General features: G+C 37.8%; 3 protein-coding genes across 3 annotated transcripts in view; 2 read left to right on the top strand and 1 right to left on the bottom strand.

Moving 5' to 3' along the window:
* LOC140140488 (uncharacterized) overlaps nucleotides 1-14,615 on the top strand; it is a 15,399-nt gene extending 784 nt beyond the window's left edge. The window contains exons 2-3 of the mRNA XM_072162246.1: nucleotides 2,470-4,619; nucleotides 11,528-14,615. Of these exons, the coding sequence (XP_072018347.1) occupies nucleotides 2,478-4,619; nucleotides 11,528-12,745 (3,360 nt within the window). The 5' untranslated portion in view covers nucleotides 2,470-2,477 and the 3' untranslated portion in view covers nucleotides 12,746-14,615. The remainder of the gene's footprint in view (nucleotides 1-2,469; nucleotides 4,620-11,527) is intronic.
* A 48,145-nt stretch (nucleotides 14,616-62,760) lies between these two features.
* Nucleotides 62,761-107,179, bottom strand: LOC140140487 (E3 ubiquitin-protein ligase listerin-like). The gene is given in 35 exon segments (XM_072162244.1): nucleotides 62,761-64,519; nucleotides 65,893-66,060; nucleotides 68,027-68,309; nucleotides 68,879-69,011; nucleotides 69,862-70,048; nucleotides 71,524-71,710; nucleotides 73,606-73,680; nucleotides 74,476-74,707; nucleotides 75,440-75,653; nucleotides 76,157-76,301; nucleotides 77,438-77,570; nucleotides 77,611-77,748; nucleotides 78,329-78,471; nucleotides 79,246-79,371; nucleotides 80,167-80,312; nucleotides 80,980-81,231; nucleotides 82,698-82,866; nucleotides 83,677-83,804; nucleotides 84,058-84,304; nucleotides 85,077-85,199; nucleotides 85,845-85,998; nucleotides 87,124-87,205; nucleotides 87,574-87,728; nucleotides 88,711-88,888; nucleotides 89,516-90,418; nucleotides 91,700-91,847; nucleotides 92,789-92,910; nucleotides 92,912-92,980; nucleotides 93,525-93,698; nucleotides 95,266-95,446; nucleotides 95,951-96,003; nucleotides 101,213-101,443; nucleotides 101,858-101,956; nucleotides 103,487-103,681; nucleotides 107,016-107,179. Coding segments are annotated over 35 exon segments (6,075 nt in total). The 5' UTR covers nucleotides 107,058-107,179; the 3' UTR covers nucleotides 62,761-64,459.
* Nucleotides 107,180-107,209: 30 nt separating this feature from the next.
* LOC140141154 (CAAX prenyl protease 1 homolog) lies at nucleotides 107,210-132,244 on the top strand. The gene is made up of 10 exons (XM_072162947.1): nucleotides 107,210-107,354; nucleotides 114,454-114,600; nucleotides 115,261-115,347; nucleotides 118,093-118,209; nucleotides 118,941-119,093; nucleotides 120,456-120,597; nucleotides 122,322-122,440; nucleotides 124,584-124,787; nucleotides 126,316-126,459; nucleotides 129,783-132,244. The coding sequence occupies exons 1-10, from the start codon at nucleotides 107,235-107,237 to the stop codon at nucleotides 129,999-130,001; spliced, it is 1,452 nt and encodes a 483-aa protein (XP_072019048.1). The 5' UTR covers nucleotides 107,210-107,234; the 3' UTR covers nucleotides 130,002-132,244.
* The last annotated feature ends 11,935 nt before the right edge of the window (nucleotides 132,245-144,179 follow it).

Genomic DNA, 144,179 nt, shown 5'->3' with positions numbered 1-144,179 from the left:
TGTCAGTTTTTAGCTCAATACGCACGGTTCTTTCGCAATACGCAAGCTAACGACTATCATATCCTTTCAACACATATATTCAAGTGCAAGGAAAAAAATATGACTTCTTTAGAATAAAAAAATTACGGGAGATATTCATCATTTTCTATCCCGGTATCCAAAGACTTATCGTCTGAATATCAAATCGTGCATAGCACATTCACGTGTATCGATCCCGGGTATTGATTTTAGTGTCTCTGTTGCACCAAGTAATTATTAGCCAGGCGATGTCGGTGTGCATAGTACTTTATGGCTGTCATATTTTTTCTCCGAGTCCAAATTAAACATGTTAAATGTCTCCAAAATGGAATTAAAAAATAATGGCTAGATTGAAGTATAGCCTATAATCTGCAAGCCCGCAAAGTTATTTCTTTATAGTTTGGCAATTTATGTAGGTGAAAGAAAGAAATCAGATGGATTATGCTTTATGCGGTATTAATAATTTGTGCGGTAACTGTGTCTCACTATAAACAGCAAGAGTTTCGGTATTATATATTAAAGCTTATATAGGGGAGAACGGGAGTGTTCGCCTTATATTTTTCTGACCAGCCTAGCGATGTCAATTTTAAGGTTAGGGATGACCTGATTAGCCCATGTGAAAGCCCTATGTCTTAGCTATATACGGCCACAATCCCGGAAATATAGGATAGAGCAAACAAAAAAGTTTTGCAAAGTGGCGAACTTGCCCCATATTGGGGCAGGTTCATCCATATGGTGGGGTAAGTTCAACCTAATCACAAAAAAGGTTTAAACATTGCATAACAATAACATATTAAATGCAAACATTTAGAAAGAGTATAATTTGTTGCAGGGGTCGGGTCAGGGTAAAATGTAGGGGTACAAAGTGAGCTTAAACGTATCATGTTTACAACTTCGGGGAGATTATGGATTAGGACATAAACGGTGGTATGAATAATACTGATACCACATAACTTTAAAAAACATGCTTTTCAGTAGTTTTACCTTGTTTAATGGTATAATTATAAATATTTTGCATAATACGCTGATGGGGCATGTCCACCCTCCCGTTTGGGGTAAGTCCGACGATATAGGGCGAACATGCCCCATCCTCAAAAGGGCGAACGTGCCCCTGTTGCACATTTTTGTATTTTCTTCAGGGTATGCGAAATACAAATCGAATAAGGAGTTTATAACTGCATTAAATCTTTGACAAATCCCATATGTTCCCAATACAGATTACCATTAAAACCATCTGTATTTATGTATCAATGATAATACAACATTATTAATGCAAGAAAAAATTACGTTTTGGTGTAATTTTTTGTTTTGGCTGCAGTTCGATGAACACGTCCCTATATGTCGCGTAGCTAATATGAGAAGTTTATAATGACCTATGTCACCTAATTTTGCCATCACCAACTTCCCCGATAGCCGTAGTGCTGAGAAACAAGGGGTGGGCGAACCTGCCCCTATGGCGAACACGCCCCGCTCTCCCTACAAAGATTATCGTATATACTCAAAACTCGGTATATTCACTATAATATAAACACGCTGTACGGTACCGATTTGCGATTTCCAAACGCCGTGATCGTACGCCTATCTATCTATTCAAAACCACTCTCCTGTATCGAAGCAGGGTCGCGCATTGAGCCAGTTTGGAAGATTTTGCACGTACGGAAAGAACGTGGCCAGGGACAACGTTGAAAATACACACCATTTGTCAATTTAACACTATATTAAAGCCAGTTAAGGATAATGAACATACGAAGGAAAATCTAACTATGATCCCTTTTGTTTGTAAGCAACTGTGATGTGTAAAAATTTCACTTATATATACATAGGCGCGGTTAATGCGTATGAGATCGACCGGGTTTAAAGAGAGATTGCGATTTGCCTAGCCTTTTTCCCGGTATATACGCAACGTCCACGCGTCGAACCGCCACTGTTTGTACGGCGTCACGACGGTTCAAGTAAGTTAACGCGACCGTCATGATCACCACGAATATGCATGTAGTGGTCCTTAGTAGTAGTGGTCTTTGTTCCAGCCGCCGGCTCCTTCGTGATGAAGGAGCACAGTCCATCACAATCCATTTTAATAATTACAAATTGTTGGTCTTTTTTGCCCATTTTTAACCCTTAGTATCCAAAGAATTTTAATGTAATCCGATGGTTAGATTCTACTTGGGAATATAGATGTGTGACTCAAATCATACACAACAAACCAATTATAATTTTGGGGTTGATTTAAGCCATTTTAGTCATATTTTAATTGCTCAATGATGACAAAATGTCATCAGTTCAGTTGGATTCTATTCCAGGACATGTCAGAGAAAACAAAAACAAAAAATTGCAAATATACTGCAATTGCAGGTTCCCAAACAAACCCCAACCCTTATGACCCAAACAATAATTAACTTACTTGAATATGTTACTCTATTTATAATATTTATTTATTTATTTATTTTTCAGACAACGTGATGAGACCTAAGCAGCAATGGGATTTGCTACAAGATCCTGTATGCAAGTATTGTAAAAGAAGATTTATTGAAAACATTCCTCGTTATAAATCACATCTTCGCAATCATGAGCTGAGTATTAAGCCTTATTGGTACAGCAATCCAAACTTGAAACCAAAGGCTGGTTGCGTGGGGATATACATCAAAACGCGTAGAAATAGGAAATGTGGATATCGTCATGTATCAAAAATGGTTCCAGGTCCGGCTCCAGGTAATATGAACACTAAAAAGGTCAAAAAAGACTACAGAAAGAAACCTCACAAATGCAGCTTCTGTAATAAATCATTCAAACTGTCGGGAAACAAGAAACGGCATGAAATGATTCACACAGGAGAGAAACCTCATCGATGTAGCTATTGTAGCAAATCTTTCAGCCAACTGGGAGACCAGAAACGGCATGAAATGATTCACACAGGAGAAAAACCTCATAAATGTAGATACTGCACCAAATCATTCAGTCGGCCGGGAGAAAAGAAAGCTCATGAAATGACTCATACAGGAGAGAAACCTCATCGATGCACCTATTGTATCAAATCATTTACGACATTGGGAAACAAGAAACAACATGAACTGATTCACACAGGAGAAAAACCTCATAAATGTAGATACTGTAACAAATCATTCAGCCGGTCAGGAGAAAAGAAAGTCCATGAAATGACTCATACAGGAGAGAAACCTCATCAATGCAGCTATTGTGACAAATTATTTACGACATTGGGAGAAAAGAAACAACATGAAAAGATTCACACGGGAGAGAAACCTTATAAATGTAGCTATTGTAACAAATCATTCAGTGATTTGGGACACAAGAATAGGCATGAAAAGGTTCATACAGGAGAAAAACCTCATCGATGTAGCTATTGTAACAAATCGTTCCGCCTATTGGTAAGCAAGAAAGACCATGAAAATATTCATAGAGGAGAAAAACATCAATGTAGCTACTGTAACAAATCATTCAGGAAGCTAGGAAGCAAGAATGCGCATGAAAGGATTCATACAGGAGAGAAACCTCACCGATGTAGCTATTGTGACAAATCATTTACGACATTGGGAAGCAAAAAACAACATGAATTGATTCACACTGGAGAGAAACCTCATCAATGTAGCTATTGTGACAAATCATTCAGCGCCACAACTAGCCAGAAACAGCATGAAAAGATTCATACAGGAGAGAAATCTCATCAATGCAGCTATTGTAACAAATCATTCAGCCAATTGGGTCACAAGAATACACATGAAAAGATTCATAGAGGAGAAAAAACTCACCAATGCAGCTATTGTAACAAATCATTCGGCGACTTGAGAAGCAAGACACGACATGAAATGATTCACACAGGAGAGAAACCTCATAAATGTAGCTATTGTTACAAATCATTCAGCCATTTGGGAAACAAGAAACGGCATGAAAAGATACACACAAAAGAGAAACCGCATCAATGTAGCTATTGTGACAAATCGTTCAGTGATTTGGGATACAAGAAACAACATGAAAAGGTTCATACAGGAGAGAAACCTCATCAATGTAGCTATTGTAACAAATCATTCGGCGATTTGGGAAGCAAGAAACAACACGAGAAGATACACACGGGAGAGAAACCGCATCAATGTAGCTATTGTGACAAATCATTCAGCCAGTTGGGAGACAAGAAACGGCATGAAAAGATTCACACAGGAGAGAAACCTCATCAATGTAGCTATTGTAACAAATCATTCAGCCGAATGGGAAACAAGAAACAACATGAACTGATTCACACAGGAGAGAAACCTCATAAATGCAGCTATTGTAACAAATCATTCAGCCGATTGGGAGACAAGAAACAACATGAAAAGATTCACACAGGAGAGAAACCTCATCAATGTAGCTATTGTAACAAATCGTTCAGCCGATTGGGAGACCAGAAACAACATGAAAAGATTCATACAGGAGCGAAACCTCATCAATGTAGGTATTGTAACAAATCGTTCAGTGACTTGGGACACAAGAAACGACATGAAAAGATTCATACAGGAGAGAAACCGCATCAGTGTAGCTATTGTAATAAATCATTCATCCAATTGGGAGACAAGAAACGGCATGAAATGATTCATGGAGAGAAACCTCATTGATCATATCATTAATCAGTTTGGAGTCAAGAAACAATATGAAATGTCTCAAAAGACAGGAAACTTATAGCTACATGTATTATAATACAGCTATAGCAAATCATTCATTTGCATGTAGGGAATATAGGCAGTAGTGATTCTGAATAGAGAGAATCTCAGCAAATAATGTAATAAACATCCAGGGCATAAGTAAACAGGAATTGGCGTGAAAGCTTGCATACTTGGAAAGGATCCTACATGAGTGAAACCTCACAACAGGCACTATTAGAAAATATTGTTGAAAAACTTCAATTGTTGCCAATATTCCAGGATTTTTTACAGACCTTTTTGACACAACTTTCCCGAGGTTTCATTCCGTTTTCACAGCATTTTTTGTTATTAAATTGAAAAAATAACAGACGACAATTGGCAACTAAATTCCCGCACTTATTGCAGCTTTTCCCGACATGCATTGTTTCTGGATGTTTCAGACATTATAATTACGTTTAAACATGTTAACTACAAAGTATAAATTAATGCAGCAATTTTCTGCGAATCTGTTGTTTTTGAAAGCATATTTAATAGATGGGCAATTTTGTTCTACGTATAAGGTATATTGCTGATACCGATCAATAGGCAAAAGTGATGCATGTTGCGAAGAAAAGGGGCTCAAATTTGTGACCAGCATGCATCACGTTTACCTATCAATCGCAATCTGCAATATTGTGATACCTCATTCGGCACCAGGTTTTCTCAACGTATACCAATTTAATTTTTTTTTAAAGAAAATTTCAAAATTGACAAAGATTTACATAGATCTTTGTCTATTTGGCTAGATACACAATATCACAATGTAATGAGCTCGTTACAAAAGCCGGTGCGAATCGCCCTGAAAGAAGAAATATCACAAATAATGTGTCACTTTTAAAATGCTCTCTTTTTCCATTCTAATTGGTATACTTGAGGGAGTAAAGTCGCATTGTACTGAATGAGGTGTCAAAATATGCAGAACAAAATTATCCATCTATTGATTACTTTATTTGGTCATTAACGTTTAGTGTCATTAAGGTATTGCTTTTGTTTTAAGGGGGTTCTACACCCCTGCCCAATTTTGTATGGGTAATTTTGTGCGCAGTATACATTGTTTTTATAGTGTGTCTGACAAAATGTTTAGTGGCGTATATTAGTAGGGATATATATCTGAACCGGGATGACCATGATGATGTGTGTATTATGTGTTGTGTAGGGGGGGGTGTGCAGGGAGTGTGTATCAACAATCTAGTCTATTGATAAAGCAAGCTGATGCAGACGCTATACGCTATCTTTATTGTTTTATAAAACATTTGATATTATTAAAAATATCATGGTATTAAAGTCATCACAAAGATTTTAGATAATTACAATACTCTGTTGTTTTTATATGTTCCATGCCATCAAAAATATATGTAAGTTTACGGTTATAAATGATAATTTTTGCATGTATAAATTTTCGCACGTTGCCTATATCTTAGAACTATTTTGCTGTTTTTTAATTCATATGCAGTAAACCTTTTGTCCTTCTGTTGCCACCCGTCTGTTACCAATGCACTGCAAAAACAGTGTAACAGATTGGTGTTCATGGTGTTTAGAAAGTTAAATGTTTACCATTTAAACATTTTAATGTTCAGATCCTAAAAATACATTTTAAATGATTATACGTTTAGATGTTTAGGATCTAAACATTAAAGTGTTTAATGCTAAACATTTAACTTCCTCCACACTAATCTGTCCCCAATTTCTAAACACTGTTTTTGCAGTGTCGAATATACCCAATAAGCCCCTCCTTTTTAAGTCATACTTGATGGCCCCTCTTTTTGAGGCTCGTCTACCATGTTTACCCAATAACCCCCTTTTTCTAGAATTTCATCATCAAAATGCAGTGAAATAATGCTGAAACTTTCAAAATCTAATTTCAGCAAATTTGTATTGTAAATTTGGCAAATTTGGAACAATATTAGAATTTTCCTGCAATTTTATACTCAATTGCCCGTTTTTCAAAAATTTTATACCCAATGACACACTTTTTCATTTTGTTATATCTAATGATCCCCTTTTTAAAAACAGTAGGTAGTATTCTAGTGATGAAATGATACATGTATACATATTTTTAGTAATTTTGGTGTCTTTTTAGGGTACATTTTTAGCATTTGTAATTGTTTGATTTAACTAATAGTAATAAAGATATTTGGTTCTCAAATTTGAAATGTTGTTTAATGAGTCAAAACGTCTTTCCGTTACCATGGAATTGCCCTTATAATCATTATTTCCAGTATTTCAACTAACTACAGTCCGCCCCGCGTAGCGCGCGAAAATTTTGAATGCAAGCCTTGATAATTGTATAACCCCCCTATTTTAAGTTTAAACAATTTATGATCCCCTGATTTTGGTATAAAAAATCTATGACCCCAGTATGTTCATGACCCCCTTCTATAGAAACAGTCCCTATAATGCAATCAAAGAGTTCAGCTCGTTCTTTTGTGATCATAGAGTCCCCAAAACAGCTAAAAAAAAGTTTTTTATACCACCGGCAACTTCTCGCATATTCACTCATTTAATATCCTCAAATTTATATTTATGTTCTGGCTCGGTCACCCACCTTTGCACAGTATTTTTGTGGGACCTTAGAGCAGATCAGACACATCATATTGCATTCTGAATACGAGGATTGTCCTGATATCATTTTTTCTAAATTTGCAATATAATACAAATTGTATGGAAAATTATCAGTCCTCGATATAAACTTAATAATTGTCTTACTTAAGTGTATGTAGCTGGGAGGAAAAGCCGTCCATCATTATGAAAATACTTACCTAAGTCTGCACTAGCACATCCACATACCCCGCACATACTGCAGACACGCATCCCTAATACAGGATCACGCGTTTAGGCATAGGCTATAGCCTGCGTATGGTCTCGAATAATGTAGACTTTCCGTATAGTATACTCCGTACAAAATGTACGGACTGTAAGTATTGGCTTTTGTTTGGATTTGAATCAAATCTAAAACCAAACAGACAAACAAAACTATGGATCAACCAGAGAAGATGTAAAGAAAGGAGATAGATCCAGCTATCCTCAAACAAAATATGTGTGTTGCCGCTCATTCAAAAGCAATCACGCTATTTAGGTTTAACAATAAAATACAACAAAAGGGTTCGAACCCATGACGGGTGTGATACACAAGTTGCTGCTTGCTAGATTTAGGGAAAGGTCAGTGTCTGTATACCATCAATACTATGCATACCATGCATGCAGATCCTAACATCCAGTTTATTTCAAATAAAATATGACCGAAGTTCCATGGCAAATAATAATTTTGCACGCTTGGTTACGCTTTCAACCTCTACGATTTATGATACAGACTATTTTCAATTACCAAAATATCTTTATTAGGTTTGCAGGAAATAACAGGAAAATACATTAAAACAATAAAATATAGATGATCAAAAATCATCCCGTTTCTAACAAAATCCTAAAACACTCTCCTAAATAATTAATACATGTTCCAAAATGGGCGGATTTTTTTGGAATCTTTACAAAACTACATTTCTTTCTTATAGTATCCACGTGTGGTATCCTTGCAGAGCAACATCAGGTACTTAACACACACGTGTCATACTTTCAAGGAATTATCTATAGAAACATTGGATATGGTTTCAATTCAGCATCGAAGTGGTTACGTAATTCTCTTGGTTACCGGATCACGCTATTTTGATATGCCTTCAAGTGCCATATACTTTGTGTGGTGATTGTTTCGATCGTGGTTCATAACTCAAGCGCGTGATCCCGTTGACATAGTAACATTACGTAACTTCGATACTGAATTCTGGAGTGAAAATTAATCAACCGTAGTCGGCAACACACATCACATCAAAGGCTACTTTCAAGTAGATGTGTAACTACTTGAGAATAAAGGACTATGAATAGGTGCGACAGGATAACCTACGGGATTATCTCAAGGATATAATTCCGTTCTTCCTCCTTCTTTTTCAACTTTCCTGGAATCAACTAAACGAAACTAAAGAAACAAAGAAAATAAACCGATAAATATTACAGAAAGTTAGCATTTTCGATACTTTTCATTTCACAGGACTATTGAGCAAAGAATAATAAGCCCAAATAAATTAAATTAAACAATGCATAATATGAAATACTATGAAGCCAATTTCCATGAAATCCCTGAAATTGTTGCAAATATATCAACTTTACTAAGGGGCTGTGCAACAATTATGAGCCCCGGGAGGGTTAAAACGGCGCGCCAAACCATGCATTCCACCACCCCCCTCCCACCCCTCTTGGCCTGTCAAAAATCTTTGCACATGCCACATTTTGTGATCCTTTTGTGAAATAATGAATGATGATTGGGCAAGATTATTGAGCATGATTCTCACAATACAAACTATGATTGCTTACCGATGAGAGGAAGCTTTCATCCAGAATTCTCTAAATTATTGAACATGTTGAGTGTTGGATTATTGAGCATGTTGAGTGAAATAGAAAACAGGGAGCATTTTCCGTTCATGTCACTGCATTTTCATGTTTTCACAAGAAAAAAGTTAGAAAATCTACTATAAAAAGTTGAAAATTAGAATGTATCTCCATCCTTTTTCAGACTTTTTGCTACCGTTTCGGGAAGCTCATGTTCATACAAAAATAGGGATCGTTTCACACAACCATTAAATTAGAATGACAAACTGTATATATTTCTTTAGGAAAAAACAAATAAACAGAGCAAAAATATGAATAACAGAATTTTATTAATACAAGAGTTTTCATAATCTGATAAGTCCTATGTTTGAAAAAGGATGAAGACACACATAATATTTGTTGGGGCTTCTTTTACGTTTATCATGTTTATACCTTGTCTTTCTTTTTTATCTTTTCTTTAAAGAAATGGTTTCTTTTTACCATGTTTACCCCATTCCTTAAATATTCCTGTTTTGAAAAGATATTTAAAATAATTCTATTAAAATAGACCAGGAAGTGTATTATCAAAGTTACCATTTGAAGACAGGCAGAGGACCATGGGCATCAATCAAATCAAATTTGATTTGATTGGGCGTCAATCAAATCAAAAATGACGCCCATCGTGTGTCTGTCTGTCTTCAAAAGATTTGATTTGATTGACGCCCAGGTCCTCTGTCTGTCTTCAAAAGATATTTTATACACTTCCTGATCTATTTTAATATAGATTTAAAAATCAATGAGCACTGAAATCGATATCCAAGGTACTTCATATCCCGGGTTCATATAATCATTAGCCTTTCAAATCCACGATATACGATCGATCGTATTGACAATTATATGCTTGTTCATGATCATGATGATCGAACTGATTGACCACGTAAGTGAGAGCCTGCCCTGGTCATGGTCATGGTTTTACTTTATTATACTGAGAAGAAATCTCTTTCTTCCATGATTATTATACCATAGACTCTAATGACACAGACGGTCTATGATTATAAGCGCACATATTGACAAAATCTCTTCATGTTTTCGTTGCCAAGAGTCCCGGACTAATCTTTTGCATCAAACCAAGCTCAAGTTTGATTTGATAGGAGCACAATTATTAGTATATTTACAGGTGAGTTTCTAAAGTACGCTTTTAGTACGTTATTTTTGTTGTTGTTGATGTTGTTGTTTTGGATTTTTTTGGCCTACTTATTTTTTGAGGTGTCATTTGTTTTATACGATACACAAGTCCCGGACACAAGTATGCCTTTTATGTCTTGTACCATGTAGTATAATATGTTGTTTTTTACGTAGTTTGTTTTTAGACAATAATAACTGGACGTATCTGTTTTAAGGTCATTTGAAGAGTTTGTTTTGGGCTAAGGTAATTTTGCGAGGGAGCGCAAGCTCCGGAATAAAAAATACCGAGGCAACACAAACCCCGACGATTTCGCGAAATAGTTACGAAAGGTCCAAATTTCAATTGATCGTCGGCTTACTTCGAGAACTGTTAAATATAAAAAATATCAATTTTTAATCATTTCAGTGCCATAAACACCAAACAAAAAATAGGTCTTTTGGGGAAAAATCCATATCTTCAATATGAAAGGTCAATTGATCGTCGGCTTTTCCTTCCAGCTACATACACTTTTTAAATCATTAGATTTATAAAGTTTATTACGAGGACTGTTATATATCAAAAATTTTAAAAATATCAAATTTTAATAATTTGTTATACAAATTGTTATTATATCCCGAATTCCGAAAAAAATCAAAATCATTTGATATCATAAGGACATTCTTCGTATTCATAATGCAATTCGATATGACTGTGCTCTAATGTCCCACAAAAAATACTGCCGAAACGCTCATACCAGAACCCTTAAACATGTTTAGAGCGTTGTATGTGTGCCAATCGCTTGCATCCCCCGTGTTACCCTCCCTCAGTGGCTCAAATTGTTGAACAAGCCTTATTACACTTCCAAGATTAATGATACCCAGAGCTTTGTGACGTCACCCAAACGACACACTATCATAGACACTTTTCTTGCCTTTCAAAATGTATTAATTAATAAATGTTTTATTTATTTTTATTCATTTATTCATTTACTTATTTTTCTTTCAGAGAACATGATAAGACCTAAGCGACAATAGGATACGCTATAAGATCTTGTATGCAAGTATTGTAAAAGAAGATTTAGAGACAACATTCCACGTTACAAATCGCATCTTCGTAATCATGAGCTGAGTATTAAGCCTTATTGGTACAGCAATCCAAACTTGAAACCAAAGGTTGTGTGGAGATTTACATCAAAACGCGCAGAAAAAGGAATTAAAGATCGGCGTGTGTCAAAATGGATTCCGGGTACCGTTCCAGGTTATTTGAACACCGAAAAGGACAAAAAAAAAGTGAGGAAAAGAAACTTCATAGATATTAATACTACTGTAACAAATCATTCAGCCAAATGCGAACCAAGAAAGACCATGAAAAGATGCATACCGGAGCGAAACCTTATCAATGTAGCTATTGTGACAAATCATTCAGTCAGTTGCGAGACAAGAAACAACATGAAATGATTCATACAGGAGAGAAACCTCATCAATGTAGCTATTGTAACAAATCATTCAGCATATTGGGAAACAAGAAACGACATGAAAAGATTCATACAGGAGAGACGCCTCATAAATGCAGCTATTGTGATAAATCATTCGGCTTATTGGGACACAAGAAACGGCATGAAAAGATTCACACAGGAGAGAAACCTCATCGATGTAGCTATTGCAACAAATCATTCGGCCGATTGGGAAGCAAGAAACAGCATGAACTGATTCACACAGGAGAGAAACCTCATCAATGCAGCTATTGTAATAAATCATTCAGCGACTTGGGAAACAAGAAACAACATGAAAAGTTTCATACAGGAGAGAAACCTCATCGATGTAGCTATTGTAACAAATCATTCAGCCGGTTGGGACACAAGAAACAACATGAAATGATACACACAGGAGAGAAACCTCATCAATGTAGCTTTTGTAACAAATCATTCAGCCGACTGGGAGACAAGAAACAACATGAAAAGATTCATACAGGGGAGAAATCCCATCAATGTAGGTATTGTAACAAATCATTCAGCATAATGGGTAACAAGAAACGGCATGAAAAGATACACACAGGAGAGAAACCTCATCAATGTACCCATTGTAACAAATTATTCAGTGACTTGGGACACAAGAAACAACATGAAATGATACACACAGGAGAGAAACCTCATCAATGTAGCTATTGTGACAAATCATTCAGCCGGTTGGGAGACAAGAAACAACATGAAATGATTCACACAGGAGAGAAACCTCATCGATGTAGCTACTGTAACAAATCATTCATTGACTTGGGACACAAGAATCAACATGAACTAATTCACGCAGGCGAGAAACCTCATCAATGTAGCTACTGTGACAAATCATTCAGCCAGATGGGAAACAAGAATATGCATGAAAAGATTCATACAGTAGAGAAACTTCATCGATGTAGCTATTGTAGTAAATCATTCACCCAACTGCAACACAAGAAACGTCATGAAATGATTCACACAGGAGAGAAAATGCAGCTATTGCAGCAAATCATTCAGCGATTTGGACAACAAGAACAAACATGAAAAGATTCATACAGGAGAGAAACCTCATCGTTGTAGCTATATATTGCAACAAATCATTCAGCCAACTGGGAAAACAAGAAACGGCATGAAAAGATTCATACAGACGAGAAACCTCATGAAATCATTCATCAGTTTGGGGTAGTAAGCGACATGAAATATTTCAAAAATACAGAAAAGCTATCATTATAATACAGGTAATTATCAAATCATATTTTGCATGTAGTTAATGATTTTGAATGGGGGAGAATCTCAGCAAATAATGTAATAAACATCCAGGGCATTTATAGTAAACAGGAATTAGCATAAAAACTTGAATACCAAAAGCTTGGAATAGACACTGTTGGAAAATATCGTTGAAAACTATAATTGTTGCCAATATTCCAGGGTGTTGTTTTTAGAGACCTTTTTGACACAACTTTTCTGGGGGTTCTTTTACAGAATGTCCTTTTGTATACATACCATTTTCACAGGATTTTCTGTTATAAAATAGACAAAATAACTAAAGTCAACTAAATGCCCGCAATGCCCGGGCCGCAATGTTGCAGCTCTTCCCCGACATTGTTTTTGGGTGTTTTAGACATTATAACTACGTTTAAACATCTTAACTATAAATATAAATTAAATTTTTGCAAATCCCTTGTTTTTGAAAGCATATTAATGGGCAATTTTGTTCTGGGTATTATAATACCTCATTCGGCACCATGTGATTTTGTTTTCTCAACTTATATCAATTTAAATTTAAAAAGAAAATTTCCAAATTAACAAAGATTTACATAGACCTCTGTCTCAATACACACTGTCACACTGTAATGAGCCCGTTACAAAAGCCGGTGCGAATCGCACTGAAGGAAGAAATATCACAAATGTGTTACTTTTGAAATGCTTTCTTTTTCCATTCAAAGTCGAATTGTGCCGAATGAGGTGTCAGAATATTCAGAACAAAATTATCCATCTATTTATTACTTTATTTGGCCATTAACGTTAAGTATCATTAAGGTATTATTGCCTTTGTTTTAAGTGTATGGGTAATTTTGTGCGCAGTATACATTGTTTTTGTGGCTGACAAAATGTTTGGTATTTTTTAGTCTTAAGGGACTATGCATTCTCAGAAATGCATTAATTAAGTGCTGTAAAAATAGGGTTTTTGTTTTTAATTTTATCCAGTTTTTGTTACCCCCAAATCTGTGTTTATTTTGATTCCTTACTAATTCCTTTCCCAAAAATGTGTACTTTCATATCTTCCATGAATGATTAATTTAACATGTACATCACTTTTAACTCCTGCATTTCTGAGAGTGCACAGTCACCTTAAAGGCTTTGTCAGTTTTATACTACGGACAATGCATACTACGGAAACACATAATTTGAATGAAAATTGGTGTGCCTTGGATTGCAAATATTCCCACCTTGAAAAAAGTATTACCTTACAAAATTCACACAAGTTAGGCAAAACACATTTAGGTGGAAAATTCTTGTCTGTTTTACTGTCCTTCCATTACCAACCTCATTAACATTCAGATTTCATAGGGCACTTAACTTTAGGAGTGACGGGTATGTGGTACTATGTGCCTGTCATTAGGTACCTTTTTTAAGTCGAATATACCCGATGACCCCCTTTTTTAAGTGATACAAGAATACAAGATGACCCTTTTTTAGGCTCGATTACCGATGACCCTTTTTAGGCTCGGCTACCCAACATGCCCAATGATTAAATGTATCCACTTTTTGATTACACTAAACACTAACAATGTTCAAACTTAAACATTGTGTTTAAGGACGCGTTTATATTGTTAGTGTTTTTTTAAACGTTTATAACACTTTGGTGTGTTTAAGTATAAACTTTAGCGTGTGATTATTTGACAAGGTGTTAGCAAGTAGCTGCAAGTGTTAGGTTCTATTTTGTATGTGTAATATGTAGGAGTAGAAGTTTCTGAAAATACCAGTAATTTGTATATAATGTGGATGTGAACTATTTTCAGTTGTAAATAAACAACGTTCGTGTGTCTAAAAAGTGTTACAGAAACCTAAACATTTGTATTTGCAGTGTAAAGTTTACTTCGAGGACTGTTAAATAACAAAAAAATAAAAATAGCAAATTCTAATAAATAATTTGCCATAAAATTTGTATCATTTCGCAAATTTCAAACAATCAAAATTATTTGATAAAAAGACATTTCTCGTATTCAAAATGCAATTTGATATGTCTTATGCGCTCGCAGGTCGCACAATAATACTGTGCAAACGTTGCTATCTGATTCCTTAACATTAACGAAATTACAGCACAGTTGCCTATGGAGCAAAGTAATATAGGCCCACATAATCATGCATAACTCGCAAACACCACAGAATTGGAATCAACTGAAATTTAGGAATAAACTTTTTTCATGGATATCTACTCAAACATACCATAAAAGAATGCTAGAATCATACTCCTTCAAAAAGCATAAAACAATGAAAAAAAAAACATGTTTGTCTAATAAAAGATCTGGGTAACTCGGATATTTGGTAATAGTCATTTAAAGTTTTAATAAGTTTTATGATGCGTAGGTTTTTTTGGATATTTTCCTGTAGCAGCATCACAGTAAGTATCTCTAGGCGTCACAAAGCTAAAACGTTTTAATAATTTACTTTAATAATTCTAGAAAATGATTACTATTTGGTCCGAAATTTATCGGTTGTAATTCATGTGAAGTATAGTGAAAAGAGGTCTGTTTCTATTCCTTCTAACACCTTCACCCACCCACACATAGGGCATACAGCGCATAATCACTTTATTTGATAATACACGATCTCGCTGTAGGCATATGGTCCCGCCGCATATGTATGGCCCTCTCGACTAATGTAGATTTTCCGCATTATGGTACTCCATACAAAATTTCGCTCCTAGGCTTAAAATCTATTATATTAATAGTTTCGTTTTTTAATAATATCTAAATACTAACAAATAACGCTATGAATACTAGTAGATATGAATAAAACGAAATTTAAGAAAAACATACAGAACAAAACAAAATAAACCGATAATATAAATACTAGTAGTACAGATAATCTCAAATTTATCATTTACGGTACTTTTCACTGGACTAATGAACAAAGAATAATAAGCTGATTGAAAACTGGACACTGAATAAACATGGCATTATGAGATATTTACTGACTTTACTAACTTAAGCTAGTGTCACTTACATATTGCATATCATTATTTATATATAAAACTAAAAACGAATGCGATCAGTAATGCAAAGTCTACGTTTTGATACCGGGGCAATGACAGGCTACTAAAAACGTTATAAACGTAAAAGAAGCAACAGAGTCGACAATTAGTACGTGTTTTCATCCCTTTTCAGACTGGTCCCATCGAAAATCTCATTTTAATACAAAAATAGGGAATTTGCATCGATTCACACAAGATTTTATAGAATAAGCCTAATTAATGACCCGCGATCGGGTAGCAAGGTCATCAGGTGAATTTTTATCATCACATCAAGTCAATTTTACCGCACGTATTAACTTTGGAGATAAAGTATTTTATATTCCCAATACTAAATTAGAATGGACCAAAAATTATACATTTACTAAAAATGCACCATTGGAGCGAAAATATGAATGGCAGAATTTTATTCAGTACGAATACTTTAGTATAACTTTTCATAAGGCTAAAAAATGTTTATCTCAAAGCCATTTTAAGATTTTTTTAAACTTAAGTTTGAATTAAAATGTCATTTACGAGTGTTCAAAAGTACACAGTGTATAATTGTGGTTCGTTTACACAATTGAAGTACAAATATCAATTGTTTTACACCTAAACCAATTTTATTCAAAATATTTCTTACAATGTCATGATTTTAAGGCAAAAAAACTATACAAAAATAGGAAATAAAATGAATTTGCCGTTTCAGCTGAAATGGGCGCGCTAAAAAAACCCGAACACTTGCGGGGGCACACCGACATATCAATTATTTTTTAGCCTATGGGCCCAAGTTTGAAAAATGATGAAGACACACATAATATTATTTTTTCGGGTGCTTCTTTGACTTTTATAATGTTTTTAGTAGATAATCCAATTGACAAATAAACAGCACACTTCCTGGTCCATTCAGTCTCGGGTTTCATGTCCCTTTATATCGAATAAATCGATATGCAACGCATTTGGTCCCAGCACTTCGTAACGTGATGATATTGTATAGAAAACATCATGGAACTGAAACAGCATTACTTCGTGTTCAAAATGACATATTATGTAATTTGGATAAAAAACGTGGTGTATTTTTGGTATTACTTGATCTATCTGCTGCCTTCGACACCATAGACCATGGTGTCCTTCTGTCGCGTCTCTCCTCTTTTGGTATTAGAGGTAGTGCACTTGAATGGACCCGTTCTTATTTGACCGACAGATTGCAGGCTGTCAACATCAATGGTTGTTTGTCATCATTCATTCCACTCCTTTTCGGTGTCCCCCAAGGATCTGTATTAGGACCTCAATTCTTCACCATTTACTCGTCTCCAATAGCGAACATCGCCCGCAAGCATGGATTACAAGTTCACATGTACGCCGATGATACACAGCTTTATTTATCTTTTGATTAAGATAGTGCATCAGATGAACTTTCTTCACGTTCGCAAATTGAATTATGTATCAAGGACATTAAATCATGGATGACTGTAAATAAATTGAAATTAAATGATGACAAAACTGAACTTCTTATTATCACCTCCAAATATAATCAATCAAAACGTCGCTCCAACTCTCTTCAAATTGATTCTGCCAACATTCAAGCTTCTACTAATACTCGCAATCTAGGAATTATATTTGACAACATTCTCTCAATGGACGACCACATCAAAAATGTGTGCAAATCAACTTATTTTCAGATTAGAAACATTAATGAAATTCGCAAAGTGCTCGATTATGATACTGCTGCAACACTTGTCCACGCTTTGGTCACATCCCGTCTTGACAATGGAAATGCTTATTATGCTTTATTATATGGAATCACTGAACGACAACTCAATATAAACTTCAACAGGCTCGAAATGCTGCTGCACGCATGCTCACAAGGACTAGGAAATTTGACCATATTTCACCAGTCTTACAACGTCTGCATTGGTTACCAATACGGTATCGCATTCATTTCAAACTCCTTCTTCTCACCTGGAAAGCGCTCCATGACATGGCACCTTCTTATATCAGTGAACTTATCAATTTTTATATTCCATCACGAAACCTTAGATCATCGGATAAATGTCTTCTTTCAGTTCCACGGACTTCTTCATCATTTGGCGACCGGACCTTCTATGCTTGTGCACCTGCACTTTGGAACTTGCTTCCTTTAAGGGATGTGGCTATAGGAACAAAGACCAAACAAACATATTCTTGTTTACGCCGTAATATTGTAGTATTTCAACCATTTTACAACTTCAGCTGTGTAACTTGCAAAAATTCCCGCTAAAAAGTGGTTCTTTGAATTTTTTAAATACATTAAAAATCGCATTGGACTTTTCGTACTGATTATACTATAATGATTACCTGCCTATAATGTTCTGATCATACTATAGACTGGGATTATATGTGACCCCATTGCCAGGCAATTTGTTCCTATTGTTCCTTGTCTGGAAAAATTCAGGGACCGTGCTTTTAAATAACCCGCCAGAACACAATAAGGCCATTGACCTGTGTAGTGGTCATACGTTGTTCATTCGACCATAAAGATTTCTAGTCCCTCAGCAACTCATTAAAAATGCGTTGCATCAGGTCAGGATTCTATTATAATAATTCTAATCCTTTCTTTGAGGTGAATAGATAAAAGAGAGTTCTTGAAAAACAGGTGTGATGTTGTAGATAATATATTATCATCAAAGTTGCTGGCATATAGGACATTTCGTGAAGTGGCGCTTATTATATATTTCTTGTAAACACAATCTAATGTGGTACTCGCTACATGGAGAAGGTCGGTCTGCAAATGTCCAGTGCATGAAGCTATATAGTAGAGATATTGTAGCTTCGTGTTCAGTGTTAAATCAATTAAAATACTATAGCTGGATATCAAAAAATCGTGATGCATTCCTTCTTGTTATGGACGATATTAATTTTGATATTATTGTGACAAAATCCATTCCCTTCTCAATTGATTAGGCTCCAGTCTTAGGCTTTCTTTTCTAAAATAAATCATAGGGCCTAAAGGCAATTAAATATGGGCTAAACCCATATTCGGTATGCGGAAAGCTTTCATAGTCATCTATTATCTATACCAGGGGTCCGCAAATAGCGTGGCTTCCCGAGTGGCGCGAGGCGCCGTTTAGATTTAAAATAAATAAATAAATAAATAAATAAATTCCCATGTTCTCCGTGTAAAGACAGGCTAAAATAGTGCAAAATATTGCACCAAATGGCGTCATTTGCACCCCAACTTAAAAAAACAACAACGATAACTTCACAGGGGGGCACCCCTCTGACTCCCCCGGCCGTGCTAAAGCACCGCGAAAGCTGCTTCGCAGCCATTGAGTGGCGCTTTTCAGTCTTTTATTTCATGTGGCGCTTCGGGGCGCTTCAACAAACCTATTTGAGGAAGCCTGAGTTTTCACCCCGATGTGGCAGTGACGTCAACGCGTTGAAGCAGCTGTTTCGCTCGCGCATCTATGCGGCGTCTTTAAGCGCGTGCGAGTGTACACCAGCGCTTTGATCGAACGCTAGGGAGTGTAATGAAATTCATACAGTGCTGATGTCACTGCCATATCAGTAGCCTGAATCCTTCTGGCCTCTAATGACGGCGTCTTTTATTTACCCACAATCCGTCACGTTGCCTTATTCACCAACAGCACAACCCGATGACCGTGCGTAGTTGTTGAAAAACTGAAGGATCCAGTCTACCACATCAGGGTGAAAATGGTATAGCTTATCGCAAACCAGCCAAATTTGTATATGTTTGAATAGCTATAGAATACCCGTGAATATAGTGTCAGAAACTCTCACACATCTTGGGATAACCTTGTCATTAATGTGAGACCGAAAGCAACGCCATTTTGGGGATATATTTGAACATTGCGAGGGAAATCATTGCGGTAAAAGTAAGTTAATCATGAAAATCGTTTAATTCTAATAATATCAACCAGTAACGGACACTTAGCCAAGACTATGTGAGAAGTTTGGGGTATGTAAAGCATTTTCTTGTTATAAAAACAAGGAAAAAGCAGTCCAAAATTAAACAACTCGATATTTTAAAAAGTACATTTTGAGAAGGCCTACGCTGGTTCTTTTAATTCTAGTTCAAAATCTGTTCATCACCTGCAGTCCGATTTGGTATCTATGGTTTCATAAAAGTATTGGGAACTCTTTTGGATGGTATTTTGGTTTAAACAAACGATACTGTTAAAAATATCGGTATTTATGCCAGCGACATTTCTATTATGTAAAATGCATTGAAAATTGTCGGCTAAAAAGTGCATAAATTAAAATCGCGAACAGTAATAGCAACAACAACTATCTACATTCCAAGCGGAAACGCTTTTCAAAAACATACCACCTTTTTCGGGCAATCGCTGAAACCGAAATATGAAATTCTAGGCCATCTGTAAAAAGTGCGTGAGCAGAAATGACCATGAACTTGGGTCACCGAAATAAGTGTTTATATTGGTGTCAGGCCTTTCATAGTGATACAACAATTAGCCCCCAATAATGGCTTTCATTTGAACCGTTATTTGTTAAACTGCGATTTTTACTTTTTGAGAAATCAATGAATGTATCAAAAAACTTTTCGAAAGTCGATTTAAAATGGCCTAACCCGTTAAATCTGCGTATATGTGATTCACTTGATATTTTCAAAAAGACTTTAAAAACTCATCTGTTTAAGATTGCTTATGACAATTGACTTCTATATGTGACTGTTTTTATAATTGTGTGTTAATTTTTAATTGTTCAATGTTTGCGCCTCGGAATAGGTTGTCTAGATAGATGGCGCATTATAAATGCATTATTATTATTATTATTATTATTGTGTTATCTACAACGAAGTGACTCGATCGTATGCATGATCATATCGCTGTGAATATCAGCTTTAATACCGTCTGCCTCAGATTATTGAGGTATATTATTGTGTAATGGGCAAACTATTAGGCCTTAGAGTGAACATATGAATGGTAGAATTTTATTCAGTACGAATACTTTAGTAGGCCTATAACTTTTCATAAGGCTAAAAAAAATTAATGTTTTATATCTCAAAGCCATTTTAAGATTTTTTAAAGTTAATTTTGAATTAAGATGTCATTTACGAGTGTTCAAAAGTACACAGCATAAAATTGTGGTTCGTTTACACAATTGTAATACAAATATCAATTGTTTTATATACCTAAACAAATTTTATTCATTATTATGTTATGATGAATCCAAGTATGTAAACTTATATCAAATATTGGATCCAAAACATAATAATGATAAAATTTGCTGCTTTGCGCCCAATATTTTTGGCCTCTCTATGAGTTTTAAAATATTGGACTCTGTTAAAACTCATTGATTGACCAATAAATATGGGCTCAATCGATCCAATTATATATCAAAATATTTCTTACAATGTCATGATTTTACGGCAAAAAATATACACAACTAGAGCGGTTCTCGGCTTTCACGGTTCTCGGGTTTGGCGGTTATTAGCTGAAGTTGGTGTTAGATGGAGAGTGGTATTGTTTGGAAAACGTGTGTGGTTGTAGCTGGTTGTATATTGTTTCTGTTCAGAACCTTGTGTGTTTGGACGAGTCGATGGGTGGGGCATTTGGTAATATTGGGAAATTAGACTGTTTGGTTTTGAATATGGAGAGATGACATAGTTGGAAATTGCTATGAAAGTGTTTACAAAAACATTTAAAGAAGAGTTAAATATTAAAATGGATACAACAATAACATAATATAATTGTAGATTGTTTTTCGAGTTTCGGCAATTGATATTGACTTATGCTATGGTTTTATTACAAGGTGTAAAAACAGAAGTGATACAGTAGACCTAGGAAGAAAAACATCATTTTAAGGTGTTTTACGCTTTTCGGATTATGTTGATAACTGAACAGGCCTTTCAGGAAGTAATACAACATATGAGCATGGACTGTTAACATGGTTAAAGAATATATGAAAATAAGTGTTAACTTTTTTAATTGCCCCAATGCAGTGCATGTCTCAAAAATTCTATTACTATGTGGAATTGTCATAGGTTTTTTACACTTTTAAATCATGAAAAAATAAAAATATGAATGGAATTTTGACAACTTGGCTAGTCTTCAGTTGGGCATGTTAGGAGAAATAATATAGAAATATTTCATCTTACATTAAAACAACAGCATGGTGTATGTTTTTTAATGGTTCTTCAAAATCATCATGGACGATAATGTAATATTTGAGTTAAAGTTTATCTGTACCGTAATGATTGCCTGTGTTAATATTGTTGGTGACAATGATGAATTGAACATTTGACAATACAAAATGTCAGTAATTGCCGTCATATATAATTATGTGTTCCTCAGTCCTTTGTTTAAAGAAATATGAGGAGCTCAATTATTTGTTCTCCTGGAATTATTCAGGAGCTCAACTTTTGAGCACCTAAAATTGCACCCCAGGGTCAAATTTCAAACTTGCTCAAATTGTGTTCAATACCATTCCAATGTATTCCTCTAGACTCCCTCAAGCATTCAGAAATTGTATAGTTTGACCTATCTAGGACGTACCATTCTTGAGTCATAACCAAAAAGGTCAAATGTCACGTTTTTGTCTCTATGGGGATCCAAAAAAAATCAAAGTGCTCCGATTATGTTTAAGTAGATAAGTTTGTGATGCACCAATTGAGCCAATTATGAGGGGGGGGTAAAATTTCCGAACGGCTGGCCAAAAATCGCTTGCCCCCACTCTCGGCCCGCCAAAAAATCTTTGCCCCCCCCCCCCTTTGAACATGCCAAATTTTTGGGATTCTAATTTACTAACTGTAAATGGTCTATATGTGTGTTGCGAGCCAGGGCCTGAGATTCTCCTGAAGATATTTTGCGAGAATCAATTGATTCTCATATAGACCTTTTTCTCAGACGTCACCAATCAATCGATATTGGGGTCCAGCATTCGAGTCATCAGCACCCAAACGCAAATACCGCGCCGGCGCGCGCGATCAACTTTGTGCCACGCTAGGCGTCCTGCGCGGAATTGCCAGCTCGCAGTACGCGTTTAGTTCTTCACGGTGTAAAAAGTAAACAAAAATGTGAAACAAAACAAAGATTAATTTTCAAATAGCATCGCGGTTTTTCCGTATCTTTTGTATTTTGTGGTATCAAAACAAGCTGAAACAAAGGTAACCAGTATACAGTTCCATTTAAAAAATAATTTTATGGAAGCTAATGTGAAACATAACAAAACAGAGGAGAAAATACGCAGTATTTGGTGTTTTCACACTGTGGGCATGTGGGAAACGCACGTGTTGTTTGTTTACATCTGAGACCCCAATATCGATTAAGTGACGTCATCAGAAAAAGGTCTATAGAATCGAATATGTGCGTGAAGCGCACATCACGAGCGCATAGCGCGAAGTCCTTACGGCCGGGGTCCAGCTCTGGGGTTCTAGATGCTCTCTGGTGCAATCTGAGTCCTTATTTGGAGCCTCCGTTTCACCAAATTTATGACCAATATTTGAAGAAATATATCCAGAAATGTTCAAAATCTTCATTGTGAAAATGTGTCTCAGTAAATTTTTGTTTCAAAATGGCAATATGACTATCTGAGACGAAAATTGCCAAATGGGTAATGAGTTTTTATTTTTTGCCAATACTTGTTGCAAACATTACAGGTAGCTTTAGTTTAACTGCCTTAATCCCGTCAGAGTCGTATTGCCAATTGTACGTATCGATCAACTCTTGTTTCCATTTCAAAAGAGTTGCCTTTGAAACAGACCTAGTAGACGACGCATCTGGAGCCGAATCCATAAATCGGTTCCAGACACAGAATGTTTTTTTCCCTGCAAGTTCAATGCAAGCAATCCAGAATTTCCCTCCAGTTTTACCAAATTTCCCTCCAGTATGACATATTTCCCATATTTCTTTATTTTTTTGGTCAAAAACCAACCATTTCCCTGCAATGAGCTTCCCGTATTGCCCACTTTTTCCTGCCATGACAGAATCAGTGAATATGACATGATAAAACTACAGGCTTTTACAATATCAAATCATGAAAATTAATAAATTTAAGCTTAACAACTCATGAACCAAGTATACGTTTATTACAGTTATTCATAAATGATGACACTGCATCATCATGACAGGCAACAAGTACTGGCAAAAGCTTACAAACTAATCGTGCTATATCCCCTGTTTGAGTCCTGCAGCCATTAATTCCCCCGTATGAGTTCTTTTTGGTGCGGATAAATCTCCCGATATTCATGTATTGCTCCCAAATAAACACACACGCTGTCAATGGCAAAATGTCAAAATTGTTATACCGACGTGCTCCATAACCCGTTTTGTGATTGGTTGCACAGACGATTTTTCTAAATTGTAAGCCAATCAATGAATGCGACGGCCTGGTTTGGCAGCACATAATTGTTGGCAGTGAAGCGAAGTACGAATTTTCTGATTGGTCGAATAAACTACTAAAACAATGGCTAAGCCAATCAGCATGCTCGATACATAACAAACAACCAAGTTGGGTTTACATGGCCTGGCCTGCGATCGAGCAGGCGGTGATGGAAGCGATATCGCCAATACGCGAATCAACTTCAAATTTGAGTCTATAGGCCTAAATGTTTTATATTTTTACTAGTAATGGTTCTCGCCCGGGGTTCTCTTAATTTATTTACTATTTTGTTTAGGCCTACTTCTAATTAACATATGAATGAAAAGTTAGTTAACTTACGGGGGTGATCCAGAGATGAAACAAAAATTCGTTTGCTAATACTTGTTTAAAAAATGTAATTATTACGTTTCTGTACTGATTTTGAAATCTGGATGAGCTTCATAGGAAAAAAAAAGAAAGAAAGAAGATTACAATTTAGCGATTTTATTGTAAACATATAACTAAAATTTGCCGACAAGTCACAATAAATCAGAGATGAAAAGGCCTATTGTTAGACAATTATGAACATTTATTAAGATAAAACGTGAAATTTGCACAGCGAAAATTTTCATACCTTTACTTGAAAGACTTAAAATATATCCTTGTTTCCAAGTTTTCGTCTCAGTGATGGGCAATCCTAGTTAATACTCTTTACCACCAACTTGAATAATGTCCTAATAACATAATTCAAAACATTGCAAGCAGAGAACGAACCCTGGAACGAAAAATTTTACCATCACAAAATCAGATACATGTTCGAGACATGAGAGGGGGTCACTATGCTAATAGGCTGTAATGTAAACTTACGTCATGCTGCTTGTGAAGGTGGACACGCCGCTAATTGGTCAAACTTTCGCTATGCAACAGGCTATTGACTGGTCAGAATTGTGCCGTCAGATGTGTTTACCAATTATCAAGTCTGTCGGCGGCGTGGAGATATGCACAATAAATTAGTATAAAACCCAGGCGACTCTAGAGCGAGCCAATGAAATCCAGCGACACTTTTATACTTTGGAATTGATCAAAATTGATTGGTTCAATGCTAGTCTGACCTCCGTATAATCTAGTGACCTAGTCTCAGTGTTACCGGGTATGTAGACAAAATGACAGATCTAGCCAGATTTATCTTGGCTCTAGCGCCCATATCAGAGCTCAAAACATCATGAGTACGGCAAACATACACCCATATCAGGGGCGGATCCAGGAATTTTTAATAGAGGGGGCGCCGAGCCACCACCGCCGCTGCTGCGGCTCGGCGCCCACACAAAGTCAGGCGCCGCTCTGCAAAAATACACAGAGTCAGGCACCGATCTGCAAAAAATAGAGGGGGCGCGCGCCGGGTGCGCCCCCTCTAAATCCGCCATTGCATATGTTAAATACCCACCCACTGCAACGCCTTTTAGTGTAGGATAGGTCGGGATAAAAGAGTTGCCGATGTACATAATTAGCAACCAGTATTGGGTGACCGGAAAGCTGTTCAATGCCGTTGCTGCACTTTTGGGTGTTTTGGTTTTAATTAATTTCCTGTTTCTACATCTCTGGTACGATTCAAATACAATAGGTGTCATCATTAGCACACACTTTACATATCCTGAAAGTGTCACTGACCAAAAATACTTCGTTTGTCTGCTTTTTTGTATACAAGAAACACATGAGACATCTGTTGGTGTGTTGTTGTCGTTCCTCCACCCAAACACACAAAAAAAGGCAATGAAAATGAATTTGCCGTTTCAGCTGAAATGGGCGCGCTAAAAAAAACGAACGCTTGTGGGGGCTTTCAGATATATGAATTATTTTTTAGCCTATGCGCCCAAGTTAAATGATGAAGACACAAATAATATTTGTCGGGTGCTTCTTTTATGTTTTTTAAAAGATAATCCAATTAACAAATAAATAGCACAACTTCCTGTCCCTTTATATCTAATAAATCGATATGCCACGCATTTGGTCACAGCACTTCGTAACGTGATGATCCAGAAAAAGTGACTCATATACATGATCATATCACCGTGAATATCAGCTTACCGTTTGCCTCATATTATTGAGGTATTATTTTGTGTATTTGTGCGCTCCCTGTTTTACTTTCATGTTGAGGACGTTATTATTACATCTAGGCCTACTGACACCCTTGACATCAGCTTAATTTTGAAGGAGCATGATTGCAGGTAAGTTTATATGTTGTTGCATAACATGTCATCCGTTAGATGACATGATGACATTCATTTTAAGTAAATATCAATCGTTAATGAACCCGGGGGGGTACTCAGTACAAATGACCATACGGGGACGTGCCGCAAACATGGGTAGCATTTTCAACCTTCTGGTATATCAATGACCCCTTTTCAAAGCCTATTTTGGTATATGAATGGGTCCTTTTTCAAAATTTTCTCAATTTTTCGGAAAACAGCCCAATTTTTCCTTAATCTAGCTAAAATTTTCCCAAAATTTTGGGAAAATTTGTAAAAACTAAGACAATTTTGGGTAAATTCGGCCGAAAATTTTGACTTTTGGTATATCAATGGGTCCAAATTTCTTGAAAAATTGGTATATTTATGGGTCTACTTCCAAAATCTCAGCGGCACGTCCCTACCAAAACCAAACTTGAGTACCCCCCCGGGTTAATGAAACGCTAACGAGATTCATTTTAGGTCCAAAGATTGGCGCAAACCTGACTAGTCTCTGACACCGTCTAATGAAATAAGGAGCCTTGGGTTTCTTGTCATCATTGAGCAATTTTAAAGCCGAAAACATTGTAAATTGGTAAAATCGAAAAGGCTATTGCCCCGGGGGCGGGGGGCACTCCAACTTTGGAGGTGACGTGTATGTAGGGCTGTTAAGACCCCCTTTTTCAGCATCGCTGTCACCCAAAGACCCCATATTTTTTACGAACACATGCTCGCTCCGCGCTCTGTCACCCGAAGACCCCTATTTTTCCATTTGATCTGTCACCCAAAGACCCTTATAAGTTCAATTTGAACAGCAACTTTCATTTATCACTGATTTTGTTACTTATTTTGAAAAAATAAAGAAATTTGAAGCCATTTAGAACTAGAAATTCGATTTTCGAGGTTTTTGTGGCGCTGTTTTGGTTCTCACCCAAAGATTCCATTTAAAAAAAATGTCATGTTCTCACCCAATGACCCCATATTTTTTACATTTTGCTCTCACCGAATGCAAAATCATGCTCTCACCCAATGACCCCATATTTTTTACATGTTGCTCTCACCGAATGCCCCTTATTGCGAAAGCGCCAGCCCTACACCTATATCCATTTCAAATTGAAGTGCCCCCCCCGGGGCTATTGCACCATATTTCATCAATTTAGCTTCAATATTGTAAACTTTTTCGCTCGCTTCGCGCTCATTTGTACCGTAAACTTATTCTGTCGCAAAAAGGTGCTTGATTCCCTATACTTCAAGAAATATTTCCAACCCCATCCCCCAATGTCAAAAAGAAATCTACATGTACGCCACTGGAAAGTTGAGCATGTTGGATTTTCTCAACTTTCCAGCTTTCTGGTCATACTGGAAATTGCTCAAAGACACCGAAGTAACACCAGACACCATAGAGCATGCCGAGGAATAACAAGATGCAACTGTTTCATTCCCCTTTTCATTCGATCAATGTTTTTGAAAATTAAGCCTATTGGGGAAAATTGTTGGACCTCAAGAAGCGTTGTGATTTCCAAACGCCGAGATCGTACGCACGTCTGTCTATTCAAAATCACCCGTCTGTATCGAAGCAAGGTCGCGTATTGAGCCAGTTTGAAGATTTTGCACGTACGAAAAGAACGTGGCAGAGGACAAGGTTGAAAATGCACACAATTTGTCCATATAACAGTGTTTAACACTGATAAAGAAAATACGAAGGAAAATCTAACTATAAACATGATCCTTTTTGTTTTTAAGACTAAAATCATTTAATAATGCAACAGTGGTGTGTGAAAATTTGACTTCATATACATTATGCACGGTTCATGCGTGTGAGATCGGTCGTATTTTTTTAAGAGAGAATGCGATTTGCCTATAGCCTTTTTCCCTGTGATGATATACGCAACGTCCACGTTGAAATTAACATTTTGTACGGCGTCACGATGGTTTAAGTAACGCGACCGTAATTTTCACCACGAAAATGTCCAAGGTAGGCCTATGATATATGCATGTAGTGGTCCTTAGTAGTGGTCTTTGTTCCAGCCGCCGGCTCCTTCCTGATGAAGGAGAACGGTCACAATCCATTGTATTCATTACAAATTGTTGGTCTTTTTTGTCCATGATTAACCCTTAGGTTTCCAAAGAATTTTAATGTAATATCATGGTTCAATTCTACTTGGGGAATATAGATGTGTGACTCAAACCATGCACAAGAAACCAATTACCATTTTCTCAATTTGGGGCCAATTTAAGCCATTTTTTGTCATATTTTAAATTGCTCAATGATGACAAAGTTTCATCAGTTGAATTCCATTCCAGTACATGTCAGAGAATAAAGAAAAGGCAAAAAAGAAAAAAATGCAAATATGCTGCGATTGCAGGTTCCCGAACAAAGCTCAAAAAGCCTTAATGTACGATCTTTTTTCAGAATATACCTTTATTTTTTTCAAAACCGATTTTTTGGTATATTTGTAATGTTCCAACTTAAATCTATGAGCAAATTGTCAAATTCGCTCTATTTGTAGTAAAACGGGATAATGTTCTGTTGGTCCGACATATCATAATTTTTAGATGATATGATAACGATCGCAAATCGTAGTCTCCTACACAGCCAGTTTGGTTACGCTCATGATTGCATATTATCATTTTGGAAGATAAAAAGAAAAATCTCAAAATTTTAAAAGATCGTACATTAAGGCTTTAATGACCCAAACACAAGTTATCATACTCGACTATCAAGATGTTTATTTCTTTATTTGTTATTTATTTATTTATTTATTTATTTATTTATTTATTTATTTATTTATTTATTTAAAATACTTATTATATTATTATATTTATTTCAGACAACATGATGAGACATAAGCGACAATGGGATAAGCTACAAGATCCCGTATGCAAATATTGTAAAAGAAGATTTATTGAAAACATTCCACGTTACAAATCACATCTTCGCAATCATGAGTTGATTATTAAGCCATATTGGTACAGAAATCCAAACTTGAAACCAAAGGCTGGCTGTGTTGGGATATACATCAAAACGCGTAGAAAAAGAAAATATGAAGATCGTCATGTATCAAAAATTATTTCAGGTCATTTGAACACTAAAAAGTGCCGGCAAGGAAAGAAACATCATAAATGTTACTATTGTAACAAAACATTCAGCCATTTGGGAAACAAGAAACAACATGAAATGATTCACACAGGAGAAAAGCCTTATCAATGTAGCTATTGTAATAAATCATTCACGACATTGGGACACAAGAAACAACATGAAAAGATTCATACAGGAGAGAAACCTCATAAATGCAGCTATTGTAACAAATCATTCAGCATATTGGGTAACAAGAAACGACACGAAAAGATTCACACAGGAGAGAAACCTCATCAATGTAGCTATTGTAACAAATCATTCAATGACTTGGGAAACAAGAAAAACATGAACTGATTCACGCAGGTGAAAAACCTCATCAATGTAGCTATTGTAACAAATCATTCAGCCAACTGGGAAGCAAGAAAGTCCATGAACTGATTCATACAGGAGAGAAACCTCGTCAATGCAGTTATTGTAACAAATTATTCACCACATTGGGAAAACAGAAACGGCATGAAAAGTATCATACAGGAGAGAAACCTTATAGATGCAGCTATTGTAACAAATCATTCAGCCACTTGGGAGACAAGAAACAGCATGAAATGATTCACACAGGAGAGAAACCTCATCGATGCAGCTATTGTAATAAATCATTCAGCATATTGGGTAACAAGAAACGACACGAAAAGATTCACACAGGAGAGAAACCTCATCAATGTAGCTATTGTAACAAATCATTCAATGACTTGGGAAACAAGAAAAAACATGAACTAATTCACGCAGGTGACAAACCTCATCAATGTAGCTATTGTAACAAATCATTCAGTGACTTGGGACACAAGAAACAACATGAACTGATTCACACAGGAGAGAAACCTCATCAATGTAGCTATTGTAACAAATCATTCAGCATATTGTGTAACAAGAAACGGCATGAAACGATACACACAGGTGAGAAACCTCATCAATGTAGCTATTGCAATAAATCATTCAACCAATTAGGAAGCAAGAAACGGCATGAAAAGATTCACACAGGAGAGAAACGTCATTAATCTTATCATTCATCAGTGACATGAAATATCTCAGAAAACTTACGGATATTAATTGTAATACAGCTATATAATTATCAAATCATTAATTTGCATGTCCATAAACGGGAACCAGCGTGAAAACTTGAATACCAAAATGAGCCCGTTACAAAAGCCGGTGCGAATCGTCCTGAAGGAAGAAATATCACAAATGTGTTTACTTTTGAAATGCTAGCTCTCTTTTTACATTCAAATTGGTACACTGAGGGAATAAAGTCGCATTGTGCCGAATGAGGTGTCAAAATATGCAGAACAAAATTATCCATCTATTGATTACTTTATTTGGTCATGAACGTTTAGTGTCATTAAGATATTGCTTTTGTTTCAGGTGTATGGATATTTTTGTGTGCAGTATATGTTGTTTTTATCATGTTTATAGTGTGGCTGACAAAATGTTTGGTATTAGCTAGGGTCATATATCTGAACATGACCATGATGTGTGTATTTATGTGTTGGGGGTGTGGGTGGGGGTGTATTGGGTGGGTGTGCAGGGAGTGTGTGTCAACAACCTAGACTATTGATAAAACAAACTGGTGTAGACACTATCTTTATATTGTTTTATAAAAAAAAAAGGCTTTTAATTTCATAAATCATTTCATTTCAGTAACATGGTATTCAAGTCATCACAAAGGATTAAAGCAGTATTCAGACTTTTTATTGTACGTAAAATATTGTATGTAACATATCTACGTTGTTTAATCTATTGCCATTCTATTTCCAGTAATGTTTAAGTTCTAACGAATGTTTGATGACGAAAAATTTCTATTTCTGCTAGATATTATATGTAACATATTATCGATTTTTCGTCATCAAACATTCGTTAGAACTTAAACATTACTGGAAATAGAATGGCAATAGATTAAAGCCTTAATGTACGATCTTTTTAAATTTTTAGATTTGTCTTTTTTTCTTCTAAAATGATAATATGCAATCATTATGAAAGTTCCCAATACATTTGAACGCGAAAAACATTGGGAATTTGCAAAGAAACAACATCATAAACTTCACCTCTATCACTCGAAACATCTCGCACTATTTGGAATTAGGACAGCGAGTGCGGCCTCAGAGTTAGTCTCCTACGCGGCCAGTTTGGTTACGCTCCCTCCACATGTGCAAGGAGCGTAACCAAGCTAGTTTTGTACGAGACTACGGTTTGCGATCGTGGCCGACATAAAGTCATAATCTAAAATTATGACTTTATGTCGGACCAACAGAAAATCGTCCCGTTTTACTACAAATAGGACGAATTTGACAGTTTGCTCATAGATTTAAGTTAGAACATGTGTAAGTATTACAAATATGCCAAAAATCGGTTTTGAAAAAAATAAAGGTAAATTCTGAAAAAAGATCGTACATTATGACTTTAAATAACGTAGATATGTTACATACAATATTGTACGTCTAATACTCGGAGTCTGTGGAGCGCTTTAGATAAAAGTAATTTTAATTTTAAAGTAGCTAATTTTTGCATGTTTAAATTTTTGCACATTGCCTATTTTCGATCTATTTCGCTTTTGGGCAAATCCACACGATACATGCACCAGGAGATTATAACGAAATTGAACAATGCGTAGAACTTTCCTGTTACGCTGGCATATTTGGTATCAGGCGAATCAGGTCAACTTGGTTTTTAATTTGAGCTATCATACTGTTTGAAATAATGTTTAGGATGACTTTTCTTCAAAATTCCTGTTTTTGTTTGCCAAATTGTGTGATTTTTTGTGTGAAAAAAATGCATTATTTTAGATTCAATTTACACACGCTCGTTAAGATTTTATTACAGGTTGTTTGAACAAAATTACTCAATGAACAGTTTTAAGTTTTATTTACTGTGGTTTTTTTGTATGTATTTTATTCAGTAAACCTATTGTACTTCTGTTGCCGCCCTTCAGTTACCAATAGTTATTCCACTTAAGGGGCCGGGGACTATGCATTCTTAGAAACGCATTAATTAAAAGTGCTGTAAAAATTGGGTTTTTTTTCATTTTCTCCAAAATTGTTCTTGCATCACTTTTAACTCATCCATTTCTGAGAGTGCACAGTCACCTTAAGGCTTTGTACATTACATATTTTATACTACGGAAACACATGATTTCAATGAAAAGTGGTGTACCCTGTGCATTTCCCACCTTGAAACAGTATTGCCTTACAAAATTCAATTCAGGCAAAACACATTTAGGTGGAAAAATCTTGTCTGTTTTACTGTCTTCCATTACCAACCTCATTAATATTCAGATTTCTTGGGAGCACTTCACTTTAGAAGTGACAGGTATGTGGTACTATGTGCCTGTCATTAGGACCCTTTTTAAGTCGAATATACCCAATGACCCTCTTTTTTAAGTGATACCCGAATCCCGATGACCCATTTTGTTAAAGCTCGGTTACCGATGACCCCCTTTTTAGGCTCGGCTACCCAACATGCCCATTGATTTAAGGTATCCACTTTTAGATGAATTCTAAACACCAACAATGTTTTAAACTTAAACATTGTGTTAAAGGAAGCGTTTATACCGTTAGTGTTTGTAAACATTTATAACACTTTGGTGTGTTTTAGTATAAACTTTAGAGTGCGGTTATTTTACAAGGGAATGAAAGTGTTTATTTTGTATGTGTAATATGTAGGAGTAGAGGTTTCTGAAAATACTAGTAATGTATAGATAATGTGAATGTCAACTATTTTCAGTTGTTAATAAACAACGTTCGTGTGTTTAAAAAGTGTTACAGAAACCTAAATATTTTTATTTGCAGTGTAAAGTTTACTTCGAGGACTGTTAAATAACAAAAATATAAAAAAGGCAAATTTTAATAATTTCCCATAAAATTTGTTTTAGGCCTCAATTTCAAACAATCAAAATTATTTGATAAAAGGACATTTCTCGTATTTAAAATGCAATTTGATATGTCTTATGTGCTTTCAGGTCCCACAAAAATACTGTGCAAACGTCCCAGCAAACACAAAACGTTTTCGACATCATTTGCAAAAGGTTATAAAAGGTTGTCAGAAAAAGTTTAAATGTCGGGTTATATAAAGGGTATACCGTAGAAACCCGTCTATAAGGAATAGAAGCGACTGTGATGATAGCATATTTCACGCTAGCGCCCTCCACAATATTATATCATTATGGAATTTGAGCAAATCATTTACCGACACAAGCAGGTATACAATGTATTATTTTATCGTTATTTCGCATCTCACGAGCATAGCTCACTTGGCAAGGCATAAGACTTTGGTTCTTTAGATCGGAAGATGGTGAGTTCGAGCCTCATCACGGTCACACAAACTTTTATAAACAAAATATTGTTCAAACTTTTCATTTATATTTTCTTGCATTTTCTAAAGACTCCTTTCGTGATCATCATTTTTTTCATATTTAGTTTAATTTATTCTATTGTTTTTCTTTTATTGTTTCTTTTCTTTGTCTTTTTTTTTCTTGTTTAATTTTATTTTTCTTTATTTTCTTTGATTCATATAATATTGGCAGGATAAGGAGAGGAGGAACTAAAGACCCATTCAGTGATTTGCTCATCCGGACGATCGTAAAAATCATCAAAATTCACCTTTGTCATTGTCATAGATGTGGTAACATAGCCTGCTAGTGGTTCAGCAGAAAACCGTGTGACACATAATATACATTTGGCTACATTTTATTATACGATAAATACGAATTTATTAAACATGGTAACAAATATTCTCTAGCAGATCGGTTATACGATGGAACTGGTAGGCATAGGCCTATTATAAATTCGGGATATTAAATATCTTCCTGACGAGACAGATCTGCGCATGTGGTCAAAGACGATTCCTTACTAGCCACAGACCGTCCGCTGGAATTAACTTGAACATGAACCATTCGCTATGGCTGTTGGTCGGACCTCTCATCTCTCCACATCGATTGTGACCTATAATCCCCGACATTGCCCTTATGAACTCACATCCTCCTGTTTTATTCCAATACGCTGGCGAAGTTACGTAATAATCGGATTAACTACCATAGCAATAGGTGAAAACAATTTTTGAATATACCGCGTTATACACTGATACGTTCAGGCGGTACCTCTTCATTGAACCATATCATGCTGCACCTGTAAGATCTTTGAAAAGACCAGTATTGTATTCAATCTATGATTGCAGACATACACCAGAGGATGATTTAAGCACTTCCCAGCAAGTCTTGCGGTTAGCACAGCTGTGTGAGTGAACATGACACCACTGCCCGTCCACTGCATACACACGTGCATGGTTAAATTTGAATTTGGACAGATATATTTACAATAAAAACACCTTCAAAAAGTTGGTCGATTTCACATTTTATGTTATCTACAGAAGGTGTGAATTATCCTTCATGCATACATCACTTTAGATCTGAAATCGACCAAGTAATAATGACACACGGGCAATTCTAAAACAACATCTTTTGCACAGAGTTCAATGGGATTTGAAAAGTAAAGTGGCAGTTGAAACTCTAGTGATAACACTTTTACAGTGCATGATGGGGCTTCCTTAAATCATCCTCTGCATACACAGTACAGGTGATGAGTGTAACCTGCTTGTAGCGCAGCGCGATATGTTCAAAATTGTTTTCACCTATTGCTATGGTAATTAATCCGATTAATTACGCAACTTCACCAGCGTATAATGGCCGAATAAATTCTGACCATCACTTGGCTTGTTGGATTCGTCTATACTACAATTCGCAGTCGAAGTGACGTAATAATCGCAATAACTACCATCAAGCAGATTGCACTAATCACCCGCGTATGTCACCAAACATAGATTGAATACCACTCTTTTCATAAATACTAATCTTACATGGCGAGTGATTAGCATTTCTTTGACAACTATGGTTTAATGCATAGGTGCCACGTGAACGATGAAGTGCAGGGCTATATATTCGAAATTGTATTCATCAATTGCTATGGTAGTTAATCCGATTAATTACGTCACATCGACAGCGAATAGCCTATAGTATGGGTTCAAGTGGAACAAAAAATAGTGTATGTCCATTGCTAGCTATGGTAATTAATCATGTTAGTGTTTACATCACTACTTCGGTGAAGACAAGAGAAGTGTGCCTTCTCTACCAACGCCTGTGATATAATAGGTGCAAGCGAAACAAAATTGAATGACCAGAATAGTTTCCTTTGTCAGATGAATTGATTGAAGTTTTTGAAGACACTCTATTCTTGATGGGACAATAGATTCAAATATGGAATAATTATTATTCCTCATCTATTTTTTTTATTGAAAAAACTGCAATTGTGGCAACAGAACAATATTTATTTTGATTTCATTTCAAGTAGAAACAAAATCGTGCTTAAGCCAAAAACGCACCCTACCTACCATTCCTCAAGAATTGGGATGGCACAAAGGTGCAACATAGGTTTTAATTGCAAAGACGAGGACAGACAAGTAGTTACAACACATCTGTCTAACCGTGGGTTTCGCTATTATTTAGAATAAATGCTTTTACTAGTTTCTATAAAACCACAAAATTACTAAAAAAAAAATAAAAAAAAACAAAAAAAAAAAAAAAAAAAAAACACACCTAAAATTAAAAGTAGAAAGGTAGATTTGAAGAAAGATAAAAAGAACATGTCAAAAAGTTAAAATTAAACGAGAATGAAAAAACGGAACCGGTGCCCGGACCATGCTCTCTTCAGCATGTCTTCAGTTCCAAAGTCTGACGCTCTATCAATTGAGCTATACGATCCTGATATACGAAACAGTCGTTATTATGTCAATACAATTGATTGGTGTTACAACATACTTAGATGGAATGCATAGCCACCCAGTGCCAGTATATATTTGCTCAAACTCCAAATACAACAAGCAACCAATTTTATTGAGGGCGTTTCTTAGGTATATCCTTGTAGACGGGGTTTTACGGTATTGAGAGTATAAAACGTTTTTATAACCTTAAAAACATTTTTTGATAATCTACTGCTCAGCAAACAAACATGTTTTACAGAAAACGTTTAAATGTCGGGTTATATAAAGGGTATAAAACGTTTTAATAACATTCCAAAAACATTCTTGAAAACTTGATACAAAACATTCTAAACAAAATGTTATTTTGGGGTTGAAAAAATATTTTACGAAAAATGTTTGCCAAAAATATTTTCGATAACGTTTTAAAAACGTTTACATGACCTTTATATAACCCGACATTTTAATGTTATTAAGGTTTTGAAAAAAACATTTTAAGAACATTTCTGTGTTTGCTGGGTTCAAATATTTTAACATAATGTTATTAAAGTATTGACACAATATTTGGCAAAAATGTTTGCAAAAATAGTTTACAATAACATTTTTTGAAAACATTTAACTGTTGTAATGTGTTTTCATACAAAACGTTTTAAAACGTCATCATGACCTTTATATAACCCGACATTTTAATGTTATTAAAACGTTTTTACCTAAACCAAAAGCCAAAATATAACTTATTTAAAACGTTTTTAAAACGTTTTTGTGTTTGCTGGGGTTGCTATCCGATTTCTTACTATTACGAAATTACAGCACAGCAAAGTAATATAGGCCTACATAATCATGCATAACTCGCAAACACCACAGAATTGGAATCAACGGAAATTTTAGGAATCAGCTTTTTTCATGGATATCTACTCAAACATACCATAAAAATAATGCTAGAATCATACTCTTTCAAAAGCATATTAAGAACTCCTTCACGGCCGTCTCGACTAATGTAGATTTTCCGCATTTTGGTACTCCATACAAAATTTACCTGTGGTCCCACCGCCTATATCCTCATATGCATAGCTGTCTCGACTAATGTAGATTTTCCGTATTATGGAACTTGATACAGAACATATAGTATATTGGTTTCGTTATTAACAATATCTAAAAACTAACAAATAACACTATGAATGAATAAAACGAAACTGAAAAAAAAATGAACCGATAAATATTACAGATAATCTCAAATTTAGCATTTACGGTACTTTTCACTGAACTACTGAACAAAGAATAATTGGAAAGAAATAGAGCAAGGTGTGCCAACTTATTATTCATAATTTTAGACTGATCCCATCGGGAATCTCATCTCGGGAATCTCATTTTAATACAAAAATAGGAAATTTGCATCGTTATCATCACATCAAGTCACTTTTATCGCACGTATTAACCTGAGACGAATATACTGTAACGAAGCTACTTTTGGCCCTTTATGTTAAATGTATTTAAATTATCGTAGGCGTATTATATTTCTATATAATGTGTGGTATAAATGTGCTGGTTAACTAAATAATTCTTTATATTAATATAAATGTAGACCTTAAAATTCAGCATGAACGGCTTTAATGATGTCCGCACTCATTAAAGAGGCGTGTGAAATTGATTTTAATAAAATTAATTTCATACAATAACTATTAGCTAGGTTTTCTATACTATGCCGACCTTTCGGACAAGACTTTCCAAGACTCTCTTTTAAATGCAAATAATGAAACGGAAAGTAAAACGATAGTAGGCCTAATATTGAATTTGTATAAAACGAATTACTAAAAAGAGTAAAAACACCTAAGGGCCTGACGTACATTTCACCACGAATGTAGGCCTACAAAAATTTTGTCATCCAATTTGTGCATAAAATTATTAATACCATATATATAGGCCTACGATCGGTCATATCAATATAGAGGCACGCGTTCCAAATTCGGTAGTGAACATATTTTGTTGCATGTCCGCATGCGGAACTGCTAAATATTATTTTGGTACAGTTCCCCATGCGGTAGTGAACATATAATTTTGAATGTCCGCATGCGGAACTGCAAAATATTTGGTGCAGTTCCGAATACGGTAATAAACATATCTTTTCGCATGCCCGCGCGCGGAACTGTCAAATATTTGGTGTAGTTCCGCATGCAGTTAATGTGAATGTCCGCGTGCGGGAATGTAATAGGCCTATATTTGGTGCATGTCCGCATGCGGGATGTAGGCCTACATGTTTTTTCGCATGATCGCATGATGAGGGAATGCAAAACGAGATGCACAGTTCCAGATACGTAGGCCTAGGGGAAAGTGGGGTAATCCCGGGCACCTTTCGTTAAGGCTACACAGGTACAAGATTAAATAAAGTTCATCAGTGAAAATCATATCAATGCAAAGTAGGAGTAATGTTCTAACTAGTAACCAGTTTTTAATAACTCAACATCTATAGTTAATAAGTTATAATTAAAAAACAAAATGGAAAAAAATGATGGGGTAATGCCGGACACGGGGTAATCCCGGACACATGATTGTTGCTAAGAGGGAAAGTGGAGTACGATGATAATCCCCTGAATGTATTAGGTACTTCTGTTACCTCAAGCATGCAACTATGGAGGCTGTTGTTGTTGTCTATATTTTCGAAATAACAAGTGTCCGGCATTACCCAATCTGTATAGAGACGCATGTGTGTCCGGGATTACCCCTCACGGTCTCGATTTATTTTTTCAGTGCTTGTTCTACTAATCCATTTTTAAGATACCAGAATTCATACATCCAGCTAACAATCAAGTATCAAACATAATTTTCAGCCATACTTAATCTGTGTCCCTTGTCGCTTTAACTGTCACCCAGCTAATAAATCACTGTTCAGATAAAAAGTCAAAAATGACAATTTCTGTTTTTTCGTAATTTTCACAAAGAAAGACGAGACCCAAAGCGCTGGTAGTAGTACACGTGAGGTACACATTGAGGTAGCTAAGTATAATAGTGCCACCCTTCTCCGTTTAGCTGCAATCGACGTATCCGGGATTCCCCACAGTCCGGCATTACCCCCACTTTCCCCTACAGTATATATATTGTACATGTTTCATTTATTGAAATTTTTAAAGAAGAAAGTCTTGTTCGAAATTTCTGCATAGTTTCATTGTTGTAATTAAAAAATAAGTCTTTTCCAAAGGTCGGCTTTGTCAGGCCTAAATTATTAGTATGTACACAATTCGTGTGAGACATAGTTTTTATTTAGCTCAATTTAGATTTACAGTTTGATTTCTATTTCAACAGACAGAAGATCTGCAGGTGAGACAAACTAGGCCTCTTGTGGTTCGTGATGGAGATGTGGTTACTGTAATGGCTGTGCAAAACTAAAAGGTTGATTCTTTGCTGTATAATATCTGGTATCTTCAGCCGTGCGACCCATTTATGAGAGCTTCTTTGCTCCAAGGTGTCAATGCACATTTAAGATGACTGATACTGCCGGACGAAGCAAAGGTTAACCAGGGTTTTTAATAATTGGTTTAAGCTTAGCATAGACCGTTTGGCCTATGCAGTGTGCGTGCATCGGTTAAGCTTTTACCTCAGCCATTGTAGTGAACCATCATGACCATATCTCTGTCATAGAACCGAGCCATGTACTTTTAAGCTAAATAACATCCCCCTCATTATTATAATCCTGTGTCAACATTTGAACATCTAAAATAATAAACAACCCGCATGAACGCAAATGGCGTCTTGCCAAATTAGGCCAAGTAAAATAAAAAACATGTTTCACGTCCGGATTTTTGAAAAAAAGGAGGAGTAGGGGGCTTTTTATTTTTTATTTTTTATCTCAAAATCGGTGTAAATACCCATAATTAGAGCTGTTTTAGCAAACACAATTATGCCTGGAAAAAGGAGGAGGCCTCTTTTTATTTGTTGTTCTGAGAGGTAGACCCCCTCTAATTATCTCAAAACCTTCCAAAAGTGTTTCTTGTATATTAGCAAGGCTATAGAAAGCATCTCTACTTCCTAGACATAATTAATGAAAAGTTATAACTGAATTTCAAAAAATTAAAAAATATTTGATGAAACCTCAAAAAAGGAAGCGGGAGGGGACGTGAAACATGTTTATTTTTTTATTTGGCCTTATCATTAATTCAATATTGTATGCACGCATGTTTAAGGTATTTAAGCCGCGTTAGGGCCTAATGCCTAATAACAGGTAGGCATTTGTCCTTTGTAAGCTTATGATCGTGCGCCATGAATTGGGGGCCAAATGCGTTACATACTAAAAAATTGAACAATTTGCATGTTTTTGTACTTAGACTGATCTAATTCATAAACTGTTCATCAAAACCCTATAAAATTATATATCACTGTAAAGCTTAGGCTTAGACTTTGGAATGATTTATGAAATCTTCATACATATAAATAAGTTTATTAGAGAACAAGCATCACTTCCAAGTCTTTTTGTGGTACTCTAGGGGTTTATCCTCAGAATCTCACATTTGAAAAAAAAAAAAAAAAAAAAAAGGGCCTCATCGTTTCTTCAAGCACTGTTGGAAAAGACCGAAAACAACTGAAAATGGTGATTTTACATTGGAAAAAAAAAAAAAAAAAAAAAAAACCTCCCTCCCTCATCAATTCATGAAAATCCTCTGGACGAGAACCAAAACATTAATTTTATACGGCCTAAAGAGAAATAATAATAGAAGAACGGTGAACATTCTACATCTTGTGTTTCGTCTGCTTTACTATTTAAAGCCATATTATAACATTTGCTGTTGAGGACGCCCTCACTGATTTTTTAAAATTAATTTTTTTACACGATTATATTGCACTTTATTAAACCAATATACCCTGCAAAAATCAAGACTCTAGGTGCTGTAGTTTTGTCAAAATCCGAGATTTTGAATAAAGCGCCGGAACCGGCGTCTTATTATTACGATGGAATTATTAGTCGAACGCATACACGATGTTCATAACACACACGTATACGGCGTGCGGGACGGTGATCTACACAACAAAAGGTCGTACCATAACATGACCGAAGGAGTGGTACGTATTGGCGACATACGCGCTGGTAGTAAATTCCAATTTTCTTTGCTTTGCCGTAGTTGTTCGGCTCCAAAATAAAAGGGATATATCTGACAGTAAAAACTTACATTTTATGTCAAAGAAATGTTAATCTATTTTGTATGATAATGTTATAATATTGCTTTAACTAGGCCGTTCATTTACATGTCATTGTGACCCCAGCACGGGTCCGGCCCGTCCGTAAACATGGTCTACCGCCCTCATAAATATTCTCATAATCTCCTCCCAGTTTTCCTGTTACAATACCTAAGGTATATTAGGTAGGCTATATTCGTCTCAGTATTAACTTAATATTTTATATTCCCAATAAAATTAGAATGAGCAAATTATTAGGCCTTAGTAACAGTAACAAGGTTATAGAGCGAAATATGAATGGCAGAATTTTATTCAGTACAAATACTTTAATATAACTTTTCATAAGGCTAAAAAATAAATGTTATATCTCAACATGCTCAAGGCTATTTGAAGATTTTTTTTAAAACTTAATTTTGAATTAAGATGTCATTTACGAGTGTTCAAAAGTACACAGCATAAAATTCGTTTACACAATTGAAGTACAAATATCAATTGTTTTAAACCTAAACAAATTTTATTCAAAATATTTCTTACAATGTCACGATTTTACGGTAAAAACTATACAAAAAAGCAAGGAAATAAAAATGAAATTGCCGTTTCAGCTGAACTTGAACGGGCGCGCTAAGAAAAAAAAACGAGCGCTTGCGGTGGCTTTCAAACATATCAATTATATTTTTAGCCTATTCGCCCAAGTTTGAAAAATGATGAAGAATAATATTTGTCGGGTGCTTCTTTTACTTTTATAATGTTTTTTTAGTAGATAATCCAATTAACAAATAAACAGCACACTTCCTGGTCCATTCAGTCCCCGGTTTCCTGTCCCTTTATATCGAATAAATCGATATGCAACGCATTTGGTCCCAGCACTTCGTAACGTGATGATATTGTGTTATATCTAGACGAAGTAAATGCATGATCATATCTCTGTGAATATCATACTGCAGTTACTGTCCGTTTTCCTATACACAATACACAGTGCTCTCACCATTGAGCTGTGACCTGTACAAATCGTGCCATGTTAGAAGAATAGGCATTTGTCTAGTTAACGTCAATGTGTGAAAAATAACCGGCCAATATTAAAAGTACTCTCAAAAACTTCTAGCAAATATATTCCTCTAACATGACCTAAAATTACAGCTTGGTTAGATGCTCAGAAATATTCGTACTTTGGTAAAATAGTGAGTGAGGGCAAGACATAGCTAGCCAACGTCCCGTGTTAATTGAATGGAGATTTGACCGAAAATTTTGGTAAACCGACCGCTCACTTCTGAAGAATGCCACACGAAAACGGTACAAGCTACATTTAAAGTACTCTCTGTTCGATCATCATGATGAGTTTCTTACGTAGTATGCCGAAATTGGGTACTGTAGGTGGTTGACAAAGGGTCGTACTTCGCTGATGAGTAAGTGACAGTGAACATGAAATTCAGCGCCCATAACCCAAGTTAGTAGCTAGTTAGTGGAGGCCGTCACGGGACTGATTATTGATTATTGAAGTGCCTTATTAATAGATACGCACAATTTAGGGCAAGAAAAAAAACCCGGGACACTTTTGGAGACATCATCATCATCATCATCATCATCATCATCATCATCATCATCATCATCATCATCATCATCATCATCATCACTTTCTACATTTTTCTAAACAACATACTGTTTTAATAAGATTTTTTTTCTTAAAATGCATTTAACTATAATTATTGTTTAGAGCGTGGTGAAATAAAACATCACGATTTTCATCACAAAACAAATATAATGCATAAGAAATCGTTTGTTTTAGAGCGTGATGATGAAATAAAACATCACGGTTTTCATCACGAAACAAAGTAATACATAAGAAATCAATTTTTCGTGAGTGATGAAATAAAACATCATGATTTTCATCACGAAACAAAGTAATACATAAGAAATCGTTTGTTTTAGAGCGTGATGAAATAAAACATCACGATTTTCATCACAAAACAAAGTAATAGGCCTACAAAAGAAATACTTTTTTCGAGAGTGATTAAATAAAACATCACGATTTTCATCACGGAACAAAGTAATACATAAGACATCATTTGTTTGATTGCAATCAACCGCGACAGTTCGTCTCACACACATAACAATGCACTGCGATCAAATAGGTTGATGACAACATTTGATTGAATGGACTGCACTGCGACATGATTACGGTGCACCGGTTCAAATCCTTTGTTTGGAGCCAATCAATAATTTCACGTACAGCCTCTATGCAAATTAGAGTTTACACACGCTGCAGCTGGGGTAATCGACCGAAGCTGGTTGTCGTTAGTGATCGAATGCATGAGCTTATTTGCTTTACTGAATCGATTTACTGGATTAATATCCTGTTAACTGGGTTTAATGCCACAAAGGTCGAATCGGGCTTGCCATGGACCATAAGTGCATCATGTCAGCATATCGTTTGCCCCCATATATTGTGTATTTGCGCGCTCTCCGTTTTACTTTCATATTGAGGACGTTGTTATTACTTCTCCGTAGGCCTACTGACCCCGGGCTACTGACACCCTGACATCATAAACAGCTGAGTTTGAAGGACCATATAATTGCAGGTAAGTTTGCAAAATGTATATGTTGTTGCATATAAACATGTCATCCGTCAGATAAGATGACATTTAAAGAATATAGGGGGCCTAGATATCAATCCCCGGTATCAAAAAACGCCAATTCATTTTAGGGTCAAAAATTGGCGCAAAAGATCCAAGATGTTGTAACCGTTAATACTTTAATAGCGATAAAAAAAAAGTTATGTCCCCACGAGTAGGACTATTAATAAAATAGTTAATTGCTATTATTTTGTTCCTTCTGACTAGTGTTTGACACCGTCTAATGAAACTTTTTCTATTATGACTAGCGAACCTTTTTTCCTATTATGACTAGCGGACCTTATGACTAATGAACCCTTTTTCTTATGACTAGCGAACCCTTTGTTTTATTTATGACTAGCGAACTCATGGTATAGGAAACTACACGTTATGACTAGCGACCCTTATGACTTATGAACCTTATGACTAGCGACCCTTATGACTAGCGACGTGTAACCGGAGTTGGGTATCTATATAGGCCTAGTAGTATACATGTAGTTAATTGCTATTGTTTTGTTGCTCCTGACTAGTCTCTGACACCGTGATGAAATAAGGAGCCTTGGGTTTATACTTGTAGTAGTTAATTGCTATTGTTTTGTTGCTCCTGACTAGTCTCTGACACCGTCTAATGAAATAAGGAGCCTTGGGTTTATACTTGTAGTAGTTAATTGCTATTGTTTTGTTGCTCCTGACTAGTCTCTGACACCATCTAATGAAATAAGGATCCTTGGGTTTCTAGTAGTAGTATAGTTAATTGCTATTATTTTGTTGCTCCTGACTAGTCTTTGACACCGTCTAATAAAATAAGGAGCCTTGTGTTTCCAGTAGTAGGCCTAGTTAATTGCTATTGTTTTGTTGCTCCCGACTAGTCTCTGACACCGTCTAATGAAATAAGGAGCCTTCGGTTTCTAGTAGTAGTTAATTGCTATTGTTTTGTTGCTCCCGACTAGTCTCTGACACCGTCTAATGAAATAAGGAGCCTTCGGTTTCTAGTAGTAGTTAATTGCTATTATTTTGTTGCTCCTGACTAGTCTCTGACACCGTCTAATGAAATAAGGAGCCTTAGGTTTCTTGTCATCATTGAACAATTTTAAAGCCGAAAACATTGTAAATTGACGTAAAATCGAAAAGGCTATTGCACCATATTTGATCAATTTAGCTCCGATATTACAAACTTTTTCTCGCGCTTCGCGCGCATTTGTACCGTTAACTTGTTCTGTCGCAAAAAGGTGCTTGATTCCCTATACTTCAAGAAATATTTCCAACCTCATGCATCCCCCGATGTCAAAAAGAAATCTACATGTACGCCACTGGAAAGTTGAGCATGTTGGCCCGGGTGGGCACTCTGATTTTGGAGCTGACGCGTATGTAGGGCTGTTAAGACCCCCTTTTCAGCATCGCTAAGACCCCAAATTTCTTTACGACCACATGCTCTGTCACCCGAATACCCCCTATTTTCCATTTGATCTGTCACCCAAAGACCCTTACAAGTTGATCAATTTGAACAGCAACTTTCATTTATCACTGATTTTGTTACTTTTGTTTGTTGATTTTGGAAAAACAAAGAAATTTGATGCCATTTAGAACTAGAAATTCGATTTTCGAGGTTTCTGAGGCGCTGTTTCGGTTCTCACCTAAAGATTCCATTTAAAAATGGTCATGTTCACACCCAATGACCCCTTATTTTTTACATTTTGCTCTCACCGAATGCCAAAAATCGGGTTGAGGTCTGCCCCCGGGTCTGACCTGATGGCAGGCCATTTGGCTCTACTCCCATATTCTGTAGGTAGTCGTTGACTACCGTGGCTCTGTGGGGCGAGCGGTGTCATCTTGGAGGATATAGGATTGCAGCTTGCTGCATGCACAGAATAATGCTCAATTGGCAAATTCTGTTTGAGACCTCACTACATTCACAAGACGTGTAGCCTACTGAGCTGTACTCAGCCGTGAAAAATGTTATTTTTTTTCAAATGGGGGTGTCATTGTAAAGGGGAGTATTGTAGCTATCCATTGATATGCAATACGATATGAATATGTCACATGATAATTTGAGATATAGATGCTTGAAAAAACTTTCCAAACTTTTGTTGAGGAGTTTATATCCATTTCAATTGAAGTGCCCCCCCCCCCGGGCATGTTGGATTTTCTCAACTTTCCAGCTTTCTGGTCATACATTCCCCTTTTCATTCAATCAATGGTTTTGAAAATTAAGGGGTGGGGTATGAACGTTTGGACAGTATTTATTGTGGGACATATTAGAGCACATCAGACATATCGAATTGCATTCTGAATACGAAGAATGTCTGATTGATTTGATTTGATTTGATTTATTGATAACCCAGGCAAACATACATACAATAGCAGAAAGAAAAAAAAAAAGCCTTAAAACAATAAACACAAATACAATAGTCAACGGGGTCCCTGGCGGATTCCCTAATAGCGAACTAAATCACTTTGAAGTGGGTCTCCGATAACCCCGTTGACGAAAAATATTATATATAAAAAAAGCGATTAAAAAAAAAACCGCACACACAACACATTACTGATAAAGGTACATACAACTACGCGTTTTGCGCGAAAACGAAAACAAACTAAAAACAATTTCACTGGAGACATCATTTGGCAAGGTGGACCATAACCTGGGAAATGCGACAAAGAGGGAATTATGGAAAGCGTCAGTTCGGCTGCGATGGAAATGCCGGAAATCTATGTTGACTGCTTGTCTGGAGGAAAGAGTATTCAGCTTGATATAGTCAGCCCAGCTAATATTGTATTTATTCCACAAACATCCAACAGCAAACATAATGCGAAGATAATCAAAGCGAGAAAGAATGGTGGGAATCTCAAGGGTCTGGAGCCTTGTACTGTAGGAAGACCTAGACTGCCAGGGACCAGGAAAACAGTATCTGGTGAACCTTCTCTGGACCCCTTCCAGCTTATTTTTGTGACCCTCCCTGTTAGGAGCCCAAACTGGAACACAGTACTCCAGGATAGGTCTCATCAGAGCAAAGAAAAGCTTCTTCATGGTATCCGGGTCATTGGATCCAACCGTTCTTTGGATGAAGCCAAGCAAACGTTGGGCCTTACTAGTGATAGTATCAACATGGGGACCCCACTCAAGGTTAGAAGACAAGACAACGCCGAGGTGCTTATGAGTAGAAACGGTTTCAAGAGGGATATCACCCATCTGATATCTAACGGAAAGAGGACGATGGGATCTGGTAATGTGCATTACCACACATTTAGCAGCATTAAGGGAAGCCTATTGATGGTACTCCACGTCCTGATTGCATCTAAGTCATTCTGAAGAATATCTTCATCCTGGGGAGATGTAATAGGTCTATAAAGGACCGTGTCGTCGGCATACTGTGGAAGAGACGATGAAACAAAACAGGGAAGATCAAGAACATGGACATTAAAAAGTAGGGGGCCAAGAATGGAGCCCTGTGGGACCCCAGATCTAACACAAATCCAGTCGGAGAATTCACCAAGGTATTGCACCCTTTGGGTTCTATTATAGAGGTACGAGGTGAACCATTTAAGCATTTGACCACATATACCATATCCATGAAGCTTAGACAGTAGAAGACTATGGCTGACCTTGTCAAAGGCTTTGGACCAATCAAGGAACACAGCATCAATTCTAGGAGGACAGCGTTCGTCCAGAATGGACGCCCAGTCATGGTACATGGTGACAAGCTGAGTAGCACACGATCTTCCTGGACCGTGTTGACCCTCTGCGACTAGACCATGCCGAATCAAGTGCGACTGAAGTCTATTGGCAACAATCCTCTCCATAACTTTTCCAACTGTAGAGCACAGAGATATGGGCCGGTAGTTTCTAAAATCGTCCTTGGAACCCTTTTTGTAAATAGGCACAACATTCGCCTTTTTCCAGTCCTCGGGAAAAGTTCCCGAGGCCACAGAAAGATTGAATATTCTAGCAAGAATGTTACCAATTACAGGAGCAGATAATTTCAGCAGTCTAGAACTGATGCCGTCAGGGCCTGGAGACTTCGAAATATCAAGTTTGGAAAGAATTTCAAGAACCTCAGCACCGTCCGTATTCAAGGTCGAAAGTAATAACATACCAGGATGGTCAGCACACTTGTGAATTACATCATTTGGGTCATAAGCAGACTGATCAACAGTGAAGTTGTCTTGAAAATGGGAGGCAAAAATTTGCGCAATCTCAGCAGGATTGGTAATGGTGTTATTATTGTAAGTAAAAGAAGACACAGGTGGAGCAGCCTTCTTAGACTTAACAAAAGACCAGAATCTTTTGGGGCTTTGACCAACATCGTCTGCAAGAGATTTGACATAACTAGAATAAGATCTTTTCACTTCATATTTAACCTTATTTCTAAAGTTCTTATATTTTGCCCATTTCGTTATAGAATTACTAGATATAGCAGCTTTGTACAACCTACGCTTCTTTCTGACAAGCCTGATCATATCGTTGGTTATCCACGGAGCGCGTCTACGGTTTTTCGGCGCAGCTCTGGGCACTACGTCGTTGACAACAGCAAGATAAAGATCTTTGAAATTATTCCAAGCATAATCAACATCAGGTGGATCAGTGAAGCATAGATCCCAAGGTGTATTAATTAAAGTTTGAAGAAAGATATCAATATCGAGTTTATGATACAATAGGATTGGACAGCTTTTTGGAGGTTGCTGGCTGTTTAAAAGAAGTTTATATGTAACAATATCATGGTCACTTTTGCCCAGTGCAGGCAATGAATTAAGTGACTGAAGAGTGTCAGGGTATTAATGTACACATGATCAATGATAGACCCTTTACTTTTATCAATATGAGATCGCCGAGTGACAAAGTTCACAACTTGGTGGAAGGCAAGAATATCAGTGACTTCACAAAGATCTCTAAAAAGTGATGCCTGATGCTGTCCTTCTGATATCAAATAATTTGTATTTTTTGAAATTCGCAATGTAATACACATTTTATGGCAAATGATTAAAAATTGATATTATTGATATTTAACAGTACTCGAAGTAAACTTTCTGGGGAAAAATCCACTATCTTCAATATGAAAGGTCAAAATTTTCAATTGATCGTCGGCTTTTCCTTCCAGCTACATACACTTTAAGAATATATCATTAGATTTATAAAATTTACTTCGAGGACTGTTATAGTTATATATCAAAAATGTGAAAAATATCAAATTTTAAAAATTTGTCATAAAATTTGTATTATATCTTGAATTTCAAAAAATGAAAATTATTTGATATCAGAAAGATATTCTTCGTATTCAGAATGCAATTCGATATGTCTGATGTGCTCTCATGTCCCACAAAAAATACTGTCGAAACGCTCAAAACGCTCATTCCAGATCCCGTAAACAACAAGTCTGTAAACAAGACCCACTCAGTCACTTAGGCAAGGGCGTAAATCGGGTGGGGGGGCAGGGGACACGCCCCTCTCACTTTTCAAAGTGGGGACACACTATCAAATGCCCCCCACACACACATTTTGGTCCACCCCCCCAGGGAAAAGAGAGAAGAGAAAAGAGAAGAAACTAGAGATAATTTGCGCTCACAGAGCGCAGACAATCGCAAGGCATGTATTAAACCCTTTAATGACCTTTTGACCTGACCTTTGACCTTAATGTTTCCCGAGGTTTGTTGTCACCGAAATTGAGCCCCATACCCCTTACAGAAAGTGAAATTACGGTATAAGATTTGACCCCAGATAACATTTGACCTGACCCCTGCAAAGTGTTCCAACATATTCCCCTGATCATTAAGTTTGTTGTCACCGAGTTTGGGCCTCGTACCCCTTACAGATGTCCACAAAATGCATTTCTAAAATTTGACCTCTGCATGACATTTGACCTGACCCCTGCAAAATGTTCCCCTGGTCATGAGATTTGTTGTCACTGAGTTTGAGCCCCATACCCCTTACAGATGTCCAGAAAAGGAAATGATAATATTTGACCTTAGATAACCTTTGACCTGACCCCTGCAAAGTGTTCCAAAATATTCCCCTGGTCATTAAGTTTGTTGTCACAGAGTTTGAGTCCCGCACCCCTTACAGATGTACAGAAAATGCATTTCTAAAATTTGACCTCTGCATGACCTTTGACCTGACCCCTGTAAAATGTTCCTCTGGTCATGAGATTTGTTGTCACCGAGTTTGAGACCTATACCCCTTACTGATGTTGATATATTGCAATTGTAAGATTTTACCCCCTTAATGACCTTTGACCCCAATTCTTTGTACAACTTTTAGACACTGGCTAAAGGCAATACAGGTATGCAAGTGACGACATTGTGTTATGTAATTTGTGGAAGAAGAAGCATTTTTAGTGAAAATCTCATTTTGGCCATAATGACCTTTGGATGACTTTTGACCCCGAGTTGGTCATGTAACATTTGTGCCCCCGCCCAATGGTCCTTGTGACCAAATATGGTCACATTGGCCTAATGGCTACGATGGCTCGTAAAAAGTTTGACAGAAGAAAGAAAGAAAGAACTAGTGGCAAGTGGTGGTCATAGACCACAAACCTAGCTGGGCATGTTGGTGTTGTGGAGGTATCTGACCTCTGCAAAATGTTCCAAAAATATGCCCCTGGTCATGAGGTTTGTTGTCACCGAGTTTGAGTTCCGTACTCCTTACAGATGTCCAGAAAATGCAATTTTAAGATTTGACCCCAGATGACCTTTGACCTGACCCCTGCAGTATGTTCCAAAAATGTTCCCCTGGTCATCAAATTTGATGTCTCCGTGTTTGAGCCCCGTACACCTTACAGATGTCCAGAAAATACATTTCAAAGATTTGCCCTCTGCATGACCTTTGACCTGACCCCTGCAAATGTTCACCTGGTTGTGAGATTTATTGTCACTGAGTTTGAGCCCCATACTCCTTACAGATGTCCAGAAAATGCAATTTTAAGATTTGACCCCAGATGACCTTTGACCTGACCCCTGCAGTATGTTCCAAAAATGTTCCCCTGGTCATCAAATTTGATGTCACCGAGTTTGAGCCCCGTACACCTTACAGATGTCCAGAAAATACATTTCAAAGATTTGCCCTCTGCATGACCTTTGACCTGACCCCTGCAAATGTTCACCTGGTTGTGAGATTTATTGTCACTGAGTTTGAGCCCCATACACCTTACAGATATCCAGAAAATAAAATTATGAGATTTGACCTCTACATGACCTTTGACCTGACCCCTGCAAATGTTCCCCTGATTATGAGATTTATTGACACTGAGTTTGAGCCCCATAGGCCTACACCTTACAGATATCCAGAAAATAAAATTATAAGATTTGACCCCAGATGACCTTTGACCTGACCCCTGCAAAGTGTTCCAACATATTCCCCTGATCATTAAGTTTGTTGTCACCAAGTTTGAGCCCCATACCACCTAGATGTCCAGATAATGCAACTGTAAGATTTCATCCCTTTAATGACATTTGACCCCAATTCTGTATGCAAGTTTTAGGTGTGTGGTATAGCCGATGCATATATGCAAAGGACATCATTGTACTATATACTATGTGGCAGAAGAAGCATTTTGAAGGTATTTGGTTAAATACCGGAAATGCCCCTTTAATGACATTTCACCCCAATTCTTTTTTGACCCTATGGGCACTGGATATAGCCGATACATATGTGCAAGTTACATAACTATAGGGTGTAACATGTAGGAGGAGAAGCATTTTGAAGTTTATTGCCAGAAAGAAAAAAGATCGGATAGCATTAGAATACCTAGCTGGGGGGTGTAAACCCCCCAGCTAGGTAAGAACTGACCAAAAACAAAACACTCGCAAATTGGAAATTTGCGATTGTAAAAAGGTTAAATTGCAGGTAATTGAGTATAAAGCCCATCACTGCCCATGCCTAAACAATCGCACAGTCGGGTCAATTGTAAGTTTTGCCTGTGATTATTTTATAGCATTGCTTGAAGGCGGGTCCTTGGCCCGTAAGCTTGTAAAAATTACTGTGGGCCCGCCGATATATATTATTGGGGCAAATTGTTGGACCTCGAGAAAAGTTGCGATTTCTTATTATTCAAAGTCACTTCTCTGTATCGAAGCAAGGTCCCGCATTGAGCCAGTTTTGGAGATGAAAATGCACACAAATTGTCCATAAAGACAGTCAAAGATGAACGTACGAAGGAAAGTCTACCTATAAACATGATTTTGTTAGAAAGAAAACATAATAAAGTCTTAATAAAGCGACAGTGATGTGTGAAAATTTGACTTCGTTCAAACGCCCCCCCCCATATGTAGGCCTTCAGATTCAGGCTCGCCAAAAATTTCTCCCCCCCCCCCATTTTACCCTCCCCCAGGGCTCATAATTATTGCACAACCCCTTATAAATGCATCTTTTTCCACCTCGATACACCCGAATACACAGATATTATATTCTCTATGCAGTATGTGGTTACACTACACGGTTGAGTAAATAGCATCATAAGAGCTGTGTGAGATCTAGTGGAAAATAGGTTTCTGTGATTGGTTTTTGTCAAAACCTCAAGTGTTCCTTTCATGCAAACACTTCCCCCTAAAAACGCTTTTTCTCATTAGGTCAACAGATAACACAATTCAATGTTATATAGCAAGGCGAATGTGGTAAATCTGTAGAAAACTACCTATCTAAGCACTTTTTTTGACTTCCTGCTTGCTGCGCTCGAATTATATGATAAGACAATTTAAGTGGGGGCAAGCAATTTTTGGCCGACCATTTTGAAAATTCACCACCCCGGCCCCCCGGGGGTACACACATAATTATTGCACAGCCCCTTAGTAGCAGTGGTCTTTGTTCCAGCTGCCGGATCCTTCGGGATGAAGGAGCACTGTCCATCAGGGGTGGTGCAATAATTATATGTACTCGGGGTGAATTCTCAAAATGGTCTGCCAAAATCGCTGCCCCCCTTTGCCGTGCCAAAAACCTTTGCCCCCCCTTTCGACGTGCCAAAAACCTTTGCCCCCCCTTTGACGTGCCAAAAATCTGTGCCCCCCTTACACATGCAAGATTTTGGGGAACCCGAATTGAAAACCTTAAATTGTCTTAACATATAATGCGGCGCAGCGAGCAGGAAATTTTGCATATTTGAACATGTTCGTAACGTTTTCCTACGCCTTTTTAGGGCGTAATATAGAAACGCAGTGCCCAAAATATCTGTGCCAAAATTGCTTGCCCCCCCTTTCGACCTGCCAAAAATCGCTTGACCCCCCTTTCGACCTGCCAAAAATGCTTGCCCCCCTTTTGGCCTGCCAAAAATCTTTGCCCCCTATAATTCACCCCGGGGTACACATAATTATTGCACCACCCTCACAATTCATTTTATTAATAACAAATTGTTGATTTTTCCCCCAATTTTTAACGCTTACCAAATTTTAATGCAATCTCTTGATTAAATTCTACTTGGGGGATAGACACTCGAACAATGCACAATAAACCAACCATTTGTCTCAATTTGGGGTTAATTTTTAGGGATCTAGAATGAGCATTTATGGCGTTTCGACAGTATTTTTTGTGGGACATGAGATCACCTCAGACGTGTCGAATTGCATTCTGAATACTGAAGCATGTCTTTCTGATATCAAATAATTTTCATTTTTGAAATTCACGATATAATACAAATTTTATGACAAATTATTAAAATTTGATATTTTTCAAATTTTTGATATATAACAGTCCTCGAAATAAATTTTATAAATCTTTTTATATATTCTTAAAATGTATGTAGCTGGGAGGAAAAGCCGACGATCAATTGAAAATTTTGACCTTTCATATTGAAGATATGGATTTTTTTCCCAAAAAGGCATATTTTTTTTGGTGTTTTGGGAAAAAAAATCCATATCTTCAATACTGAAAGGTCAAAATTTTCAATTGATCGTCGGCTTTTCATCCCACCTACATACACTTTTAGTATAAATCATCAGATTTATAAAGTTTACTTCGAGTACTGTTAAATATCAAAAATATCAATTTTTAATGATTTGCCATAAAATGTATATTACATTGCGAATTTCAAAAAATCTAAATTATTTGATATCAGAAGGACATTCTTCGTATTCAGAATGCAATTCGATATGTCTGATGTGCTCTAATGTCCCACGATAAATACTGTCCAAACGTTCATACCCCTTCCCTTAAGCCATCTTTTGGTCATATTTAAATTGCTCAATGATGACAATTAAAGTTTCATCAGTTAATTGGATTCCATTCCAGGACATGTCAGAGAAAAATCAAATCACAAAATTGCAAATATACGGTCTGCAATAATTGCAGGTTCCTGGACAACCATAATGACCCAAACAAATAACATATACTCGACTATAAAAGTCAAGATGTTTATTAATATCCATTTGTAATATTTATTTATTTATTTATTTATTTATTTATTTATTTTCAGACAATATGATGAGACCTAAGCGACAATGGGATACGCTGCAAGATCTTGTATGCAAGTATTGTAAAAGAAGATTTATTGAAAACATTTCACGTTATAAATCACATATTCTCAATCATGAGCTGAGTATTAAGCCTTATTGGTACAGCAATCCAAACTTGAAACCAAAGGCTGGCTCTGTGGGGATTTACACCAAAACGCGTAGAAAAAGGAAATGTGAAGATCGGCATGTATCAAAAATGGTTCCAGGTCATTTGAACACTAAAAAGGTCCAGCAAGGAAAGAAACATCATAAATGTTACTATTGTAACAAAACATTTAACCAGTTGGGCCACAAGAAAGAACATGAAATGATCCACACAGGAGAGAAACCTCAACATTGTAGCTATTGTGAAAAACCATTCAGTCGAATGGGAAGCAAGAAACAGCATGAAATGATTCGTAGAGGAGAGAAACCTCATAAATGTAGCCATTGTAACAAATCATTCAGCCAGTTGGAAAGCAAGAATACGCATGAAAAGATTCGCACAGGAAAAAACTCTTATCAATGTAGCTATTGTAATAAATCATTCAGCCAATTGGGAGGCAAGAAACGGCATGAACTGATTCATACAGGAGAGAAACCTCATCAATGTAGCTATTGTAACAAATTATTCAGCCGATTGGGAGACAAGAAACAGCATGAAATGATTCACACAGGAGAGAAACCTCATCAATGTAGCTATTGTAACAAATCATTCCGTGACTTGGGACACATGAAACGGCATGAAAAGATACACACCGGAGAGAAACCTCATCAATGTTGCTATTGTAACAAATCATTCAGCGATTTGGGAAATAAGAAACAACATGAAAAGATTCATACAGGAGAGAAACCTCATCAATGCAGCTATTGTAACAAATCATTCAGTGATTTGGGCCACAAGAAACGACATGAACTGATTCATACAGGGGAGAAACCTCATCAATGTAGCTATTCTAACAAATCATTCAGCGATTTGGGCCACAAGAAACGACATGAACTGATTCATACAGGAGAGAAACCTCATCAATGTAGCTATTGTAATAAATCATTTAGTGATTTGGGCCACAAGAATAAACATGAATTGATTCATACAGGAGAGAAACCTCATCAATGTAGCTATTGTAATAAATCATTCAGTCATTTGGGACACAAGAAACGGCATGAAAAGATTCATACAGGAGAGAAACCTCATCAATGTAGCTATTGTAACAAATCATTCATCCAACTTGGAGAAAAGAAACAGCATGAAAAGATTCATACAGGAGAGAAACATTATAAATGTAGCTATTGTAACAAATCATTCATCCGACTGGGAGAAAAGAAACAGCATGAAAAGATTCATACAGGAGAGAAACATTATAAATGTAGCTATTGTAACAAATCATTCAGCCAATTGGGAAGCAAGAATATGCATGAAAAAATCCATACAGGAGAGAAACCTCATCTGTGTAGGTATTGTAACAAATCATTCAGTAATTTAGGAGACAAGAAACGACATGAAATGATTCACACAGGGGAGAAATCTCATCAATGTAGTTATTGCAACAAATCATTCAGCCAATTGGGAAACAAGAAACAACATGAACTGATTCATACAGGAGAGAAACCTCATCGATGTAGATACTGTAACAAATCATTTACCACATTGGGAAACAAGTACAAACATGAAAAGATTCATACAGGAGAGAAACCTCATCAATGTAGCTATTGTAATAAATCATTCATCCGACTGGGAGAAAAGAAACAGCATGAATTGATTCATACAGGAGAGAAACCTCACCAATGTAGCTATTGTGACAAATCATTCATCCAATTGGGAAGCAAGAAACGGCATGAACTGATTCATAATGAAAAGCTACACACAGGATGAAAAAGCTCATCAATGTAGCTATTGTTATAAATTATTCAACCAACTGGGAGAAAAGAAACAACATGAAAAGATTAATACAGGAAAGAAACCTCATGTATGTAGCTATTGGGAATTATCATTCAACCGATTGGGAGAAAAGAAACAACATGAAATAATACACACAGGAGAGAAACCTCATCGATGTAGCTATTGTAACAAATCATTCAGCCATTCAGGACACATGAAACGGCATGAAAACCTCATTAATTACATCATTCATCCGATTTGGGAAGTGAAATGTCTCAAAAACACAGATTATACATTACAAGTAATTATCAAATCATTAATTTGAATGTCAGGAATAACCAGTATTTCGAATGGAGAGATTTTGCTAAATAATGTAGTAAACATCCAAGGCATTAGTAAACAGGAATTGGTGTTAAACCTTGAATACCAATTAAAGCCATATTATAACATTTTCATACAAAATAGATTAGCATTTCTTTGCCAAAAAATTTTAGTTTTTACTGTCAAATGTATCCCCTTTTATTTTCGAGCCGAACAACTACGGCAAAGCAAACAAAATTGGAATTTACTACCATCGCATATTTCGCCAATACGTACCACTCCTTCGGTCATGTTATGGTACAACCCTTTGTTGTGTAGATCACCGTCCCACACACAGTGTACGTACAGTGTGTTATGAACATCGTGTATGCGTTCGACTAATAATTCCATTGTAATAATAAAACGCTGGTTCCATCGTTTTATTCAAAATCTCGGACAATATAATAGTGTAAAAAAATTAATTTTAAAAAATCAGTGAGGGCGTCCTCAGCAAATGTTATAATATGGCTTTATAGCTAAACATGAGCGAAACCTCACAAACAGGCACTGTTAAAAATATTGTTGAAATTCTGCAATTTGTTGGCTGAACTAGTGAGTTGAGAGTAATATTGTAGTTAGATGTATACATATATTGACAATGCAGAAATTGTCAAATGTCTATATGGCTGCTATTGTAGATATGGCCTTCTTGCACCCACGCCTTGATTTGTGCAAATGAAACTGTGCACAAAAAGTATCTGTACACTTAATATATCTTAAAGATGCTAAACCTAAATTACCAAATACATTGTAAAGTAGTTAATAGAAGACAATTTTGTTCTGCGTATCTTGATATTTCGTTCAGTATAATGACACTTAATTTCTCAACTGATACTAATTGAAATGAAAAAAGAGCATTTCAAAAGTGCCAAACATTTACTTTTCTCTCAAAACACATCAATTATGAGCACAGAGAGTGACTGTTGATAAGTCACACTGTAATGAGCCTGTTACAAAAGCTGGTGGGATAACCTTCAAAGGAAGAAATAGCACAAATGTGTTACTTTTTCAAATGCTCTTTCTCCATTCAAATAGAGGTAGTCATTATGACATCAACACCGCAATCTTGTGGGTACTGATTGCCTTATTGCTAAGATCACCGCATTGACACTTGACTGAAGAGGTGCGTCATGTGCTGCGACTTCCGCGTAATCGGGGGTGTAATGTCTAATGCATGACATGCAGAACGACAGTACCCACAAGATGGCGGATCCCGCGGCAAAGGCTGATGGCCTCTATTGTGCTGAATGAGGTGTCAAAATATGCAGAACAAAATTATTCATCTAGTGATTATTTGGTCATTTATGGGGCCGGTTTCTTGAAGCATGGCTAGTGGTCATGCTTCCTAAGCCATCATGAGGCACAATTCTAATTAGTCATATATACCTGCTTACAATTTCACATCATATATCACTTAGACAGATAAATCAATAAAATGGCTCCACATGGTTAGTGCTAGCCTGTTGGCTTAGGAATCCCGACCAGTAGCAAAGCTTTGAGAAATCGGACCGTAGACTTATTTAAGATAAAACTTAAGATACTGCTTTTAAGTATACTAATACTTTCTGAGCACGGTACGATACTTTGTTTTTACAGTATAACTGATAAAATGTTTGGTATTAGCTAGAGATACATTTTAACACAACCATGATGATGTGTGTATTTTTTGTTGGGTGTGTGTTTGGGAGGGGCCAGGTGTGTAGGGAGTATATCAACAACCTAGTCTATTGATAAAACAAACTAAATACAGACACTAAAATCAGGACTAAAATATTTTTTTATAAATATGCCTTTAATTCCACAAATCATTTGATTTTATTATATTTTTTATAAGAACATGGAATATAAGCCATCACAAAGGATTTAGATAGTTACATAAATCTGCTGTTCTTCTGTCCCATATCATCAAAAATATATGTAATTTTACCGTTAAAGTGGTAATTTTCAGTGTGAAAATTGTTGACACATTGCGTTGCTTGTTTTTTATTCATGATTTTTGAGTTTTCTTACATTTATGAAAAAACTCAATCATGCATTTTTATTTTTGCAGTTGCTGTAGAGCGCAAAATAAGTGTTCCTCAAAAATCAAATCCATGCAATACAGGATACAATGTATGATAACAAAATTGAAAAATGCTTAGAAATTTGATGCTACAATTGCAAATTTGGTCAACATGCTCTTTAATTTGAGGCATCTTACAGTTGAAATATATTCAAAAATCTGTTATGTTTTTGTTTGCCAAATTTTATATTTTGTTGAAAAAATTACATATTTTTTATCCAATTTACACACTCTCATTAAGGTTTATCGCAGGTTTTTTAAATAAAATTATACAATGAGGGTTGGAAGTTTAATTTACTGTGGTACATGTATATTTCATAATTTTAGGAGTCAATTTTTTTTTTTTTTTTTTTTTTAAATTAGTAACTACTATAACATTAACAATAGCTCTATTACGTTACAACAGCACAATTTGGTAACATATCAATAATTTATATGACTCTTCCAATTTGCCGACAATCACACATAACTTTGACTACATTTGCCGACAATCACATTGTTTTGACGACGACAGTCAATTTTTGCCGACAAAATTGTGTATGCGGGGGTGGTGTCACACCCAATACCCCCTCTAGCGACAGCCCTGATTACGGAAACACATAATTATAAATGAAAAGTGGTGTACCATGGATTGAATTTTCCATCTTGATAACAGTACTATTGCCTTAAAAATAAGTGCATTTTAGGTGGACCAATCTTGCCCATTTTCCTTCCATTACCAATCCTATTAATATTCATATATCTTATACGAAAGGTAGTTCCGCCAAAAAAAGATGTGAAATTTGAAAGTAGTATTTTATAGTAACACAGTAACATTTGTTTGATGTACATTTGTATTTTACATGAAAGGTAGTTCTGCCAAAAGATGTGAAATTTGAAAGTAGTATCTTATAATAACAGTAACATTTGTTTGATGTACATTTGTATTTTACATAAAAGGTAGTTCTGCCAAAAAGATAAGAAATTTGAAAGTAGTATCTTATAGTAACAGTAACATTTGTTTGATGTACATTTGTATTTTACACGAAAGGTAGTTCCGCCAAAAAGATATGGAATTTGGAAGTTGTATTTTATAGTAACAGTATCATTTGTTTGATATATTTTGTATTTTACACAAAAGGTAGTTCCGCCAAAAAAGATGTGGAATTTGAAAGTAGTATTTTATAGTAACAGTAACATTTGTTTGATGTACATTTGTAACTAATAAAGGTGTGTGTGTGGTTCTCAAGTTTGAAATGTTGTCTCTATGAGTCAAAACATCCTTCCGTTACCATGGAAATGCCCCTTCACAGTATTTCAAATAAATACAGTACAACCTCACTTTTAACCAGCCACAATGGGCTATTCCATTTAAAATCCACACTACCCCTGTGGACATATCCTGCACAATTAAGGGGAGTATGAATTTCAAATGGAATGAGCACATAAGGCAGCTCTATTTGAATTCCATACACCCTCCGAGATAGATTAAACCTGACATTATGTTTTGTTACCTGGAGGGATTTGATCATGTCTTTTTCAACCAAATCGACGGTAATAACATTTAACCACAAATTGCCTCAGGCAAGACTCACTTCCTGGGAACCAAAATTCTAGCACCACACAAGGTCATTTTTATGTAACTCATTGACCCATTTGTGTAATATACTGCCTCGAGCTATGACATCCTTATATGATCTGGTCAACTCATCGACAGATTCAAACCTCAGAAGGGAATTCAATTTTTGATAAATTCTCTCCAGGTAGTGAAACGTAATGGAATCTTCCACAGATGGAGGGCGAGTTTTAAATGGAGCTGCTAATGTGTTCATTCCATTTAAAATTCATACTCCTCCTGTGGAATTTCCAAAATCTTCCACAGGGGTAGTGTGGATTTTAAATGGAACAGCCCAATGGGATCCAAGCATAATTTTGCATTGAAAAAACATGTTTGCCTTATAGAATAACTGGGTAAGTCTGTTATAAAAGAGTTGCAAATAAGTGAGGTTGGCCTGTACAGTATACAGCAATAATATGCTTCACAGAAGCAAACATGTCTAAAATCATGTTATCACATCAAAATAATGGATACCACCATACCATGCACTATTAAATGTAATGTGATCAAGCAAAATCAGTCGGAAGTCAGAAATATTGATTTCAGAAACAGCCAAACAATGGAAATAATTTCTATTGCCGTCTTTGGTTTTGGAAACATTTCAACTGTTCGTATCTTTGGAACTAAATGTTCAATTTCAATGGGGTTGTCTGCAAAATGTAGCTTTGCAAAGGCTTCATACGATCATGTAGAGAACTGAAAATTGAATATTCCCGATCGACTTCACACTATAAATTTTGCTTGATCATGCCACAACTGTGACCTGCTCCCACGAAATGAGCATAAATGAGTTTCGAGACGTTGCAACAGTTGAGTTGATGTTCTTTGCTTGAAGACACCTGTACTGGCAGTGGTATGTCCTGAAGTTGTGAATGAGGACAGAATTGAATACAGAATACAGCATAGTATATTCCCATTCACATAGGACATATCACTGACTACATGTATACAGGTGTCTTCAAAGAACAGCAATTTAACAATTGGAACATCTCGAAACTCCCAACTTGCGATAACATATCACATATCATATCTTAAATATCATAGCTTAAATTGTTTGGTGTATTATTTATTAAAGGTGATGTCCTTCTCATTAGGTCGCTAGGCCTTTTAGGCACACTTTACATTCTCTTGTTGTGATTTTGATTTTTAAGAATGTGAATAAAGGTTAATCTTTAAAGCACACACTGCGGTCAGGATTTATTAGCTACTGTATTGTCTCCATTTATATAATTCATACAACGATCCTTGCCATTTGATTGGCCAATTACTATTGATTATTTTTGCTATATTTGTATTGTAGCAAAAAGACTATTCAGCATCGAAGTGGTTACGTAATACTAATTCTCTTGGTTACCGGATCACGCTATTTTAGTATGCCTTCGAGTGGCATATACTTTGTGTGGCGATCAGGGTTGTAGCTAGGATATTTTTAGTGCTGGGTGGAATTTGATGAAAATCGTTCATATTTGGCAATTTGTTGTCAAAATTGACCAAATTCTTGACTAATTCAATAAAATTATGCAATTTTGGACTCTTGAGTGGTACATGTAGGCTCCAGTGCTACACAATGTATAATTTTAGCTGAGTGGTGGGCTCCATGGTTCATTACTCAAGCACATGATCCTGTTGACATAGTAACATTACGTAACTTCACTGTCGAATTGCATTGTGCATGTGTGAAATAGTCAGCTTACCATTGCACTCACGCGCAACTGCCATGGCAATGCCGACTTGCTTGTTCCAACAGTAATAGGGATGGGTGTTGCTTCTAAAATTAATATATGTGACCTGCTACCACGAAATCAGCGTATATAAAGTCGCAAGGTGTTAGTCACTCAAAGCGCCCTGGCTATACTGCATTGGTGTTCACTCACCTGTTAAAGCCACCAAGTATATCTGTATGTCCTTTATGAATGGAGGCACAATGGGCCATTCACAAAGGATAATACTACTGGCTTGTACAGGTGGCGGCAAACAAAGAACATCAACTTAGTCAGACCAAATATCTCGAAACTACCTACTCAAGAAAATGAGTATAAAGTCACGGCGACCTTACACTGATTTCGTGGTAGCAGGTCACATATTGTACTTCACATTTCAATTTATTTTGATTCCCTGGTGATTTTTAAAATTAAGTGGAAGAAAAGGAATTCCTACAAGTTAAATAAAACAAATATTGAATGTTTTTATTCAGTGAAATATAAACTGTTGCATTCAACTTGGCGAAGCCTCATTGACTTCAGTATTTCTCAGAATATCATTTACATTCTTGGGAAAACAAATTCATACTTTCAAAAGTATACATATTACCAACTTAAATTAATAATAATAAATATAAACTGAGCTCAAAAAGAAACTTATAATTTTTCACAAGGTCATATCTTGAAATCCTGTTCATCAAATTGAACCAAAATTACACACAGATTTACTTCAATACTCTACTCTTAACACATGTCAGTAACCAAGCAGTTATCCAACTGACACAACAGCAAAATGCACTGACATGGGACAGCTTCCTGGACCACATTCACAGCCCAGCCCTGATTCATGAAAAAAGTGTATGAAAAGCAGAAAGCAGCACCGGTTTATCATCTGTGCAAGGATCTTGTGTGCATTCTCACAGATTTTTTGTCCTGGGTGCCAAATGTTGGGCTGTGAAAGTGAAGGAAGTCCAGGAAGCTGTCCCATGATAGTGCATTTTGCTGTTATGTCTGTTGGACAACTGCTTGGTTACTGACATGTGTTTTGAGAAGAGTATTAAGGTAATCCTGTGTGTAATTTTGGTTCATTTTGATTGACAGTATTTTAAGATATGACCTTGTGATTCACAAGTTGTAAAAAATTATAAGTTTCTTTTTGAGCTCAGTTTAGTTTTAAAATGAACTAATCTTTGCAGCAATGTCAAACTATCAAAACAGCAACAAAACAAATTTCACATAATTTGTAAGAATGGATCACATAAATGTATTACTTTTCCCTGGCACAGAGGTTTTATAATTGATAGCCATCCTTGACTTCTGCAGAACGGTCACTGGTTAATAGTGAAGTTTATTCGGCTTATAACAGGTGAAAAAAGCCGATTGGCCAAAATGAAAATTGTGACCAATTTTGAACCAATCAAGGAGGGTATCAATAAGATCATCTGCAAATGCAAGTTTGACCATAAATAGTTTAAAGCCTAGTCATAATTGGTAATTGAAATGAGTATTTCAAGTTATCAACCAATCAAAAATGCTGTTAGATGACCAGTAGTGTCCAGGGGGTTAGCATTGTATATTATGCTAGTTGCATGTTGCGGCACACTTATGTGAATTTATGCGAGCATACGTTGGGACTTTATTGATATGAGCAATAACAGAAACCAAATAATTTTCAGCTATTATAAGCCAAGCAAACTTTAGTAGTGATTACACATTCATACAGCAGCCATGTTTAAACGGACTCCTGCAGAATGGTCCCTTCAGACATGCTAACTTTGAAATCCAGATTTCCGTACTCATAAGAGCAGAAATCCGTATTTTGCACCCCAAAACCATATTTTATTTATTTATTTTTTGCAATGGTGAAATCCAAACCAAACTTGCAGCTTGCACTGTGAATTTGATTGAATGTCGATGACAGGCAGCCATGTTTAAAATGGACTTCTGCAGAATGGTGATAATACAGCTGTCATGTTTAAAATGGACATCTGCAGACGTGGTCGCTAGTTGCCTGATGATGGCATGGCAGCCATGTTTAAAATAGACTTCTGCAGAATGGTGATATCACAGCATGTTTAAAATGAACATCTGCAGAATAGTCACTGGTAGCTTGGCGATGCCACAACAGCCATGTTTAAAATGGATTCCTGCAGAATGGACATCTGTAGAATGGTCGCTAGTTGCTTGGCGATGACATGGCAGCCACGTTTAAAAGGGACTTCTTTAGAATGGTCGCTAGTTGCTTGGCGATGACATGGCAGCCATGTTTAAAATGGACATCTGTAGAGTGGTCGCTAGTTGCTTGGCAATGACATGGCGGCCATGTTTAAAATGGACTCCTGCAAAGTGGACAGCTGGATTGGTTGCTGGTACTAAACCACTTGTACTGTAAGGAAACATAAAATATATATATGCTAATTTATAATTATGGTTTGGAAAATAATTTGGCAATATTTTGCATCATGTAGCATAATGTTACACAATGCACATTCATATAACCTCTGCGTATCACACCACATAGGCGTCCCAATCAAATTGCTTGTTAGATGACAATTATACGTGCACACATAATAGAGGTTATTGATATCCATCAATGCACTCTATGTGGGACGTAGCGATGGATTACGCGGTACAATGACTTCCATATTTGTGCATCCATGTGACAGAATAGTTTACGCACATGCAACTACCATACATGTATGTGACCAGCTCCAACAAAACCCGGAACAAGTCGCCAGACATGTTTTTGAGTTATAAGCCTTTACAGATGATATTCCCATAAAAAAATGAAATTTTGGAATTCTTAATTTCATGGTATATGACTGTGGGACAAGTGGACTTTCAAATCCTTAAAAGTACTTATAAAAAGTGGTTTATTTAATCAATAAATTACAGTTGAACTATGATAATTCCTATTCAATCCTGTGTAAGGCAGGAAACTAATTGGCCATTAGTCAGAATAGCAATTTGGCAAAAATATCAAGGTATCGTTTACAAAATTATCCATATCTCGGAAAGTATTGATGCTATTTATATATATAATTTTGGTATCATTTTAAAGCTTTTTGTCTAGTAGTAGTGCTTACATTTTTATTCTAATCATGAATATCAAAATGCAACTTGTTCCTGGTTTTGTCTGTGCGGGTCACATTGTAGCGATGGATTACGCGGTACAATGACTTCCATATTTGTGCATCCATGTGACAGAATAGTTTACGCACATGCAACTACCATACATGTATGTGACCAGCTCCAACAAAACCTGGAACAAGTCGCCAGACATGTTTTTGAGTTATAGGCCTTTACAGATGACATTCCCATAAAAAAAAATGAAATTTTGGAATTCTTAATTTCATGGTATTTGACTGTGGGACTATGTGGACTTTCAAATCCTTGAAAGTACTTATAAAAAGTGGTTTATTTAATCAATAAATAACAGTTGAACTATGGTAATTCCTATTCAATCCTGTGTAAGGCAGGAAACTAATTGGCCCATTACTCAGAATAGCAATTTGGCAAAAATATCAAGGTATCGTTTACAAAATTATCCATATCTTGGAAAGTATTGATGCTATTTATATAATTTTGGTATCATTTTAAAGCTTTTTGTCTAGTAGTAGTGCTTACATTTTTATTCTAATCATGAATGTCAAAATGCGACTTGTTCCTGGTTTTGTCAGAGCGGGTCACATATTTGCTCATTGCATGATTTGTAATGTTACTTTTTGTGAAGTCTCTTTAAGCAGACAATGTACTTACCAAACAAGCGGAGTGAAACTTCTTCTTGCATGTCTTACAAGTCAGCTTTGGTAAGGAATAATTGGATCCATGTATGACAGAGAAACATATCATACAATCATCAACACCCTCAAATCGCTTGTCTACGTTACGCTTCCATAGCTTGAGGCCGTCTAAAATGGATCCATTCTGTAAACAAAGAAATAGATTATGAAATACTAGGTATGGAATAATTGGACCCTTGTATGACAGAAAAACAGATCATACAATCATCAACACCCTCAAATCGCTTGTCTACGTTACGCTTCCATAGCTTGAGGCCATCTAAAATGGATCCATTCTGTAAACAAAGAAAATCAGTGTTGGCAAGGAATAATTGGATCCATGTATGACAGAGAAACAAATCATACAATCATCAACACCTTCAAATTGCTTGTCTACGTTACGCTTACGTAACTTGAGCACATCTAAAATGGATCCATTCTGTAAACAGAGAAATATATTATGAAATTCTTGGTATGGAATAATTAGATTCATGATTCACAGAGAAACAAATCATACAGTCATCAATACCTTCAAATCGCTTGTCTACATTACACTTCAGTAACTTGAGCACATCTAAAAAGGATCCATTCTGTAAACAAAGAAATAAAATAATGAAATTCTGAATTCTTGGTACGGAATAATTGAATACCTGAGTGGAAGAAGGGTCCAACTCCAATTTTGTACAAAAATGAGTTAGACCCAGCATTTTATTGCCAGCAGATTGTTCTTCCTTGTGTGTGAAAGATGAGCCAAAATTCACTCTTTAAATAGTCTTCCACGTAGACTTAATCATGGTTTTCATGGAAGAAAGGCCCAACTCCATGGAGTTGGGCCCTTCTTCCACAAATATTGGTTAAAGAGGAATTTTGCTAATCCATGAAATCTGCTTTTCACTACAATAAACTTTCTTGCTAACATATTACATGCTTCTATTTGTGTAATTAATGGACAATTACCTATTTTCCGTAGCTATTTGTAACACATCTGCTTACGGATCCGGTACTTGCAGTATATTAGTGGAAGAAGGGCCCAACTCCAGCTCGTATTAAGACCTGTACCGTTGCCATGGAAACATCTTTTATAATTTCGAATGTATGTAATATTGTATGTTCATGTATTAAAGGTCCCCTGAAGATGAAAACATTCTGCCTATTTAACTTTTCCAAATATTCAGTTTTTTCTTAATATCTCGAAAACAGTTTTGATGGAGTTGGTCCCTTCTTCCACTGAGGTATTCAATTGGATTCATGATTAATAGAGAAACTGATCGAACAATCATCAATGCCTTCAACTTGTTACCAATGTTACGCTTTCACAAATTCAGACCCCATTCTGTAAATAAAGAAATATATTATGAAATTCTGAACTCTTGGTAAAGAAGAATTAGAGTACTCGCACACTGAAAAAAAAGAAAGAAAAAAAAACCAGTGCATCTGGCTGGACTCGAACAGGTGACCTTCGTAATACTAGCACGACGCTCTAACCAACTGAGCTAAGATGATGTTCTACCATAAGTTAGCCTTTGCCCCATTTGTGTAAGATCCATCATACATTTTGGTGTAGGTCATGCTCTACCTGAAACTGGGTATACTATAGCTGTCTCGGTCCCAGCCAGTTTGTGTTCCTCCGTCACTAAACAAACCGTCTGGTGACAACCCGTGAAATGACAATCCCTGATTGATGAATTTACAAATAAAACTGTTTTCAATTGGCTATAGGACGTGACTTGTGTAAGTGACACTAAACATCATAGGTCCTCCACTTTTTGTAGATACTTCAAACGAAAAATGTACACTACCTTCAGCAGCCACTGAGGAGCCGATCGTCTGATATCGCCTTTCATGTAGGCGACTTGCAGCGCGTACTCACGGTCATTGTGTGGATTTATGTAACCGCATAGCTGTCCATCAACTGCTGCATGCGCTGAAGCCCAGCGTTGATTGACAGCAAAATTTAACGCCAGTATTTAGGGAGTTGACGTTCAGCCAATCAGAAAAGACGTACTATGAGGTTGTCGCCAGACGATTTGTTTAGTGACGAAGGAACACAAATTGGCTGGGACCGAGACTAATACTACAGCACTTTAAATATAAACAGAATCACACCCTACCTGATGTGTTAAGAAAGTGGTCAGCTGCAGCATCCAGTTTCTCCACTGTGATTGACTGACCCCGACCTTCTGACCGCTGTCAACTGTGATGACCCCGAGAGGATGATTGGTAGCCAGTTGGATGACCAGATCCATGGACAGTTCCTCCACAGCATAGGTAGCAATAACCTCCCAGGTCATAGGTCGAGCTTTTACTGTCATGTTATCAAATGCAGTTGGCTGACATTGCACACCTTGTAGTTCACGAGTACAGAGTACAGGGCTGACATACTTGCCGGTGAACCTGTGGTGATAAAGCAGTTATGATGTAAGTTGATCTTTTACATAATTTTGTTTGACACAGTAATTGGGGTGACAAAACTGCAAAGGCATCATTCTAATCTGCACCTAGAATGACTTACCAAGACAAGTGCATGTGCAGCCCACATAAATTTGGACATTAAATAAGAAAATAGCTTGAAATGCAGTTAGTTTTTGTCTAAATCAAGCTTACAGGAAGATGTTTGTTGGACATTTTTGTCAATTATGTCATGGTATTCAATATTTTGGAAAACTTCCTCCTGCTTCCCCTCCCTGGTTGGTATGCTTTAACTACCCCACCAGCACACATACACACTCACAGTCCTTATAATGAAGATCCTGATCAAGAGTAAGACTTACTTCTCCACCAGAGGTACATTGTCTTCAAAGCAGGATATATACTGCTCATGTTTGATATTGAATCTCCACTGAATTATACCATAATGTTGTCATAAACTTGTCCCACCCACCCACCCAAATATAGGCATAAGGCAGAAAATGTTTTCTAGTCTCTAATATATTGTGAGCATCTTCATCAAGATTATGACTTACTTCTCCACCAGTGGTGCGATTCGTTTATCCTGGCTATTCCACCATTGTCTCACCATAGCAGGGAGCTCCTCTAAGCTACTCAAATATACTGCACATGCTTGGTGTTGAATCTCCACTGAACTAGGGAAACAATCTGTTGTCAAAGAAACATGGAAAGATAAAAATAAGTTTTCATAAGGATTCTATTCTGATGATTCTATGCTGGAGATTGTTTGCTTGTCCTCCACAACTTTTTCAGAATTGGGTCGGTCAATCAGGATTTTTTTATTTATTTTATTTTTTTAAAGGTCATAGCCAAAACATGACTTAGCTTAATAAATAGCCCAAATAGTTGTGAACTGGGATATTTTTCTACTGTATACCACTTCATGTTTTAAAACAGTTTGGTAGTGTTTAGAAACTGTAAAAAAACTTTTCAAGATGCCAAAAATGTTGAAAGAAAAATTTTTTTTTGGAATTTCCAAAGGGTCGGTATTCATTTGTACAATAAGACAATAAAAAACCTTTTTTCCAGATTTTCCAAATTCAGGTTTTTGAAAGGAGGGGCAAACGATTTATTGCTGGATTTGTAAACTCTCTCGGGTGTCGATTGCAGACGACAAGTTTCAAATTTTGTTTTAAAGATTAAAAAATATCAGGCTTATAATGACCATATATTATAATCAGCATGAAAAATGTATCAGAATGAGTACAAACAAGCCTAGTATTGGTTTAGTGGTTGTTGAGATAGCTCTTCATATTTTGAGAAAATATCTCAGAACTTGGTCTCTGTATGTTGAAGTCTATGGCTAGCACGCAGAGCATTATAATATATAATTTTTAGACTATTTTTGAAATAGTCAAAATGAATTATATATTTTACCTTTTAAGTTCAGTTGTGGTTCCTAATACCTTGGGTAGATTTGTTGCTTGATTCACTTAACTTGCAGCACAAGACAGAATATCTTTCTTGCATTTAAAAAAATTGAAATGCATATATTTACCTTTTATTTTCAGCTGTGGTTCCTCTGTAAACATAGTAACTTGGTTTGACTTGGTTGATTTAGTGGTTGATTTGTTGCTTGATTCTCTGCTTGATATAGGCACTTGAGGCATAAGGCAGAATAGGTTTTCTAGCAGGTGCTCTACACATTTGGTATTGCGCATGTGGATTGCATAACTGGCACGAATCTGAAACATCAAACAAATACTTAAGTTATTGATCAAATGGTTTTTGCTAAGGGGTGTACCTGCTCACACAAACCAAGACATGTTAAAGTTTTTAAAATTTGCCATCGACAAAATGTGACCTGTTACAACGAAAGGTACCTTATGTCGCTGCTACATGTGTCTCTTTTTCCCAAATTTCAAACCGTCATGACAATCTGAAGTGGCGGTCATTTCAAATCACTCCCAAGTGAACAAGGTCGAAAAATGTCCTTTCATTGTTAGTGGGTGGCCTATTACCTACTCAAATACAATACAATGCTTTTACCATTCAAACAGGGATTAGCCATAGTAAAAAAAGACTGGAGCTGTATGAAAAACATTTCTATAGACATAGGTACAAGTTGTGATCCTCTGCAACAACAGAATGAATGATTGGTTTAGAATGTGCTTGGCACTAGAAAATGAGACATATGTAGCACCCGACTTGAGGTACCTTTTGCTGTAACGGGTCACAAATAGTATACTGTAGAATTTCATCTACAAACCTCTGAATGAGTGGACATTTTTTGACAAAAGAGACGAAAGGCAGACACCTTCCACATAACCATTACAATAGATTGGTCTTACAATAATACATTTTGTACAGTTGCTTGTATCAGTAATATAGTTGCTCAAACTCCATATGTTTTGGTGGAGGGTGTCTGCCTTTTGTCACTTTCAACAAAGAATTCCATCTATAAGCCTGCATCTAACAAGTGTTTTGGATGAAAAAGACGAAAGGTAGACACCCTCCACAAAAACATTAAAATAGATTGGTCTTACAATAATACATGCTTGTGCAGACACCTGTATCAGTAATCTAGTTGCTCAAACTCCAAATAATGTTTTTTGTGGATCGAGGGTGTCTGCCTTTTGTCTTTTTTCATCAAGGAAACACTCATTAAGAAGCATATATGCTTGTAGATGGAATTCTACAGTATTTTATTACTGCGGGGTTACATTTATTCAAATACTTTAGTTGATGGATCCACTTGGTATTCAAATGGCAATAATGTGCCCAGTGTGAGGCTGCTACAGCCCCTGATCATACATGCATGTTATCTAATGGCATATGTGATAGGTCGAAAGCCAGACATAAACAACCTGAATGCCCGCCTGCTTTAGCCTGACGATCGAGGTATAGAGAAAAGTAGGAAAATCGTAAATGGCTCTGCCTCAGTCATGTCCTCAATTCCATTAATGTCGAACCACTTACATCATGGATAGCAATAGTGCTGTTATCATCTTAGCAGACAGCACTATGTTAAAATTTTGGTCAAAAGTTATCTTTTGAGGTTGGAATTTACAATATTTCACACTTACATTACAGGATGGGGAGTCACCCTCCTAACGAAAGCACTTTTGTTTATAGGATGTCATCAAACTTTTGGGTTGTTCCCTTAGAAAAACAATAATTGTCTATTGTCTAAATTTTGTGACATCTATTCATGCCTTACCTCTGCAGAAGCAGCTTTGAAGATAGCCAAGTATAGTCTCCATCCCAGCATATACATCAGTGTATCATGATAGGCTTCACTACCAGGCTCCATCACCACACATTCACCTACAGGTACATCCCCTAATAAGGATGCCATCAAGACTTCGCTGGAGTCTAGGATGTCTTTGAGTCCTGGAGGTGGTGTTCTGCAATGAGAAATATATTGACCATATTACAACTATCACAAATCATGAACCTGATGTGAATGACATATGACAGCGTTCAAGCTTTGACTTGCGTTTGGCAGACAGAATGGTGGAAACTTAAAGTGAAAGATATCCTACTTAAAGGAACATTTTCTAGGGTGACATTTTGTGTAGAAACTGAATCTGACATAAAAAATGCATAATCATCAACTTGAACATTTTCCCCATAGCACTGTACAGGCATATATTTCTGCCCCAAACCCTCAAATTTGAGCGAAAATTTTTGTTAAAAAAATAAGTCCTTCAAAATGGAGATACTTAGGCCTAAACAAAAAACATGTTGCTCTGGAGAAAGGTATTGGTAAGAGCAACATGTTCTTTGTTTAGGTAGCATATTGCAAGTTATTTTCTTTTCTGTAAATCTAGCTTACTTATTTTTTATATCACCATTTAGCTATTGAAATACTGAGCAAAAAGACACTTAAAACATCCCTATAGCTTATACCATTGTAGAGATATGGCCTTTTCAATTCGACTTATTATTATACTTTTTTCCAAATCAATTGTCACCCGAACCTTTGAGTTTCTACCCCTGCTACGAAAATAAAGAAATATATGGATCCCATTCAATGCTTTTAATATCACAATTGTACCCTTGTTACACACTTAGCATAGAAAATTAGGCACTATTTGATAGTTTTCATGTTCATACACTCACAGGAAATTAGCAAGTCAAAATTTTGTCACCCCAAAGCGGCCATTTTCGCCAAAATTGGACCAAAAATGAATTTTTCTCAAAATCAGCGAAAAATGAGGGGTTTTAAGTGCCAAAATCTGAAAATATGTGACATTTTATATAATAATAATAATAATAATGAGGCGCTTGTTTAGCGCAGAAATACCTTAAAAAGGCCTCTAAGCGCTTTACATAAATATACAACCAATACACAAAATTAAAAGTTATAAAAAAAACAATGATAAAACCGCATTAAATATACAAATTTCAGAGAGTGAAAGCAGCACTCATAAACATGACCATACGATAAAACGTGATTTAAAAAGCTAACATAGTATAGGTCCAAAACACCCTTAGAAACATTTAAGTAATCAAGAATTTTGACTGTTTTTACCCCTAAATACTTTTTTCACACTTTGTCCGCCAAACGTAAGTCAAAGCTTGAATGCTGTCATATGCAATGAAGGGGGGACCCGAGTCCAGGACCACCCTACTTTTGTCCGCCAGTCAGGGTTTGCACCTACATGTAATATGGGGAATTCTCAGATATCAACATCATTTTCTATCCAGCTTGGTGGTGATGATCGATTATTGTGAATGCTGGGCTAAGTGCCTGCTCTGTCATACAGGAGCCTATAGGCTCCTGTGTGATACCCACTGTCAATAACCAGTGCCCCCACCCTAGCGAGGAAGCAGGAAAGAGTAGGAGAAAACAAGAGATAGAGATGAAGAACCAATATAAGGTACAGATTTTGCACATCCAGTATGCTAGCAGGGGTATTAAAATGCACATTGATCAACCCAGCCCACAGAATTAGAAAAGGAGAACCGGGACTCCATATACCGCCACATCATCAGCTATGGGGAGAAAATTTGGGGTATTCGGTCCTTGCCCACGGTGCGCGGAGATGAACAAAAACAATTATGCCTCTCTTCTGAAGTGTCTAGGTACTCGTGTGCAGGTCGCATCAAGTGTGTCTCTCAAATGTGCCCATCATCCATGTCGCGCTTGCTGAGACAACGAATGCCTCGTTTGCATTCCGAGGGAAACCAAATACCCCCAATTTTTGCTCCATGCCTATGCCTGTATGAAGATGGCAGCCGAGTCCCGCTTCTCCTTCTCTAATTCTGTGACCCAGCCTTAATATGAAAAACTTACAATATAACTTCTTCCTCATCTTTACTGCTGTCCTGCAGGTGCTCTTCATCATGCTTTGTGATAGATGGCATTACTCTGAAATGAACAAAATAAATGAACAAATTTAACACAAAACATGAAACAATCCATTTACAAAATGTAACATTGAAGTGGAGGGACTATATACATTGTAGTACATCTGACAACTGAATATTAGGAACCCTGTGGCCAGGATTTCTTTTTGATTTGGGTAGCAGTTACGGAGTGTAGAATTCACAATGCAAAGGGGTGTCAACTTGTATGTAAAAATGGTTTTTCATCCTTCAAAATTGGACTTTTAGAGGATTTTTGAACATTTGTTTTCACAGAAAGATGTTTTTGTTTTTATGTGCTGTTCACATTTCTAGTACAGATATTAGGTATGCATAGAACTATTTCAGTTGAAATCCATACACCACCTATATGGTCTTAATCTTGTACAGAGAGTGTGATTTTCAAATGGGGTTACCTGAATGGGTGATTCCACTTGAAATCTACACCCCCTGTGTGGAAGATTAAGGTCAAGACTTCCATAGGGAGTGTTAAATTTTACTGGCAACTGGAATAACCCATTGAAAAGCTTTACTTCAAACAGGGTTGCCAAACCCACGATTTGGTAGCCCAATCGGGCGACTTTTGAAGATTTTTCCTGCAACGTTTGACAATTTACTGTCCTGTAGAAACCAATGTTTAACAAAAAATTGGGCAAGTTTTCAACATTGGCTCCTGCGACTTCCGATAGTTTCCTGCCCCATAGAAACCAATGGTAAAGAGAAAAAATGGGTGACTTTTCGATTATTTGACCCGCAATTAGGGCTGAAATATTTTGGCAACCCTGACTTCAACACTTACTTAGTCAGCATTTGGTACGCAGCCAACTGCACACATCTCAGTGGCTTTGACAGCATCGGACACAAGGTATTGGTCAATGTCTGCAGGTTGTCAGGCAACCAACTCCCAGCATGCAGTTTGGCTGGTAGCTTGTTGTCTAGGAGATGTTCCTCGGGTGTATGGGATACAGCCTCACATAGAGATTGTAGTAGATGGTACTGGGTGATGGTGAGATTACTCAAATCAATAGTGTCTACAAAATAACAATGGGAAATAGACGCTTACATGTATTCTAAACATGTTCATATTCTAAATGTTTGAGGATAGCTTGCAAAAAAAATGATTTTGGGTAATGAGCAGAGCCCAGTTCACGAAACTTGGTCGTAAACTTACAACAGTCATATGTCATGCATGAAAAGACTATTAATCTTATCGTGTCTATTGTGTAGGACATATGACGGTTGTAAGTTTCGCGAACCAGGCCCAGAGTTTCTGCTAAGGCCATATGGGGCACAATTTTTATCGCAGGACTTGTCAGACTTGGTGCATAGCCGTCCAAAGGCAAAAAGGAAAGAAGAGGTTTTCTGTCCATTTCAGGCATGAGACTGCACCTTCCTAAAAATAACTGAAAAAACTGAAAATGTGCGTGAAATTGGGCAAAAAGTACCAAAAAGCGGGCTGAAATTAAATAAAGTTATGGAAATTTTAACTATAAAAAAACTGAATTCAGTTTTAAACTGAAAATTCTCATGCCTGCCATTTATTGAGATTTTGCAAACAAATTTTGAAAATGTTTTGAATTTTTTCAAAAAATTCCCCGTCAAAATCAATCAATTTTGGCCAAAAAACAGCAGATTCTACATGATTTTAGCTAATAAATTGTTTTTAATTCTGGGTCAGTCGGGGCATGTAAAACAGTGCTTTTTTTTCAGCGCATTAGATGAATTACTTTTAAATAACTCTATCTCCTAGACTACACACTCACCTAAAAGCCCAACAAGAACAGGCAATAGAACCGTGAATGCTGCTTCACTAAAAAACTCATTCCACTCAGTTGCTAGGTTACTGGGCACATTGCTAATAGTTACATTAGGGTTGCCAAGGAGATTGGAAGCCAAGGTCAAAAGGTCACATACAGCACAGCATAAGGCAGCTACAGGGATGCTTGAGGTGAGATCTTTGATGTTTTCTGTGCAACTCTGTGGAGAAATAGCATGTCAACTGTATAAGAAATATGAAAATAAAATGTTGCTTCACTATTACTATTGAAGTACAGCAAACAGATGGCCACCTCTGGCTGCAGCCTTCAAAATTCACTGACCACCCAGGTTGCAGCCAACCTGGGAACTGTCACAGCCAGACAACACAGCCAGAATTAAGGGTAGCAGGGCAAATTGCGAGATGCCCTGCCAGAGTGCAGCCTATTTTGTGCTCCCACACCTTATAGTACACATCTTTTTTCCATCTTTATACTGATCTTTTTCTCTACTCTTTCTCTCTTCCTCCTTAATTTATTAAGCATAAATCAAGACCCTTGTAGTGCAATTTTCAATCCAAAGATTTAAAAATTGCCACTGACGACCCTAATCCAAGAGCAAGAGACAGCACAACACAATAATGTTGACTTACTTCAGGTAATAGGGTCGCAGACAGACAGGCACTCCGACAGACAGAGATAGACTGACAGACACCCCCCACTCACCTGAATCCAGGAGACAAGTGAACACAACACAAAATCCCAATGATGACTAGCCAGAGATGACGGGATCTTCTTAATCGCTTGTTGTAGGAATCTAATAATTGCAGTGTTGACAGGGATCAGCTCAACATTAGCTTCAAAGAGATCACTGTAAAAATGATGAAAATAAAAATGACATACCAAATTTGTTATTGGGCTTTTCCATTTTAAAATCCACATGCTATTCTGTTTAAAATCCACACTACCCCTGTGGAAGATTTTGGAAATGATATCTTCCATATGGGGAATATGAATTTCAAATGGAAAGAATACATTAGGCAACTCCATTTGAATTTCATACACCCTCTGAGAAAGATTCAACCTTAACTATCTAAAGAGGGAGGATGAGTTTCAATAATAGTTGGTTAATGCACTTATTCAATTTGAAATTCATACTCCCCCTGTGGAAGATATTTCCAAAATCTTCCACAGGGGGAGTGTGGATTTTGTTTTTGTAGCATTACCGTAAAACCCTGTCTACAAGCATATAGTGTGCTTCTGATAAAAGCTACCTTAATCCAGTCGCCATTATGGAGTTTGAGCAAATAAATTACGGATCCAAACATATACAAACAAGTATTATTTTAAGACCAATCTATTGTATTGGTATATTAACGCTTGCTTCGAATCAATTAAGCTTTTATAAAAAACACTATATATGCTTGTAGACGGGGTTTTACGGTATTGCATATGAATACATTATGCAGCTCCATTTGAATTTCATACACCTTCTAAGTGAGGGTGAGTTTCAAATGGAGCTGCTAATGTGTTCATTTCATTTAAAATTCATACTCCCCCTGTGGAAGATATTTACAAAATCTTCCACAGGGGTAGTGTGCATTTTCAATGCAATAGCCCATTACTTTTAAGAGCCAGCAAAGTACAATAAGATACAGGATCAATGGATCAATCAATCTTAAACTGGAGGATATTTATAAACAAATGACAAAACTTGCTATATTTACCTTTTCACTCAGTTGTGTAGGTACTTTTTTATAATTAATATAAATAACGCCATACCATTGCTAAATGCTTGTAATGCTTTAAGAGTGTCATAATCATGATGATAAGTGTACACAAGATGTTAGAAAAACGTTCCCCAAAACTTAGCCCAAGATACGCTCATACCTAAGGGTGGCACTGATAATGAGATCATATTGAGTGATTCTATCCCACTGTGGGTGTTGACAACATTTGGTTATGATGGCTAGTAGTCCCAACCCACCTATAACATACAATACTCACCAGTTAAATAAGAATCCTTGCTCCCACTCATCCCTCCATGTAACAAGTTGTTCCACACAGCTAATAATGAGATCATATTGAGTGATTCTATCCCACTGTGGGTGTTGACAACATTTGGTTATGATGGCAAGTACTCCCAATCCACCTATAACATACCAACACTCACCAATTAAATAAGAATCCTTGCTCCCATTCATCCCTCCATGTAACAAGTTGTTCCACACAGCTAATAATGAGATCATATTGAGTGATTCTATCCCACTGTGGGTGTTGACAACATTTGGATATGATGGCTAGTAGTCCCAATCCACCTGCAACAGAAACATAATTACTGTTTTTGTCAGAGAAGAATGGCACTTGTTTACATTTTGAGAGCGTGCAGGGAGTAAACGCGGAAGTGGGGTTCTGATTGGCTGAATCAATTCACTATGGACAATAGCCTCATCCCAATGGCATAGTTCAATAACCTCAATTACACACTGGTAGTGCAAAATTGGACCCCAAGTTGCAGAGTATGAGTTTTTGTACTCAAATTTTGTACTCAAGGTTATTCAATGAATGCACAAATGCATTGGGGATCTGGGGTTAAAGAACTGTGCCCTGATAGATGAGCATGTTGTGGATCCTATATGGTATGATAATCATAGCAACAGACCGATTATCTGAAATACAGGGACCTACTTTGATATGATTATGAAAATCATTTAATAATCATTTGCTATATTTTGAGTATATTCCCAAACCTATGTCCCTGCTCAAAGATTTGCAAGGCCCTGAGTGTGTCTGCCAGTGTGCACATAACTTACCCACTAATCGATAGGCCTGTCAATTGAAATTGCCTTGTGTATTTTGGTTTAAGATTTCTGTAATTATTTTGTTGCCATAACTTACCACTAATATTTGAAATCATTGATGTATCTGTCGTTATCAGGACAGCAATATTAATTTGTAGTACTTCTAACACAGAGTCTGTAGCAAGGTATGGTATGACACTCTCCAATGTATGCAAACAAGTTTCACTCATGTCAGTTAACCTGATGAAACAAAAATAGGATTAATCAAACATTTCCGAAAATCCCAAAAGCCTTTGCCATTTACCTCTTACTCAGAGATAAACCACATGTTCCATGCGGCGACGTACGTACCTACCAAGGCAGGCAGGTTGCTCACCAGGTGCAAAATACAGGGACAAAATTGACCAAAATATGACCTGTGATGATCATCTTTCATTAGGGCTCTTTTAAACAAATATTAACCTCATTTTGGCCCATTGTAGTATTAAAATTGCATATTTTTTCATGCGCTTCACACACACTTACTGTAGTAAAATCAGGTTTTAGATTGGTGCACCACTGGATATGTTTTAAAAACTGATGTGGTATGAGATTGAAAACCACAGCTCTATGGGCATCAACATTTTTAAGGATGTGCACCGTCTTGAAGGTGTTAGGATTATCAAGCCCGGGTTATACTACATCCTGTTGTCAATTCTGTCAGTCTGCTGCAACTGACCCCAACTTGGGATGGGCAGTGGGGTGTGTTGAGCGCTTCTGTCCCGGGAACCCTCCCTCTCTATCTCCACCTCTCCACCTATAAAGGATTTCTTCAAATACACATGCTGATTATCTCAGAAAACACATCAAGCACAGGCTAACCAAAAGAATACATCAAACACCAGTTAGCATGCACACTATGTCAGCATGACAAACCAAGACACTTTGTCCATATGGTGATACACCATCACCATCAAACGAGGGATCTGTGTAATGTACCCCCAGATGACCAAACTAGGACAATACATTACATACCTGTCAGGCCCACCAATCATGTCATATATATTACACTTGTCTTGAGTTGACGCTGATGTACTACACTCATAATGTGCCAAGATATTGCCTAGACTCAGTGCCCACAATCCACCTGAAGCTAATGACCTAGGACAAAAAAAGAAAAATAAGAACAGATTATGTTACTTAAACCAATTCAATTCAAATTTGCCAATTCAAATTTTATTTGTACATGGAAAGTCCCAAGATCAGCCCTTGAGCTGGTCTTCCCCAGGGCTGTGTTTTACAACAAATATAAACAAAGATACAATATCAAATTAAAAGCATACAATGTATATCCAGAAGCTGTAGGAAAAAATAAATAATGCAACATAATTAGGTAAAATTGAAATAATAATTACTGAATAACAGTCTTTTGAATTATAGTCATACCATTCCTAATATGAAACAACAGATAAGCATAAGTGGTGGTGCCATTGGGCCCCCATGCAAGTAGATTTTGCATCAGCTAATTAATATTCAACAATGCTGGCCCGGCAGGTCGGTAGATTTTTGAGATAAAATGAGACTAGACTATCATTAAAAAAAAGTGAAGAACATTTGGTACATTTATGTGCAGTGGCATAGCAAGAGGAATGTCCTCATTTGAAGTGTGACTTGTCCAAGGGATCCTACACCACTCAATGACCTTTAATTTGGCGTTTGCTGAAGTTTGCTAAATTTTCTAACCAGTTCTGTAATTACATCGACTTCAGAAAAATGCTTTTTTTATCCCTGAAATAAGGCTAGATATGAAAAAAAAATTAAAATATTAAAGATAAAATTCCTGCCACTGAATCTCAATTGGCTCAAAAATCACATATGGCACCTATTTCTGGCTATATCTCACCGTCCAAATTACCACCATTAGACTAAATTGGGTAACATATATAGACTACTTACTTGCTAATAGCTTGACTAATAAGAGCATTCCACTCTCCTGCATTCAGTGTCTTTAGTACTGATCCTAGTGTGGTCTCCAAACTCAGTGCTACTTGCTGACAGTAAGCAGGCATGTGACTGACTGGTGGAGGTAGATGGGTATTAACCTACAAAGTATTAGAAACATGAAACACATTATAGGTCAAAAATGTTTACAGATTTTCAACCTTTTATAAATATCATTGGGATAACATAAACATTGACCATACAATAAGTGTACATTGAGAAGCATATCGATGTCAACCTTGAACTGGTCCTTTTGTATTATTATGTACAGAACTATAACATAGAGGGTAATGTTATTCACTTTTTTGCTTTGCAAAGCCATTTTTGCCGTTGCCACTGCCCACGCTTGGTGAATCATAAAAGGCACTTCACAGGTTATACATGTGGTCAGTTTATGGTAATCTGACATTTCGTCAGTAGGCCTATTGGGGGACTTCCCTGTTTAAGTAAATGGGGATGCTCTGCCCATATGGGTCTGTTTCTTGCAACAAATCCCTAGACATGGTGGTAGTGTTTTTAAAGAAAATCTCAGACATGATATGGGTCAATGTTTTGAAAATCATTCAAAAATGGAAATGGTTAGATAGTTTTTACAAAAAATCCCTAAAAATGGGTAAAAATTAGGGTTTTGAAACTTAAGTGCAATACCTGTCAAAAATAATTTCCTATGTGGAAATCATGACAATACACAAATCAAACAACACAAGTTATTTCTCAAACAAAATCATCTATGCTTGTCCATTGTAGAGAATCTCTCTCAATCGTTACCTTGGTTTGAGCTTGCAATCCCATCATTCCCTTGCACCATTCCAATGCGTGGACCATTTCCAAGATGGCCGACTCCATGAAATCATATTGCCATGGCAACCGTTGTTCATCATCCCTTGATTCTAGTAAGGATGCTATGAATGCTGAAAGGATTACACTAGTAGGCATATCATCTTGTTTGATATCGCTTTTAGGTGTCGGTGGAAGACTGGCATAGGTCAATGCACTATTTAGTAGTACTGATACTTGCCACTGTGTGTAAAAAGAAAAAAGTTACAAAGGTCAAATTCATTTAACCCCATGAGAACTACCTGCCTATTGGTCAAAAAGAAGTTTTCATTATCAATTGGGCCAATCCGCAACATTGTTAAAATAATTTCACCACACAAAAAAATTGGGGTGAATTATTTGCGAAACTCCATTCTGATTGCTGATTTAAATGAAGATATCATGTAATTGACCAATCAGAGGCAATGTTAGATCAGCAGGTAGTGCTCAGGGGGGTTAACAGATAGTATTCTCTGAATGTACAAAGTATAAACTTTGGCACTCACATTTAGAATCCTCTGCCAATTCTGGATTTCAGTAATTCTGGATTTTGATATCCAAGTCAAATATTCAGCTAACATATGATTACATTGGAATTCCACTTGAAATCCACACACCCCCTATGGAATACATGACCTTAATCCTCCACACAGGGAGTGTCAATTTTAAACAGAGTCACTCAATCAGGTAGCCCCATTTGAAATTCACACTCCCTGTGTGGAATATTAAGAACATGTCTTCCATAAGGGGTGTATGGATTGCAACAGGAATAACACATTACATCACATTAAGCAGCACTATAATGAAAGACAAAGATAAAGACAATTTATCGCGTCTGACGTCACCTGTCAATCAAACTCGAACACGGTTTGTTTACAAGTGTCGTGATGATGACTTGCTGAACGCGGATTTATAACCGGTCGTCTTATTGTTAATTTTGCACCTTTCGACATGCAAACCATCTCAAAAGTTAGGTATTTATAGTAGGAAACTTTCTTTGGTGAAGGCACCATGTCCACAATGCCTAGAAAAGCTGCTTTTTGCCTTGTAAAAGTACGGACTTTTTTCGCCATTTGCTGCTATTCCTTTTCTCCGATCAGCACCAGATAGATCGGTCTTCCTTTTACGCGCTGATTAACCTATGTAAACCAATCAAGGATCGTAATTGACAGTGACATCAGACGTGATAAATTGTTTTTATCTCTGTCTTTAATTATAAGTGCCTATACCTGGGGATTCAAAGCGCTATATGAATAAAGACAAAGCAAACATTAAAGAAAGTAAACTAAACAGAAGAATTCTGTTGAAACAAGTATGTTTTCAGAGATGACCTGAAGCTCTTTCATATAAATATACAGTGGCAACAATAAGAACATTATATGACTTGGGCTGGTGTTCCATGACCTGGAATAGCTATGGAAAAGGCTCTGTCTCCGGCACAGTTACATGTCTTTGGAACCTGACGGTTCAGACCATAACAAGAATGAGTGGTTACTGAGCCAAGACTGGGGGGAGATTCCACAGGTTAGTGCAGCTGCCTACAACCAGCATAAAAGAGCATTCACTCCCAATGACATCATAGGGTTGTCTAGTGGTAACTTTATGAAACCTAATCAAAGGTGAAACATAATAGCATGAAAGTGTGATCATAATTATGTGAAACATAATACCTGTTTTGAAAGTTGTTTATCATTGGCCTCCCATTCTTCAGCCGTCGGCATCATAATTGATAGCAGCTCTTCTATGGTGTGTAGAGAGCTACCATCATCTTCACACTGAGGTAGACTGGTTAGAACTGTCACACACAGGGTATGCACTGATTGAGCTAGATGGTGGCATCTGTAGAAAATATAATATATTAGCATAAATAGATAAATCCAAGATATACATCCAAGATGGTTGAACTCATCCAAAGGTAAAGTGCTCAACCAAAATGGGAGCTAAATAATAAATTAATTGGACTTGATACAGCTACATTGCTTTACATAACTGTTTCGTAAGAGTTCTGTAAAGCAATGTAGCTGTATCAAGTCAATTAATTAATTAATTAATATATTAGCATACATTTAAAAATTAACATTTGAATAAATTTGAGAATAATTGAATGCTTGAAACTTAAACAAACTTACATAAATATATACCTCATCTAAAGATTCCCGCCATCTGATTGGTTAAAATCGTATTCCCGGGGCATAGTTCTGTATGTGCTTTGTTCCCAGCGTAAAATGATATTACGCATGTGTGGTTTTGAGATCACCTTGGGCCAATAAATTTTAACCATGACCCTCATAGCAGTCAATATTTGTATATTATTAAATACATAATGAAATTTTTCACTAATTTTAAGTGTTATTTACAAAATTCTTCCAGCAAATGCTTTAAAAACATATTTTACGCACAATTTTATTTTTTTTAAATCAAAAAATTGGGAAACAAAAAATCATTTTCGCCAATTTTTCTGAGACAAATGCACACCCTAAAAGGAATGCACATAGCAGCTTTGAGACATACTTAGGCCTTACCTGTGTAATGTATGAATGCCACCCAGTATATCATCTTAATCCAGCTAGCAACTGTATGCAAGACTCCATCTTCAGTCATCAGACCACCAGTCTGCTTCACCAGTACTGAGACATACTTAGGCCTTACCTGTGTAATGTATGAGTGCCACTCAGTAATGTCATCTTAATCCAACTAGCAACTGTATGCAAGACTCCATCTTCAGTCATCAGACCACCAGTCTGCTTCACCAGTACTGAGACATACTTAGGCCTTACCTGTGTAATGTATGAGTGCCACCCAGTATATCATCTTAATCCAGCTAGCAACTGTATGCAAGACTCCATCTTCAGTCATCAGACCACCAGTCTGCTTCACCAGTACTGAGACATACTTAGGCCTTACCTGTGTAATGTATGAGTGCCACCCATATATCATCTTAATCCAGCTAGCAACTGTATGCAAGACTCCATCTTCAGTCATCAGACCACCAGTCTGCTTCACCAGTACTGAGACATACTTAGGCCTTACCTGTGTAATGTATGAGTGCCACCCATATATCATCTTAATCCAGCTAGCAACTGTATGCAAGACTCCATCTTCAGTCATCAGACCACCAGTCTGCTTCACCAGTACTGAGACATACTTAGGCCTTACCTGTGTAATGTATGAGTGCCACCCATATATCATCTTAATCCAGCTAGCAACTGTATGCAAGACTCCATCTTCAGTCATCAGACCACCAGTCTGCTTCACCAGTACTGAGACATACTTAGGCCTTACCTGTGTAATGTATGATTGCCACTCAGTAATGTCATCTTAATCCAACTAGCAACTGTATGCAAGACTCCATCTTCAGTCATCAGACCACCAGTCTGCTTCACCAGTACTGAGACATACTTAGGCCTTACCTGTGTAATGTATGAGTGCCACCCAGTATATCATCTTAATCCAGCTAGCAACTGTATGCAAGACTCCATCTTCAGTCATCAGACCACCAGTCTGCTTCACCAGTACTGAGACATACTTAGGCCTTACCTGTGTAATGTATGATTGCCACTCAGTAATGTCATCTTAATCCAACTAGCAACTGTATGCAAGACTCCATCTTCAGTCATCAGACCACCAGTCTGCTTCACCAGTACTGAGACATACTTAGCCCTTACCTGTGTAATGTATGAGTGCTGCTCAGTAATGTCATATTAATCCAGCTAGCAACTGTATGCAAGACTCCATCTTCAGTCATCAGACCACCAGTCTGCTTCACCAGTACTGAGACATACTTAGCCCTTACCTGTGTAATGTATGAGTGCTGCTCAGTAATGTCATATTAATCCAGCTAGCAACTGTATGCAAGACTCCATCTTCAGTCATCAGACCACCAGTCTGCTTCACCAGTACTGAGACATACTTAGCCCTTACCTGTGTAATGTATGAGTGCTGCTCAGTAATGTCATATTAATCCAGCTAGCAACTGTATGCAAGACCCCATCTTCAGTCATCAGACCACCAGTCTGCTTCACCAGTACTGAGACATACTTAGGCCTTACCTGTGTAATGTATGATTGCCACTCAGTAATGTCATCTTAATCCAACTAGCAACTGTATGCAAGACTCCATCTTCAGTCATCAGACCACCAGTCTGCTTCACCAGTACTGAGACATACTTAGCCCTTACCTGTGTAATGTATGAGTGCTGCTCAGTAATGTCATATTAATCCAACTAGCAACTGTATGCAAGACTCCATCTTCAGTCATCAGACCACCTGTCTGCTTCACTAGTACTGAGACATACTTAGCCCTTACCTGTGTAATGTATGAGTGCTGCTCAGTAATGTCATCTTAATCCAGCTAGCAACTGTATGCAAGACTCCATCTTCAGTCATCAGACCACCAGTCTGCTTCACCAGTACTGAGACATACTTAGCCCTTACCTGTGTAATGTATGAGTGCTGCTCAGTAATGTCATCTTAATCCAGCTAGCAACTGTATGCAAGACTCCATCTTCAGTCATCAGACCACCAGTCTGCTTCACCAGTACTGAGACATACTTAGCCCTTACCTGTGTAATGTATGAGTGCTGCTCAGTAATGTCATCTTAATCCAGCTAGCAACTGTATGCAAGACTCCATCTTCAGTCATCAGACCACCAGTCTGCTTCACCAGTACTGAGACATACTTAGCCCTTACCTGTGTAATGTATGAGTGCTGCTCAGTAATGTCATCTTAATCCAGCTAGCAACTGTATACAAGACTCCATCTTCAGTCATCAGACCACCAGTCTGTTTCACCAGTACTGAGACATACTTAGCCCTTACCTGTGTAATGTATGAGTGCTGCTCAGTAATGTCATCTTAATCCAGCTAGCAACTGTATGCAAGACGCCATCTTCAGTCATCAGACCACCTGTCTGCTTCACCAGTACTGAGACTCCTGTCTTCCATGCACTGTTGATCTTTTCCCTCAATGCTTCTGAATGGAGCAACAATCAGCATTTTGAGTATTATTTAGTTTTAAATTTGAATATTAATAGACACGACTTCTAACTAAAGCAGTTTGGAGTTAGCTCAATCGGTAAAGCATTACTCCTTATGCCTAAAAGATTTATATTGCCTGACTGATTCTAAAGTTTAACAAATTACCTTAAAAATTTGTTCTTGTCCGAGCAACTCGGTAATAAGCACATATACTTATTAACAAATTTTTACTATAGTCTACATAAATCTTGCACTGATTTGAATCTGCCACAGCAAAATCCATCATGGCATATGTTTCTTTACTCAAGTTGCAAGTTCCTTTCCTTACACATGCATATCATGTCAGGCCCTTTCAACTCCTATACCATTACAATGCAACATGGTGGGGACAGCGCAACTCAGTACCTGTGTATTACACAGGGCTAATCTTAGTATTAGAAGCTGAAAAAATGATGCTGCCACCAGAGAGGAGCCTACATAAGCATTAGTAGTGATTACGTTATACGTCACTTGACAAGGAAAAATTGGCAAACCTCATGAATAGTTAATAGCAGAAACATGACGCTGCCACCAGCAATATAGCCTGCATAAAACATCATCTTGACATCAAGACTTATGTTCAAAAATATGATGTCACTGTCCTCAGACCGTATGTGATAGTTGCTTATCCACACACTTTGTGTGTACCATCAATCATCCTTGATCATGTGTTGGAGTTGTCAAGACCAAACACAGATCTTGTGCACTTTAGGAGTAACTCATTGACTATTCAAGTTGAAATCCAAACACCCCCTATGGAAAACATGGCCATAATCTTCCACACAGGGAGTGTGAATTTCAAATGTGGTAACCTGAATGGGTGACTCCATAAGAAATCTGTATCCCCTGTACCTACTGTGTGGGAGATTAGGGTCATGTCTTCCATATGGGTGTGGATTTCAGCTGGAATTACACATTGATAATAGCAACTGAAAGTTGGTGCACTTTTAAAGTTCAGAGATTAAAGGGATGATTGCATTGATGTGTGTAGATTGTACTATTTGGGCATGAATGCGTGAGAGTTAGCAGAGGGGGAAGGTTCTTGGCATATCAGATTTATTATTTTCTATGCTTCAATTACCTGATAGTGTTGATGTATCACTGCATCCAATTTGGAATAGAGCAAAGAGAAGCTTCTCTGTAGACTTGATTACCATACACCCCTGTTATTAATAAATCAAAATCAGCCAATCAATCAATCAATCAATCAAATCAATTACTCAATAAATAACTAACAACTACAAATCAATCACTTGCTCAATCACAATCAATCAATCAACCAGGTAATCAATCAATTCTTTCATTCATTTGCTTATTTCCTCAACCATTCACTAACTTAATCAATAACTACAAACTACCAATCAATCAATCAATCAAACAAACAATCAATCAATCCTCTCACTTGCTCAATCACTATCAATCAATCAAGCAATCAATCAAATCAATCATAAAATCAACCAATCAATTATTTTTGTTGATAGAGTATTGACACCTTGAATTCTCAGGTGTTTTTTTTTAAATAGGAACTGACCTCAACACCACTAAAGAAATGTGATGCCACATCACAGATGAAACTGACAGCATTGTGAGTCTGCTCCTCATGATGACCTTTAACCTTAGATGATTGCAAAGCTTCTGTAAATTTCAGCAGTACTTTTTCTGCATACACAGCATTCATCTTTGGTTCTGTTACAATGAAAGACACAATGCAAAATGATAGCCTTGGTTCGAGTTGTTAAGGTGCTGATGGGAAATTTTTTTTATTTATTTTTCTGAATTTATTTTTATTGTGATCTCTGTATAGCTTTGTCCACCTACCTCTGCTGTAAATATTTCAAATTACTAGGCACCTCAAGGTCCGTTCATACTACGCTGCAATTGCTTTGCGATGCGTTGCGTTGCCAATATGTGTACATCCATATCAAAACAATGCACTTGTCGGCTGTTACATGTGTCATTTCACATAATAGCTAGGAATAAATACCAGACTCATCTCCGAAGTGGAGGTCACTTCAAATCATCCCCAAGTCACATGGTTAAGGAATGTTCTCTGTATTTCTAAACCATGTGACTTGGGGATGATTTGAAGTGACCTCAACTGGAGATAAGTCTGGTATTTATTCCTAGTTATTATGTGAAATGAGACACATGTAACAGCCGACAAGTGCATCGTTTTGATATGGATGTACACATATATCGATTACTTTTTACCGCACAACAAAGCAACTCATCGAATTTCCCAGTTAAAATATATTTTACTTTATTACGATACCACAATGCAGTATTCTGCAGTGCGATGTCGCATTGCAATTGCGGCGTAGTATGAATGAACCTTTACTGGCGGCCCTGCTTACTTGGTTGCCATGGTTTAAAGAAGTAACCAGACAAAATTGCCAATCTCACTTTTTATCACGTAACTGCTCTCAACCTCAAGTTCTCAATCTATTATATAGCCTACTTTGTTAGTGTATATTTCTAGCAAGCTGCAGCTATTGTTTACAACCTCTATACTATTGTTTCTCTGCACCCAGGTGAATACCGAAAGGTACCAGTACTTGCATGGGAAGTAAAGCACACTTCATACTAAGAAATCTGACACTGTAACATAATTTGCATTGCTCATGTGCCACTAGCACTAAAAACACATAAATTAGATAAAAATTCTTACCACCATTGGCATCAGTTGACAACCCAAGGCTAATGAGATCCCAACTCTGCTTCCTGATTGCTGATTGGCTGTCTGCCATCATGTGACACAAACTATCAGCAAGTCCTACAACTTTTTCTCCAAACTTAGCCGATTTTAACCAGGCACTCAAGAAGGCTCTATCTGGTTGTGCCTGAATCTGAAATATTATACAAAAATTGAAATGGTTACTGAATTTGTTAGAATGAGTTTATTTTGACTTTGTGATGCAGTACATCCCTAAATAAAAATATGAAATACCAAATGAAACATATCTTAAGGATAGACAAGGTATTGTTGGTCGAAACAGCCAAAAAATCAATTTTCATTATCTAAACCAATATATTATTGAACAGTAACACTTTGATGTTTTGCAAAACGTTTTTCTACAAATCATATTCTTTGAAAACTTGCTTGATTATTATTGTTAATGAGTTATGTACGTTTTACAAAAGTGTTGTTGTTTTAGCCCTCTTTGCAACATAACTCAAGAACCACAGGACCTACAAAAGTATATCTGTGATATTTGAATTCTTCTACACATATGCTATGAAATGATCAATGCAATTTTTGCAAACACTACCATTTGCAAGATGCTGTGAATAACCAAATCGCAACAGTTTAAAATAGTCACTAACCTTGACACCTGGTCATCACGTTTTTTGGATGGGAGCGGTTCTCGTTCTGAACTTGTAATCATGAGATGAGTTGAAATTTATGTATGAATTTCAAAAGGGAAGAAAACTATATGAAATAATTGAGAATTAGCTTTTATGAAACTCATTACCTTTGTAACAAGTTTGTGTAGTACAAGTGGGCTCCTAGTATTGCAGCATATCTCATCTAATATAGCTGCCTTGTGCGCATTCTCCACACAATGCAACACAACATGCAGCATATCCACCACAGACCCAGTCTCTTGCTTCATGTCACTACCACCATCGCCATCCAAATTCAGCACCCATGGTGAGAACACCTGCTGAAAACATTCCATAGCTGCTGCATGAACATTGTCATGTGAAATTGCACTTTTCTGATCAGATGATTCAGCACTTGCTACATCTGACTGAAGGCAGCTATTTACATTCAAAACTTCATCAAAGACTGATGTAATTGGAAATATGGCGACTATTTTGGATAAGAATTCTATATGTGGTAGTGAACTGTTTGCCTTTGCTGCCATCATAGCAGAATTGGTGACTCGACATGCAAGTTCAACTAAATCGTCTGAAATATCAGCCACATAAGCTACACCAATGGCTGCTCCAGCTATGACCTCAGTTCTCTCTTGACTCTCAACCTTTGACCTCTCAAATTGATCATCCATTTGATCCTTCCTGATGCCACTTGCATTTTCTTCCAAATCAAATTTAACACCACTGACTTTCTTTTGGCTGTTCAATAGCTGCTCGGCTCTTTCTGGTGAAACAAGATTACACAGTAGAAACACGATACGATCAATAAATTCTGATGCGGCCTCCGCATGAATGTCGATTTCAGTCAGGCATAGTTTGGTGATATTATCCCAAAGAAGTCTTAAGATATTGTTAGCAGCTTGACTAGCCTCTGATTGGTCTGTGATGGTTTGTTTTTGTAGATATGATATCAGCGTGGTGGTTTGAGAATACAGTGAGGTAGTTGATAGGTGTGAGTTGTATTCAACGATGGACGACTCCAGGAGCACCAAAATCTGAAAGAATTAAAAGCAAGACTGTTATAATTCAACACAAACTTTCTGTGGGATATTTTGATACTGAAGGAGAGGGAAAATGAGATTTTCTGTTACAAAGTTGAAACATGTCATATGTCCCATTACCCTGGCTTGGACTGATGAAGTGTGGACCATCAAGAAACAGGTGAACCAACCTCTGAACATTTTTGTAATGGGATGTTATATTTGAAAGGCAACTAACAATGGCATATAGTAAATATGAACTTTTGAAGGTGGGGAAAATTACCCCCTCTGGCTGGAAATATTGGGACAGAATTGGTTAAAATTTAAATATGAACTTTTAAAGGTGCGGAAAATAACCCCCTCTGGTTGGAAATATTGGGACAAAATTGATTAAAATTTGTGATGTGTGTTTTCCTTTTGGCCTGTTTTATACATGTATAGGTCACAGTCTTGGTCCATTTTTAAGCATAACAGTTGCAAAATTTTGCGTGCATTTGTACCTGTGTAAGTCAATTTTGCAATTTTGTCTTACTTGGACATTTTGCCCAGCATGCCACTATTCCTCTGGAACTGCTAATACACAGTCTACATGGGGTAATAGACTTCAGCTGCAAGGTGATTGAAGGTGCAAATGTGGCTGTCAGATTAAGTGAACTTTATTCTCACTTATTCACATGGGCTTATTCTCACTTACTCACACAGGCTGAATACTGCTGCAACTGTGCAATCAGCACACAATAACCACATTTGCCCATCCAGCACCAACATAGCTAAGGGGTTCTCAATAAGCGGTATGGTGGTCCGGCTCACCAACCAAATAAGTTTGACCCTTGAATTGCTCTCCAATATAAAGGAAACATAACAAAATGCATGGCCTTGAAGCAAGATCTTTTGTTTGAAATGTTTGGCCCAATATCGCCCTTGCATTTATAAATGAGAACACATGAGTTAAACTTGATTCAGCTTGGAATAGGCAAGCCTTGATAACACAAAGTATTGATATAGAATAGCATGTGTACAACTGAAAGCATCACAACAGCAACATGCACATTGTGTTGCGAAATGTGTGATGAACGCATTATGCACAGACACACAAGTTAAGTGGGATTACTTTGAAGTGCAGGTAAACATAAGCCTCACAATTCCCGCCTATTACAAACTGATCAAAGCATAGCTGAACCTCATCGACACCTGTTAAGAGAATCACATGATTCCCAGATGATTCTCAACACATAAACATGAAATAATCAAACTTTGATTCTTGCAAAATATGGCAAAATTAATACGCTCACTTACATGGTCTTCAATCAACATGTTCTGTATTTTGGTGCAGTTTTCCTCCATACTCAAGTTACGTGATATCACATATCTGAGGCATTCCATGTAGGCCTTGACGACAGCTTCCAACTCTAAAGGCGTCTTTGACACACTATCTTTACACAATCTATATGAAAGAAAGACAAGTATAACAACAGGATTTGATTAGACTAAATTCTTCAGTCGTCTACTCTGAGCATGTACAAATGTATTTGTGTTATGCTGGGTTACGCAGGGTTTTACACTCGGCGGAAGGTCAGAGTAGGGTTGGAGTAAGGATGGGTCGGCGGAAGTTCATGTGAAATGTTGAAGGAGTGCCAATGTAAACGCTAGTCGTGTTAAGCTACTCCAACCTTCCCACGACCAATTTACCCCTGACTTTTGTCAGGAGTAACACGTAAACACGACCTGGTGGGTCGGAGTAGCTGTCTGTGTGAACAAGTAAACATGACTAGTCAGAGTAAGGTGACCTTTCACAACGAACTGGTGACTTTTTGTCGGGTTTGAGGGAAAGATCAGAATTTAAGCTTTTTCATCATTCTATTTGCCACTGAGCTCCATGCTGTTGATCGGCAAACAGTGGTGATGCAAGAGGTAGGCGTGGAGAAATTAGCAGTAAAATGTTGAAAAAAAAGCATTAACAAATCATGCAGAAGAACAAATTGCGGCGTACAAAAAAATTAGAAAATTGTCAGCAACAATTTGTTTTGACAGATAAATAAACAAATTTCTTTTGGGCGTTTCGATGATACCCAATCACATTGGAACTTGTGCCACTTGTTGAAAGCAACAATGTGTATGCATATCTGTGTATACTGGAAGTTACTCTGAGTATTCAATGGTCCCCTGTGAAGGTCGTGTTAAATTTGTCTGCGAGCCTGTGGTAAATTAGTCCGAGTAGGTGGGGGTGAACGTGTGCGTGTGAAATTGGGTAAATTCTTTGGTATGCCGGTGTAAATTTACGCCGACTAGTACCCACGTCTGAACATGGCTCCTGTGTGAAAGATTAGGATCATGTCTTCCATAGGGAAGTATGCATTTCATCTGGAATAGCCCATTTGCACCTACCCTGTTTTCAAATGGCCGAAAAATTCTCCATAGAATGCTACTCCATCTCCAATGACATCAGCTGGAATCTTGCTTAGGAATGGAAGAAGGCTGGGAAAGATGGTGGCTGCGTATCCATGACCAATTGCTACGAAGAAATGACCACAGCTTTGGTAGAACCGCTTTTCTTGGATTTACATGTGACCAGCAATCCTACATTTAAAGAAAATGAATTCTTTTATCAACACTGTTTGATCTTTTCAGTTTGCCGGTTTGTGTCTGTATCTTAAGATCACATCCTAGATTTTTCTCAGTTGCTTTCTCAGGAAAACCATTAACTCTATTGTTTGTTTTTTGGAGAAAGTATTACTCATCTTAGGCTAATACAATCAAACTCACTTGCAGATGACAGTCTTTTTCAAATTTTATTAACAATATTGAAATACCACAAAAGTACAATTTAATCAAGGACATTCACTGATGTTGATAATTATTGTCATGGTTTTATTCAACCGGAAGTTGATGATCTAGAAACGTAAATTAATCAGCAAAATAATTGAGACAGGTTATAGCAATGATTGGTCAATGCAATTCATATGTCAGCGACATCACTCTGGAGATTACAATTTTTCAAACAAAGCTTTTACAAAAGCAATATCGTTCTGCAAAAGTTGATAAAGAGCAAGTGCCCGATGTTTTTTCTGCAAAAGCAATCAAGTTCAGCTTAAACTAAAGTGACAGTAACTTTACAACTTACAGGTAGTTGGGAGACGAGAATCAAAACAGCTTCCCACAAGGCCGACACCACAGCTGACTCCGACTCATCAAGGTTACCTAGCAACGCCGGTGAAATGCGAGAAAAATGTGTCTCTGCCACGGACGGCATGTATTTGCAGATGGAACCAAGGAGAGAGAAGAATGCTGCCCTCACCTGAATAATAAGAAGAGTAGAAACTGAACATCCAAAACAGGTTTTAAATATACATGTATTGGCATGGACCATAGATGTAAGACAAGGGGAGTAGAAACTATAAACATCAAAAACAGGTTTTGATTCGTTCAAATGGGCTTATCCAGTTGAAATCCATACATTGCCTGTGGAAGACATGACCTTAATTTTCCGCACAGGGAGTGTAAATTTCAAATAGGGTTACCTGAATGTGTGACTTCATTTGAAATTTACACCCTGTATGTGGGAGATTACAGTCACACATCGTCATCATCCCTATATCTTCGTGTTAAAAATTGCTGTGATAGCACAGCGAATCCTCTCGTTTTTTAACAGCAACGCATCACGATTTTGTTCGAGATAGGCCGAGGGACTCAGGCTAAGCATACCATGACTATCATATGAGATACCACAGCGTTTCTATATTCTACACATTATTACGATTTGTGCATGCTCTAGTACCCCATATGATGTTTCTATTACAAGAAAAAAAATTGTTTTCAGGTAAAACCAGGGTTTTGTTTCCAGTACACTCACTCGAAACGCAGTACACTAATTAGCGGGGCCTTGCAGCTTGCTGTGGATATCTTTTACTGCATTTTTAAAGTAAAAAATTTGAAATCCAAAGTAAAAATTGAGATATATTTAATTTTGAGAATGACAATTATACTTTATAGGTATAAAGGAACGCGTTTAGCCCATTCAGTTAAGTTCCAGGTGGACGTCCTATAACACAATGCATATGTAAACTTTCTTTATCTGTGTCAATAATAGAATATTGAGTTCAACGGAGTATTGAGCTGTATGGAAAAAAATATTTATAATACAGGGTGTTGACACTGTGGGTCATGTCTTCCATAGGGGGTATATAGATTTAACTGGAATAGCGCAATATACATGTATTGCCTGGACCATAGACGTTAGATATGGGGAGTCCCGACTCTGTCATATTTGCCTGTTACTCATACAGGAAAAATTAGTGTGCCTCTATAGTAGCAATTCCAATTGAATGAACGCAGCTTTCAATAGCGTGACATTTTTTTGCGTACACTGCTTGATGTACGCCAGCGTGTGCGACTGTGCATGAGCAACGTAGAAGTGAATACAACAATGCCAACGCACTCGTGATTGGTTAGTATTGTATCCAAGGTTGTGCATTCACGATGTAGTTTGAAATGTGCGATAGACGATCGCGGTGGGATTGAGTACAGCTGTTGAAAGCTGCATTCATTTAATTGGAATTCCTACTATAGATTACTTCAGAATGCAATCAGCAAGCTTTAATGTTAAGAAATAGTGTATGGTTACGATTCTCATGTAATAATGCATTGTGCAAAAATTTACTGCGCTACAGTAAAAACAATTATTTGTCTTTTTTTCTTTTTGGCCCAGTGGGTTCTTGGATTCTGGCTGGGTATCCATGCTCAATCCATTATGGGCGAGACTAGCACTAAGACAGAGACTCCCACTAGGGGTATCAAATCATCTTTGATACCCCCCCTCCCTGGTCTTATCACCTAATTCTTGACATATTTGGGCTTTTACTTACCATAGGTGATTGGTGCTTCCCCATCTTCCACAATTTCCCATCACCCAATATGTCTGCTAATTGCTCAGACACTTTGGTCAAGTATTTCTCAGTTACCATGGACACTAGTTCTCCTAATGCAAGCATAGAAGAGGAGATGACTCGCAGGTACTTCTCTTCCTGCTCCTCTGGTGTGGTTGTGCTGCAGGATAAAAAAATATATTATTAAAGAATCGGATAGCAACGTTTGCACAGTGTTTTTGTGGGACTTTAGAGCACATCAGACATATCAAATTGTATTCTGAATACAAGGAATGTCCTTCTAATATCAAATAATTTTTGATTTTTTTTTAAATTTGCGATTTAATACAAATTTTATGGCAAATTATTCAAAAAAAAACATGCCTCTGATACTCTGAAAGTGGACACATATTTCATACAAATTTTTCAAGAAAATTTGACCCATTTTATACTTCAGGCCAGAGTTTTGGCCAAATATTTACAATTAGAAAAAAAAATGAATTTTGGTCTTCAGTTAGATTAAATTTTAATTTTAATACTCTCAAAATCATATTTCATTTTAAATATGAACAAAAAATAACCAATTTTTATCTCAAAATTGACCTGGAAATTAACAGGTGCTATTGTTTTACCCGAGGCCGAAAACACAATAGTGATCACACTCATAATCAATCTCTGTACTTACTTAGCATCACTCAGAGTAGTAGGTGTTTCCTTGAAAAGGTTTCCTTGGAGGTACTGTAATAAAACAATAACGATGAAGGAATGCAAGTTATTAAGATATGTAAATGAAAGTCCATTATTCGAGCTGGTTAGCCGGTAAGATCTGTCTGGGGAGCACTTCTCACCCTCCCCCATACCTGCTACAAAAGACCGATGACACAATGTTAAATATGCTGCATCAAATAAGAGCACAGCGCACACCGACATCCCCTGGTTAATAATTACATTGTACAGCAGAGACACTGATATCAATACCCGGGATCGATACATGTGAATGTGCTATGTACAATTTGATATTCAGACGATAAACCTTTGGATACTGGAGTAGAAAATGATGAATATCTCCCGTAATTGTGTTATTCTAAAGAAGTCGCTTTTGATGCTTGCACTTGAATATGTGTTGAAAGGATATGATAGTTGTTAGCTTGCGCATTGAGAAAGAACCGTGCATATATTGAGCTCAAAAACTGACAAAAATTCTGATTTTATATGTGCCAAACTATAGCACAGCATAGGCCACTGGTGGAGGCAGTCTAAAAGCATATGACCTCATGGCGTATACCATGCTCACTGACATCTACAGAGGTCAGTCAACAGGCTATTGTCAATAGCCTTAGTCGGATGTCCCCCGGCCCATTATGCATCTCACAGAAAAAGGGAGACACCTTATCCCTGTGTCGAGGAGCTGAAAATTACCTTTTACCAGCATTTTGGCACTTTTGCCAATTCTTACCATCTATGCTGGATTTTCTCCAAATGGATACTATATTTTGTCCCATTTGGATGCTCCTACCTACACTACTCTATATTTCATCCTTTTCTATTTTTTCATCCTTCTATCTGTCTACCTTCTCTACCTTAAAACTTCCTTTCGCAACACAGCTGGTTAGGAAAGGTGAGCCAAATTAGTTGGCTTGGTAGCTTGTTTTTTGGTCTGGTGTTGTTTTTGGATTGGAGCTTCGTCCTAAGTTTCGTAGAGGATGGGAGTTCTTATTCCACATACTAGGGTAAAGGCGCTGAATTCCAGTACTGATGGGCACATAATTCATATCACACTGGTGGTACAGGACACAGATCCCCAATGTGAAGGTGACAGCGCAACCCCACACGGGCATCAGGAAATGGGCGACGCTGTCAAATTAAATCCGGACTGTGGACTAAAAGGTTGTCCACAGACGGACAACATCATCCATTTCCTTTTGTCGGGTAAAAGCTAGTGTGGGTGCCAGCTTGTGTTGTGTCTATTCTTACCTCTTCCTCTTCATCTTTTCTTTTCTTGCTGTCCCAATCATAGAGTTTAGTGTAGGAATGTGATCAGGGCATTAGGGCAGCAGCTTTTGCCATGTTTGATCTTCGGCGGAAGAGCCTTCTGTAGTCATTTCATCTCTGCACAGATGCTAACGGCTGGATCAGGCCCAGTAAGGCAGAGTACCCTCAAGCTTGGGTAAATGGCTTGCTGGATGGGAGGTCAGTAAACATTTTATGTCGAAAGTCCAACCAACTGCGGAGCAGACCAAAATGGACATAGGAGTATCCACTGCTCTATACTTGTACTCCAAGAAAGGCAGGCACTGTTGCAGAGCAGTGCCGGGAAGCAGAGAATAACCTTTGCCAAATTCTGGACATCAAGTATGTCCTCCATGCAGTGAGGTTTATATCCTCGTGCTGTATGGATGCTTTTTGGATTTCCCGTTGGGTGCTTCCTCAACCTCCGAAATGGGGCTGACTCCCCCGTTCTGCATACATGTCGCGAAAAGTTATAATGCGAATAAACGGACTGACCAAACGAGAACGACCAAATGTGCTCCCGCATACCCACTACCGAATACTTAATATGAACATCTGGCTAACAAATATTAGAGGCTTGTGAACTAACAAAGGACAACTGGAAGCGAGAATCCGGAGTACTCCATCAGACTCTAAACCGGACATTATTCTCATTGATGAATCCAAGCTGGATTCTTCAGTGCCTGATGATAGTCACTTCATCTCACTAAATGGCTACTCCTGTATGCGAAGAGACAGAACTGATGACAGTGGTTGGGGTGGCTGCCTAATATACCATCGAAATGGTCTCCCTATAGTCAGGGAAACCCACCTAGAGCCCAAGAAGCACGAGCTGATGGTCTTTACTATCCTTACCAAGAGTGGCACCCTGCTTCTTTCACTTGTCTACTGTCCTCCAAAGAAGGCTATCGGACCCATAGACTGGTATGACAAACATCTGGATAGCCTCATCTCCAAGACCAATGCTAACATCTGTGTTCTAGCTGGAGACTTTAACTGTCATCATCGCGAATGGCTGGCCAGTAGGTCTCCCACTGATGCAGAAGGGAAAGCAGCCTTCAACCTATGCTGTGCTCACCCAAATTGTTGACAAGCCAACCCACAAACTTGGAAACCGCCTGGATCTCATAATCACTGATGCTCCAAACATGTTCTCTCCAATTACCATCGACCACGACATTGGCTCTTCAGACCATTACCTTGTCCAGACCATGTTGAAAGCTTCTCCGCTCTCTGAATATCCTCCTCCACGACGTGTCTGGCTCTACAAGAAAGCTAACTGGGATGCCTTGAGAAATGAGCTAGCTGGTGCACCCTGGGACCGTCTTCTCACAAAAGATGACCCTGAAGGGGCTTGCAGTAAAATGTCACCAACACAATCACTGATGCCATGCACCGATTCATTCCACAGAAATCTGCACCCTCATTTGTCGACCATCCTGCGTGGTGGACCGAGTGCTGTGAAAAGGCTCTGGAGAGAAAGAACAAAACATGGAGAAGATGGAAAGCCCTGCAGTCTCCTGAAGCTCGCCTTGATTATAACAGAGCAAGGAATGAGTATACCACAATATCCAGGAAGGCATGCTCTCTTCACAAAGCTAGGGTCAGAGGAAAGATGACAGATGAGCTCCAAACTGGTTCGAAATCTTGGTGGTGGACAGCACGCCGGTTGATGGATAAGGGTGGAAAATTGGAAATCCCAGTCCTGAAATCTGACGGCCAGACTTTTATCACTGCCAAGGAAAAGGCAGAGTGCTTCGCCTCCTTCTTCAGTGACAAGTCAACCATTACTGAATCTGAAAACAGCAAGCAATTCCCTCACCTTCCTCCGAGGACGACCACCAAATGCTCCAGTGTGACTTTCTGGCCTAAGAAAGTAAGGAAACGGCTAACCAAACTGGATATCAACAAAGCGCCTGGGCCTGATGGGATTCCCGCCTAGTTCTGAGAACTGCAGCTGCTGAACTGGCCACTCCTCTTGCACGGCTCTTCCAGCTCTGTTTCAACAGAGGACACATGCCAGCCCAATGGAAAGTTGCCGATGTGGTCCCATGTTTCAAGAAAGGGGACAAACACTCACCAAGCAACTACCGGCCCATCTCTCTCCTCCCTGTTCTCTCCAAGATCATGGAGAAGTTGGTCAATAAGGCTATGTGGAAACATCTCAACGATCAGAAGCTGATATCCAAACAGCAGTTTGGTTTCAGAGCTGGCCACTCAACATCAGATGCCCTCACTTATGTTTCCCAGCGTCTCACCAACACCTTGAACAACAGAGAAGAAGCTTGTGTTGTCTGCCTGGACATCAGCAAAGCATTCGACCGAGTTTGGCACCCTGGACTCCTGGAGAAACTCTCTGCTCTCAGCTTCTCTGGAAAGCTGTTAGCATGGTTAGCTGACTACCTCTCGAACCGCTCCATGAAGGTAATTCTGAATGGCAAATCGTCCAGTCTGAAGTGGATCAATGCTGGTGTCCCACAAGGATCCATCCTTGGTCCTCTCCTGTTTATAATATTCATAGATGACATCTCTCAGAGGCTGACAAATACTTCCATCTTGTATGCTGACGATGTTACCCTGATGACATTTATCGAGTCTAGAGAGGACAGACAAGCTGCTGCTGCATCTCTCAACAAAGACCTACTAGAGATCGAAACATGGGCCTCTACATGGAACGTTACTTTTCGAGCAGCTAAATGCCAATCCATCACAGTTTCCAACCGCAGAGATTCTGCTGGCAATCATCCTAGCCTCCAATTCTTTGGTATAAAGCTCCCAGAGGCAGATAGTGTTGAACTCCTTGGTCTCACCCTCAGCAGTGATTTATCTTGGAATCCTGTTATAACCAAGATGGCAAAGACAGCAGCCCAGCGCACTGGTCTCCTCCGTCGTGCTGCACCCTACTTGGTGCCAGCTCAGAGAGCGATTATTTATAAGAGTATGGTGAGATCTAAGATGGAGTATGCTAGCACAGCATGGCATGGAGCAACTCCTACATCACTGTCAAAACTAGATGCAGTCCAGAGGCGTGCTGCTCGATCATCGATCTCCCTGGAGAAGAACTTTCCTCTCTTCAAATTCAGCCTTTGGCTCACCGTAGAAACAGTAGGTGCCACCACTATGTTCCATCGAATTTTCTACGGAATGCCCCTGAATTGCTATGCCAACTACTTCTGGACCAGCTCCAGTCTGATCCTCGCCTTCGCCGTTCAGTTAGATCTCACGACCTTGCAGTTCAAATTCCAAGATCTAACCTTGTTAGTCATGAGCGGTCTTTCATTCCATCTACAGCCCGCACATGGAATGCACTCCCGCCTCACATTCCTGGAATTGTGAAAAGGAACAGCTTCAAAAGGAGGTTAATAGCTATCTAGGCGCTAACCCGTCAGCTTTATCGCAACGATAACAGCTGTTAATGCCTTGATATGTCTTGACATAAAAAAATTAAAAAAACACCTATTAAACAGGTCGGAACAAAATGGCCATGCGTGGCTGTGGATTCAACCTACCATGGCGATCTCTGCCATGAAGAAATCGGGGCGATGACACTGTGCGGCGATACATGATTGGTGTGACCAATCATATCATGCCATGTGATCATTGAATGTGCTGTCGCCAGTATGTGATATGTTGTGGTGTTTTGTTTACTGCATGCGACAACTTTCTGAACTTATTTCCAAAGATTCCGATCACCTGCTGAAAAGGTCTATACAGTGGAAACTTGTTAATACAAGCTCTGATAATACAATAAGACAAGCTTGATTTTCAGGTCCCTGGCACTGAATCCATATGTAATATGTGATGGATAAGACAAAATCCTGTTAAGACAAACTAACTTTTATGGCCCCACAAATTTTGTATTAAAGAGTTTCTGTAGTATCAGGTCGGCTCCTTGCTTTCTAAATATGAGCCACAGAATATAACCACATTCACTTACCTGAATAACTTGCACACTGCAAAACCCAATAGCATCTGGCTGCTTGTGTAGTGGAAAAGCACATTCAAATGCTGCTCTTGCATTTGTCTTAGCAGCAGGGTATGTGTCACATTGTGCTAGTAGCCATGGTCCCATCAGAGAACGTAAATGTGGGGCAAGGTTGCGTTTGACCTGTTCGACGAGCAGCTGAAATGTTTGCTGTGTTGCTTCTCGTACTCTCTTGTCATGATCCTATGTAATTAAAAGAATAAGAGAACTTGGATCAATTACTAAAACAATCAAGATAATTAATTAGTATTTGGCAATGTGAGTTCAAGCCCTGCAGTCTGTTTGTTCTCATGAAATAATTTAAACTTGAAATTTCTCTGGGCAAGGAGCTAATTACTTATTGTGGAGCTGATCCTGGCTGCAATGGCGTATTGTGGTGTGCGCTTCTCAGCTGCAAGTCCCTGATGCGCTACAGTAGTCAGCGACTTCCTGTAAAGTGTGCTGAGGCCTGTGGGTTTTTTATATTAAACCTGTGCATAGCGCACTATAAATCAATGTGCTTCTAAATAAGGAAACACAGGTAACTAGTCAGATGTAATATGGGCTCTTCTAGATTTCTAGATTGCTAGTGATGAGGACTCTGCTAAATATACTTACAATAGTTAGTCTTCCATACAGTCTTGACCAGTGTGGTAGTGTAGCAGTCACAGTATCTCTATCCTTCTCCTTACACAGAGTGCCAAACTCCTGAAGAGCCTAAAATTTGTATATAATATTTATAAATTTGATCTAGATCAGATTATTAAATACAAAACTAGAATGATGTTCGCTGAAAGATTTATGCACTTAACTTTCTACTGTATTTTAGTGTGGTTCGTAGGTTTAACTGAGAGTTTCAGAGATCGGCAGCTGCTCAAATTTTCCCAGATCCCAATTCAAGGCCGATTCAACTCAGATTGTCCCGATTTCTCACTTGCTAATCTGGATCAACCAATCTGGATCAGTCAATCTGGATCAGCCAACACTAATGCTTTCATTATTACACACATCAATGGTATTCGCCAGCAAAGTGTTACGTGTAATCCGATTATCACTATGTCAACTGGATCACGCTTTTGAGTTCTTCACCACGATCAAAATGATCGCAACACAGAGTCTATGGCATGTGCTACCAATTCCAAAAGGTGCATAATCCAGTTACCAAGGAATTATGTAATTACTTTGCTGGCGAATAGGGAATTATCTAAACATGGATTACTGCATACAAATCTTAATTAGGCTAATGAAAGACAATTCACAGTTTCCCATTACATTTTTCTTTCAAGATTGAGTATGTGACTTTTTCATTATTCATTATTTTAAGACTTCGGTTCATAGTGTCCAAACCAACAAGTGGTAAAGGTTGAGGATTGCAGAAGGGCAACACTAGCCACAAAAGATGTCATGCATGATGTCAGTTGAGTAAGTGCATTTATACCCCCTCCATAAAAAAAGATGCTTAAAGCCATAATGTGTGATTTGCTTCACAGCGACGCCCTCAATTTTACTTGGATTTCTACTTTTTGCATAATTATAATGCCCAGTGGTGTACTAAAATACCACGTAAAAGACTAAGCCTGAAGTGCTTTAATAACAGTAAAATTTAACTTTTTATATTAAAACCGGGTCGACCCGGTTTTATTCAGAGTTCATCGATCAACTGCTTGCTAAACATCTCCCATGGATGTCAGCTTACATGTATGTGTACAAAAGTCGAGTGCGATGCTCCGTGTAGTATAACATGTTACAATCGGCGAGCGTTGTACACGCATTGTAGGCACTGGAATGAAATCGCAATTTTCTTTGTTATACCTCATTTGTTTGGCTCGAAATTAAAAGGGGATAATGTGATTAGTAAAACAAACATTTAAATAGGAATCTATATATTCTTTATGCAAATCACACATTATTGCTTTAAATGTTTTTCTTGATGAAGAATAGTTTGAAATAGTTTTTGTTTCTCTGAAACTTTGCAAAATATCACATAGTGAAATATTTTGAAATAATGAATTATTTGACCTGCAATTTTCCGGGTCGGGTAACGAAAAACTGGGAATTGACTTTCATTAGTAGCACTTTGTAGTAATCTGATTGAAAGTTTTGTGCAAACTTATAAAACTTTTGTCCATGCAATGTAACCTAGTAAAATTCTCCAAAAGTATGAGTCAATCCGAGAAAAAAAGTGCTTTTCGTCCCACCCTAATAGCCAACCTTCGACATATCAGGTTGGAATTTTATAAAATTTACCTTCAATTTTGTGACCACATCTTTCTTGGTGAGTTTTCTCAGCACCATTCTGAAGTCTCCATCCAGCTGGGAGTCATCATCTTGAGTCTGGGGTACGTAGCCAAGATCCCCAGACATGGTGCCAAACCCTATGAAACCCATGGCTCCCCCACTCTCCCGGGCCATCAGCTCGGCAGTGCGTGCGCTGCTGGAGGGCTAAAAGCAAACAAAATTATAATAGATTGTCAGTTACAGCAAATTTGGAAACTCTTAAATATTTTCTTTCCTTGACTGATCGTTATGTCTCAAAAATCTACACAGTTAGCATCTAAATTAAATGATAAAATCCTCACAGTGCACAATATGTGACACGATCAAGGGGAATGAGTCACATGTCGACCATGGTCGAAAATGAGTTTTTACATAGGTTTGTAAAGAGAACATTTAGAGCTTTCAGAAACTGAAAACCTCACACTGATAGTGATACGACTGTCCTTTGCGAAGTTACGTAAAAACAAAAGAATTTGAACACTTTCTTTGCTAATATCTCAAAATCAATATTAGCGACATGCGACTCATTTCCCTTGATCGTGTCACATATTTGTTGCCATAAACAGCCTGCACATACATGTAAAAGACATGACCTCTGAGCTATCGTTTTGTGTGTTGATTCAGTTATGACATAATTTGTTCAACTCCTGTTAAATTTAGGATGTTGAAGTTTTCTGAAGTTTATGTTGAGACATTCAAGTCTTAACCATGTAACTGTAAATGTACATAGTTTATACCCATTTAAGAGGTTAGACTTGCAATATTATTGGTTGAACAGAGTTTTGGAATTAAAAAAAAAAAGCGCAGTGATTTATAGTGCGCTACGCACAGGCACAATGCCTAGACGTTGATTCCCAAGCCTCAGCACACTTTACAGGTTGTCGCTGACCACTACGGCCCCACATCATTCCATAAACCATTTAACAATGTCACAATTCAAGGACTTTGCTGCTACAAGAGCACACACCCTAGACATTCCACAAATAACCTTCGCAACCAGGATCAGCTCCTCAAGTTTCGTACGGGTTACAACGAGACAATTAGCAGTAAGTTCCTTGTCCAGGGGAATTTCAAGCCAACTCAATTTTTCCACGAGAGCGTACTAGGCACCGCCAGGGTTCGAACCCGCACCTCTCGCACCATAGTCGAACGCCTTATCGATTGAGCTAACTTGACTGCTAAACATTCACTCATTATTGGTTGAAGTATGCATTATTTCAACAACTCTTTTTCTGGTGATGATGTGATCACCAGCTGTTTATTTCTGAACTTGCTATCACTTTTTAAAATACAATTTACACAGTAAAATTTCATGCTAATAAACACGATACAAATAATATTTCAAATACAATGTAGAGGGCAAGATGGCGGAGTGGTAGTTAGGCGCCAATTTTTTCGACATGCTACATTGTTCCCCTTCAGTAATGAGCAACAATAAAGTCTCTGGCAGAGAAGAATGTTGCATTTTCATTTTGAGAGCGTGTACAGCATAAACAGTCCAAGTAGGGTTCCGATTGATTGGCCGATTCAATCATCTGACAATTATAACAACAAACTGATAAGCTGATTGGCCTATTACGCATCAAAGCGTTGGTCAGCGCAGAGCGGCACTCTTGAATGAAGGGAACACAAACATCCTAGTCTGTGTATGTCGCTCATTAAGGGGGATGTTATTTTTTGCAGAAATTATTATATCAGCGACAGGATACAATTTTAATGACCCAGGGCTATCGTGGGCTAATTTTTTTATGATTCCCCCATGTCAGGCTGAAAATGTTTACGAACCTCCTTCTGGCAAGTTCCGCCCACACAGACTCAATCCATTGTTGGAACTAGGCATGAAGAGTGTGAAAACTTTAATTGTATCAAAAAGTGTAAAGAAAGGGTGCGAAGAGTGCACTGCACAAAAAATTTTTATTGTAACCATTCCGAAGAAAATGACAGCCCCTAAAGTTTGTTCGGTTTACATAAGGCGGAAAAAATTTAGACTCATAACACTGTGTATTGATATACATGTAGAATGGCGTGCAAGCTGTTTGGCGCAATGCTTACGCTTAGGTGTGCGTTATGTAATGCGTGACTAGCTAAGCGCTTATGTGATATTTTCATGGCGTGAGTTGGGACTTTATGGACGCGTGCAGTAACAAAAGCCGAATAATTTCTGCTTAATAAACCAAACAAACTTTAACCCTGACTTTAGCAGGGCGCCTCGTCAATCAGAGCAAAAAGCGGTGGCGCGCCAGGGAGAGGGTATGGGGGAAATCCCCAGTCAGAACCATTGCCCCCTTGCCCCCCGTAATGCAATTTTTAGCAACGATTTACATTCACTTTAACCCCCTGCCAGGCTTCCCGTTAGTGTGCGTCGATGCGTCCAGACGCGTATTTTACACATTTGGACGCAAGTTCACATGGCTAATCAAGTATTTTGCGTCCATGTCACATGCATGTGGACGCAGACAAAACTTCGAAATTTTATCATTATTCATTAATTGATGATAAAAATAAGAAATTGTTATTCTTTTATATTTTTAAGATAATAAAAGCCCCAAAATTTTGACCCACCTGCTAAGAATTGAAGTAAATTCTGCAATATTTGTAAATTATGCAACATCAGGAAATCGTGCACTTTTTGCATGCTTTCCGAACGATCGCTGTTTGATGGCCTGGGGAAGTCCCGATTGATTTGTTTACAAGCAAGCATGCTGGACTCAACATGTTTATTTAATATTTTTCACAACCTGACAATATTCAATTTTTAATATTTTATGTTTATTTTCTCATAAATAATCTAGGTTTCCTTTATTAGTATTATTGTTACGATGAATAAAAGCAATTTTAAAGACAAAATCCAAATGATAACCCTTTTTCGTATTATTTGTGGCAGCGCATGTTTTAGCTATGTAGCATCAACAACACGTTAATTTAAAAAAAGAAATGCGGAAGTAAAATTACAAACGAAAATTTGCGCAAGATTGACAGACTTTGCTCATGTTTTTGCACCTGTTTTTGACCACGTTTCGGACCAAAACTGACACAGAAATGAGAAAAATTATCATAGCGAATGGAGATGGAATATCACGGCGAAAATGCACTTTTATTTTTTTTTAACAATCAACATTTGGTGAGGTGTAGACCCGGGGTACGTGTGTATCGTCATAATCGTGAATTTCAGATGGACGCACAAAAATCTGTCTGGACGCAAGTTTTTGCAACCTCGTGAGCAAACTTGCGTCATTACGGACGCACGTTTTTAAAACCTTAACGGGAACCCTGCCCCCGCCATGCCATGGCCATGGCCCCCATAAATCCTGGCGCTACCACTGAGCAAGACTGTCGTACTTCTATTACTTTTTGTAGGATTAATAATTTTGAACTTGTTACAAAAAGAATTATTAAAAAAATTGCATGAAATTTATAATAAGCTTAACCTTAAAAAATTAAATCCAACCAGATTAAAATATAATAATAAATCAAATAAAAAAATTAAATGTAATGTTACCTTTACATTCCCTTTAGTACGCTGTTTCTGTCGACCACTCATCTTGCCCTAAATGTTTTAGTGTAACTAAAATAACCAGATGTTACAAAACATAATTTCACAATCATGAATCACGATTTCTTCCACTGGAAGCTGACATTGAATTTGTGCTGCTCGTATAATCAAGTTCCCGTCTTCTCGGGGTGCACCAGGTGACAATGCAACAAAAAAGACTGCACGATGGAGGTGAATGTTGAACCGATTGTAACGAATTATTTTGAACCAGAAACAATTTTCTGGTCAATTTTTGCATTTATGTGGGTGATGTACGTCTGGGAAACCTATCTCAGCCATAGACAGGTAAATCTAATGGATTGATTTAGCTTAAAACATCGATCGTATGTTGATATCATTTGCATGTTTGCGAGTGGTGCAAAATTCGGCAACCTAACATGCATGTACACATGAGTAAGCTTAAAATAATTTTAGTGTATAGTGTACACACTCAAATATCTCCTCAGAGAAAGACATGGATTCCTGGCAAAGCTAGAGACAATTGATTGCATTCAAAAGTAAACAGAACTGATCATTTGGCTCCAACTTGGGAGTGTTGTGTAGTATCTCTACAGAAACAGAAACAGAAACGAATTCATTGCATCAAAAAATGTTGCTAATTTTTAAATTTACATCAGCCTGGGGCTGGGCAGCAAAATTTTAGACTGTCCAAAACAGGCAAATCTTGCTCAAAAGATACAGTAGACTCATTGAAATAACTTTCATCCAAATTTCAACATAACAGAATAAATAAAATTTTTAAATTGCACCACTGTCCGACCGAAAAACGATAGCAAAAGCACTCTAGCATCGAATGCGTAACTACCATGTGCAAATTCAAAGCTAGAGTTCTTGAGTAAGTTTCACATTGTGACCAATAATATCAATAGTCATGATAGTACGGCACCTGGGTCAGTCCATCTCAAATCACCTAATGTAGGTATGTGAGCATTCCTTACCTGAGCATGCGCAATATTCAGCCTCTCTCAGCATAGGGAAATCGCGCACCCGGCGCCATTTTGAAAATTCGTTACCGGTAGTAAATTTTACGGCGATGTTTTTGAAAAAAAATTTGGGGGGAATTAGATCGAGTTAAAAGCAGTTCCAAAGCTTACAAGGTCAAGTCAAAAGGTTGAACTTGATCATAACCCGGAAGAGGTCAGATGATTCGCACGTGGTCGCGGCAAATTTTGGCGACTTTCTAGTGGGTTTGAAAGTGACGATTTTTTTCGGAAATTACTCTCCAAATATCTAAATAACGGAGTTGAGCGGTAAGTTAAAAGGAGCACGCGGTGAATAAAGGTAGTTTTTTGTACATAAAAATGTTTGGTTTGATGAGATTGGATGGATGCCTTGCGCAAAAAGTGAGTGAACTGGGGACTTTGTGTAGTACTGAATTGCGACTTTTGCCAGTGAGTGAACATGTTTAACCCGGCATGGTTTATGATACTAATTGAATGGGCTCATGCTGTGGATGCTGGGATAGATTCTCATTCTGTGCCGACTTTGAGTCGGGGGAAGAAGCAAATTTGGACCTTTCCTATTCCTATCCCATCATGCATAGCGCTAGCAGATTTTTGCTATGATAGATGCATGAATGACTGTGGGCACATCGGGTATGATGGCCGGGGGCGGTGGACGGACGGACACATGCCGTTTTTGGCCATTTTCCTATTTGATTTTCTAAATGTTCAAATTGATTGGGGCGTACTCCTATGACGCCACGTCATGGGGGGTCATACTTGACTGGAGTGATTCTGATGATCAAGTGAACTGGCCCTCGAGTTTCCGCAATGATCTTGGAATAGGGAGCATCGCCAGCCAGTGCTCCAAAGGGTGCCTGTTCAAAGACAAAACTTAAGCTGGGGAAGGGGTGGGGGTTCATACTTGAGCAGGAGTGACCCCATTCTGATGATCAAGTGAACTGGCCCTCGAGTTTCCGCAATGATCTTCGAATAGGGAGCATGCGCCAGCCAGTGCTCCAAAGGGTGCCTGCTCAAAGACAAAACTTAAGGTGGGGGAAGGGGCAGGGGGGTTCATACTTGAGCAGGAGTGACCCCATTCTGATGATCAAGTGAACTGGCCCTCGAGTTTCCGCAATGATCTTGGAATAGGGAGCATCGCCAGCCAGTGCTCCAAAGGGTGCCTGCTCAAAGACAAAACGTGAGCTGGGTGAAGGGGGGGGGTTCATACTTGAGCAGGAGTGACCCCATTCTGATGATCAAGTGAACTGGCCCTCGAGTTTCCGCAATGATCTTCGGAATAGGGAGCATCGCCAGCCAGTGCTCCAAAGGGTGCCTGCTCAAAGACAAAACTTAAGCTGGGGAAGGGGTGGGGGTTCATACTTGAGCAGGAGTGACCCCATTCTGATGATCAAGTGAACTGGCCCTCAAGTTTCCGCAATGATCTTCGAATAGGGAGCATGCGCCAGCCAGTGCTCCAAAGGGTGCCTGCTCAAAAACATTTTACTGGGGAGGGGGTGAATGCATCAGCTACTGCTTATAATAATTAAACATTTTAAAGGGTGCCCCCTCAAACAAATTACCCCCCCCTTGTATCAGTGAAAAGGTGTACTCGGGTGGGTAGTATCAAAACCGTGAGTTTTTCAATGACAAAAAAAAAAAAAAAATAAGACACTTCAACACAAATTTCATCTTTTTGAATAAGTTTTTCTTTATTTATGCATTTGGTGTTGGCCCTCACTGTGGTTTCCCAGGGACTGCCTTTTGAGGAGAGCAAGAGCAAGAGCAATCGCTCTCTACTGCTCTCCTTAAATCGGATATAGGAGAGTGATTTTTAGATTTCCTTAGTTGACCATTCTCTCATTACATTTTATTGTAAATGTTCTAAACAGCTCTTGAAGGCTCTAGAAGAGCTATTTAATGCTCTCCTGCAAATTCCAAAAGACAGTCCCTGGTTTCCATCCTCTGTCAAACCTGGAATCTGCATCAGAAAACAGAAATAAAACAAAATGTTACTCATACATGTTCATTTGTATATTAGGGGCTATCATTTTCATGGGGCTCCCAAATTTACAAAAAGTCAGCATCAATAAAATTAAAATTGCGCCCCCCCTATTTCGGCAACAAAATTTTATGACCCCCCCCCCCACCACCCACTGATACACCTTACACGTACCCCTGAAGAGGCTAAAATTGTATTCAGTTTTTTTGAATAAGATAAACACACTATCTGTGGTCATCTTGCGTCTCCCTGCATTTTGGTCATCAAAAATTTTATGACCCCCCCTATTTTTCTTTCCAAAAAATTATGACCCCCCTGTATATTTGGGACCCCCCTTCCAAAGAAAATGATAGGCCCTTATGTTCACATCAATACAAATTCAATCAATCTAGGATTACATTTACAGTTCAGTACCAGTAAATAGCAAGACAGTGCTTGTTTCTTAAAATTGTGTACTCACAATGCACAGTATAGGCCTATAAGCATTTTAATATGTGCATGCACAAAAAGTTTGTACAGGAAATTGGCTGAAAAATTGAGCCATTCAAATTAGCATATCTCCGCAACCACATATCGTATGACATTCATTTATGCCTCATCAGTTTTCTTTCATTTAGCTCTTTAATATGAGATTACTTTGATGAGAATCAAAAAAAGTTCAATTTTTTTGGTATTATACCTACCTAATGGGTTGGCTGGTCACCCTCTCAGATTTTGTTTAAAATCACTTATATCATAGCCCTATGTGCCAAATGAACACATTTCAAACGGTAGGTCTCTACTCCTTGTCATTTCCGAGAACCGGCCTATTGAAAATTGGGTCAGACCCCCCTTTTTGGGCACGCGTGTCGCGACATTAATTTTCTTCCGAGTTTAGACATTCATATCTTCCCCTAGGGGTAAGCTACAGGGCTACAAATTGGAATCTAGGGTGTCTTTGACCCAAATAACCAGATTCTGGACTCATAAACAATGTATCTCACCCCATTTGATGATATAGACATATAAAATGCATGTTCGTGTTGGCCTTTATGACATATTCCTGTTTTTGACCCCCTCCTCTTCATCCTAGATGTCAGACATCATCTATATCTAGGTTCAGGTGTGACCCCCTATAGCAGGGTAGACCACTCATTGGCTTAATAAAAATTTCACAGGGGCTCAAAGATGACTCCTCGGCCAAAAGACCCCCCGCTCGTGACCCCATTTGACCTTGTGGAAATAATCCACCATAACCAAACTCACAAATTCAAAATACTTGCATGATGTTCCTCTGTACCAAAAATCTTAGTGGTGTCAAGCTATCTTCATGGTTAAATTAGTGTTTGAATCTCTCATTGAAATACACAGTAAATTGATGAACTTTGCATTTTGGGAATTAGAACATTACTGTGTATTTCAATGCGATCTCCAAACAGTCATTTAGCCATGAAGATGGCTTGACACCACTTTGATTTCTGGTACAGAGGAACATCATAGAAGTATTTTGAATATGTGAGAGTTTGATTATGGTGGGTCATTTCCACATAATAAAATTTGGGTTGGTATTTTGTGTGTATTTCAATGGGAAGTGGACAAATTGCGTCAAAAAACATCAAATATTCAACGAGCCATAACTCAGAAACGACAAGGAGTTGAGACCTACCGTTTGAAATGTGTTCATTAATTTGACCCATAGGTCTATGATATAAGTGATTTTAAAGAAAATCTGAGAGGGTGACCAGCCAACCTTTTCTGAAAATTAGGTGAGTTGATATGGAATGACTCACCTGTAAATTGTATAAGGGCCAGAGCCAAAAATGGTCATCACTCAACCTAAAATTTAGAAATTGTCACATGAGTGAATTTCTCCTCTGGTCTAATAGATACTTAACAAAGAAATATGAATCGGCAAAAAAAAGTAAAATTTGCCCGTCAATTTCGGAATCCAAGCAATAAAATACACACGCAGCGCCCTCTCAGTGTGGCGGGACGGAATTGTTAAATTTAATGTTGCTACATATTTAAAAAAGATAGGATTTTTTTGTTTATAAATGGTATTATAAAGGTCTTCTGTAGAGACAATTTCAGCACTAAAAAAAATGTCAGTGGACTTTGCAAAAATAAAGAAATAAATTAAAATATACATGTGTAAAATTCCGTCCCGCCACATTTTGAGGTGATTTTTTTACGTTTCGGAAGGGACGAAAAAAAAATTTTAGTCAAAACTTTCCAAAATATCAACTATTATGGTAATACACATTCCTGAGTACACAAAAATTGAATTCATCAACTTTGCTAGACTCAGAGCCATTTAAACTTCTTCTTTTTCAGGCCTTTTGTGGTAGGATGCCAGCAATAATTCTATTTTCAGGGTCTGTGGTGTAAAACATGGCCCGCCACATTTTGAGATGATTTTTCTAAGTTCAGGAAGGGATGAAAAATTTCTTTCTCAGTCAATATTTTGCAATAATTTTTTATTGGAAGTGAAAGAAAAGACAATTCTGGGCGTGCGTCATGAATTGGGGTAGGCCTATAGGAAAAGGTGGCGGTGTTACATTTTTTCAGGACATTCTATACCAGATCTCAAAAATGGAGAGGGATACTGAAGTAGTTTTGGTCTCATTTTGTTTCTAATTTATCTAGCTAACATTTTGGAACGTAACAACTTATTTATTTATTTATTTATTTATACCATTCGGCCCGTGGGCCTGGCACAGCCCAATATTGCAAAAGCAATAAATTAAAGGGAGGCCAAAACATCAAAACATCAAAAATAAATAGATAACTTAAACCAAAAACACAGAAAAAACAAACACCAAACGGAACTGGCTAGCCAAGATGGGCACGAAGGGCTGACTTGAAGGAATACAGCGATTTACATTGGATAATGTCCTCAGGGAGGTAGTTCCAGAGTGTCGGAGCATAAGGGTAAAAGGATTTTTGGCACAAGGTCAGGCGACGGAAAGGAGGAACGATGGCTTGGGAGTTCAGGTTACGGAGTGAAGGCCGGGGTGAGGTTTGTAAGGGTTAGAAGAGGAGGAAAGATGATGGAGGATCTTATACAGGTGACAGAGAGTAGCAAAGTCCCTGCGTTTGGAGAGCAAGGGAAGGTCAGACTTCAGGAGAAGGTCCTCGTGGCTGAGATTCCAGGACTGCAAGATAACCCTGGCGGCGAAACGCTGACAAGCCTCAAGGCGATTGGTCAGGGTAGTGTTTAAAGGATGCCATGTGACACTACCATATTCCAAGATTGGGCGAACAATCGCAAGATAAAGGATGCGACGGGTGCAGATGGGAGCACTGGAGAATACCCTATGGATAAAACCAATTGTGCGACGAGCTTTCTTACATATATGGTCGATGTAAAGAGACCAGGAGGAGAGACTGTCAGAAATCAAAATACCAAGAAATTTAGCTGAGGACACCCTCTCAATAACTTGGTTGTCGAGGTAAAGTTTCATGTCCGGGTAGGGGTTCTTTTTGGTGGTGATAACCATTGCCTTTGTCTTGGAAGCATTGGCAGAGAGATGGTTGTTAATGAACCAGCCGTGGATGGTGTTGATATCAGCTTGGAAGTCAGACAGGTCAGAAGAATGAGAAAGAGGCTTATAGAGAGTAGTATCATCAGCGTATAGGACCAGAGAGTCCCGCCACATTGACATGATTTAAAAAAATTAATGAGCGTACTATAAAGAGGGGGGTGAATTTTATAATTCCTTCCATAACAAAAGAAGGATAGTTGAAGTTAATACCAATGTTTATAGAAACAAATGTTTTATCCCAGTACTTTTGATAAAAATTCAACAAATGTACTGTGTTCACAAATACATGAAGTTTATCATTCCGTCCTGCCACATCAATGAATTTGTGTTACCGTGGCAACATGTTGATTCTTTGGACTATTTTTCTTGTGTCTGAATGTAGTCTGTAACTTACTTGTTTATAATAAGAACATGAAGAATCCATAAAATAAATAGTCGCAGAGCTACAATTTAAAAGGTCTATCAAAATTCCGTCCCGCCACAAACAGGAATTTTGGCTGTGGCCCATAAGCCCTTTCGCAATTTCGGAAAATTGCAACTGCGCATGCTCAGACATCGTCACACAGTTCTTCAACGAGAGATAAACACGAGGAGGCTGCAGTGCGTTTCCAATGCGGTGAACTGTGCCGTTTGCATAAAAACATCTTGTACTGGAATTATGCCGATTATTTTGGACATCTTTATTTCTTCATGATGCATTGTATTTGATTAAATATTGATATCATGAAGAAATAAAGACAAAATAAATGGCAAAATCCCAGTACAAGATGTTTTATGCAAACGGCACAGTTCACCGCATTGGAAATGTACAGTAGCCTCATCGTGTTTATCTCCAGTTTTATCGGCAAATATTACCCATGATGCACCATGATCTGAAATTGCGAATGGGCTTATTGTTTTTAAATTTTGAATTACAGATTCAAGTGTACAAGAACACCACAGAAGTGCCTGGACCCTTGAAAGATGTATTGGACTCTGAGACACTGGAGAAAGCTCGTGTGTACGCCCTGGACAAAGAATCCTTCGGCTTTTGGCATGATTTATATGGTCAATTTGAAAGTTCAGTAAGTATTGCGGAGTTTGTGAAATGGTGTCTGTATGTGTAACTCGCAAGTCGCAAATTGAATGTCCAAATGTGTGCGCCCTCCCAATTTTTAAACTTATAGTTTTAACTATGCCCTGTATTTGAGAGAATTTGACGGGTCACATACATCCCGATTACACTGCGGAATCGCAACATCCACGTACATCCATTCGGTATATTAAGCAAATATTGACTGCTTTATATTCAGGACATGTTTAAAATTATAGGCCCGAAGTGATCTCAAAACCATGCTATATGACGGTATGAGTATGATACTCAGCTGTGCCTCAGGTCACAGCATGGTTTTGAGATCACCTTGGGCCAATAATTGCCTCTCATAACAGTCAATATTTGTATAATATTGTATGGGTTACTAATTACTATGAAGGTAAGGTGAGGCCCACTTGCTTAAAAGTGGACTGACAATTTGGATTAACCCCTTGCATAGTTCTGCCATGTTGGGTAGAAAAAAACTGGTAACATACATGAAGGAAGAAATACGTCACTTTACACAATGTTATATGACTCGTTCAATTCCCATTCATGCATGCTGCCAGATTGAGGCTCTATCTTCAAACTTGATGACCATGCAAGAAGTGAATAGACATCATTACATTTGTTGATGTGTTTTGTTTTGCAGGTAATTTTAGTGATTGGTGCTATTCCATACCTGTGGCATGTAGCTGGCCAAGTGATGTCACATTTCGACTATGGATCAGAATACGAGGTATTTTGAAATTTTTATCTTTTTTCTAAATATTGATGAAAACATGTGAAAAAAGCAGTCTATAATTAAGCTAAAAATTGCACATAATGGTGTATATTTTTGTTTAAAACAAATATTTTGAAAAAATGAAAAAAACTTCCCTAAGTTCATGTCTCTTCTTCATGAAAAGCTACTAACATTTTTTACTCTGAACCGATTTTTTTTATCTTATCACACAAAAAATTAGGGTGAAAAAGTGAATTTTTGTGATTTGTTCAAAAACTCAAGATTTTTGAAAATATCTGACATCATCATGGGATTCCTTGACTCGTTTTCCTTATTCCTTTCCAAAAATGTATAGTTTTATATACTTTGGACATATAATTCAGAAATAACTAGATATATTGCATCCTTAGTAAGGCTGCGAAGTCTAGCCGTGACCTTGAAATGACCTCTGATGACCTGGAAATGACCTTCACCACATATTTTGCATCATATCCACATAACGTATACTAATTTCGATTCAAATTGAACACACTTTGCAATTTGACCCTTTTGACCTTTGGTTGACCTCTGGTGACCTTGAAATGACATCCATTATATTTTGAATCATATCAAGATCACATACACTAATTTTCATTTAAATTGGACAAACTTTAGAACTTGACCCCTTTTGACCTTTGGTTGACCTCTGGTGACCTTGAAATGACCTCCAATATATTTTGAATCATATCAAGATCACATATACTAATTTTCATTTCAATCGGACAAACTTTAGAATTTTACCCCTTTGACCCCAAAACAGACCCTCCTCCATGTTTAAGCCAAATCTGATTACAATCGTATATGAACATAATGCTAGAGCCCTTTTGGCATTATTCGGATGATCACAGCACGTAATATGCAGAAAATATTGAATTTTAAAGTGATTTTCAGTAATCAACCATTTTTGTCCCCTGTATGACCTTGAACTCAAAATCTGTGAGGACCCCATAGACACCAACTAATGTCAATGCATATGTGTCAGTCGCATCTCTGTACCATAGAATCTGTAGGAAAAGAAGCATTTTGAAGGTATTTGGTTATGTGCGGAAATACCACCTTAATGACCTTTGACCCCAAATCTGTGAGGACCCCATAGGCCCGGCTATAGCCAAGGTCAATGTATAAATCTCATTACTGTACCATGTAATCTGTAGGAGAAGAAGCATTTTTTTTTTATTTTACATTTTAGCCAAAATTACTCATGCATGACGTTTGACCCCAAATGGGTCATGTCAAATGTAAAGGCTGGGGTAGTGGAGCTTGTGCCCAAGTTTGGTCATAATCGGTCAAATAATAAAGGAGCTAGAGCAAATTATGTTAAATGTTGACAGAAAGAAGAAGAACTAGACTTAGCTGTGGTCTAAGACCACGAACACAGCCGTGTTTTGACCCCTAATGACCTTTAACCCCAAAATATATGACAACGCCCATAGACATTGGCTAATGTCAATGCATGGGTGCACGTGGCACAACTTTGCTATGTTATTTGTGGCAGAAGGGCATTTTGAAGGTTTTTCGTCTCAGACCGGAAGTGACCCCTTAATGACCTTTGACCCCAAATAAAAAATACCACGTATGAATTGGGTAACCACAATTCATGTGTGAACATACCGTTACTGTCCTATGTTTTTCTTAGCAAATACAAAATTTTGAAGGTTTTTCGTTTTATACCGGAAGTGACCCCTTAATGACATTTGACCCCAAATCTGTGAGGACCCCATATACACTGGGTAATAACAATTCATGTGTGCAAGTGGTGTCACTGTCCTCGTAATTTGTGGGAGAAGAAGCATTTTAAAGGTATTTCGTTTTATACCGGAAGTGGCCCTTAATGACCTTTGACACTAAATAAAAAATACCACATATACACAGGGTAACTACAATTTATGTGTGAACATATCTTTACTGTCCTATGTTTTTCTTAGCAAATAAAAAATTTTGAAGTTTTTTCGTTTTATACGGAAGTGACCCCTTAATGACCTTTGACCCCAAATCTGTGAGGACCCCATAGACACTGGATAATAACAATGCATGTGTGCAAGTGGTGTCACTGTCCTACGTACTCTGGGAGAGAAGAAGCATTCTGAGTTGAAATCACGTTTTTGACCTCTATGACCCCTGCGTGACCTTTGACCCCACGAGTGTCATATGACATGTAGGGGCATGATCAATGATGGTTGTGACCAAGTTAGGTCAAAATCGGTGTAAGCATGTAAGTGCTAGAGCAAATGTAGTGGTCGGCAGAAAGAAGAAGAAGAAGAAAGAAAGAAAGAACCTGTAAGAAAAAGACACAGCCGTGACTAACGTCCACGGCTGTGTAAGAAGAAGAAGAAGAAGAAGAAGAAGAAGAAGAAAGAAACTACTGGGAAACAGGAGTCTAGCCGCCGCTCGGCTAGACTAATGATGCTCGAAAAGTTCCATGTTCTCTCTCCCCTTACTCTGGCTTTAACAGATCTGAGCATCTGCTCACATCCATTCAAACCAACTCCTTGTCAATTGGTCAGTTTAAATCTACATGTAAGTCTTTCATCAATTTCAAGTGGTATAATAATTTTCATCGCTTAATTTTGCCTTCTACTCTCTGTACAAATGTTTGATTGTATTCAAGGGGAAAATAAACAGGCTCTCAGGCCTTTTTACCCACCGGTTACCGTGAAATTGCTCCCGGTTAGACTCTTGTTTAAAACTTTACTTGTTACTTTTTAATCTTTTTTTATTCAGATCACTCAGTCATTAGTGTTTCTATTACTGGCCTCCATATTTAGCATCATCACCGGCATGCCATGGACGGTGTACAGGACATTTGTAGTGGAGCAAAAACATGGGTTTAACAACCAGGTAAGATATGCAAAGCATGCTGGTACATCGATACAACTAATAATTTCAAGGTTGCAGGTTCATATCCAAGCACTATTAGGTAAAGGGGATGAACCAGTGTTCACGGTCCGAAGTACCCATCTCTCTTTTGAAGCGATTGGGTCAAACTCCTCTATAAAATGTTGCTGGGTGGGGTCGCTTCACATCCTCCACATTGAATATGGCTTTTACCCATTTGTACACCATGACTTCTCTCTAGTCCGAAGGGTCGCTAGTCCGAAGGGTCGCTAGTCCAAAGGTTCTCTAGTCCGAAGGGTCGCTAGTCCGAAAACCAAATTAAGTTCACTAATCCAAAGGTTCTCTAGTCCAAATATAGAATACAGGTTAGGGTTAGGGATATCGAGCCTTATTTTATATTCGGATTAGAGAACCTTACTTATTATTCAGACTAGAGAACCCGATATTCTGACTTTTTTCAGAATTCAGACTAGCGAATGGTAAATTACGCGTTCGGACTAGCGAACCTTCGGACTAAGGATCCCTTGGACTAGGGAACCTTTGGACTAGAGAGTTGTCCCCTTTGTACACCTGGGTGAGGAGAGGCAATGGGTGAAGAGCCTTGCCTAAGTGCACAACATGTTGATGCCGCAGGGATTCAAACCCACGACCTGAATTGGTTCTTGCGAAGCCAAAAATTAAGTTTCTGAACTTTTTGACTAACTACTCTGTGTATTAATTTTGTTTCCTTCCAGACACCAGGCTTCTTTGTCAAGGACCAAATCAAGAAGTTCATCGTCACTCAGCTCATAGCTATGCCTATCACTGCTGCTATGTTGTATATCATTAAGATGGGTGGTCAGTACTTCTTTATATACACTTGGCTGTTCACTCTGGTTGTGTCACTGGTAAGCATCCATTTGATCATGGGTTTGTAATTCAAACACAATTTAATCTCCTCCGTCACCGGTTTGATTCTGCTTACTCCGCACGAACCATCTACCAATGATAACATCATTTGCCCTTTTTGATTGGCTGAAGTCTGTAACAAAACATCATCTAGCACGACTTGAAACACAGCTTTTAATATGTTAATTGGCTACTTAATATTTACGAGCTGTGACCACAGTCACATGGAGTTTTTATAATACCATTTAGACCTCTTGTTACATACTATCAATCAAAATCAGTGACTGGAAATTTCCTGGATGTATCATTCTTGTTATATCTTTATAGCCAATCAGAAACGGTGTTATATGTTAAAATTGGTTGGATGGTTTGTATGGAGAGCAGAGTGGAATCAAATAGGTGGCGGAGGAGACTAACAGAACTTGCAACATTAGCAAATTGAAGTAGTAGGATCAGTAAATGAAACAAGAGCGTAACTTGAACATATGTATTTTTAGAAAGAAGAAAGAACAATTCCAAATTAACTGGAAACAGGGAAACTAGGGAAATTAAGTAAGTAATCAAGGGGACAATTATAAATTGCAAGTAGGTTCAATTTATATTTTTGGCAATATTAAGGCAATAGAACCAAATTAGTTTGATCTCTCGATCAAACATTGCTGCTTGGTCGATCCTTGTTATTTACAAATATCACTACGTTTCACTACCTGAAGAGAATTTATTAAAAATTGAATTCCCTCCTGAGGATGGTATCTGTCAACGAGTTGACCAGATCACAAGGCTGTCATTATAGCTAGAGGCAGTATATAACACAAATGGGTCAATGAGTTATATAAAAATGACATTGTGTGGTATTTGGTTCCCAGGATGTGAGTTTTGACTGATGCAATTTGTGGTTAAATGTTGATCCCTGACTACAAGAGTTATTACCGTTAATTTGGTTGAAAAAGGAGGTGACACATGATCAAATCTCCAGGTAACAAAACGTAATGTCAATTAATTAGCTAATTATTAATTGGTATAACCTTTATCTTTGTACGTAATGCATTGTCCAATACAATTTTACCATTACTTCTGATAAAGTGTACAGTAGAACAATTTTGTCTTTGAAGTTCAAACAGTAGTTGCTTATATGGGTTATTCCAGTTGAAATCCATACCCCTACGGAAGACATGACCTTAACTTTCCACCCAGGAAATGTAAATTTCGAATAGGGATATTTGAATGGGTGACCCCATTTGAAATCTTCACCCCCTGTGAGGGAGATTAAGGCCATGTCTTCCATATGGGGTGTATGGATTTCAACAGGAACAGCCCAAATGTGCAGTAATATGTGCCTATCTATTGCTTCTTCTTTGTAGGTTCTCATCACAGTATATGCTGATTACATAGCTCCATTGTTTGACAAGTATGTGCCGTTACCAGAAGGAGAGCTGAGATCTGAAATAGAAGCATTGGCTAAAAGTATAGAGTTCCCACTCTATAAGCTCTATGTAGTCGAAGGTATGCTAATGTTGAATTACTGATTATGTATGTTTGTTTGTTTATTTGTTTGTTTAAATGCATGGTTGGTCCGTGCAGAGACACACTTGGCTTCTGATGGGTCCAGGCTCAAACAAAATGGTGGTCAAGCCAGGCTAAAAAGCTTATATAAGCATGCTGTAAGTATGTGGAAAAAAAGAGAGAAATAAATTTGAAAATAAAGACCAAGGAAAAGAAGGCCACTCCCAACAATCAAGAGCACAATTTTACTGTCAGCCTTCTAAAAGCTTAAAGTCCAAGCTTGCCAATGGTATGCCACTTATTGGTTTTTACCCAACCAATAACACTGCAATGCAGTAGGTAATATGATACCTTCACGCCACTCAAATATACCAGTTTTGTGGGGGTAATAGAATAGGGTTAATCCAATCTCAAGTGCCATTGAGGCATATGGTGAGGATAACTGTAAGAAAGTTTTCCCTCAGAGAATTTTCAGAATCGGGGCTTATGCATTAAAAAGAATTTACCAACTTGCCCTATTATCAAGACTTGACCAGTAGCTGTGCCATGAACTTGCATTTGGTGACATGTCTACTTGACAGCATGTCTAGTATAAATGAAGAATTAAAAAGACTAGTTTGTGTATGATGTCCTGTCAACCAGACCAAAAATGCCGTACTGCGCAAGTCAGCAACCAAATCATGCTGTGCCTTTGCCCTGACGTCAGATGCAAACTAGTCTTTTTAATTCTGTCTTCAATTATATTACATTAATCTTTTATGTAAAATCTTACCTAAAGGCCTAGTTGTGCTAGTTGTGAACCAAATCAACTGGCAGGGTGTAAATTCACCTGTATCGTCGAGCAAAATGCTCCACATCATATTAGACATTTTGCTTACACAAATTTCAGCTTGTATAGCAGTTTTTACTATGTAAAATCATATACCAACTTTGACCTCATGAAGAATGAACAGAAAATTGCTATGCAAAATTTTCAAACAAATTCCCTGTCAACTGGTCCATTTGTGGTGATACACAGAGTTGAGCTTATAAGCTCTAAAACAAACCAGTCCCATCACATATTTGCACAAGAAGTAGATCACACTAGCTGATTCTCAGAATTTAAAGCATCTGGATTGTGGCTAAGATATTTTTTAGTGCTGGGTGGCATTTGATGAAAATCTTGCATATTTGGCAATTTGTTGCCAAATTGACCAAATTCTTGACTAATTCAATAAAATTGGCCTCTAAGTGGTGGGCTCCAGTGTTAAAATCGATGCTGAGTGGCGGGTTCCAAAACTAAGTTCTGTCACCCACCACCGCCCACTGTAGGTACAACCCTGGAAAGAAGTAAAATGTAAAGTTGGGACACAAAACTGCCTCCTACATGTACTTGATATTTTACAAGAAAGAAGGGGCTATCATTTTCTTCGAAAGGGGGGTCCCAAATATATGGGGGTCATAAATTTTGGAAAGAAAAATAGGGGTGTCATAAAATTTTGATGACCAAAATGTAGGAGTCACAAGATGACCACAGATAGTGTGTTTATTTTATTCAAAAATACTTATTTAAATACAATTTTAGCCTGTTTATGTGTTAAGGTGTATCGGTGGTGGGGGGGGTCGCATAATAGGGGGTCGCAATTTTATTGGCGCCAACTTTTAGTCCCCTAAAACATCCAGTATGATAACATGTAGTAAGGTGTCATTCATTTACAGGATTCAATTTCTTTGATTGTTTTCAGGTTCCAAGCGTTCATCCCATAGCAATGCATACTTCTATGGATTCTACAAAAACAAGCGCATAGTGCTGTTTGACACTCTACTGGAGGACTACACACCTGCAGATGAGAAAAAAGAAGAGGTACGCTTCTTGTCTTGCCTGAACTGTGTTATGAAGTAGACTTGATGCAAATTATCATACAGGGATGTGCCTCATTTTTGGGCCTCAGGATATACAGGCTGGGAAATAAGGGGCTACTTTGTAAAAAGTTAGCCCCTGGTTCACGGGATTTTACAGGGAACCAGGGGCTATTTTCAATGAATCGCGGGCTATTTTGAAAGCACATAATTACTGATATTTGACAATGTTTAATATTATAGATGCCTTTATAACCAGATGAACAAACAGGTAAAGAATGCAAGAAATAACCTATGAACAAAATGCACAATTCTGATTAATAGTCAAAATGACCATTACTAGGGCCAGGGTCAGTTTGAACAAAATAGGTTGTCCTAGTCACAGGTATTTACTTGATTGAGAACCAGGGGCCTTTGGGGACTTTATGGGAGCCAAATGACCCCTGGCCCCCACTTTTTCCCCCAGCCTGTGGATATAGCAGTGACCCCCTTCTTGGTCAATATTTGGTATAAAAATGGGTGTTTTTTGTTTTCAAATGTTTCTAAAAAATTTTTCCAAATTACAAAGATGTAGGTAGATGTCAAACCTGGATCAAAATTCTTAACATTTGTTTGTCAATAATGTATGTGCACCAAAAGAGTCCTGTCCTGATTGGCCAATTAAATCATGTTATGAAATAGCTTGTAATATAGGTGCCTTGTTTGCTAAACAAGTAATGTCTCATTAAATTACCCTGGTGTGATGAATGCCACATCACTCCACTGGTTGCCAGAGTTAAAATTCACCAACTCAAATTTCTCGGCCATATACTGCATCTTGAAGATGACGAGCCTGTGAAAGAATAATGCCCTTATATTCCACCACATGGGAAGAGTAAACCGGGATGGCCACGCACACTGTACTTACAGTATGTCCAGCACCTCCTGGGAGATACTGAAGGCATGCTGCAGCCAAACAAAATTGTTTCGCTTGCCCAAGATCGCCATAGTTGGAGAAAGCTTGTAGTTGCCTGCTCAGCAGCCGACTGATGATGATGATGATGAATGCAATGAACATAGCACGTGAACTAGATTGTTTTGAGTATGGGGCAGCCCTCGAATTAACCCACGGCACCCATGGCATTTTGCCGCCGTAATGCCCTCAAAATATGTCCTTTACCCAAGGCAGTCACTTGCTGTGCCCTATAATGAAATTGCCGTCGGTGCCCCAGCCCTGCCCCCTCATTATCAAATCATCTATCTATGTTTGTGTGTGTTTTTTTTTCACTTTTGAGAAATTGCCTTGGTGGCCTTCTCAAATTTTCAACAGTTGCCATGATGCCCTCTTGAAATATTACAAACTGCTGTGCTGCCTTGCCTTTTCAGTGAAAATCCAAGGCTATTATCAACTTCAGCTGCAACTTGCCCTAAAAAAGTTGCCGTGCCCCTTCAGATCCTTAATTCGAGGGCTGGTATGGGGACGAGATGGATATACTTGGTTCCCAACCTGAATAGCTTATACAGTAATTGAGGAATTTACCAACTTTTGTGGATACTATTTATTTATTTATGCAGCTCCACAAAATTTAATTGCTAATTTTAGTTTTGATAAAAATAACATTTTGTTTTAGTTATCATTTCTTCAAGCCTTTACTTTGATCCTGAGACTATACCATTTTTCGCCCTAATGTGGCAGTGACGTCAACGGGTTGAGGCAGCTGTTTCTTGCGTGCATCTATACGGCATCTTTAATTGCATGCATATGTACACCAGCACTTTGAGCGATTTGAAACTGTACCCAATGAAATGTGCATTGACATCACTGCCACATCAGGGTGAAAAATTACATAGTTCAGGTATACTAGTCTCAGCTTTGATAAATGTTCATTAAAAATCAATTATTAAAGACACCTGTGCCCCTGTGTTTCTAAATTGGCTCCAGAAAACCTGCCATTCATTCAAAAGCAGTTCCTGAAGTTTCCCTATTTGATCAAATCTGTTTTTGAAAACCACCGTTGCATTTGCATCTGTACCAACATGAATGTTGTGTCCATTCCCCATTCATGTTTGGAAGATTTTGTAAACTTTATAATTCTTCCCACATTACCAAATTTTGTTTTTGAAAATCTTGTATCAATCGTTAATTTTGCAACATTATCTTACTATAGGAAACAAAAGAAACGGAGACCAAAGAAGATGTAGAGGATGAAACTAAAGAAGAAACAGAAGAAGCAAGTGGCGAAACAAAGGAGGAGACAAAGGAAGAAAAGAAGAAGAAAGGATGTAATAATGACGAAGTCTTGGCAGTGTTGGCTCATGAGTTAGGCCACTGGAAACTGAACCATAATCTGAAGAATATCATTATAGGACAGGTAAGCGTATTGAACCATGAAAGTGTATTGTCTTTTGGAGGGGATGTTATAGGATGTTGGAATTATGAAGTATTTTGTAAAAGTAAGTCATAATCTGAAGAATATCATTATAGGACAGGGGAGTGTATTGAACCATGAAAGTGTGGTTGTCTTTTGGAGGGGATGTTATAGGTTGTAGGAGTTAGGAAGTCTGTTTTGATTTGACTCAAGATTAGAGATAATGTAATCAACCATAATCTGAAGAATGTATTATTGGATGTGGAAGTTTATTGAACCATGAAAGTGTGTTGTCTTTTGGAGGGGATGTTATAGGTTGTAGGAGTTAGGAAGTCTGTTGTGATTTGACTCAAGATTAGAGATAATGTAATCAACCATAATCTGAAGAATGTATTATTGGATGTGTAAGTATATTGAACCATGAAAGTGTGTTGTCTTTTGGAGGGGATGTAGGGGATGAGGTTGTAGTAATCATGAAGTCTTTCTGTAAAAGTAAGTCATAATCTGAAAAATGTCATTATAGGATGGGTAAGAAATAAGTATATATTGAACCACGAAATGTATAGTCATTTGGAGGGGATAATTTAGGTTGTTGGCTTTAGGGACGTCTATATTATATGGACTCATGAGCTTAGACATTAGGACGTACAGCAGATTTTTGAAAAATACTCTTTGTACGATTGGGATAGGGAATATGATGTGAACTATGAAAATATCTGGTCCCAAAGACCCCTCTTTTTAAATTGTGTCAATCTTAAAGAGATTTTCAGTATCAGTGTGGTCAGTAAAAATGGTCCATCTTTTTGCCTAGTCAGAGTTCAGGTAAACCAGAAAGTAAAAGGTTAGAATCAGAATTGTCTTGGACGGAATTTTCCATTGTTTTTATCTGCCGAAGTATGAAAACATTGCGGCCCCAATTTCATGTGTTTGTGAATACAACATTTGTTTCAAGGGGAAACATTGTTTTCAGCAACTTTGAGGAACTTCTATACATCAAATATCCTGGAAATGTCGCAGATGTGAAAAGATATGGATCTTTTTGCAATCCCCATTTCCCTTGAGAGCAGGTGTTTTTGCAGCAGATATTCAAGTAGCAAAATCGGGAGGAGCACCCCAACCAAACAAAGTTGGAGTACCCCTCTGTTCACATCTGAAAAATGGAGGGCAAAAGGGCTGGGCATACACTAGGATCCACAACGTGCTCATCTATCAGGGCACAGTTTTTTAACCCCAATACATTTGTATATTCATTGAATGACCTCTGAAAATTTGGGTACAAAAACTCATACCCTGCAACTTCAGGTCAAATTTTGCACTATGATTGTTGAATGTTTAATTAGGTTTATTATTGAACTATGCAATTGGAATGAGGCCATTGTGGTCCATAGTGATACATACATGCACTAATATGCCGAGTACTTCCCCAGCAGCCGGGTAAAAGCACTAATGTCGCTACCAAACTCAAGGTGAGATGAAGTATCAAGAAATGAGAAATAAATAACAGTTTTTATTTTCACTTTTTTTTCTTCAGGTGAACCTGTTCCTGTGCTTCTTCCTATTTGCCTTGTTAATAGAGAAAAAAGTGCTGTATGAAGCATTTGGGTTCTATGACAGCCAACCAGTATTACTTGGACTGGTTATTATATTCCAGTTTGTTTTCTCACCGTATAATGAGGTATGTAAAAGCAATTCACTATACCAAGATAAATCTCTTCCATCTAACCTAGGGGTACCAACAGTCTGACCACAGAGTCTATAACAGCCATCTACAAATTGTGGGACATACCGTATTTCCTCGAATAGTCACCCCCACCCCCCTCAAATAAACGCCCCCACCACTTTTTTCAACCAAGATGTTTAAAAAATGCCGGTATTTCCATGCTATCTTGTGTAGTAAGCTTACCAAGTTGCTCACATGGTCGATAATAGCAGCAATAATTGGCGAAAATCTGCATCGGAAACCTGGAAGTGAACCAAAAGTCAGTGTTTCTAGTTCATAGTAGGTCATTTTAGCGTGACTTTTAAGCTTACCTAATGTTTTTAACTGGAATTGTCATGCTAAAAATGACCTCTAATAAATGCCCCCCGTTTGGAAAATGCAACGCCCTGGGGCGTTTATACGAGGAAATACAGTATGACATTTTGTGATGCAACAGGTCTAAAAGAAGTGACAAATTTTATATTAGGCCCTAATAGAGGAATAAAATCGGAATCAATTTATTTGTTCATTTTGCTTCACTTATTGAAATAAGACTCCCATGGCGACTCATGAAAGGCTAAAATGCATTTATGGTCAGGGGCACAAACCAGTAAGCCTGTCTTCCTTGCTCATGTTTTTGATAAAAAAAAGCTAGGCGACATCCACCTCCTGCCATTTTTAACGGTGATCAATATTGCTATTATTGTACTCTTATATTTGCACCAACAAATATTTTATTTGACATACTTATAAAAGGTGGGTGACCTGATTGACAGCCCCATATCCTCCCCCTTCAATTTTAGTGCATCAAAATACAGATTTTAGTATCACATAAAATACAGGTCATATTTTTTAGTTCAACCCCAGTGAAATTTTAAGCCTGATAAATTTTTTGTTTAGGGGTCAGTCCATGTCAAAACAGACTGAGTGTACACCCACCCTCTTGGATTTTGCTCTCCTTTGGCTCAGGGGTACCTTTCATGGACCCCTAGGTGAGGTCACAAGAAAAAAATTCAAATTCAATTTCGTTTCCAAATGGCGGGCCATCTAAGTTTGGCGACCTTGACCAAAATTGGGAATTTAAGGTGTCCAAATGACAAAGCGCTCTCTTTGAGAGGCATTTTCTTCTTAATTAAATCAGTTGTGACCCTCTTTTTGAATGTGGTCACTCACTGGCTGTGTCTGAAATGCCTAATGCCAAAAAAGATTGATTTCGAATTTTGTTGGGATTTCAGGGGGGTCAAAATCAGCACTTCGTACTGTTCAATCAAATTATCTTTGATTTTGAAGGACCCATGATAATGTCACAGTGCTCTTATAGGTCCTAATTATGTTCAGAATGGATTAACCATGTGCCAATGTCTATGAGCAATTCAAAAAAAGAGAAATTTCTAGACCCCCTACAGAATTTTAGGCCCCCTAAAGTGGTTCAGCCACAAATGGCGCTTAAAATCGGCAAATTTTGACACCTAATAACTTTAGGTGTACACCAGATATGAATTTCTAGTCTTTTGCATCTGAAAGAAAGTAGTCTAATGTTACTAGGAACATAAGATTTGTTTTGTATTTTTTTTGTTTTGATACTAAGTTGATGGTCCCAAAATCCCAATTTTGACTAATAATGTACAGGTTATGGGTACAAAATGTCAATTTCAACATACCCTTTTTTCTATTTTTGATCACTTTATAGCAAATTGTCTTATTTATCCTGTTATTACATAGTTAACAACGTCCGATTTTGGTGATTTTGGTGTCTATTTATGTTTTCTTGCATGAGAAATACAACTACACAACTTAAAAAACTGTACAAGGAACCAATGACCTCCTTACAATATGGATGCTTTTGGCAACCATGTTGCAAAAGAGGGTCATCGGTTCCTTGTATAGTTTATTAATTTGCTTAGTTGTATTTCTCATGCAAGAAAACTATATAATAAATTACCAAAATCAGGCGTTGTTAACTATGGTCAGAATCAAAAAGGTCGTTGACCTATGAACATTTTTGGAATCCTCATGACCATACGAGTAATTTGATATATTACTTGACATAATTGGGAGCATTCTGAAAATTTGACCCCCATAACCTGTACTTTGCATGTGCATCGTTGCCAGGAAGTGCATTTTGACCCGTTAAAAATCCATACAGAGGATTAGAAAGTAGTTTTTCTTATTACTTGACTCAAGAGCAACTTGAAATATCAGGATAAATAATACAAATGGCTATAAAGTGATCAAAAATATAAAAAAATATCATACTAAAATTGGCATTTTGTACCGTATCCTGTTTGCATGGTATTTTAGGCAAAAGTGACTATTTTTGAAAGCGTCAACTTAATACTAAAACACAAGAAATACAAAACAAATCTTATGTTCCTAGTAACATTAAACTACATCCTTTCAGATGCAAAAGACTAGAAATTCATATCTGGTGTACACCTAAAGTTATTACGGGTCAAAATTTGCAGATTTTAAGCGCCATTTGTGGCTGAACCACTTTAGGGGTGGCCTAAACATCTGTAGGGGTCTAGAAATTTCTCTTTTTTTGAATTGCTCATAGACATTGGCATATGGTTAATCCATTCTGAACATAATTAGGACCTATAAGTGCACTGTGACATTATCATGGGTCCTTCAAAATCAAGATAATTTGATTGAACAGTATTACGTACAAAGTGCTGATTTTGACCCCTCTGAAATCCCAACGAAATTCAAATCTATCTTTTTGGCATTAGGTATTTCAGACACAGCCAGTGAGTGACCACATTCAAAAAGAGGATCACAACTGATTCAATTAAGAAGAAACTGCCCCTTAAAGAGACCACTTTGTCATTTGGACCCCTTAAATTTTGGTTGAGGTCGCCAAACTTTGATTGCCCGCCATTCATAAACGAAATGGAATTTGAATTTTTTCTTGTGACCTCACCTAGGGATCCATGAAAGGTACCCCTGAGCCAAAGGAGAGCAAAATCCAAGAGGGTGGGTGTACACTCAATCTGTTTTGACATGGACTGACCCTTAGGTGGTATGACCTAATACATATTAGATTGGTGGTTACCTCCCTGGAAGTTGTGCACTGTTCTATGGGCCACTGTGACACACATTTATGCCAGAGCTACTAAACTCACAACTTTGAATAACAATGTTTAGGTGACCAACCTCAATGCGAGGTAGAATACACCATGTGTAACAATTAGATCAGCCACCTTTAATATTAAAGATAATCATTAGTATTGTGTAGTTCAAATCATATTTCTCGCATTGCCCTCTTCCACATCTTTCCTTTACCACCTCTTCTACAGTTGTTATCATTCTGCATGACGGTACTAACCAGGCGGTTTGAGTTCCAAGCCGACGCCTTCGCCAAATCCCTACACAAAGCCGATAAGCTGAGATCAGCACTGGTCAAGCTGCACAAGGATAATCTAGGGTTCCCAGTGGCCGATTGGCTCTATTCTACCGTACATTACTCGCATCCACCGCTGCTAGAAAGACTAGCTGCATTAGGCAAGACGGAGTGATTTAGATCATCTTTGGGCCAACTTCAGGAAGACTTGCAACATGTCAGAAGTATCCACAGCTTTCTTAGGGCTTCATACTGTAATGCTGGTTTCATACTTTTCTGCCACTTGCGGCTTTGCCACTCTGTAGATGATTTTGCTTCGCTGCGTATGCAGTCGCACCAGAAATGCTAGCAGTGACCAGCGGCAAGCCAATATGTCGATCAGTCCACCACTTTGCCCAATCGACAGCACTGCTGGGAGTTGAATTCAAGTCGGCTCGGAGCTGTGCCGCTCTGACATATGAGAACAAAATAAGATTTTGGAGCTGTGCTTAGCGGGAACAGTGGCTTTCAGAGTCATGCCAATGCCACTTAGCGGTGTGCCGTTTGACTTGCAGAAAAGTGCAAGGGGCATGATAACCGTCATGCCGCTCAGCAAGCAGCAGAAGTATGAAACCAGCATAAGTTTGATAGTGATGTCAGTGCTCTTTTGTGGACGCTCTGCAAATGTGCCGGCAAACCACTCTTGTATCTGTAGGTAAAATATACAATGCTCCCAAACTGGAGCCAGGTATATACACTCTGTGCGATTAAATTTACATGCTCGACATGATACTGCGCCCAGCGAAATACGCACTTGCGTCACTACCAAACTTCAGGTGAAACAAAGTATAATGATGTGTTTACTGCCTTTAAAGCAGTAACAAATTGTTCAATGGACACAGAGCTACATATGTGCATAAATTAAAGTGATACATTGATAATGAGTAATAGTTTGTTCGCTTATAATTGGCAACAAAAATGCACTCATAACATCATGTATTGATATAGAATGGTGTAGGTACAGTTCATTGCTACTTGCTTCTTGCATGATTGGCGCACGCTTATGTGAGTTTATGCCAGTAATTTATGTAAGTTAGTAAGTTATCAATCTTTATTGACACACACAGTAATAAAAACCGAATAATTTTCGTCAATTATTAGCCGAACAAACTATACAACACCTGTTACATTATAATATTGTCACATTATCAGTGGATGCAGCATATAATAGCATTGGCTTGTGGGTACATGTGTACTCCAAGGTGACACGTTGGTATCAATGTGTCACAGTTGTGTTAAAATGTTGATGTTACCCCATCAAGGAAGCGAAAAAGATTATCCAGATGAGTTTGATGTGGCTGACTGGTTCTCCTCTGGTGTGCAAACACCTGTAAGACTATCTGCATTTTAATGGAACTTGTGACAATGATAGATGCAAGAATGCATTCTGGGGAGACATTTTCATGGGGAGGGTATTGCAAAGACATCCTATTGACCCAAAATTACTAAACTTGAGAAAATATATGTGAAGTGGGTGAAAATTTGATCTGAAACAGACCTAAAAAGCTAAAGAGAGATACATGGCACAAATATGGGTCTTATGGGTCAGGTTTACTCTCTTCCCACCAGTCAGTATGCTAATGAGTGATAATTAAATACAATATAACGCAGACACTTGATATGCCTAAGAAGATTTTGTACGCTTCCCACAATGCAATACTTCCATTTTAATTCTCTGTACTGATTTGCTATATAGTGCTACATGGGTCGACAGTGACAAAAAGAACCTTAGTAAACAGAGCACATCCGGCCAGATCTTGCAAAATGTGTATTAATTTTCGTGACAATGGACCCATGTTTAGCCACTATTCGTAACATGAAAATGAAGGGAACCTGCACAAAGTAATAAGAGTGTCATTTGCTGTAACTAGGTGATGCATCATGTTGCAAAGGATTCTGGGAAGGGTAAGATATCTTCTTAGTAAATGCCATTGTTTCATTTTGTAATGTACAAGTATTAATGTTCATGTACTGTATAAGTGGTAATTTTCGCGTACAGTTATTTTTGCGATTTGGAGTGAGAGACACATTTTCGCGAAAGTTATTTTCGCGATTGCCCAGTCCTTCCCTATACTTGTAATACATTATTGCATACATTCGCGAGTTGTTATATTCGCGGCTGGAGCTCTAGTCGCGAAAATAAAACCCTCGCGAAAATTACCACTTATACAGTATATACCTTGGACCAATTTCTGGAAGTCTTGTAACATGTCACATGTGTCCAAACCTATAAGTATACAAGGATAAAGTGGCCAATGGTTGTCTTCTGGGGCTGATGCATTGGTTGGCTACTACATGTTTGTCTTTTTTCATAATAGCTAGGAATAAATACCAGGCTCATTTCACACGGAGGTCACTTCAAATCATCCCAAAGTCACACAATCATCCCAAAGTCACACAATCTTGTACTGTTCTCTGTATTCCTAATCCATATGACTTTGGGGATTATGTGAAGTGACCTCCACTTTCTTCCTCCTTAATAGTGCTGGCCTTATACATGTATGTATGAGTATTAGCGCACTGTGTACAGACAAGCTGTACTTATTTTTACTCTGGAACCTAGAGTACATTGTGTAGATGAGTGTATTTTTTAAGAACAGTCAACAGTACCGGGATGATCCCCTGCTCTTTTCGAATAGCCTGTGACGTTCTTTAACATGCACACTGCATTAATGTCAAAAATACATGTACAAGGGACCAACAGCTTAAAGTGCCCTCCCAAGCACTAAGCAAGTAGAGTGAAGTGCCTTGCTCAAGGACACAAACAGCCAGCCGAGCTCAGGCGGACCTCGGATTTGAACCTGTGACCCTTGGATTCACAGTTCAACGCCTTAACTGCTCAGCTACGCTCCCCTCATTGTAGATGAGTCTGGTATTTATTTTCTAACTAAAAAGAGACACATGTAGCAACCGACAAGTGTATGCTTTTGATATGGATGTACACGTATTGGCAATTGAATGCTGTAAATGTGCTCAGTAAATTTAACACATTTGTGACTTCATTATTTTAAAACTATAGAGGCTGTCAGCGTGACGTCATATGCCGCCATCTTGTGGGTACACGCTGCGATAGTCGTTCGATCTCCATGCGTGAACAGCAAAATCATCGCATTGATGCGTAGTAACAACTGCGTGGCAAGCTGCGGCCTGCGCGTAGTATCAGACGCATGGACACGCGTATCATTTGTACCCACAAGATGGCGAAAGGCCGACGGCCTCTATAAGATTATAAGAAAATATCACAACACTTTTCATGTTGAAGGCTATAAGCATTAAGCTCTGTTATCTTTTACCGTACATTACTTGTAACCACCATGTCCAGAAAATTAATGCAAAATTATATTTTATGTCATTGCAAATCAAAAAATAATTGTATTAATATTACACCAAAATGTTGTGCGCAGTTTATGCTTTTATCACTTTTCAAGTGATCGATTTTGGTTGCTTTCACAAAAGCTCCCAGGAGCTGTTTTCTTTATCATGGTATATCAAATAAGAAAGTAAGATAAATTGTAGCAAAAACTTTTCAGAAAAGTGGAGTTCACAAAGCTCCCAAGAACTGTTTCCCTTTAAAATTAATGGCCTAACAAGAGAGTAAGATCAATTTGAGCAAAAACTGTTCGGTTTAAACTGTTGGAGTAGTGTATGTCATACATACAGCGACGGCACCAAGGGGGGGCATGAGGGGAAAGTGCCCCCAGTCAGAACTCTTGCCCCCCTGTTGCCCCCCCAGTAAAACCCGAAATTACAACAATTTCCACTTTTTGCAGCAATTTTAGCAAAATTTGTTGATTTTGCCCTCCTGAAATTCACTTTGCCCCCTCAATGCCCCGAAAAAAAATTTCCTGGCGCCGCCACTGCATACATAAATTATAGACAGTTCATGGGTTTATTACCAACCAATGCCACATAATTTTTATCATCACAATAACGCTTACGTCATTCACACATAGAATTTATATATGAGTGAGATAAATATTAATATTGTCTTAAGGGGTGGAGTATGAACATTTGGACAGTATTTATTGTGGGACATTAGAGCACATCAGACATATCGAATTGCATTCTGAATACGAAGAATGTCCTTCTGATATCAAATAATTTTGATTTTTTTTAAATTCGCAATGTAATACACATTTTATGGCAAATGATTAAAAATTGATATTTTTGATATTTAACCAGTACTCGAAGCAAACTTTATAAATCTGATGATTTATACTTAAAGTGTATGTAGGTGGGATGAAAAGCCGACGATCAATTGAAAATTTTGTCCTTTCATATTGAAGATATGGATTTTGTTTCCCAAAACACACAAAAAAAAATCCATATCTTCAATATGAAAGGTCAAAATTTTCAATTGATCATCGGCTTTTCATCCCACCTACATATACTTTAAGAGTATGTCATTAGATTTATAAAATTTACTTCGAGGACTGTTATATATCAAAAATGTGAAAAATATCAAATTTTAATAACTTATCATAAAATTTGTATTATATCATGAATTTCAAAAAATGAAAATTATTTGATATCAGAAAGACATTCTTCGTATTCAGAATGCAATTCGATAGGTCTGATGTGCTCTCATGTCCTACAAAAAATACTGTTGAAACGCTCTAAACGCTCATTTCAGATCCCTTAATTGTGTTTAATAGTAGAAATTTCAAATATAATCACTTGGTGAAAGATATATTGTTCTATTTCACTCTCCTTACAGGCTTGTGAAAATGGAACCATCTTTCACCATTGGATATATTTATTGAAGGGACAAGTTCATTGCACAAGCCAACAAAAAAATTCTGTTTGGAGCAGATGTACCAGTTGCCTTCCCTCATGGACAAACAAGAAAATATTTAACCAAATAATAAAAGTTTGGTACATGTAAGAATCATAATTTGATATACAGGATGAAGCTATGTTTGCACCGAAAGAGAGCAAATTTGCTACAGTATGGTTTGCTGACTGTTTCTTTTAATGTAATATCCTGCTTTGTCTTTGTACCCTATATCAAAGCTTAAGCCACAAAAAACCAGTTGTTTGTTTGTCCTCCACCGCCCCCTCCTCAGATTAAGGCCTGACCAATATTTTTTTTTTCAATTTTTTTTTATAAAAATAAGTAAAATTCAATTTTTTTTTTCAGATTTGGAGTATCTCTGGACCTAACTAGATCTAAATACTAAGATATTTCGTGGAAAAAAAAAAAAAAAAAAACCATTTTGTTTCTACAATATGCAAAGTTATAACTTATTGTGTTCATGTCATAGTCTATTATTTTTAGTGACTTCAAAATACATTGGATTTGAAATCATTAAAAGACTATGACATGAACACAAATTATAACTTTAACTGCATATTAAAGAAACAAAATGTGGTTTTTTTTAAGTCACCATGAATGAGTGTAACAGTTAGCTCTAGCTAGGTCCAGGAATACGCCAAATCCAAAAAGAAAAAAATGTAAAAAAGTTTAAAAAATCCGCCCCCCGCACGTCCTCTTTCAAAGCTGTGGAGGACAAACAAACAATTTTTTTTTTTTTGGCCTTATTATGAGGGACCAATTTTAGTTTGCAGATTTACCATACAAGAGGGTTTTTATTATACAGGTTTAAGGGCTGGGGTATGAACATTTGGACAGTATTTATTGTGGGACATTAGAGGACATCGAATTCGAATTGCATTCTGAATACGTAGAATGTCCTTCTGATATCAATTTATTTTGATTTTTTGAAATTAGCAATGTAATACACATTTTATGGCAAATCATTAAAATTGATATTTTTGATATTTAACAGTACTCAAGTAAACTTTATAAATATGATGATTTATACTTAACGTGTATGTAGGTGGGATGAAAAGCCGACGATCAATTGATAATTTTGACCTTTACATATTGAAGATATGATTTTTTGGGAAAATTGGTCTTTTGGGAAAAAAATCCATATCTTCAATATGAAAGGTCAAAATTTTCAATTGATCGTCGGCTTTTCCTCCCAGCTACATGCACTTTAAGAATATATCATTAGATTTATAAAATTTACTTCGAGGACTATTATATATCAAAAATTTGAAAAATATCAAATTTTTATAATTTGTCATAATATTTGTATTATATCGTGATTTTCAAAAAATGAAAATTATTTGATATCTGAAAGACATGCTTTGTATTCAGAATGCAATTCGATACGTCTGAGGTGCTCTCATGTCCCATAAAAAATACTGTCGAAACGCTCAAAATGCTCATTCCAGATCCCTTAAATTCTCCCCCAAGATACAGTTTGGCTGCTTCATACAATATGTTTTGTATATTATGCATCTTTTGACAAATGTGGAAATATTTGTTCACCACTTTTCCTTTTCTAATTTATAAACTTTTGTACAAAGAGTGACTTTCTATTTCTTTTAGTGTACTTCTACATTTTAGTGCTATTTTCCAAAACTTTACATGTTGCAGAATAAATACTTGTGGTTTAGTTGCTGAAATAGAAAAAAAAATTCCGATGTGTTTTTCTTTATGTGTCATTAATAACGTTTTGATAAATATATTGACCTTTTCCTTTATATTTCAGCTGTTACCATGGTTATATCCCCGGGTTACATCCTGCCCAAATCATCCTTACGCACTGCCCCCCCCCCTCACCTGAAAAAAATTCCTGGCGCTCCCACTGTTTCTGTGAAGGGATTATTGATTATTAGTACCTGATTCAAGGTTGAAGAATCCTTTATTATACCGCTATGGACATGCATACAGTACATGTTGTACTGTTGAAGGGGAACAGCCACATAAATGACTCAGGAACGGCAGAAACTGGGTGTGAAGGAGAGATAGATATATGGGAAGAAGGTCGGGGGCACTCAACTGTAGAAGTGACAGTATGTGCCTGTCAATACCTACTAAGGCCCCCTTAATATACCCAATGATCCCCCTTTTTTCTATAATTATTATATCATCAAAATGCCACAAATCAATGGAGAAACTTTCAAATTCTCTAATTTCATCAAGAAATAGAATCTTGCTCCATTTTTTTCAAAAATTTTTACCCGAAGACTCATTTTTTGTACTCAATGACCCCTTTTCAGCTGCCTTTTTCCCCGGGCCTTTTTCAAACAACGTTTGGTACCTACTTCGCAATGCCAGTAGGCACATACCCGTTACTGATGACACGGGCTGGGCAAACTTAGAGTGGACCAAACTGTACTGGACCGTGTCATCATGGTATAGTCGAGATTCTCGAGTACTAATATACAAGGATTCTCGAGTACTAATATACTATATATACTTCGCAATGCCAGAGGCACATACCCGTTACTGATGACACGGGCTGGGCAAACTTAGAGTGGACCAAACTGTACTGGACCGTGTCATCATGGTATAGTCAAGGATTCTCGAGTACTAGGATTCTCGAGTATATAGTAATGTCAGCCTGGAGTAAAGAGCTGATGTAAAAGAAAATGAACTTGTGAAAAAGTAAACGGCATGTGTAAATAATGTTAATGTTTACTTTTATACCGATAAATTAATGTTAACCCCAATCAGGACCCACACTATAGTAGTCTAATACATGTAGCAGACATCGTGCTTTCAGTAGACCTCGCGGCGATCACTGGCAAAAACGTTGGCGGTAAGCTTAGGGGTGGTGCAATAATTATGTGTACCCCCGGGGGGGTGAATTCTCAAAATGGTCTGCCAAAAATCACTTGCCCCCTTGGGCCGTGCCAAAAACCTTTGCCCCCCCTTTCGACGTGCCAAAAACCTTTGCCCCCCCTTTTGACGTGCCAAAAATCTTTGCCCCCCCTTACACATGCAAGATTTTGGGGAACCTGAATTTAAAACCTTAAATTGTCTTAACATATAATGCGAGCGCAGCGACAGGAAATTTTGCATATTTGAACGTGTTCAGAACGTTTTCCTCGCCTTTTTAGGGCGTAATATAGAAACGGTGCCCAAAATATCTGTGCCAAAATTGCTTGCCCCCCCTTTCGACCTGCCAAAAATCGCTTGACCCCCCTTTCGACCTGCCAAAAATGCTTGCCCCCCCTTTTGGCCTGCCAAAAATCTTTGCCCCCCTATAATTCACCCCGGGTACACATAATTATTGCACCACCCTTACACAATCATGACAATGTGCAGGGCATGAGGTATGCCTGCCACTTCCACATACTTGTGCATAATACGGAAGGTCGATTTGTGCCCATAAATGTTTAGGCCTATGTTAAACTGTATGTTATACAAATTGTACAGCTATCATTTCTACCCTATGACGAACCGACATACCTGTAAATCAAATAGCCCACAAAAACTGGTCATCGCTGGTATTTTCATGAAGAAAAACGACACTTTATACGCCGGAACATGTCCAAAACACGTCAGCTGACGTACAAGCCTCCCCACGCATGTACATAAACAAGCCGTGTTCATTGTTTAATTGTCACCTGCAGCTGTTACGCAAGAAAACTTTCTGCATAAAATTACCTGGGGTTAGTTATCAGGCCTGAGACACACTGGCGCTAGTTTGAGGACAGTCACTATGAGTTACTAATGTCGGCACATGCAGAAAATGCGTGATGGGTCGCCATTTTGTGACTCGTGCAAGCTAACACAAACAAATTATTGGACTTAATAATCTTTTCAAGTTTTAATAAAACGTGCATCTATCATGATTAAATATTACATTTTATTATTTGAATTACATAAGCTATAAGCTATGTCAATTTTGTGTCCATGTTAATTTTTATATGGATTTACCTGTGTTGATTTTAAACTGTTGTGAACGTGGAGCTACGCAAATTGGCAGGCGATTACCCACCATGCAATGCGAATACACGGAAACGATCCAGTTTAGGATGCATCGCAGTTCCTGTTGTGTAAACCAGGCGTAAACCGCCCATCCAACCTGATCGTGTGCACAGGATTTGTGCTGGAGGCTAGTTAATGCGCACAACCAATGCGCAGAAGAAGACCTGGATACTAGGCGGAACTTACGTTTCACAAGAATGATTGACAGCTGTGAGTAAGTGAAATTCTGTTCTGTGATTGGTACAAAAATATGGTTCTCGTATAAATGAATATATTATCCATGGCTTCAAAATTAGGAACCGTTTCTTCCACAGAGCCCTATATAGGGCTCTATGGGCTCTACTCATCATACACGACCGTAGAAGATCTGGCCAGCGACGACGCTTGCCAATCAGGCTAGCTATTTGTACGGCGTGGCCTCTCATGCTTTTTATGTCAGGCGGATTTATCCGCCTGATATACTGTGAAGCTCCTAAATCTTCTTCTTTCTTTCTTTCTTTCTTTCTTTCTTCTTTAGTAGAACCAAAATTGCTACTAGTGCCAGATGCTTGGACCAATGTTGACCAAACTTGGCCACAAGAAGCACTGACCCAAGCTTAATATAACTTCTACACAGATAGGGGTCAAAGGTCATGTAAGGGTTATTAGGGGTCATTGTGTGAAAATCTTAAAAATGCTACTGCTCCTTTAAATGACATGCTATGACCACCAAACATGGTCAGCAAGAACCGCTGGCCCAAGCTTCAAATAAGTTGTACCACAGATTGGGGTCAAAGTTCATGTAAGGCTTAATAGGGTCATTTTGTGAAAATATTTGCGTGAAATGTAATGAAGCAGCTATCATTAGAGGCAGCAACCTTGTGCAGGGAAACAGCTATTTGATAACAAGAGATAAGCATATAGTTTTGTTGCATGCTTGGGCATGTCTACTGGTGTGTTAAGTTTCCAGGAAAATTAACAGTAACTAGAGCAACTGTGCCCTTTGCAAGGGCACGAGGTAAGTTAGGCGTATGACTGTGATGACATCATCACGCAGCAATACTGTGCAACGTTAAATTTGACCTGACCTTTGTCTTCGGTGACCTTTGCGGTTTAATACTTCCCAAGTGTCAGGGATCATTTCCCCCGACTTACAGCCCAATTGGACCAACTTCAAATTTGACCTGACCTTTGACCTCACATGACCTTTGCGGTTTCATACTCCCCAAGTGTCAGGGATCATTTTCCCCAATTGCAGCCCAATCAGAGCAACTTTAAATTTGACCTGACCTTTGACCTCGAATGACCTTTGCGGTTTAATACTTCCCAGGGATCATTTCCCCGACTTACAGCCCAATTGGAGCAACTTTAAATTTGACCTGACCTTTGACCTCACATGACCGTTGTGGTTTTATACTCCCCAAGTGTCAGGATCATTTCCCCCGACTTACAGCCCAATTGGAGCAACTTTAAATTTGACCTGACCTTTGACCTCACATGACCTTTGTGGTTTTATACTCCCCAAGTGTCAGGAACATTTTCCCCGACTTACAGCCTAATTGGAGCAACTTCAAATTTGACCTGACCTTTGACCTCACTTGACCTTTGTGGTTTTATACTCCCCAAGTGTCAGGGATCATTTTCCCCAGTTACAGCCCAATCGGAGCAACTTGTAATTTGAGTTGACCTTTGACCTCACATGACCTTTGTGGTTTTATACTCCCAAAGTGTCAGGGATCATTTTCCTGACTTACAGCCTAATTGGAGCAACTTCAAATTTGACCTGACCTTTGACCTCACTTGACCTTTGTGGTTTTATACTCCCAAAGTGTCAGGGATCATTTTCCCCGACTTACAGCCTAATTGGAGCAACTTCAAAATTGACCTGACCTTTGACCTCACTTGACCTTTGTGGTTTTATACTCCCAAAGTGTCAGGGATCATTTTCCCTGACTTACAGCCTAATTGGAGCAACTTCAAATTTGACCTGACCTTTGACCTCACTTGACCTTTGCGGTTTTATACTCCCTAAGTGTCAGGGATCATTTTCCCCGAGTTACAGCCCAATCGGAGCAACTTGTAATTTGACCTCACATGACCTTTGCGGTTTCATACTCCCCAAGTGTAAGGGATCATTTTCCCCGAGTTACAGCCCAATCGGAGCAACTTTAAATTTGACCTGACCTTTGACCTCACATGACCTTTGTGGTTTAATGCGGTCATATTTCAACATTTTACTTACCCCTCACCCCCTTATTCACCATTATAGAGACATCTGTAGAAACTATATAGTGGTATTATTGATTTTCATAAATGCATCATGGGAAGGCGTGATGCAGTTTTAGCCAAGATATCACCCACACACACACACACCCCCCCCCCCACACACACACCCTATAGCCATCAGTGGAAATGATGTAGCTGTTTATATCTAGCATACAGGCATCACATCACAAGTTACACTCAAGATATGTAACAAAATTGGCATCTGAACATACCTCAGTTTGTTTCGTGTGAATCGCCCACTTGGGGTTTCATACACCCCAACTGGGCTGTTCCAGTTGAAATTCATACAACCTCTCCGGAAGACATTATCTTAATCTCCCACACAGGGCGTGTGAATTTCGAATGGGCCTACCTCAATGGGTGACTCCGTTTGTAATATTCACTCCCTGTGTGGACGATTCCAGTCATGTCTTGCATGAAGGGTGTATGGATTGCAGTTGGAATAGCCAAAATTTACACGTTTTGATGTATGGATTGCAGCTGCAATAGCCAGGCAGCGACTGGTATGATAGAGCCGGCAACTTGTGAAACCGCCCGGCCGTATGACATTTTCCACACGGTTGACGATGGAAATTTCCTGAATTTAGAGAATGCACGGCACTCACCACCTGGCAATAGACGAATCCAGACGAAATTTTACACGTTTTGAAGCACAGACAGCAGAACCATTGCCTGTGGTTATCTCTTGTTTATCAAAACACTAGACTAGATGTCTCCATGTTTTGCCCCTAATTATAATGGGGGGTGCGGCACATATGAGGCAAAAATGACAATTTTTGACCCCTGTGACCCCCTGGATGACCTCCGATATTAAAACATTTTAAGACTTTTGTAGCCACTTACCCAATACGGCTTGGCTATGCGTTTGGTCCACATCCGATCACGGATGTAGCACTAGTAGTCAATTGTGAGAAAGAAAGAAAGAAAGAAACTAGAGCAACTGTGCCCTTTGCAAGGGCACGAGGTAAGTTAGGCGTATGACTGTGATGACATCATCACGCAGCAATACTGTGTAACGTTAAATTTGACCCGACCTTTGTCTTCGGTTCACCTTTTCGGTTTCATATTCGGAGCAGTGTTACATTTGACCTGACCTTTGACCTTGGATGACCTTTTCGGTTTTACACTCCCCAAGTGTTAGGGATCATTTGCCGCAAGTTGCAGCCTGATCGGAGCAACTTTAAATTTGATCTGACCTTTGAACTTGGATGACCTTTCCAGTTTCATACTTCTCAAGTGTCAGGGATTATTTTCCCCGAGTTGCAGCCCAATCAGAGCAACTTTAAATTTGACCGGACCTTTGACCTCGGATGACCTTTGTGGTTCAATACTTCCCAGGTGTCAGGGATCATTGTCCCCGACTTACAGCCTAATTGGAGCAACTTCAAATTTGACCTGACCTTTGACCTCACATGACCTTTGTGGTTTCATACTCCCCAAGTGTCAAGGATCATTTCCCCCGACTTACAGCCCAATTGGAGCAACTTTAAATTTGCCCTGACCTTTGACCTCACATGACCTTTGCGGTTTCATACTCCCCAAGTGTCAGGGATCATTTCCCCCGACTTACAGCTCAATTGGAGCAAATTTAAATTTGACCTGACCTTTGACCTCACATGACCTTTGTGGTTTTATACTCCCAAAGTGTCAGGGATCATTTTCCCCGACTTACAGCCTAATTGGAGCAACTTCAAATTTGACCTGACCTTTGACCTCACTTGACCTTTGTGGTTTTATACTCCCCAAGTGTCAGGGATCATTTTCCCCGAGTTACAGCCCAATCGGAGCAACTTGTAATTTGACCTGACCTTTGACCTCACATGACCTTTGCAGTTTAATGCGGTCATATTTCAACATTTTACTTACCCCCCATTATTTACCATTATTAAGTCATCTGTAGAAACTATAAAGTGGGATTATTGATTTTCATAAATGCATCATGGGAAGGCATGATGCAGTTTTAGCCAAGATATCACCCCCCCCCACACACACACACACACACACCCACCCCAACCAGTTCCGATACATTTCTTCAAGAAAGAAGAAAAGTACGTGTGTGCAGTACCAGTGCAGCACAAAAGCTTTTATAGTACTAATACCACTGCATCACTAACCTCACAATATTCAGATCAAATCTGATTGAATGAAGTCATTTCCCACAATAGCCTATTTCACAACCACATGTAATAGCTTCTAATACCATTGCCATCTCTACATGTACATGTACAAACAACTGCAATCACACCTATTTAAAGATATGACTATCTCAAGCAATGCATAATACTGTTGTAGCTGTTTATATCTAGCATACAGGCGTCACATCACAAGTTACACTCAAGATATGTAACAAAATTGGCATCTGAACATACCTCAGTTTGTTTCGTGTGAATCGCCCACTTGCGGTTTCACACACCCCAACTGGGCTGTTCCAGTTGAAATTCATACAACCTCTCCGGAAGACATTATCTTAATCTCCCACACAGGGCGTGTGAATTTCGAATGGGCCCGGCCGTATGACATTTTCCACACGGTTGACGATGGAAATTTACTGAATTTAGAGAATGCACGGCATTCACCACCTGGCACTAGACCAATCGAGACGAAAATTTACACGTTTTGAAGCACAGACAGCAGAACCATTGCCTGTGGTTATCTCTTGTTTATCAAAACACTAGACTAGATGTCTCCATGTTTTGCCCCTAATTATAATGGGGGAGCGGCACATATGAGGCAAAACTGACCATTTCGGACCCCTGTGACCCCCCTGGATGACCTCCGATATTAAAACATTTTAAGACTTTTGTAGCCACCTACCCAATACGGCTTGGGTATGCATTTGGTAGAAATCCGATCACGGATGTAGCACAAGTAGTAAATTGTGAGAAAGAAAGAAACAAACAAACAGCAAGAAAATAATAAGTTAGGCTGCACGCCTAACTTAAGCACGCCTAACTTAACTAGAGCAACTGTGCCCTTTGCAAGGGCACAAGGTAAGTTAGGCGGATGACTGTGACGATCTGATCAAGCAGCAACACTGTGCTGGATAGTATTAATTTTAAAAAGCTGGCATTTTGAAAACTTGACCTTTGACCTCTGTATGCCCCCTTACTGACCTTAAATGAATTTTAAAATATTTAAAACGTGTTAAGAATGTCGTAAGGATCATTGCCTTTAAATTTCAGCTCAATTGAAGCATTTTAGTAAACTTGACCTTTGACCCTTTATTGCCCCTTAATGACCTTAAATGAATTTTAAAAT

Source organism: Amphiura filiformis, chromosome 19 (genome assembly GCF_039555335.1).
Source record: "Amphiura filiformis chromosome 19, Afil_fr2py, whole genome shotgun sequence".
Taxonomy (NCBI): domain Eukaryota; kingdom Metazoa; phylum Echinodermata; class Ophiuroidea; order Amphilepidida; family Amphiuridae; genus Amphiura; species Amphiura filiformis.
The sequence above is the reverse complement of the archived record's forward strand: the minus strand, read 5'-3'. Positions and strand labels throughout refer to the sequence as shown.

Bases quoted from the DNA above. Each gene is read 5' to 3' on its own strand.
- LOC140141154 (XM_072162947.1), top strand. From the start codon at position 107,235: ATGGAGGTGAATGTTGAACCGATTGTAACGAATTATTTTGAACCAGAA. The intron at 118,210-118,940 runs GTAAGATATGCA...GTTTCCTTCCAG, and splicing joins AACATGGGTTTAACAACCAG to ACACCAGGCTTCTTTGTCAA. The intron at 122,441-124,583 runs GTACGCTTCTTG...ATCTTACTATAG, and splicing joins CAGATGAGAAAAAAGAAGAG to GAAACAAAAGAAACGGAGAC.